Source organism: Anas acuta, chromosome 1 (genome assembly GCF_963932015.1).
Source record: "Anas acuta chromosome 1, bAnaAcu1.1, whole genome shotgun sequence".
In the NCBI taxonomy this organism is placed as follows: domain Eukaryota; kingdom Metazoa; phylum Chordata; class Aves; order Anseriformes; family Anatidae; genus Anas; species Anas acuta.
In genome coordinates, this window is record NC_088979.1 from 84,469,199 (window position 1) to 84,603,364 (window position 134,166).

Here is a 134,166-nt window from a genome sequence, read left to right on the forward strand (position 1 = left end):
TGGATCCATACACCCGTCTTCACAGGCACAGGAACTTATCGTAGGTGAGCGTCAGCATTGCTTAGGTAAGGCCAAGAACGTAGATCATGTGCTGAGTACGTTAAAAAGTAGATGATGACGGGGCAAAGCAAAAAAGAAACTGATCTGAGCTGGGGACTGAGAGGCAGTCAGGAAAGAGCGAAGAAAATGAGGATCAGCCAAGGAGCTGTATTCGGCACACCTCCACCGCCGCACAGGAAAACAGGGCAACCAAGCGGAAAACTTGGCAGCCCTCAAGAAAAGCAATACCACACCCTGTAGGCTTGGTGAGCTATGAAAAACACCGAGGATCGACTTTACATGCCAGCACAGGATTTATTGTCATCTACAATTCAAATCTTTACTTAGAAGGTTATTGGGTTTGTTATCGAGAGAGAATAACAAAGAAGTGTTTGAAGACTAGATCCAGTGAGACCTGGTTTTCTACCGATTTATGGCTTGAGGCTCAGCACCTAGGAGGACTTTGTACTGCATAATAGCAGTTATGCTCACACCGTACCCTTTCCCTCAGCTGGGAACATTAATAGGGTCTTTTCTACACGGCTTCCCGCTTTCATGCAACCCACAGGAAATTTTTATCTTTGACATCTTTGGCCCTCTGTCAAATTTACTTAAATTGGCCATTGAATTTAAAAACCGTCGAGGTTACCTGGGCTGCAAATCAACCCATGTGATTGAATTAGCCTTGCTTCCTTAGCAAACTCAAAGTTAATCAACACGGAGTTAGAGGGATGAAGACTTCAGGCTTCAAAACGGAATTGAACGGCAGCAGAAAGGATGACCTTTTTGAAGCCAGGCAAGCATTTTCATCATTATCAACAATAATGACTAATAAAGTAACGACAATAACAACTGACCTTTTACGTAATAGCTTACATCTCAAAGTGCTTTTCAAGCTTTTTTTTTTTTTTTTCCACTTTCAAGAGTAATTTTCTCAAAGTGCATTATGACTTACATTTTTTGCAGCATTGCTGAAGGCTAGGCCCCCTTCGGATAGGACAAAGGCAATCACGTGGCTGGCAACACACTGCACGTCAGCGGAGGGAGAGGAAATTTTAGACAAAGACATTCAGATAGAGTCTCTCTGCAACAGAAAATACCAGGTTTTCTTTCCTGTTAAACCAAAAAAGCCAGGACCTGGTTGGTAGATGTCTTACTCATTGTTTTCTTGGCTAGGCTAGGCAAATAGCGGGCATTATTGTAGATAACACACCCCAAAGCAAACGTCTTGTCAATACGAGGAGCCGAGTTAGGGTTGGAGTTGTGCTGTGAATGCCTAACCACAGCAGCTGATTTTAGGAGCCGTGCAGGGATGTGCGATGGCACAGATTCTAAAAGACACACAGCACGTGCCAGGTGCAGCCTCAAAACCAAACCAGTAAACGCTTGCATCCCAAGGACTCGAATGCCAAAGACGTGTTCAGAGGCAGAGAAGTGGCCATCAAAAAAAAAACCTTCAGAAGTAGTGCTGATGAGCTGCAATTGAGTTTAGCTTTTGGGACGGTATGGCTTTTTTTTTTTTTTTTTTTTTTTGGTATTCTTATAAAATGGAGCCTCAGATGTATGAGGATATGTATGCAAAGAGACAGAGAGAACAAATTACTGAGTGCTGTTTTTTTGACATTTACAGGTTCTGAAATTGTTGGAGGATATATATGGAGAGGAGGCTGCGCTCTCGTTACTCACCTGCCATCAGCACACAGATGTGTTTCCTCTGCAGTTTAGCAAACACATGGAAAAGGCACAGTGACACTTACTAATTAGTTTCCCTTTGTGGTATTTCAGTTATTACTTTTGTTGTTATTAGTGTTATTATTGTTATCCCAGTGAGTGTGCACAGAGAATGACTAAATGGTTTGGGTAGACACAGCACGATTAGGGAAGAAAGGGGTTTCTAAGCACTTCATTTTTTTTTTTTCCCCATTCCTTTCCCTCCAGCAACAAGAATAAAATCCTGTGGTTTTCATGCGGAACCTTGTGCAGGAGACGGGCAGCAAATAATTAAGCATTCCTTTCCTACAGCCCAGCTTAGGCCTTGTCTGCAAACATGCAGATAATACCGCTGCAGAAATGAGGTATTAGCGGCTGGGTTAGCTTACTGGTAAGGCAGCAAGTGCAGAAAGGAGCTGTACACAGTCGGCACTTGCTCACTGAACTGATTGTTGACAGAGGGTGGAAGCACAACAAAAACCTTAAGGATGGGCGAAAACAGCAAAGTGCCATGGGCTGCACAGGGATGAGCGCCATACAAGCTTAGGGGGAGAAAGGAGTGGCACGTCTTCAGCTTTCCTCGGGCTCACGGGAAAGGGAGTTACTGACATAACGCATGTCCGGCTCCCTAAATTAGACACGAGGACAGCCAGAAACTGCTGCAGCAGCCCCTCAGGTACATTGAGTCCACACCGGCTGCCGGCATAAGGCTGGTGGAGCAACATACATCCTGGCTAGCCAGTGCTCCACCCTCCGGTAAAGGAAACCTGGGGGGCTTCTTCAAAGCTCCTTTGCTCTACAGAAGCTCTGCTATTTTTTTTGGAAGGGCATAGGGTAAAGTAACGGATGCAGCTGGAGGTGGGATTGAGTTGAAAGAAAGGTAAGCTGGGCTGAGGTTTCCTTCTGTACTGTACTGATGCCAGCACCACACGCAGCTAAACTGAGGTGTGGGGCTTCAGAGATAAAGGGAGTTAAGGAAAGGGCTGAAACAGTCTTCCGTGTCAGTAACGCTGTCAGGAATGCCCTTCCAATTCCTTTTTTTCCAAAATGACAATACGTGAAGTTGTCTGAAGAAGGATAGGAAATACGAATTGTGTGTAAAAGTTCTGCACGTGCTGTAAGTGAGCTTTACCGAGCAGCTTACAGGGGTGAGAGGTCAATTTTCATTGAATTTCAATGGGACTTGTGCATCTGTTGTTTCACCGTCTTGAACAAAATTTTAAAAGTGTTGGCTTTCACAGCAGCAATACTCACTGCTTTCTTCGTAGTGTAGCGAAAACATCAAAGTCCTTTAGCTACAGGCCAATATAATGGACCAAAATTACCATTTTAAGATTGTAGGCTACTATGTTCATTTAAAAGGAAACATTCTGAGTCTTTCTAATCCCCATTCAAATAAATCCAGTGACTACTTTAAAAGACATACAATGATCTACTGTACCCAGCCAGCTCTGCGTCTTCTTGAGTAACTCACAGGGAGAAAACAAAACAAAACAAAACAAAGCAAAACAAAACAAAACAAAGCAAAACAAAACAAAACAAAACTCTGGCCAAATGCCAGATGGAGATATGGTGCAACCTCGTAAATTAAAGTAAGGTGGGGGACAGACCGAGGCCCTTTTAGTTGGATTTTGCTAGTTAAAATGATGGTGGTTATCAGGTGATGATAAACTCCTGGCTACCAATCGCCCAGAGCAGCTTTGGACCTAATAAAGCTGTGGGTATCTGGGAGCTGCAGCCTGACATTAAAAGTCCATAAATATTTCAGTTGACTCCACAACTCTGCTGTGCTTGAAATCTGAGTTATTTACTGGAGGGCTCAGGCGTGAGCACAGCCGGAGCACTCGGGATGCCACAACGAGCAGCACGGGTGTAGCACAGCTGATTTGGGCCAGCCTCATGCTTGAATCTCTCGGGATGGAAACGGGGGTCCTTCGCCCTGCCCGCCCCTGGACTTCAGGCTGTTTTCTCTCCTCTTTCAAGGCAGTGAGCAGTCACTGCAAAGCGCTTTCTCACACTCCCCCTTGCGTGCTCTCCTCCCCAGCACCGTGGGAAACACCACGGGAATGGCTCTGGGAGGGCTGACTACACCACCCTTTACTTTGAGTTTTTTTCTGCTGCTTGTGGCATTTCCTCTTTGGCTGTGTTTCCTTCCCCGCTCTCCCCTTTTTGCCAGAGATCTCTTCCCGTGACTTTTTGTTTTCAGCAGCTTTCCGAAAGCAGAGACACTTGATCATCATCTCAGCTTCACCGAGCATGTTAAATCTGCGCTGCACATCAGCAAATGTCACGCTCTTTGATGGACTACAGCTTAAGAATAAAAAATACGGCCATCCTAACGAAATAGACACTTGTGACGGTGGGAGCCAGAGACCATGGACCATTTTACAGTCGTTGCCACAGCCTGGCAAAGTCCTGTTATTTATTTACAGCCGCATTTTGGCCTGCAGCGTAAGCCTGATGGTGGTGGTTGAAGGGGAAGGAGGAGAAGGTGCTGAGTGGTGATGCTGGTAGGTGCTTCACACCTTTGCTCCCACCTTTTCTCTCTGTCCAGTGCCCTCGCTGCCATATTTAGTCCGTGTCTGAGCAAAGCAGTTTTTTTAGTAAGTGTTTGAGCTGCATTGCGGGGTGTGAACGCATCAGCCTGTTTTAACCTCCTTTGCAGTTTCTAAATTTCCTTGTTTACCTCTTTCATTCTCAGCTTGTTCGCTGTCGCTAATAACCAGCAGGCTCTACTCCCTTTGTGGCTGTTTTCTCCAGACGTAATTAAATTGTCTGGGATTGACATTTGGCTCGGCTGAGGTTTGGGTTGTATCTTCTTGGCTGCCTCAGTGTCCTCCTTCATTTGGGATTCTGATCACTGCCTGCCCCCGCATGGCACATGATCAATGGATGCTTTCACTCCTGCCAGACTCCCTTGTGCTTGGAATAAGGCTGGTAAGTATTTCTGGCACTCGGAGCACTCCGGAAGGGTATTTCAAGTCTCAGCCTCAGCTGCAGTGCCTACCGTGCATGCTGGAGCCTGCACCACACCACAGCAATGCACGGGGGGCTCTGTCCCTTCCCAACGAGGCTGTGAGCAACCCAGGGCTGCCGTCTCCCCTCACACCCAGCTGCAGCTCTGCTTTGGAGCTTTCCTTCATTCTTTGGTGACTGACAAAACCCTGCCAAAGCAGCTGATTTACCAGAGTCCGGTCTCCTGCTGCTGCCAGTGCACTTGCCAAAGGGTCTAAGGACAACCTGGTATGAAGCTTTCTTTTGCAAGTTCTGTATACAAGCTATGCTATCTGCTCTGCTGTTTTGCAATGGTGCTTTTAATCCCCTAAATTTCAGGTTTGGGAAACAATGCAGATAGTGATGATAACAGGCCTCATCTTCTCCATGACATGTCGTCGTGTCCCTGGGTGACCGCCGGTGTCTTTCACAAGGCTACAGTTAGTCCCCTTGCTCCTGGGAAGGACTTTTGTGAGCTTCTGTTCTCACTTTTGGCGACATACACCAAAAGCACGTGTACGTGTAGGTCATGAGAATGACCTACTACTTTCCATTGTCAAACCCATTGATCTTAGTTGGTGCAGTGGCAGGTGGCCATTCTGGAGATGTCCGTGTTGGATAGTTTGACGTTGCAAGTTTTAGTCACCGTATTAGGTTTCCTGAGTTTTCTGCACCTTTTCTTGCCCACCTGCCCGTGGTTAGCTTTGCAGTGACCATCGCCATATGTTTTCATAGTCAGATCCTTAAATATCGGCACATCTCACTGCAGCTTGCTCATATCTTTCCCATAAAGATCCTTCACTTTCTACCTTCAGCTCCCACCTTTTCCCACTCTGAAGTCTCAGTGACTGCTTCTAGCTGGGAGCATTTCTGTGTGTACATCAAATCTGTCTTTTCATCATCCCTAGCAGAAGAGGCTAATTATTTCCTTTGAGTCTGTTTAAAGTACCCTTCCACGTTCCCTGCATTTTATCTCCTAAGAGAGGCAGTTGCTCTGCAGGATGCATTTCTAAAGTAAGCAAAGAGCAACCCGCCAAGCAAGCAGCCCTCCGGTGCCACCGTGGTCTCACCCGGCTGTATTCAGGAACTGCTTCCCAGCTCCCTGTTCAAGGCACTGTGAAAGTCAGCTGGACACTGGGCGCCACACGAGACCCGCTTAGGAAACACGGTAGCTTTAGATTTACTGCTGGGCTTAACACTTCATTGGAGATTACCTCTGTGTGCAGAGATTGAACCTTGCACGACACGGGCTCCTCCAGCTTGCGCTGAACGAAGCATCCTTTATCAGTGACATAGTGGGAGATTGTGTTATTAGCAAGATGATTTGCTCTGATCTCAGGCACGAGGGCAATACATTAATTTCACCCTCCCTCGGTTAGGCAGCCTTCTCCCAGGCCCCTGCGGTGCACAGAAGCATCTCTGGCCCTGCAGCATGAGCCCTCGCCAAGCCCGGGCTGCGCAGCGTGGCAGGCAGCGCTCCTCCTGGCAGAGGATGGAGCTGCCGTGGGCTCTGCATGCTGGCGAGCAGGCTTGGTGAACAGGAGGAGGCTGTAAAAACCTGGTCTTGTGCCTGTGGTCACAAGTGTGTAGTGAGGCACCTTTTCTAAGCCTGTGGTGCCAAGGTCTCCAGGCTGAATCTTCCCCAAATGATCCGAGTGTCTAAGTGCACGTTTCGGCGGCACCTCATCACACCTGGGCTCATTAGTGAGAGAGAGATTTACAGAAACAGCCACTGCTGGAGAGAGGGGGCTCCTCTCCTCCTCCGCTCATCTCCCTGGCTCCTAACTGAAGTCACTCCTGGGATGAAGGGAGGGAACCCACAGATACACGGCATCCAGCACAACTTGTTCTCCATCCGCGGATCTGGCAGATCGATCAATAGAAACCAAACCGGGGCCAGTTTCAGGGGACTGCCCCTTTGCTTGCCACTGACTCCAGAGCTGCCTCCGGGATGGGTTGATGAGGTCTGCCTGATGCCAGGCGCTGCCAGGGAGTGCCACGGCGCATCCCTCCCTGTGACTGAACTGCCTCCGCATCACAAAGCAGCGAGAGCGACTTCGATACGCTCCAGAGGTGAGCCAGCAAGTACAGCTGCGGAGCTTGAAAGGGAAGCACCAGAAAGCAGCAGAGTACAAGCTACTGCTTGTCACTGAGCAGCGATGAACGTGAGTGCAACCAAAACAACAGCATTACCCGATTAGCAGCACCTGCAACCACCAGAAGCAGATCTGCGAAGGCAGGGGAGCTGTCAGCTGTCGTTGCAACACCGCTGAGCGTGCCACAATACACCGAGTGGGAATAAAGCGCCGTGGTGTAACAGGTGTAGTCGCAAGAGTGCTGAAAGGGGCACTGTCAGCGCTTGCAGACCTGAAATTAGAGCTCCCCATCCTGTGCGTGGGTGCGTGGGAGGTGCGAGGGTGTGTTACACGGCGGCGCTGCCTGACAGCTCCCCCGAGGGATGCAACAACTCTGCGCCCAAGCACAGCGCTGGTGAAACTCCGAGACCTGCCTGCTCACAGCCCAGAGCAAGCAGAGGGCTGCCGAGACCGGGAACACCTCAAGGAAAGCCTGGGGTACGCCTTGATGGGCCCACTCTGCGGGCGTGACAAACACGTCTCCGTAAAGCTACCTCTCCGAGACGTGTGCCAGCTCTAAAAGCACTCAGCCACTTTTAACTTGTTCGTCATCTGTCATATACTTTCCCTTCCCATGAGGCAAAAAATGTATTCAAGTTGAGCCAGAACACAAGATACATGGGTATATATACACAGGGATATTGTTGTTGTTGTTGTGATACATGGCATAATAACTACCTTTTACACGTGTACCCAGACATGATTGCCACCACACACTTACTTTTCTTTGTTACAGAAAATATTCAGTATATGAAATGCCGCCCGAGTGCAGTTTATCAGGTTGTTATTTCTTCCACGATGGGTAAGTGGTAAAAATAAAGAGTATTGATACATTGGGAAGTCCATATAGGGGTTTTTCATGGCTCCGGATTCTTCTGCTCATCAACCTGCACAAAACAGAGACGATGGGGATCGCATGGGGGCTGGTGCATTGTGCTCGCCCTCCACTTCACAGCTCCTACAGGACAGGTTAGTAGGCTGCCAGACCAATATACGTGGTTTGTTGGCAACAGAGCTGACTCGGGGCCATGCCTCAGCTGCAGAGATGTGCCCCCTACCCCCTGCCTTCCCCGGGGGCACAGAACTTCATTTCCTTAAGGAACCAAAATGCTGAGAACCTTAATTGGGGAAGAAAAAGGTGAAAAGATGGATTTGAATGGAGTGTTGAAAACTGCGCCACCTGCATCAGTGTGGGCTTCACAGGGGCTGCCAGGAGACCTCTGCAGTGGGGCCTGTGGGTCCCATGCCACCAGAGCTGCTAAGGTTTGGCCAGCTGGAGAGGGACTGCAGTAATTCCAGCACATCTGAAAAAAAAATGTTCCCTTAGCTATTGGCCCTGGTGCCCCAGCAGCCCTGCTGGAGGAGTTGCCCCGCTTGAGGCTGACCACAGCACGTGGAAGCACGTCAGTCGTGAGGAGGAGGAGGCAACGCCTTGAGCTGCAATCTCCCAGCCTGATGCTTTCAGCGATGAGCCTCTCGTTTTTCTGGATACACGGCCTGGCAGGGTGCCCTGAGCCTGGCAGTGCTGCCCGCAGCCCCTGCCCAGCCCCACAGCCCTTGCCCTCACCAGCAAGCGGCCCCAGCACCCCGTAGCTCCCTGCTCCTACACCTGCCTGCCCGGGCCTTGTGCCCAATGGCAAAAAGAGCAAGGGGGGAGAGGGGAGGGAGTTTTGCTGGGCTAGTGTAAGTTACAGGGAGGATTTATGAGCATCTCCCACTGAAAAATATGCACTGGTGTGCTGCTCACAGCTCCCGCTGCAGCTAAACAAGCACAGCACTGCCAGCTGGGGGGGGGGCTCGCCTCCAGTACTGTGTGCAGTTTGGGGCACCACAGTATAAAAAGGACGTAAAACTATTAGAGAGTGTCCAAAAGAGGGCTACAGAGATGGTGAATGTGTATGAGGAGCGGCTGAGGTCCCTTGGTTTGTTCAGCCCCGAGCAGAGCAGGCTGAGGGGAGGCCTCATGGCGGCCTGCAGCTCCCTCACGAGGGGAGCGGAGGGGCAGGCGCTGAGCTCTGCTCTCTGGGGACAGCGACAGGACCCGAGGGAATGGCATGGAGCTGGGACAGGGGAGGGTCAGGCTGGGGGTTAGGGAAAGGGTCTGCACCCAGAGGGGGTCGGGCACTGGGACAGGCTCCCCAGGGCAGTGGTCACAGCACCGAGCCTGACAGAGTGCAAGAAGTGCCTGGACAGTGCTCTCAGAGACATGGTCTGATTTTTTGGTGTTCCTGTGTGGAACCAGAAGTTGGACTCAATGATCCTCATGGGTCCCTTCACACTCAGGATATTCTATTATTTTTTTTTTTTTTTTTTGTGATGTGAAAACACTTACCCTGTTCCTCCTTTGAAAGGCCATTGGCACAGCCTGGTCTCGAGCTGGTAGCTGCCTTTGCACCGTGGAGTCTGACCTTGGCTCTGTGGCTGTGACATTAGAGGACACTTTCCTTCCTCAGCTTCAACCATTCCTGCAAAAATTACTTTTCCTGCTATAGCAGGAAAGTAGAAGAATAATAGATATTACAGGTTCCAGAGCACTGTATGAATCCATAGGAGACCCACACCTGGTCTTCCTCAGCTCTGTGCAGTAAGGTCACACCAAATCCTTACCCATAGGTTTGTGGAAAAAATCAAAAATTAATCAAAAATGGGCAACGCTCCAGAAGGCAAAAACTGCAAATACACAAATGTGAAATACCTTTAGGCTACCAAAAAAAAATATAATCCTCGAGCCCAGATACTTTAAATGTGCCAATTACTAATTCAAGTTTCAAAGCTAATCACAGCTAGTTGACCTTTTGAAAACTTTTAAGTTGGAAAAAAAATGCATTTTTTTCCACTTGTAAAACTTTCCTCAGAGTTCTGCCAACCCTTCCAGCGAAACGGGCTGAAAAGGGGGTAAAACAACGGCTGATATTAAACTGAAGAACGTCCTTTTTCCCTTCACACTGCAATCACGGTGTGGCACGTGAATCGTCCTCCCCTGTGCCAGCATCCCCTTCGTCCCCAGTTCTCCGCAGCCAGGCAGCTCTGGTAGTGAGGGGTTGATGGAGAGATTTCAGTCCTGCTGAAGGTCCCTCAGAGTATGGTTATGATTCCACATGAGAAAATAAAACTAAAAATACACATCTTGCTGCCTAATCCTCTTCCTCCGTGTCGTCTGGCCCTGTTTGTTCCTGCCCCTACACTCACAGCCTCAGCTCCGTGCCACATGCAGCGGGACGATGCTCCGATTCTGCACGGCGGCCCCCAGGCAGTGCTGCCGTGCACATCAAGCAATCATTGCACTCACTGCTCCTCTGGGCGTTTCATCTGGCTGCACACAGCGTGGGGAAGTGCCGGGGATGTTGCCACCATGGAGGCGTTTGGGCTGTCAAAGCTGCTGCTGCTCTCTCCCCCAGTTCCCCCCTTGCTGCTGGGGCTGCAGCACCATCTCCTGGTCCTCCTGCCGGGCAGCCCCTGCTGCACTTGGAGCTGGTTCCTGCCTCGTGACAACGTTTTGCTCGAAGTCAGGCCACCCAGCCACCGAACTGAGCACCGGGGCAGTGCTTGCAGCCACGCCAAATCACATCCCCTGGGAAATGCCTGCAGTCAGGCCGGTGACAGGGGGAAGGGGTGCACATACGGACACGTTCAGCAAAGGTTCACCCACCGAGCATGGGCACATCCCCACCAGCTTCATAAGATCTGCACCCATCGTTTTGGGCGCTTGCCTTTACCTCCTCGATGAAGACGTTGATTTCAGTGCACTAAGCGAAGCAAATGGTCGATGGGCTTTTCACGGCGAAGCCGCCTGCTCCGGCGCTCGCCGCGGTCCGACTGCCTCCTGTTTGTGGCAGCCCCGCCGCCTGCGTTTTCAAACAAAGCTGGTTTAGAACAACATTACCTGAAACGGATTATTATCGGGCTGACTGCCCCTTGGGGTCTAATGAAAAGCATTCATTAATTCTCAGGGCAGGAGAGCTAATTACTTTTTTTTTTTTTTTTAAAAAAAAGACTGTGCTAATTGCCAATAACTTTTTTATTGAATTGGCCCCGTAAAGCCATTTTTTTTTGATTTCCCTTTCAAACTGTAGCACCAAAAGGGCATCGTCCAAAAAAATAGGGTGTGCAGGGCTGAGGTGGGCTTCACCTCGCAGGCAGAGAGGAGGCAGTCCTGGGCCCTGGCCCATGGTGATAAAAGTAAATCCCACAAAAGCACACCAAGGCTGTAGGAACAAACCGCTCCTGAGCCTCAGGCCATGCCATGGGTTTACGCTGGCCACAAACATCACTGCCCATGCACTGCAATATTTTTTTTGCAGTCTTGCAGTCCTTACAGCAGGCCGAAATACTTCCTGTTTCAAGCCCTTTTGACTGAAAAAAAAAATAGAGGGATGTGGGTTTTGCTCCTTCTCCCACTCCAGCAGTTCTCCCCCTGGGCATCAGCCTTCCCTCGCACCGTGTCTGCTGCTTCTCTCCTCCAGCAGGTAAAGCACCCGAACCGTGGCTTCCTACCCTGCCAGGCAGAAAGCTGTGCTTCACCTCTGGAAATACTGCTTATATTGAGATGAATACTCTCCTTTTTAAGAACACATAGGGCTTTTATATATGACTTTTCACTTCTGGAGAGGAAGTGAAAAGGGGGAGCACCGTGCAGCCGCCCCATCCTCCCTGTGGTGCCCCACGGCGCAGGACTCGCTGAGGGCTCTGGAGAGCAGTGATGCCAGCAGCAGGGACACGCTCTGGTCTTGGGGCAGGCAACAGGGAAAGGGCAGTGAAGCAGCAGGGCAGATTTAAACCCGTGGAGCAGCTTGCTCTTTTATTTACAAGTCTCTGCTCTGAATTGCTTTTGAAGCTCAAGGACGGACTGGTGGAAGAGGTGGTGTGCCCACGCTTCAGGGTCCCCTACACCTACTGCTGCTCTCATGCAGAAGTACCAAGCCTTTTTGTCCCCATTACCAACTTACAAATAGGGAAAATGGGGGTGATGAAGAAAACACGACTTGCTCACGTGTTTCACGGGGTACAGAAGCGCATTACCCCGTGCACAGCCCTCGGCACAGGCAGCTCCTGGGCACCACGGTCACACGAGCGACACCGCCGACTGCAGGCAGCGAGGCTCATCTTAGCGCCCTGCTAAAAAATGCAAATTGCGACAGACGCCGAATGCCAAGCTCCGAGCCGTAACCAAACGCAGAAGCGGAGAACGAGCGGCAAATCGGGGCTTTTGGTTTTGGCAGGGGGTCAAATCTATAAAATCCATTACCTGCGAGGCAGGGGACAGGGGTCGGCACGGCGCTGCGCCCCTGTGGAATTGGCGCCAGGGGAGCATAGGCCACGTTAGCAAAGGCCAACCCTGCTTCGCACGCACAGCACAGACCTCATGGTGGCACGGGGTGCCTGCCCTTCCCCATTTCAACTTTCCATGGGCCTTTGATCAGCCCTTCAGCTCCTCGCACATTCAGACGAGGAAGAGATGAGTGCTGCCTCGCCACGACTGCAGCAAAGATGGCTATTAGCCCCCCTCCCCGCCCCTCTTCCCCCCACCCACACGCTTACCAAAATCAAAGAGATGCTTAATGCCAAAATCATGCGCAGCGCGAAGGACAGGATAATTAAACGCTGCAGATTGTATCAGTCACAAGCAGAGAAATTGCAAAGCAGAGGGTATGGATTTGTCACATGGTGAAACCAGCTGTGGAAGGTTTTTCTAGGAGCTTTGAAACAATTCCAGCTCTTTTTTTTTTTTTCCAGGGCAATAACATTTTTCTGTCAAAAGCAAGTTAGTTGTTAAAATATGCATAAAGGCATGTCACTCCAAGCTGTGCACTTGTGTTTCATTTGCACTTCCCCCCCCCCCAAAAAAAAGAGTTTTGTTACAACTGAAGAACAAAAAGGAAGCAGCTAGAAATCTGTAATGGTTCCATTTATTAATACGTATATCACAAATACTCACAATATCAATGCATTCTCGTTGGCATGCTAGACAGAGGCATTATTAAAAAAGTCCTATTTTTTAAAAAGGTTTTAAACTTTTGCTTTCCCCCAAAAATATTTCATATGCCTGTGTGTGTTTTGTTGTTTTTTTTTTTTTTGTGATTTTTTTTTTATTTTGATTTGATTCAACGATGTATTTGGTGGCTGCAACCTCAATGCAAAAAGAAAGAAAAAGGAAGGACGGGAAAAAAAAAAAAGTAATAATCTGAAGGCCGCAGTACAGCACGGTTCAGTTAGTTCATAGCTACCTACTGAAAATAAAGGAAGCAAAATTACTGCCTTCACGGTAAGCAACAACACAGCTTAGTAACAGTATTACACAGGATCAGGTTCAGAGGCAAAATGCACTAGACAAAGCCTACCGGGATACGCACTAGGCATACAACACTGAGTAAGAATCAAAGATGTAGAAGAACACCAGGAGCAACGCTTCCCTTCAAGCACAACATTTTAACATCATTTTCAAGTATCTTTATGTTATGTTACCGATTCCTTTTGTTTTTTTGGGGACGGGGAGCAGGTGGGGGGGAAGGGGGAAAGGGCGAAAACCTTAGTAAAGCAAGAAACAAACCGAGAAATTAAGGTTGAAAACCGAAAGAATAGATATTTCATATACCGGTCTTATATGAACGTGTGCGACACTTATTAACCATGGCGAAAGGCTGGTCGCGCCCTCCGGTCACTACATGCACAGCCTGCTCGATGCTGTTAATGAATTAATTACCTGTGTTAACTTACAATGCAACTACTGCGTGACGAGACGAGGAGCAGACGGACGGCGCCGCGTCCCCCGCCCGGCCCGGAGGTCGGGGGTGGAGGCCGAGCGGTGCCGGCGGCTCTCGGTCACGCCGGGACTCGACAGGATGGTGGCAACACTACACGGGGGGGCAGAGGTCAGGATTTCGGGGGGTGGCGAGCGCGCACGCGGGCGCACGTGCTTGCTTGTGGTGGGGGGGTGTGCGTGCGTGCGAGAGACAGTGTGTGCTATAACATTCGTGTCAGTCTTTCTTGGGTGCTGCTGCAGGTCCCGGTCCTGAGACAGGCTCTGGACGTCGCGCTTCTGAAAGACTGGAACAGAAAGGAAGACAGAAGATTGGGATGGAAAAAAAAACAAGGAATCACGTGGGAAGACTTAATTCCCGATGAATTAAGCAGCGTCTTTTGTCTGCAGCAGAAGCAGCACGCGCAGCAAGGCTCACCTTGTTACACCATCTCGTACTGGTTAGCAGTAATAAACCGGGACAGGCAGCACGCCAGCAGCATCCCGATCAACTGTTCCAGACGGGAGGAGAAGCAGAAGAGAAGAAGTTGGGTTAAATGAATGCAGGGCGAAGGAGAGGCCACGGCAGGCCAATATTTCTTGTCCTGGTGTTATCACCCACAGCAGAATTTACCCCCTGTTTTAGGGACCGCTCTAATTAGAGGAACAGCATTAAAACCTCGTCCTTTCCCACCGGATCCTCCTCTGGATTGTTACCCAAGCCCGTTTATGTAACACCCAGCACATGTTTTTACTACTTTTCGATCCTGTTTCCACTCCAGGCCCAGCCAGGCACGGATGGGCAAGCAGCGGGCCCCACTGCGGGTCCTGACGCCCCGGGGTGGGAATGCTCTCCTTACAAACGATGCAGCACTCGATAAACGAATGTTGTAAATCCAGAAATAAAATAAAGTTAATAAAAAAAAAAGAAAAGTCTTTCACTGTTCCCCTGGATATTACTCGGATTATTGGAAACAGATCCCTCGCCCCTTCAGTAACCTCTCAGCCGGCTGTTTTAGCGTTTTGTGTGCTGCAGTTTGTTGGCATTTCCTGCATAGACCAACAGCATTAACGCGCTGTACATAACTCTGCCTCCCTTTTCTCACTGGGATCGGCCAATTAATTAACTCACGAGCAGACCCACACTGTCACCGTTCATCACCGGCCACGGGGCGAGGCACGAGGGTTGCCTCCACCATCGGATCAGCCTCTCCCTGACTTTGCCCCAAGCATCCGCAGCAGCTTTTGCCAAGGTTTGGGGTCCAGCTCCCTTGCTGGTGCCCCAGGGTGCCTGGTGGGGACAGTTTGGCTCGTGGAGCAGTGCTCAGGAAGGCAGACCCCAACCCCGTGGCACCACCAGGTCGTAAGTCTTCCCCTTAGAGCCCGCAGCGCGCCCGCAGCTAATGGCTGGCTGGCTGCTCGCCCAAATTGGCTCCTTCTTTCATTTCACGCTTGGGAGTGTTTGTCATTTCCCCTACGGGATCAGTGCTCCCCGTAAACACTATCATCATCGAAATATTCACCTCCTCCACTGGCCAATTGCTCGGTCCCCTGTTACGCTACACCTGCTTTACATCGCTTCGTGGTGGCATCCCAGTACTGAGACCGCTCAAAGGCTTCATAACCCCCACAGCTGATAACCCTTCCTCAACAACCTCCAACAAAAGCTCAGCTACCAGGCTTTGCGGGCTGTGTTTTCACAGCTGCCAGAAGAGATGTGGGCGCTGAATTTCCCTCGCGGTGCTCTTTCATTACAGCCATAGCTACAAGTTCCCTGTATTTCAATCAGGTTAGAGGCTCTCCGTCTGTGAACCGCAAATGAGCTCCCTCCACCCCCTCTTGCTCCCCGTGTTTGCTCCATCACTGGCAACCTTCAGACGGACGCCCCTCATCCCATTGTGCAGCAGGTCCCTGCAGCTCCTTTGATACACCAGAGGAACCAGCATAAAAGGGTTCCAGCAAAGAAACCAGCTGCTAGAAGTTGCCTTCATTTCCTTAGCTCCCATCATCTCTCAAGTGCCCCAGCTCAACTTTTATCCACTTATTAATTCATTTTTTTTTCCTTTTTTTTTATAGTCCCATTTTTTTGAGCTCTAAGAATGACAAAGTTCAAATATCACTCCACCAGGGAAAGTGCCAGACGTGGCTCTGTAGTTGTCTCCTCTCTCACTTTTTCCTTTTCTTCCCACTTTTCTAAGATCACCTTGGTCTCCTGAAATATTACACAAAACCCAGAGAGTTTGTCTTGATACCTCTGGTCTTGCTGCAGGAAACTTGAAAATACTGACAAATTCTTTGGCTTAGAGCACTGGAAAACCCACATCCCTCAGGTGCATCTTCCTTACTACCAATCTGCTGGCGAAAGTTCACTCCAGACAGCTCAATGCAGCCCATACATTTTTCATTTCTCCATGGTATCGAGGGGTAATCTTAGGCATATCTTGGATCTGATGGCTGAAATCCGTCCATGACGACTTCTTAGCGATCTTATCTCCCACCACATACACAACGACTGCTTTTTAAATATAATTATTTCACAGGAATTAAAATTGAGTGGGAGCTATCCTGCAGGACACACTTATTACGTCTTATTATACGGAAGAGAAACTGAAGTGCAACTTGAATTTCCCTTTTATTTTGGATCTGCATTTCCATTTTTCCATTTTGTGCCTTGGTATCTTCACCACTCCTCGTTCCCTGGAACCCCACCAAACTCTATAAATACAGATGCGTTGAAGTAACCGCGAATTCATCGCTGGATCAGGTAAGCTAAAACTGTTTTTTTACCCATCAGGAATAACAGTACAGTTTGATGATTTACCTTGCCGTATTCTCAATATGCAGAGCTTCAAGCACCCTGCCTCTATTTCATAAGACAGCAAATTTTCCATGTCACGTGCTGCTTACCCCAGCCAGCCTCCAGTGCCGCGGCACGCCTCTGGCACAGCTCCTATCTCCGTGCTGAACCCGCAGTGACTGCTCTTTAGAAGCAGCAGACGTGGTCCTACATTAAATTTCAAGTCGCACGCTGCGTCCCGATGTGGATCCAACTCCCCAGCCCCGGTGCAACGGGGCGCAGAGCTGCACACCCCTCCCTGGGGGCTGTGCCAGGCCAAGTCTCAGCCCCCGTGTCTCCAGACAGGGGCTGCAGCAGACGAGGCTGACGATGTCTCTCCCAGAACTGTGTCCGCAGCCAGGTAGACATCATCTCCTCTATTCAGAACAGAGTGCTCATTTTGCTGCTCAGAAGAGCACCTGCTAAGCCGAAATTATTCCAGCTGAAAGTCAGCATCGGCATCTGATGCCAAAAACTCTGAAATTGCATTTCATTATTGTTATTTCGAATCCGAGACGCGGTGCCTGCTTCTCAACACGCAGGCAGTGACAGCAGCACAGTGGATTCGTTCAAGCTCCGGCTCTGACTGGGAGGTCTGTGCCAGGCCTGCGAGATGCAGTGCCATTACATCAGCCTCCCCCGTTTTGGGGAATCAGCACATTCCTCATGCTAGTCAACACCTCACAAATCACGCGAAGGAAAGGCCCTTGAGCATGCTTTGCTGGAGACGAGCGACACGTCCTAATTTGCCTTTTATTTAGATTAAAACCGTTCTCAGTAGGAAGAGCAAAACCTCGCCTGCAGCTGGAACGCTGCCTGGCACTACTGCCAGCCTGGGCTGACCTGAAACCAGTCTGTAAACACCAACCCTAACCGGGTCCAGCAAAACAGATTAGTCAGGAAATGACAACTGGACACCTTCTCTTCTTCTTCTATTCCTTTTTTCTACTCAGCACACACACCTTGGGTTTCCCCCAGAAGGATGATGCTCTGTGTGGTTTGCCTGCCCCTGCTGCAGCACGGCCTGCCTTCCTGCATGGCGTTCACAGAACAACTGATGACCTACAGCAAACAGCCAGGCACGTGCCAAAACGCTGACAGCTCCGGCTGAACTCCCCCTCCCAGCTGCAAGCAGCTTCCAGGCAAGGTGTTTCTTTGCCTATCATACGTGTGGTAGACTGATTAAAGTTTTTCACATAATAGCAGTCCTGATTGAAGCATTAACCCTAGCAGCGCATAAATGGCTCGTAAAGTTCTACTTATCCCATTATTTTGGAGGGTTTTACAATAGATATTTTAAAAGATGCTATACAGCCTTCTAGCTGTATGGAAACCGAAGTGAAATGAAGAGTTCAGAGTCCTACAGAAGTAATCAAGTTATAATCAAGGTTGGACAAGAGCATCAAGACCACTTTGACCATCCAACAAGAACTAGAATAGACTATTTTTAAAAGAAAATCTCTCCCCCTGCTCCATGCACCAGCTCCAGACTGCTGATTTCACTGCTTTGGATCACAAAGAGCTGACACCCACGTGCACGCTCTGGGTGCCTTGAGGTATGGTGAAGCTAGACCTAGCTGAAGATTCATATAAAACAGGATGAAAAGCCAAAGCATGGGGCTTCTCACACTTGAGACCAAGAGAAGAAGGAATCAGGTTTCCAGATATGCCCAAGGCAGAGGCAGCAGCTGGCCTGAGCCCACCCATTTCCAGGGCTACCCTGGGTTTTGTGTATGTTGACCAAGAGGATGTGGTGGCCATTTTCCACACAGCTTGTGGACGGTTACTCTGAAAAACCTGGAGGCCACAGTAAATGCTGAGTGAATTAGCCTCAGAGAGCTCTTACTAAATAGCGTGCAGCCAAGCACAGACCAAACAGATGGGGTAGCCAGGGCAAGAGGGGAACTACTTGCCCACCACCAGCAACGGCACTGGAAAATCCTTCCAGTGCAGCACAGTATAAACCTGCACCTTGCTGACTGAATCCATGAGTTTTCAGAAGTCAAATAATTTGTCCTAGCACCTCTCTTCTTCACACCACTGGATTATCATAAGTCATTCATGAGACATTTGTACTTTCAGTGTTGCCTCAGGACCCAGGTTTTTAATGTTGTGGGAATGAAGCAAGTGAAAGCTGCAGGACAGTTTTGGGATATGACACTTGCAGTCGTACCACACGCTCTCCACAGAGAGAAGGCAGACTGCCTCTCAAACGTAAGTGGATTGGACATCAAATACATCGTCACACATTTTGCTGCACCATTCTGCAAGCACTTCTGCATTGCTGGTGTCTCCCCCTCCCGTTTTTGCTCATTCGCAGGAGAATCCTTGCCATTGTGCATGAAATGAGGAGCACAGGTCTTGTAGAAAGATGCAGGTGCTTTCCTGCCACTTCTCGATTAAAAGATTCTGACCAGTCCTTTGGTTTCCCTAACCCTTGTCTAGGCAAAGACTGTTTGAATATCAGAGAGCAGCAAGCACCTTCTTAGTTCTTCTCTTCCCCTACCCATACCAAGCATTTTAGTGCAGGCAAGGAGCTGGTCTAATAATCTGGTTTTGGCAGATCTCTGCTCAAAGTGTTCAGAGCTACAAGGAAAAAGAAAGATCAATCACCAAAACCCAGTGCCCCTTGCAGGCTAGGCTCCCTTCTCCCCTTCTCCAGGATGCAGAGGCCTGAAGGTAGACTCTTATTTGTATTCTTCACTCCTTTAAAAAATAGTAAGAGCGCTTAGAAGATAGAAGCTTATCCAAACAATGGACAAGCTATTTGTCTTCTTTGCTGTTTATGCTCCATTTAAGCCAATGTTTTATTGGGTTAACCTCTATGTGACCCGGTGAAGGGACAAGTTGTTTTCCTTGAGCTAGTCATTAGCTCAACCGTAACTGATATTCCCAAGGAGAAACTTCATTTAAGTTGAAAAAAAGAAAATCAATGAACAGATGACCTCAGGACTAACGAGCATGCTGAGCTCAGTCCCTTACCATAATCCTTCCTTCCTTGATGTCAGGATAAAGAGAAAGAAGAAAAAAAAATGGGGGAGGAAAGCGTTTATGCACTTACCTGTGAGAACGCAATCCCAAAAGCAACTCCAGCTATAATTCCCATATTTGTCTCCATAAAACTGGTCACCAAATCGTAACAGCCCTGCAAAACAAACATAATAATTCTTTGTATAGATCTTCCCTGGCATGTACACATACATACATACCTCTCATTTAAAATGTTCTTGGGCTAGACGATGTTTTTGCTGTTATTTCCAACAATGTCACCTTTTTTTTTCTAACAGCAATTCTGAGTGAATGATGGAATATGATGACAAAAATAGCTCTGCTTAGAAACAAAGGCATCCAAGTATTTTTAAAAGCTAAATGTGATGTTGCAGTCATTTTCACTCATTTTCATAGGTCGTATTAAAGAAAGACAGTTTGCAGTGATTGAATAAACATTATACCTTTGATTTAAAACCACACCAATAATGATGTAAAGTCATGTTATAACGCAATACAGGTGCCAAAAATGAGTAAATGGTGCTGATCTCTGAATATTCCAGATGTTTAGTACAAGCACACTTCAGGTGTCCAGTGAGGCATTCTGCTTACCTTCATCAGTCAAAGGAGACCAGGCAAGGTTCTGATTGGTATGCAACTTCAAACTATCTAATGAAGTTATCAAGTGTTCTGTATGAAGCTTCCTGGTCCGTTTGCTCTAGGATATAAAATTCCCTGACCAGCTCCCCAGACCCAATTTTCTATCTCTAGCTCAGACCCTGACTCCATCAGCTGACTTGCTTCCTCCTATCCATGGCACACACCAATGCCAGAAAATTTCTACTTGTAGCTGCCCTTCTCTTGGACAAGCTTTTTTCAGATGTCCTGTCAATGTTAGCTTTACCCAAGTTTCTCCAATTGCCTACTCTGCCCTTCAAAAAAAGAGTTTGAAATTAGTTTTTCTAGTTTGTGGTCCCTAAATGAATCTAAGCCCATGACATAAAACTTGAAAAAAAAATACTAATTTGTCTTTTATTACTAACTCATTTGCCCACATAACACAAAGCCGCATCACAACCTTTTGCCACACTTCCCCAAAAGACCAACAACACTCTGCATAAAGTCATTCCCATGGCCTTGAATATAATGTTATAACTTTATCCACTTTACTAGAAGTTGGAAAAAAACAGAAATAAGAGTGAGTTCCCCTTCCCAGTTGGGACTCTAGTCCTGTACTGGAGACACATCGCTGCATTCCTCCTCCATCCACACACCACTTCTGCAAATACTGGAAGAACTCTGCATGATTTCAGAGCATTACACTGCTTGTGAAGAATAACAGCTAGAAGGAAAGGACAATGTCATCTGTTGCAGACAGGCCATTCATGACCTAAATTATATCATTTCTTTAACCTCTTCTGTAATATCAGAAGACATTTTATTTAATCCTGGGAGTAATGAAGTGGTAAACCTAATAGTAACTGAGGACCAGCACAGCCATAATTCAGTTCTGAAATGTTTAAGCATATGTATTAATTATGTCTTACAACACTATACAGTATGTTAGATTCAAGCTTGCATATTTAACACATCAAGCAACTATAGCTGTGCGTGTGTCGTACATATTATGAAATGAGATTAGATTTCTCAACCAGTTCTTTCATTCAGTCTGACACGCTTAATGTTCTCCTAGCTTTTCTGAAATCTGTTCTGTTCAACAGCCTTCAAGAGAAGCAACATCTAACAGCAATGGCAATTTGAGGGAGACAGAAGATCTCGTTAAAAAAACATGCAAGTGAGATAGGTGTGATCATTCTCCTCATTTGAAGACCGTATTTTCCCAAATCACAATCATCTGTTTCCTGAAGTGCATCGCATAAATATGGCTAATTTCTCAGCCCTTGCTGTGCACATGAAGAAGAGTGCACGAAGCAGTGGTACAAATGTTTGTGAAGCACTGTGTGCATACATCTGGGTGCTGATTCAGAGGTCAGAAGTGATGATGTAGCAAGGCTATGATGATTCTTCACACATCTGTTCCTTTATTAAGATTTTTGAGAGAAATAGTTCTTGGGATTTGCTGGTAAGGAGCTCTGAAGATTAAAAACACAATATAAACTTCAATTAGCTAATCCTAATGACAGCTTTTAAAGTTAGGTATTAGTCCCATCTGAGTTCAGGGAACTGACAGACTACATGATTTACACAAGGTCACCAAGCAAGTTAGTGGCAGATTTTGCAAAGAAGACCAAGGAATGTTTTCATTCAATCCTTCAATTAGATCTTCAGCTAATCTTCTTTGGGTAATGCATCATTATTCTTCGTGCAAAACAACCCTTCCTCCAGCTTTGCTTTTTATTCCCACGCCCCTTTCAGAAACATCCCACCTTGCTCAAGAGTTAGGGACAAATCCAAGATCCAACAATTGCTAAACTTCCCCATGGTAATCATACCCAGTAACGAGGTCAGCTGCCTCCCGAGGAACCAGCAGCTCTCTTCCAGCAGGTGACCTGGGCATTAGACAAGGGGGAGGCTGAGGAGCAAGCATGACTGCAAGCAAGTCACTGGCACGACTAACACAAGTTCCTTCATCCCACAGCTGCTCCCTACACATTTGCAGGTGTCCTTTGCCAAGAGGAACTCACAAACCTACGGGAATTCCTCTGTGCACGGGGAGTAAGCCTGGCACTTTTGGGAAACACCAGGCTGGTAGTGGGAATGCAAACAACACCTGCACTGTTATGCAGGCAGGAAAGGGTCAAAGAGCATGGCCATCCCCAGACGGATCCCCTGTTAGAAGACAAGGCAGTCTCTGAGGATGCAGACACGCACCAGAAAGCTTTCCTGCTGGGGATGCTGGCTGCACTGCACATCCCATAGATCCACACCAGTGCTGTCTCTCACTGTCTTCCCACTTTTACAAAAACAAAAAAGTTGCTACAAGTTCATAAAGTGCGAACGAAAGGAGTTGCTCATCCTAGATATTCTACATCTATCCTATACATAATCCTTGCAATCCAGCAAGATTACTTTGCTGGTGACGACTGTGAGTTTCATAACAGATGGACGTCACGACTGTTCCAGGTACATCTGTGACAAGTGGCTCTCATTAAACTATTACAGAAAAGAAAGTGGTTAGAAAAGAAAAGGTCAGTGGGAAATAATAATCTATTATCCTTCCCTTTTTTTTAGTACATGCTAGAAAATGTCCACTTGACTGCTCTGAAAAAAAAAAAGATGTTGCAGGCCATGCTCAGCCACCACTTCAACTTTCTGATCTATAGGTGACTGAGGTGAAAAAGACAGAAACAGAAAGCAGAGAGGCATTTCCGTTTTTCCCCTGCTATCTACTCAAGACATTTTCTTCTTTTTTCCTTTTTTTTTTTTCTATGCAACACTGAAAACAGAAACAGCAAAGCAAACAGTTCTGAAGTCTGAGGTGTGCTGCAACTTAGCTTGGTGGTTTGGCTACAAATTCATTAATTTTATCAATACACTGTTGCTTTTCTTGCAAATCTGAAGTAGAAAGAAAGAACTGATGATGTACCAGCAATTAAAGGAAAAACCTGAGCTGTACTTCTGCAGTCCAGTGCCTGTGATATATGCTGTATTGTTTTCCCTTTATTCCTCCCTTTCCTTGTGCTTTCTGTATTTTTATTCCCCAATTATTCATTTTCTTCCTCTATTTCCAACCTGCTTTCCCAGTCCTGTGCTGTTTTCCCAATCTGTTCCTTCAGGTGACCCCAAGCTGTGCTTTGATTGCAGTGGCACACGTTCAAAGATTTTCTTAAGAGCCACTGCTCAACGTACCCACACAAACATACACTTGTCAGTCATCCCTGTTTTCTCTGTTTGGGATGACAATTATGCAGCGTCATTTCTAGTAGCACTTCTAGCACTGAAATTTCAAGTAGACCATAAGCAAGAGTAAAACCTGTCCTTCCTTTCACCTAGACACATCTTTCTTCTGAACAAAAAAGCACAGCATTCAGCAGGAGAGCGCAGAGAAGCACTGAATGACCTAGCTTTCAAGGGCAGCCAAATGCACGTGCTGCACACACTCCTTTGCCTGATCAGCACTGCTCCTGTGTGCAGAGCTGTACCTGAATCAGTTATGAGGAACGGGAACAAATTTCCTTCTCATCAGCAACGTCACCACAACTGGTCATTGGAGAGAAGTCAGCTTAAGGAATCTGAAAGCAAGTGAGGAGCAAAGCTCACTCTTACCATCACTCTACCCCAAAACACATCCTAACCAACCAAACACTTGAAACTAAATGCCACCGTTCCACTGCTGTATTGGATGGTTTCACAACAATTGCCCCTGGCACAACGTTACTAGTACCTTCTGGTTTACTTTAGTGGCAGCCACGGTCATATTGCGCAGATCCTGAGTGTTACAGTCACTGGAGTTCATGCAACAGCTTGTAGGGATGCCATGTTTGAAGAAGTAAGGGCTGGTGCTCCAGTTGGTATAGCTCTGAATGCCACAGCAGCTCAGCTACAAGAAAAAAGAGGCAGATTAAAATAATTAATAAAAGAAAAAAAAAAAAAAGAAAGGAAAAAAAAAAACAGAAAAAAAAAACCAAGCACAGAATTGAAATTAGTACAAAATCATCACTGCCCACTTAAACTCATAAATAAAATAAAGGCAGGTTCTCTCCAGATTTGAAAAGTAAATACTAATCCCCACTATTTATCAAAAAAGTGTCCGGATCTCCTGTCAGGAAGACAGGAACAGATGAACTACTAGGAAGAGGCATCTTATGAGAAGATACTATTATTTGTAACATTTAACAAAGGTCTAGTCATAAAGCCATCTTTTTTTTTTCTCTTTTTTGCTCATTTATTTATTGGGTGAAAGATGATCCTGGAAATTCAAGACAGAGCCTCACCATGTGGTCATAAATATGACCTTAAAACCCCAAAATGTTAGAAAGTATTAAAATGAACACAGACGGGGCCAAAGCAGTACGAATTCCTAAGGTGAAGCAGACTTCCTTAACTCACCAAAATAATTTCTAGGAAATTTCACTGAGCTGTGAATAGGAAATCATATGCTCACAGAGTGTGTCTATAAAATCAGCCGAAAAAACATAAGTCGGGAAGGATGTTCTGCTCTAGATGCTAAACCAGAAGACTGTCATTCAAAGATATGGAGCGTGTGCTGAATTCTCTGCATGAGAAAGGCTTATAAACGCAGTTCCTGCGAAAACAGAGCTACAAACGGCGTGAACATTTTGCTATGACAGAAACACCAGACAGTTACTCGAAACTATTTAGTTCAGCCAACTCCAAGGAATGAGAAATTCCAACAAAGAGTTAACGTTTCGCAAACAGGCAATCTGACAGCTGAATATACTCTATTTAGAGCAGCACTGTAGTCTGCTAGGCTGGAGGAGCCAGGTTAGGGCAATTTCAAATGTGCTGAGGGGCTCTAAATAACAGTTGTCATCTCTAGGACAGACCTCGAAGCCCTCTCAATACAGTTACATTAAAATTTCATCCGTTTGGCAAGTTCCAATCCTACGAAAAGCCAACTGGCTCAAAACACGTACTGTGAGCTGCAGGGACATCTTTTGGCTATGGAATAACTTCCTGTGAGAATTTAAATGTGAATTTTACTGCCCTTTGCTCCAGTCGGTGGACTTGGCCCCATGTGTTTGGCCACCTCAGATTAGTTTGGCCAGGCTGCAGCATTTGCTCATGCTCTACTCTCTGCTGGAAGGCACGGAAACCTCCCATTGCTCAGTCACTGCACCCCTCAGGTCCCAGAGCCCCATTTGTCTTTCCCTTCGGACAAAATACACTCTTTCTTCCCTTATCTCATTAAGTCTCCTCTGCCAGCCTCTCATTGTGCTTGCAAACAGAACAGCTGCAGTTGATCAGCGATGCAAGATGCTAGATTACAAAATCCTGTCTGATCCAGCTCAGATTTACAACATTTTATAATCCTATTGACAGATTTCCCTGAAGAATAAGGGCTGCCCACTTCCCACCACAGATAAAACTGGCTCCTAAATGTAATTCAAGCTCTGGGTGAACCACAAGCAAGAAGGATGGGCCCCATCTTTACCGGACAGCTTGTACTGAGCTCATTACAATTTAGCCATCTTGTACAAGCATGTCAGTTGAAATACTTTTTCTTTCGATCAGTTTTGCCACTCTCTAATTTGGGCTTACATCAGTTTGTCTGAATCAATTGTAAAACGTTTCCATGCCATTGGTACATGTTTTTTAACATAGCCCAGGCACAAGATTAGAGGTAATTGCAATTGATTTGACGAAACAGCAGAATTAAGAGCATACCAGCATGGTGCTGTTGCAATACTGGGTTTGAAATTCTGCCATTTGGTATCTCCTGGTGCCTTGGGCATGGTATCCAGCAAATCTCCCAAAGCAGGGCGTTCTTGGAGGGACTAACTACTCTACGAGTAGCAGATGTTCTGGGCAAAACCTATTTTTACTGGTGCATATGGGGAAGTTCCCATTGACTTTGTCAGGGCAGCATGTCCTCTCAAGCATTCAGAAACCCGATTTCTTACAGCAAAAACTTGCCCTGCAACCAGACAGGGCTATAATCAGAACTGGGGAGCAAGACCAAACCTTAAATGCTGCATTTTGCTTCCAAAATACAGCTTGCAGTCATCAGCACATCATGCTCTGTGATCAGATCTGAAGGTATGCTTTGTCTCTACCTGTCTATTCATTTTTAATCTCCACATTTCAGACTTACGCTTTCCTGCACGTTATCCACTGCATGGCTCCGCTCATCGTTCTTGTTGTAATTCTGGATTGCTTCAGTGTATGTCCTAAGGAAGGTATCCTTGATCTAAGAGGGGAAAAACAAAACACAACAAAACAAAACAACAAACCTGCCCACTTGAAAAAACACAAAGCGTAACATCCGAGGCACTCTTTCCAGGAAACAAAAGCATTTCTAAGCTGAACAAGGCAATTAAACCACCCCTTCACACTCCTTCTGAAGTATGCTTTCAGAGATGGCAGAGCTCCTTCTTAACCCTCAGGAGTCTACTCACGGTATTTCCCAAGTGGGGTCTATCAGACTTGGCCTCTTCCAAGAGCACCACCCTAGCACACTGCTTTATATTTTTAAAAACAGAATTCTGACATTTTGGGTGTTAATGTAAAAACACTGCGCATTGAGCAGGTTATTGGGATGCCCAGGGGATGTATGTACTGGTTCAGTTGAACGGGGGCTCTCTAGAAGGAAAACCAGACAGCAAAAGGATGGCTCCGCGAATCCCACTTCAAAGCAAATGCTTCGGGATCACAAATCCTTGGCATACATAACAGGATTGAGGAGATCCCATGCATGGACCTGCAAACTGACAGCTTCAGACCACACAGCTCAGGCTTTAAACGTTCTTGAGACTGAGAGAAAGTTGTTGGTTTTGAGGATTTTCCTTCCTTTTCAAGACAAGCAGCAGAAGTAGCTGCAACCAAGGAAAGTATAAAAACGTGACCACTGAGGGCACACCAGAATCGTTAGTGGTTAACCAGGGAAGTCCCTTAAGAAACATGGGGACGATATGGAGAGGAAGCAGGTGGATGTATCACAACCCGCTGAAGGTGCTAGGAGAAGTCAAGCTTGCCAGGTGACCAAAAAGGGATCAGAAAATGACTTAACCTATAGACGCTTTTTCCCCAAATACTTTGCTCCAGCACTGTGTTTGAAGGAGGCTTCATGCTTCCCTCTGCTCAAGGGGATCTGCCTGATGGGAGCTGGAGATTGCTCGGACTCCTTGGCACAGCACACGGCAATGACCCAGAAGCCACCAACGTTACTAAGTGTGCCCTGAGGAGCCAGGTGGGCACCGAGTGCCTTGAGTACATCACTTGGGCACACAACAAAAACGAGACCATTCACTAAACATCAAGCAGTGTGAGGTGTGAGGCAAGGAGCGAAATTATGAACAGTTGGGGTTATCTTCCCAGCTACGTTGCTTTGGTGCCCAAGGAGATTACAGAAGAAATTGGCCTCAGAAGAAACCATGAATCCCCTGATACAGTAAAAATTATTCCAGCACCGAAGGCAATTGGGGAAGGAATAAAGCTCTCTCAGGTGAAGAAGGTCAAGCACATTGCTGCGAAAGGTACTTCAGCTGGGTGGTAAAGGGGATGCGTGGCAGATGGTTTGGTCAACCCACGTGGTTGTGACCTTTGCAAGAGATTTGCCTGTGCCAAGAGGGAGCAGCAGTGTCACGCCGGGGCTGTCACCACGGTTTAGGCCCGATGACATGGCACCTTCAGCAGGTGGGCAGGTCTTTCAGGTTCAAACTAAAAAACATCCACCACTCGCAAGGGGAGACACCAGAAAAGCCTATACCAAGGGAATTTTCACATTGAAAGAGAAGACTAGAAAAGCAGTTAATACAAAAAGAGACAAAGAAGGTCTCTGGGGTTGTTCTGGTTCAGTATTAACAGCATGTAGGTGTATGGACTTAAAACCAGAGACAGACCTGATTAGAGTGGATAAAGCAGAAGTGCTACTACAAATCTAGACCGTCATGTGTCTCTAAAGCTTCTTCCTGTCCCAGTTTCCTACCTCATGCTATTTCTAATCTCTCCCTATTCTCAGTATAGAAACACAATCCCATTCCACATCCTCTCCCCGCCCTCCTCCCTCCACTCCCCCACCAAAGAAAAAGATTTACAATACATCAAGTCTGATCTGACGTAAAAGTGCTCTCTGCCTTACATAAGCAAGTGCTTGGCTGGCTGAAGAAGCTGCGTTTAAGAAAAGATCTGGCCTGTTTTGCAGTCTTCAGCATATGTAAAAGAGTAAAGATCTTACATGATGTACACACACACAAAAAATGATAGCTCCGGAGTAAATATCAGACAGCTGAGGCCAAGAGCTTTGGCTCAATCCCTTCATTTGGAATCGTATCATTTTTTAAGAGCTGCACACGTTGTTGTTGAACATCGGCCGCATCCCTGGAGATGCAGATGGAGCTGCCGAGCTCAGCGACCTACAAATCGTCCACGCTCCAGGGCACTTCTCAGCAGCTCCTGCCCAGGGAGGCGCTGCCACATGCAACCTCAGCACATTTCCACCTACCTCGTGGCGAAACACAAACCCTGAAATGCCAGCCACTAGCTCAGCCAGGAACACCAGGGATAAGAACATGGCATACTGAAAAGAGAGGAGGCAAGAGGTGTCAGAGTATTACAGGCTTTTGTCTCAGCACAAATACTGCTCAGTTATCACACGAAATTTAAATTAAACTTTCTGATCTAGACACCCTTTAAAGACATTAATAAACGTATTTTGGAGATGACACCCAGGTTACTGCACGAACATATTTTATGCATTTATGCAACTCACACATTATACGCATTGTCTAATTGCTAAGTTTTCTGACCCCGTATTGTTTAGCATTTTCATATAAATTAAAACACATTCACGTACCAGAAAGAGATCACAAGCCACTAAGGTTTTGATCTTGCAGGAAGGAATACAAACAGACTCTTTTTATTTGTATGGCACTCTGCTAAAATAAATAGGCTTCCCCAGGTGTTTTGGCTCATGTTTATCTATCTCTTGCTGCTAGATTGGGATTTCCAGCCTGACTCCTGAAGTTTCTCAAATGAATGAACTGACTGACTTCACGGGAAATATTCTCATGGTAATAGTAGACAGATGCCCCATATATTTTGCTGAGCCGAGGCCCGTGTTTGGATTTGGGAGCAGCATTTGGATTCAGAGCTAAATAAACCTTGGAAACAGTGGCTTTCAGTGTAGCCACTCACAAACTATTAAAAATACATCTAGGCCAAAAAAAAAAAAAAAAAGGTAAAAAAATGCAAAGTAGGGTGGTAAAATTTGAAGCTGGGGCTTAATCTTCTCATGGGAAAATGCCTGTTTTCTCCATGTGCTAAATAACTCAACAGTTATTTTAAAAAGGAAACATTTTAAATTAAATTCAGTCCTAATAGGATTTAATGGAAAGAGGGAAATTTATTTTTAATAGAAGGTTGTTAGGGAAGGGAGGACAACAGGGAAGACAGAACCAAAAAAATAATTCTCTACAACTAATACTGCTGTCAAATCACTTCTGTATTCCACTCAGGAAAGAAGTAAGGTTTTGAAATATTTCTCACGTGTACAATGAAAATAAACCTATGTGTTTGGAACAGCAACATGCCACACTAAGCTAGGGGACATACCTTAAAACAGGCTACATGACTAACAGAGCAACGAGCAGAGCCTGATTTCCTATGGATTTATATATTCTTTCACACTTTCCCATCTGGACTGCAGGAACTCTGACAATCCTCCACGCACACCCTGACAGCACATCACCAGCAAGAGACAGCAGTGGTGCACCTGCAACGGTGTTAGGTGCACGCCGACTGGCCATCCACACATACCCACTGCTCAATCTGCAGCTCCTGCCTCTCCCCTGCTGTGCCATCGCTTTAGAAAATTAACTCCCTTTAGGATGTCCTTTTTAAAGCCCGCTTCACATCGGAGAAGAATCGTCTCATCTCCTCAGGAAATCAGCCCTAAAATGGCATGGCAGCAGATGCATCTACTGTCAAGCCCTTTTCCACCATGTCAGTGTTTCACAAGCAGTATTTCCACCCTTCAAATCGTTACGCATTTTAAATTTTGCTCTTGAATATTCCTAGGAGCACGGTTCATGATATAGGTTTGTTTAACTGCTAGCAACATTGCATTTCAAGGTGAGCTGGAAAACTTGGACAGAAACTTGCAGTAAGAGAGGTTAAACTGGTTAAGGTGGCTGCTGTACCTCAGCTTAGCATACCTTGACTCCACGGTGCTTTTGAGATGTGGAAAAACATACAGTACAGAGCTGTGCTGTCTGGGGTTGACTTATTTCATTCTGGTGAGTGTTAGGAAAAAAGCAAGACTGGTGCGCATTTAGAAGGTACCAAATATTTTTCCACGGATTTCACATCAGAGACCCCTTTAATCTACATTTCAAATAAATTTTACATTTATGGTGCTGTGAGCACTTTTAAGATTGTAAATACACCTGTCTGGCTCACAGAAAAACAGGACGACCGTGGAACTGCTCGCAGAGAGGCACTTTACCCTTGCTCCCAGCCACGGATTGGCCTGCATGCTGCGCAGTAGCGAAATTCATTCAAACTCAATCAACAACTGGTTTTGGCAAAGACTTTTTTTCGCTTCTTTATCCAAAAGACACACGTGTTGAACATTAAGACCCATAAAATCTAGCGTATGTGCCTAAAAAAACATGTTAACATCTGGCGAAGCTTGGGGCAGGAGCGGGAAATCATAATACATTGACAAAGCCTCTTCCTATACAGCACCTTGGCGTCCTTACCAGTTTCAGCATCCATGGGCTGCCACGACAAGTGGCAAAGCAGCCGAAAAGCCCGAAGACAATGATGGTGGTACCCGTTCCGATGAGCACGTAGGGAGCATTGGTGGAGTTCTCAGCGATGAGAGAGATGTACGTGCCTAGAGTGAGCTTGCCCCAGACGCCCACTGCGAGAAGGATAACACCTGTGATCTGCAAAGGAAGGGGAGAAAGCTGTCAGTGAAGGCATCCAAATCCAGTGCACCGTGATCCTGAAGAGCTCCGTTGGTGCTGTTGTGTTGGCAGAAGGGAGCTGCAAGACTTTTGCTAGCTCCAGAGGGATGCACAGAGAAAATTAATTTCCAGTCTCTGGAGATGTTACATTACGGCTGCCATTGGAAGACAAACATCTAGGACTAATCACTGCAAGGCTGATGATTGCCAAGGGAGAGTGCAGTGCTTGCTCATAGCCCCTCTCTGTCTAGAAACAGGCTCTCTGCTCCTACAGCATGCCAAGAGAGGTGGCCAAGTCCATCATTCTTACCAAAAGCCAATAATAACTGCCCATACCTCACACATCCCGACTTTTGTCACAAAAACTACCTGGACAACAAAACTTCCTACCTCCTGTCCTGTCCTTTTTTAATCTGAAGTGCTCAGTTTCAGGAATGCAAGCATCCCTTGCGGTGCACTGCCCTTGAAGCTGAGCCTTCCCTGCTCCCATGCAAGCGAGACCCCTGGCCAAACAGAAGCTTTCCCCCTCCGAGTACATGGCCTTGGGGGTACCCAGCTTCATGCCTAAAATGTGAAGACGATGCCCACAGCCCAAAAAACCCAGTGGGCATGCATGGCTAGCAAGAAGAATTGTGATATTTTTAATTAATTGAAAAGCATTAAGACAGTCCTGAGCACCAGGCCTGCAGACACTGCCTGACCTCCTCCAAACCACTTTCCAGCTCCTCAAGGCCACTACCAACGGGCTGAAATGGAAGAAATGCCCTGACAGTATTCTTTTGTGTGCTTTCCAACTTCTCCCTTGTGGACATCTTTATACTGCTGGGAAAACTTTTAATGCCCTGCTGTCACACCAGGGCTGCCCTGCGGTTGTTTATGGAGGGGACTGGTGCTGGCAGGTGTTGCACAAAGCTGAGCTACTTCGTTAGATCACTTTCAGCCACTTTTCAGAAAGGTTGACATGAATTAATTCAAGGAAAACCTTCTCAAAGGAAAAAGGAAAGCAGTTTCTTGGCTTTTTATATCCAGGCTCGCTCAAAAAACCCACACAGAGTGCACCCTTGTCACTGCCTTCCCACTAGGTCATTTCCACTGTCTTGCTGCTCAGGATTAGCAGGTGAAGGAGCCTGTCATCTTTTCTGAATGTGTCTGACGGAGTCACAGCAAAGCTGCTCTGATGCTGCTCTGATGCTGCTGAGGTACAGCACTTCTGCTCCTGAGGGAACCGCATTGAGCGGAGCTGCTGAACAATCAGAGCCACACAGGGAAAATGCCAGGAGGAGAGAGGATACAGAATAGGTGCCATGAAGAAAGATATTGGAGAGGGATGCTGGGGGGAGGAATGGAGTGGAAGAAGCGAAGCCAAAAGAGAGAGAGAATAAGGAGAGAAACCGAAGGAGAGGAGGCCAAGCAGAGAAAATTGAATTAATGTCTCCTCAGAGGGAGGAGAGCCTTTCCATAACACAGAGCAAATCATCTCATCTGGCAATTTTAACACTTCTTAGCTCATTCTCTTCCTTCTCCCACCACCTTTCAGAGCTGTAGGGAAAAAAATGCCCCCACTTGGCTCCCATCCACAGCACACCAGGGTGCAGCACTGCCAGAGAAACCCGTCAATTCCTGCGGTTTCCCAAAACCTCCCCTTCTGCTCCCGACCTGCCGCAGGTGTTGGTATTTCTGTCACACCTCCAGAACAGGATTAGCGAAGATTTCTGCTCCCCTGCCCACAGGGGAGTTAAGAGCAAATCCAACTGCTCTTCATCCCTCAGTGCAGATCTGTGGAAAGTGCTGAGTCCTCGCTGTTGCGGCCCGTCAACCAACAATTTAACGTCAAAAAAAAAAATCACCATGTAGCTTATGTAACCACAGGCATCAAACACCTCCTGAGTTTAGTCCCATCCCTCCGCAAAGCCCTTCAAGGAAAGGAGCATCTCTCTCTCTGCTCCTATACAAAAGCTTGTTCAGACAGTCCAGATTAGCAGGTTAAAAGCAAAGCCAGCAAGCGAGCTGTGAGGGACTCCGAAGCCCAAAGAACAAATGTTGGTTTCTTGCCTCCAGTGGGACAAAGGTCTGGTTTCTGTGCGTGAGCTGAGCTGCTGAAAGTTTTACCACTGTCCTCGGGGAGAAGTAAAAGCAGCCTCTGCTGCCAAAACAAACAAGCGGCTTCACATTGGAAAGAGAACTCCAGCCTTGCAATAAAAAGCATTTGTATTCTGCTATTTGAAACAATTACTAACCCTTTACTATGTGTTTTAAGAGTCTGGTTTCCCTGTACCTCCAGGGGGCCTATCCATTTTACGATATACAAAGACTTTGGGAGAAAAGGAGCAAAGTCTATTGGCGGCTCATTCCCTTTTTGTTTCTTAGTAGAGCTCTGGTGTAGATGGGTTTAAGGAAATCCTGCATCGGCAGTGAGGCCTAACATCCCAGCAAATCTCACTGTGCAGAGGGATGGTTAAGTTTCCTGAGAGAAGTGCTGCAGATATCCTTGGGCTGCGGTCATGCAGCTTGTAACTGTGCTCATGAAGAGGAAAAAACAGAAGACTTCCTTGCAGATATTTTACTGACCTTTATTTACCAGAGCACGAGTGGCAGTCTGACCAAAGCCCACTTCCACCCAAAGGCAAACCTCATTTCTGTATTTTTGAGATACACTTTTTATCCCTATCTCTCTGTTCCATCACATAATCGAGGGAACAATCAATGTACCAGCTTCTTTTTTTTAGGTTTGTTTTCTTCAAAAGCAGGAGGGACATTCATGGCAGGAAGGTCTAACAGAAAACTCACGGTACCTCCTGCAATGCACGGCCTCCCCCTCATCTGCCCCGCTCCCTTCCCTTCCTTTCAGACCATTATCACACATTTCAATGGGAAAAAAAAAATTAAAAAAATCTAAGGCTGAATGTCCTGCCATCAAAGCACACTAAAAAGCCCTTTTAAATAAATTAGGAAAGTTTGATACAAACACAGGAGCTGGGTTTGAGGGGAGCACGCCCCACAGCGCTGAACGTGGCACCCTGCTCACCGCCACGCTGGGATGTGGAGCCAGCAGCAACGCTGGCAGCTGTGCTGCAGGGAAGCTGTGAAACCTCGTCGTGTCGCTCACGAGGGAGATTATCGGGGCAACTAAAAGTCACCTCAAACAGGCAACACTATGAAGGTGAAGGCTTGGGAATCAAACAGGATACCAGGATGCTTTAGCACTCCCAAACCTAGCCATTTACATTCCCTTGGACTCCTCAGCACCCCTTAAAAATAAATAAACAGTATATAGAATTACGGTTCTTCCAGTTACTTCTTGCAAGTACCTCCTTATTCAAGGCAGGCTGTTTCACTTCTCTGGTGCCTCCCTAAAACAACGGTAACACCATTAACTTCACGGGGTTCTTGTACAGCTTTAATATCTGCAGTGCTCCGACATCCAGGTGAAAGATGGCATCTTCCTCCTGTCACCCAAAAGCTACCAAGAACTGCTTACCCTCAGCAAATCTGAAACAACACTGGCAAGCAGCTATATATATTTCAGATTTCTCTGTTATTCAAGGAAGGAAAACATTTGTACTCATTGGGAGACTCAGGCTGGCTCTGTCAGCTTTTAGTCAGTAGGCTTCAAAAACGTTGAGAGCAAGGGTGTTCAGAAGTACCCTTGTTCTTCCCAAGGCTCTGCTCATTATGAAATCAGACATTATATATATATTAGCCAGGAAATTTTATATTTCATGGGAGAAAAAGAAAAAGTACCTTTTCATTTGAGATATAGGGTCTTATTCACGCGTGCTTGTGCATGCATGTATTTTTTTCTCCCCGTAGAGTTAAGCAAATCATCAAGATAAACAGTAGCAGCTATATGCGTATGAGAATACGTTGTCCCCTGGAGACGTGCACAATACTAAGCTATCCTAGCAGACACAGGACAGTCACTACAAACCTTTTAGAGCCCACCAGAGCCACAGTTCAGATTCCACAGCCATGTTACACCTAAACACCTGCAAAAGCTGGCACACATGGGGCAGGAGAGCAGCAGCAAAATTTGTCCTTTGTGTGGGCCTGCTAAGAATTAAGCTTCGTCCTGGAAATGGGATGATGTTCCTGGCAACCTGCATTCTCTGCTCAGGTTTGGCTAAGACAGACAGTTCAGTGCCTATTCCCAGGCACGTCCAGACCCGAGCTCCTTGGCAGACAGAGAAAGAAACTACAGTGTTTCAGACCAGAGATCTGGAGTGGTACAGTAAAACAAGGCCATCCCACCATGGGTCTGGGTGGCCTCGCCAGGCCTCAGCCCCGTCTTACGCAGTATCAGCTGTGACAAATGTAAGGTGACAGGAGACCGGCCTGGTCACTGCCTGCTCGCCCTCACGGCCTGACAGCCGTGGTGGGCCTGCCCCCTCCCTTTCTATTATAGACTAAGAGAAAGCAAAAGCCCGAAATATCAGCTTAAGAGAAAGCAAAAGAGCAAAACCTCAACATGGCAGGTTTCAAGGCCCTTCCCATGCACCCTCAGATTTTACAAGAGCTTTGGTTTAAACCATAGTAGTCCACACCCAGATAAAACAGTCACGGTGCCAGGGAAGGCCTGACTTATGGGTGCTCAGGGCAAGCCCAGCGCGCACAGCCAGCCTCCAGAAACTCGGACAAGCTTCATGCCCACAAACGGGCTCACATGCTGGGTGTTAGTGCCGACTTTTGTCAGCTCTTTTTAATTCTTGCAAATTGCCCTGCCTCTCGCGCGCAGCAGGGTGTTTAATCTATTTTGACGGATGCTCCCTGTTTGCATACATTTCTAGGACAAAGCGCTCCGTTTAGGCTCCTGACGTATGGCTCCCTTCTTCCTGCCTCACACGCAGCTGCCGTCAGTCAGGGAAGCGCGAGGGCCTCGTAGCCTCGTACTAAAACCTGTTTGGGGAGTGACTGTTACTTCTGATTCACCCTAATTCAGGATTTTGTCTGTCTGTTGCCACCCTAAATGTGCATAAAGACAGTCATTTTCCTCACGACTCCTGCCTCCTTGTGCTGACCATCCTCCTGCACTGTGCCCCAGCCGGGGAGGGAGAGGAGGGACAGGCACACTGCCTGCCTCCCCGCCATGCAAACCACCTCAGGCAGGTGGCTGGTACCTCCACGGCTGTCCAAGGTGCTGCGGATGTCCCTGTTGGAGGTAGGATGCTGAAACCCGTGGATACTGCAGTGGTACTGCATCGACCTTTCAAGACAAGCAACCTTGAGACACCAATTACTCCTCCTCGGGACCCAAAAAAAAAATAATAAAACAACACCATGCAACTTCTGGTTCTCTTCTGTGCCATTTCTCCAGCCTTGCACATTATTAAAAAGATATTTCATGCTGGATTTCATCAAAGATAGTTCATTGCAAAAATTCACTGCCACAGAAGCCCCTTAACTCATGCTTCTTCAGCACAGAAACCCGAGATGTAGCATTCAGTTTAACTTTACTAGGCCTGCCTTTCATTTAGGTCAAACATTCCAAAAAAAATAATAATGTAGCAGATATCCAAGCAGGGCAAGGATTGTAAGGACTAGATGCAGCTAGAGATTGCACTGTTTAGGGCTACAAGGCCTCACGCTGATTGCTTCTGAACTCAGGCTTGGCAAATACAGCCCTGAAGCCCTTGACGGACTAGATGGCAGGAAATGAAGCAGGTAGGCAACCTGGTCATTTTCCAAGAAAAACTCCACTGCAATCAAGATGTTCCCATGGCGTGTTTGAATCTAGATGAATCAGCAAGTTCTGGCTGATTTTTTTTTTAAAAAAAAGGAACCTGGAAAAAAAAATCCAACCAGCTCTACCCCTTGCTCTGACCACGAGCCCAAACCTCACTGGCCTCTCAGGCATCTTTATTCGCTTCTGCTTCTTCCCAGCTCACGTCTCTGGGTATAAGTACTCTTATTCAGCATCTGAACATATCAGGGATTGTCAGTAGGACTGCGAGACTGCACGTGGAGCTGACTAGATGTAGTAAAAAAGTTAATGTGCTTCAGATGGGCACAAATACAACTGAACTGAATGCTAGGCGTAACTTCACCTGTCCAATAAGCCCTCTGCTCTTCAGAGACACACAGGCAGAGATATGGCCAATAGCTTCAACACGAGGGTATGTGCTGCAGCTTTACAGGAGCCAGGGACAATGATACCCTGATAATGCTATGCATTTCTGAAATCAGAACTGATACTGAACATACACATTTTCTCATTAAGGGACAACACACAAATGCCTAGGAATTACTTATTTTAACAGGACCAGAACAAAAAATAAATAATATCAACCCCCCTCCTTCTGGGTAACAGAGGAGAAACATGTAAATAAGAGAAGAGGATTCAGAGAATAACTTTTGAAACTGCACTATCTTTAATTCTGTCAGAATAACGCAGGAAAACATTACGTACTCCTTTAACCAGGATGCACACTGCATCCTAATGGAGTCTGCTTTCTTCACACCCCAAATCTCACAAAGCATTTGCAGCACGGTATGAAGGGAGCTGCCGTCTTAAACCGAGACGGGAGATATAAAAGCTACTCCATCTCACATCCACTGAGATTTCAACAGGCCCAAATGCAGAGGAACTAATTTATACACAGGGCTTCCATATGGAACATTTAAAGTTTATCATTTACAGAGGTGAAGATAAATGTGCAGCAGTAATTGCTAGTTTATTTGTCTACATAATTCATGTCCTCCTGTTCATTACAGATGTCAGCTATTTTGCTTCCTAAGCTCTGGCAAAATAAGACTCGGTACCCAATCCTGACTGATACTGAGCACAACAGCAATCCCTGCTGATTTCAGAAGCACCTGGGAGAACACAGCATTTCTCTGGACCAGTTTTTTACTCACAGAACCAAGAAGCAGGAGGTCAGCTTCATTAATCAGGCTCTCGTTGTAGGTATCATTTTTACCGTTTCATTTCATATTCACAACCTTGCTAAATGATTGATTGCAAAACGTGTGCGACTTGAAAAGAGATCCAAAGCGGCAGAAAGGAGTCAAATGCAAAGGAAATAGGCACGCTTTTGATATTTTCAGCTCCTTGATTTCAGTCCTTCCAAACACCAGCCTCCTTGCCTTTTGGTAGAGGCGTGCTGTCTCAGCACCTCTCTGCTGCAATCTTTTCCTCTAAAGGACTAGAGAAAGTCTGTGCTTAAAACGGATGAAGCCAGGGGAAGGCAGACAAGAACTAATGCAATCCATCTTGGCTGAAGCTGAAGGGTCTAGCGATAGGTTTAGCAGGCTGTGAGGAAACGAGAGAGGACCACAGCACACGGCTAATTAGATCTACCAGACTTCTCCCCACAGGACGGAAATTTTTTCATGAGGAAAATGGTCGACCTTGAGCATACCCTGCATTAAAAGCATGCCTAGAGAGGCTTAAAAATAACTGGCCTACCTCTGAAAATTTTATAAGTTTCCTGAAATAAGCAAGGGATCACATTCAAAAATGTTCTTGCTTTACAGCCTGCCAAGCAAGGGGAGTGGCTGGCTTTGAATCTTTTTCTGCCTCAGCCTCTGGGTTCTCATCAGGCAGGCAGGGGACTAAAACAAACATAAATCTTCTTCGGATCTTCAGTGTCAGCTCTTCACAGGCTGGAGCAAAGCAGAAAGAAAAGATAGGATGTAATGTGGAGACGCATGTAAGGCAGCAACACAGCTGAATTTTCTATCTTCGCATCTAGTGATCTTGACTACACCTTAGAAGTCACCCTCAGTTACGTTTTGCACAGTATTGACCTCTGCTGGAACTAAAAGAAAGCTGTATCTTTGGAAGGAGGCAACTTTTCCACATCTTTCCCTCCCCTTTGGAAAAAATAAAAGATGCACATTGGCAGAAAAAAAACCACAACATACACAAAACTACCACCGAAGGTGCCGTCACCAGTGTTACTGCCTAGTATTTCCACAAAAAAATAAGCTATTAAAAAAAAAATCCGATCAAAGAAAGAAATAAATTTTTCCAGCAGAACTTTCTTTAAAAAAAAAATAATAAAAAATAATATCGATTTATTTATTTTTAAGTCCACCGTAACTATACTGTGCTCAGGGAAGACTCTACCGAAGAAAAATTTTTTGTCTCCCCTCTTTTCTAACTCAGGCATGTCCCTCTCCTTCCTCTCCTTTCCTGACAGAGTTTCCCCTCTACACAATCCCTTTAAGAAAACCCAGTCCAAAGGATGCAAAGAAAAATGCCATGACCTTAATTTGGTAGCTTGCATCCCTCTCCATGATCCATTGCTTGTCTCACCTTGGTCAGCTGCAACCCTTTGCATTCGGAGCTGTCTCTTTCTGTTGCACAGGTAGGATGTCCAGCACTACAGGTCTTGGTTTGTCCCTTTGCCCTAGCAATCTGTTTGAATTACAATCCACGTGGCTCAGCATCCATCTAGTCCTAGCTGCTGTCACAGAATGGATTACCTCACACAGCCCTTGCTCGTTCCTTCCCAAACTGGGAATCCTGTATATTAGGACTGCTGGTCCATGCCCTCCCTGCAGAAAATGACATTAGGGATAGCAGCACGAGCAACCTATGGCAATAGGGATGCATTCACCACTCTCATGTCCCCACCAGGTCAGAGCTGGGTACCTAGTGCATCCAGGTCAGCAGCCAGCCACCAGCTTTGCTCTGAAACACAGAGCAGCAGATTTTGATTAGATACACCAATGTCAAGCATAACAACCTCTTCTTCCCCAGCTCCTTTCCGTTTGTGGACTGACATCCTATTTTTTTTTCCCAAAAATATTTCTGATGTTTGCTTATCTTCCTTGCTGTGATGTTATTACAAGCGCATGAATATTTGTTATAAGTGAGCCACCACCACATTAATATCCTTGGAGCTGAAACTGTAGGGCTGTTTAAAAAAACACTATGGAAATGAAATAAAACACCAACTCTCAGACAGACACCAAAGTGACTACAAGGTTGTCACAGAGAATGCAGTTGATCAGGCTACTCATCACCAACCCTGCAGAAAGCAGTGTGTCCTTACCCCTAACTATAATGGTGCCTCTTTCAGCATCAATTGAGTTAAACGACCTCCAAAAGTAAGTGCACGTTGTATATACAGTCTGGGTATTTCCCAGAACCCCCACATACCCATACACTAACCATACATGTTATGGGCTTCAAAATAAAAAATAGGTTAAACCAGCACTTAGAAAAAAAAATAAAAAAACAGAGAGGATAACAGCCTCCCCACGGTGCCTCCTTGCCACCCGGAGAAGATGACAGTGTTCCTCTAATTAACAGCGGGGGTAAAATCCAAGTCCTCCAGTTCACTGAAGGATGAAAAATTGGATATGTCCCAAGAAGTCCTAAAAGCATTAACAAAGAGAGCAGTGGGGGTGGGGGGGACAGACATGACAGCTTGAAAAGCCCCTTGCAGTGTGGCTCAAAACTGATCATTTCTTGCTAACATAGTAGCAAAACCTATTCTTATAGATTATATTTTTTTTTTTCCATAAAGAAATAATTAATTACATGCCACTTACTGGGAGATTCAGGAAGAATAATGGGATTTGGGACCTGATCTCCATTCTATGATCACGCGCATAATAAATGGTTATAAGAAACAGTCATATTCCCCTGGTGGAAAACTCAGCTTTATCCCACCTTGCACTTAGGGAAATACTTAGAAATTTTAGTAAAATTAGTATCTTCATTACTAGGCGGATATTTATTTTTATGTAAGACACTTCATTAAATGAGAAGAAATGTTTTATTTTATGGTTTGGTTACAAGTAGCTCTATTAATTGATGTATCTCCTAAATCAGCTGCAGACCAAAATGTGGTCATCTCTGGGTAAAAAATAAAATGCAAAAATACATTTCTGCTGGGAATTTTCAGGACTAATTTATTGAAACGTAGCTATAAATATGCATGCCTGAGTGTTGAAGGAAAAAGAGCTTCCCGTTAGGAAGTATCAAAAGCAGCATCCCACTCTACAAACTGCAGCACCTCATTAGAGAAAGGAGGAGCCCCCAGCACTTATCTCCTCAGCTTGTGGAGCATGGTGTAAAACCTGCACTGCTTTGCGCAGCCACAACCTTGTCTGCAGCTCAGTTCCTCCAGCTTTGGTTTTTCTTCTGAATATCCTTCATCCTCCACTACGTCTTTTCTCTACAGAGTGCCCAGCCTGTCGGGTATATGGGTGTGAGATTACCTGTTGCTACCAAAGTCTGGATAGGGCTTAACCCATTAATGAGCTGGTGTTCAAGGGATGGCCACCGAAGTGGAGGAGCTGACGAGAGGAAATGAAGCTTAGGGATATGGTTTAGTGGGGACTGTTAGTGTTAGGTCAGAGGTTGGACTCGATGATCTTGAGGTCTCTTCCAACCTAGAAATTCTGTGATTCTGTGAAGTCACCGCCAGGATTTCACAGCAGGACTGTGGGGTGCCTCACGGGACAGAGCGTGCAAGGGGAAAAGCAGCCGAATAAAGCCCAGGTGTTTTAGTAGTTGAAATAGGGGCATCCCGCCTCACCTGACTCTGAGCTAGCTCCGGTGCCTGTGCCACCAGAGAGGACTTTTGCCCAGGGATGTCGCTCTCAAGACGGCAGTGCTGCATCTCCTTCTGCTCCTCCTGGGCAGCGCAGCAATGGCTGGACGAGAACATTGCCACAGAGCTTGAGAGTCACAGCCACAACTGAGCGGTCCTTTTTCTTCATTTGCTTGCCTGTTTTACAAAAATTTAGGGAAAGCCAAGCTTGCTGTCTTCCAGATGTCCATCCCAGCCAAACTCTCATGCCTTCTGAAGTGTCAAAATCTATTTTTCAACAATTAACATAGCATTGGGAATCGCCAAGCTTTCCACAAGTGTAATTTCAAACACGTGTCCACTCCGTTCATTATGAATGTGAACACGCACTCCTAAGCAAAGAGCCAGTGGATGTTTTGAAGGCCTAGCACTATACACAGTGGGGTGGAAGGGAATAGCTCAGCTGGAAGGGACCTACAGACCCTACAGATCATCGAGTCCAGCTGCCTGACCTCCCCAGGGCTAACCAAAAGTTAAAGCACACTGCTGAGGGCATTGCCCAAACGCCTCTCGATCACTGACAGGCCTGGGGCATCAACCACCTTGCTAGGATGGGAATAGAAGGAAAAAACTCATCATTAGTAAATGGATATTGCCAGAGAATATTTTTCTGTAGGACTTGAAACTGTGGAAGCTTAAACTCTCTGTCTTACACCCAGGCAGCAGCCGTCCCTCAGAATCACACTTTCAAACCCCTGCAGTAGCAATACACAAAGATGACAGCAATGTGGGTTTAAGAAGCACTCACACCTTAAAACAGTTCTCCAGTTTTATTGAGATATCAGACTTTAAATGAAAAATATGCAAGGTAATCAAGACTAGGAGTATCCCCTATTTAAATCCTTTACTGTTTCTTACATGCAACAGCCAAACTTCTATAATCCCTATGTGAAGAAAGTAAATCAGGAAAATGAAACGCCCGGAAAAGCAGCTGATGGTGCTGACTGTGCCCACCAGACCAGTACGACAGCCAAAGCCCATGTTAGCACAAGTACGATCTATGACCACATGGAAAGACACAGCTGTACCCCGAGCCTGATTCGGGTAGGGAAAACCTCTGCTGAAGGAGGTTTGGTAGAGTCAACAGGAGGAGAGGTGTTCTTCTGCACCAGCACTAGGGCAGGCACCATAAACTGTGCCAGAAAAGATACTGTGAAAAAAGTACTGAAAAAAAATAATAAATAAAAAGTCATCAAAGACTGCAAATCAACGTAAAAAGTAAAAGCATCCCCCGCAGCACGAGACCCAGAACCATTGCTCTCTTTGCAGGAAAAGCAGAGCTATTGGATTGTTTACCTGGTGTTCTTACAAAGTTAAGATTTAACAGGGAGAAAACTTGAAACGAATTAAGCACTGCTTAACAAGCTCATTAGTCACAGCACACGACGGCAGTGGTACGAACCTCTCTCGGCACCACTTTGCGCTCAGGCTCCTCCGCTCCCAACGCCCTTCAGAAAGAGCAGGCTACAGCCCAGAAATGGGCGATAATAGCGGCGTGCAGAAATTCAATAGCACTGAATTCAAGGTCACGCTGCTGGGACCCGTGCCAGAAGTTTCGAGCTCCGAAATTTGCAAATCGTAGCGGAGAGAAGGGGATTTTTGCCTGCCTGCTGACCACAGCCCCTCGCGGCACGCGGACACGAGAAAAAGGCACACGCACAACCCCAAGGATGCATTTCCAAAGCCAGGGATCTCCCCCAGCGGGCTGCCACGGGGGTGGGAGGGCAGGAGGCGAGGGCAGCGACAGGGTCGCTGCCTGCAGAAGGTGGCAGATGGGCAGCTTCACCCCCTCACCCACAGGAGGCACAAGGGGGAAAGCAGGGGGCCTGCTAAAAACCCAAATTGGCTGGAACCCCTCAGGAGGAAGCGGGGGGCCCCAAGCCTCCATCCGTCCACTCCGTGCCAGGGCTCCTCTGCCAAGAAGGTTGTCAGCTGCCGTGTTCGTTTTCGGTTCAATCCATGCAAAAATCAGCTCAGAAGCACACGCGGTGATCTGGTAAGGGCTTTGTTGGAGGTTTCGGAAGGTTTTTGTTATTGCAACCAAACCCCTAATGTACTGATCCCGTTCTGTTGGGAATCACAGGTTATTTACACTCTCCTAAACATACTTAGAAGGAGCCAAGAGCTGCCATCCCTCTGTATACCTTATATTTGCTTCTGCAGCTCTTTAAGGCACCACGCTGCAGGGAACTCCTCTGGTGGATACAGATCTGGTTTGGGCAAGAAACATAGTTTGTACCATCGCGAAATAACCCAGTCATGTCCCAGGCAAGGTCTAGCACTCTGTCTCAGCGCCCACACAGCAGTTTTTCATCCTGCTCCGTTTGTCCTTTGCATATGGCTCTGTTTTTCATGTGCCACTCCTACTCAAGAAGCCGAAGTCAAAGCCAGAAGCCGCGCTCCTGAACACTCATCTGCTTTTTTAGAGCGAGGAAGGACACATCTGCTCCGGATCCCAACAGGAAGGCATTCCCACAAACTGTGGCGTGCAGATGCTCCGTGCACTCCTCTGCACTGCTGGGGGATGCTCCAATAACCAAGGGTGTTCGCTCAAGTCCTATCTTCCTAGCAGCAAAAAGGAGGAGGAAGAAGCCCAATGAAACTCAAATTTGTCGGTTCCTCCAGAGGCTGTGCAGTAAATGGACACGGCGTGCTGCCAGCTGTTAACTTCTAAGAGTTCAGAACCAGCCATTTGTGGAGAGTGTAAGCATGCACATTTAGAATATAATTCTTAAAATCAGCAGCTGCCTACAACAAACCAGACACACACACCCCGACACAACTACGTGGACGGCAGGGTCCTTCCACACAAAACCAGTTGCCAGCTGGAGTGATCACCACCACCCTTCTCTGCAGGTTTAACAGGGATATCACGTCTTTATCTGCAAGGCAGTTGGTCGCTCAAGGTGAGAGGTGATGCTCAGCTGTGTTTGTGAAGATGTGCTATCGGAATACACGTACACCTATCCTCGGCAGAAAAAAGACGATTTCTCCACAAGCCAGACTGGTAGAAAGGGGCAGTAGCAACAGGGCAGCTTTGAAGGACTGCAGAAGAGAGGGAATAATTCCCTAGCATGCTCCTTGTTCTGTATTTTCATACATAATCTTATACTCTTGCGTAAATGGTTGAGGTAAGTTCCTGTATTTGTGGCTACTGCATCTCAAAATAAAGGCACAGCCCTCACCTAAGAGCTGCTTTTCAGTTCAGTACACCTATTGGAGATGCTCGATGCAAATACTGACACTTGCGTGTTTTCCTGTCCAAAAAAAAAAAGTTTTTATCGAGGCTTGCACTCAAGCTGCTAAATTCCAGCTGAAGCACACATTGAAAAAGAATCCAGCCACAAACTGGAACAAAATTTCAACCCAGATGTTTGAAGCCCTGAAGTTGTGTGGTGTGTTAATAACAAACAAACCAAACCAAAGGAAACCTTTCAATAAGAAATACCAGATAATCACAGTAAGGGGTGATGCTACCAGGCCACTGCTAACACCCAAGTACCTACACTGTTTTTATTTAATAGTCTTTTGAGATGCAAATACTCAGGCATCTCCAGCCAGACACGTGCAAAACTCTACCTACTGCAAGTTACGGGAGATACTGATAGGTCCCACTCTGAATGGATAAACTAATCTGCATCTCTGTTTTCCATCAGGACTGTGCAGACATCAGAAGAGCTTTTAACCACAGGTCTCCCAACACTTCAGTTCATCTTACACTTTGGTATGGATCCAGAAGCTGTGGGACACGTGCTTATCCCATCCTTATCACCCAGCTTTGCCACAGCACCTCGGGGAGCACAGGCACTAGCACTGCCCTTATTCGTAGCTGAGTGCTCCGAATCACTCAGGAGAGCCTCGGAAGTCTGCTGCTGCACAAAACTACAGTGATGTACTTAACGACAGCCGGAGCAAACTGTACCCAGCCTCGTGTATCTTATTGCTATTAAAGATGATTCACTTTGAAGTAAGTCTCCTCTATTCCTGTGCATCTCATCAGCTCCGATCCAGTTTTAATGTAACACTTAACACACTCCCTAACCAAATAGAGTCAAAGCAAATAAATGAAGCGGGTGGGCTGCTTAAACAAGGAGGGAGAGAAGATTTCAGACTCTGGCCCCAGAAAGCCTTGCTGAGCAGCCACCACGTGGCTCCTGGCGCTGTCCTCCGCCGTCTGCCGAAAGCAGGGCAGGAGCAGCTCGACAGGATTACTGCCCACATCTTCCAAAACTGGACACTTGCAGGCAAAAGTGGGAATCTGAAGTTTAACGAGTGGATAGTTGCCCCAAATTAAGCTTAAACCCCAGGATGAAGCTTCTGCAGATAAGTCCCCAGAATGCGAGATGAATTCCTCGTAATAAGAGAAAGGGATGAGGTTTGCTCTACGTGGCAGCTTCTCTGAGTTTCCTTTGAAATGCCTGTAACCGAGATAAGTGATGAAAGCCTCTCGGTGCATTTGGTGCTAGTGTGCTTTCAGCTTCACTGGAAACCAGGCTAATAAAAAAAAAGCCCATGTTTACACATAGCAGACAAGAAATATGCTGGGGAAGCAATTTCATTTTCAAGCCTGAATGGAAGCACCGCAATTAATGGAAAGCAAAAAGATAAATATAAAAAGTAGGCATTAAAAAAACCTGTTCTATATTTTCGAACAGCAATTAAAGGAAATGATTCAGTGCAGGGCTCCTGTTGAAAAGAAAAGCATCGCCTCTTTTTCAAGAAGAATTACAATTTGAAGGGAGGTCTCATGCTAGTATAATGATAGTTTATTTACAGATATTCAATATTTATCTTACTAGCATTCATACTACCAGTAAGACAAGCTAATGTTCCCATCATTATACACATCATTCTGTTTTATTTCGTTTGACTGGTGTTGTAAAGTTCGTGTCTGCACTGTTGCCAGTCATTCTTCTTCAAGCCTCATCTGCAATCTTAAAAGCTTCCAACCTGGGGAGCCACCTACTAACGAGAGAAAATAGAAAGCATTAGGAGGCTGGGCATGAGCCATACAAATGCTTAGCCGATTACTCTCTCCCATACGTTTACCAAGCTTTCCTGTTTTACATCACCAGCTCTTACTACACGCCGCCAGCAGCTGTCACTAAGACCGTGCTGTGACTGGCTCCAGAACTGCAGGGATGCAGCTCCCAAACGTGCCGTCCTATCTGGCTGGAGCTGATGCTCGCTGCTAATCCAGGATGACACACCACCGACGTGGTGGCTTACCAAATGGGCTGGGAAAAGCTTAAAGTATGGGAGTCTGTTTGCTAGGAAATAACATAGTAGTACCAAAAAAGGCAACACCAAATAAAGTTGCTACAATCACCCACATAAAATTAAAAAAAAAAAAAGAGAGAGAAAGAAAAAAGAAGGAATTAAAAAATAGACTCAAAAGACTATAGGACAAGACCAGACGTCCCTTTTGCATTTCATGTTGCCAGCCTTGGAGTGCCAAAAAGATCAGACTCCCCAAAGATATTTCAGATACTTAGTGAGTTAAGCTCAGAAGGACTGAAACTCACTGCCCTATAGGTTATTGAAGCACAATGCATAACATTAATGAATGTTTTCGTTTTTTAGTCTCCCAGAGGGGACTAACCCACGGTACACCACCACATACACAGCACAACTGGGGAGTTCGGCATGGCCAGAATTGGTGGCCCCATGTCCCCTTGCTGGGAAAAACACAGGATCCCAACAGCACGTCTCAGACAAGGCTGAAAACCCGGCTGAAAAGGCAGCCTGGTAAGTTTGGAGTAGCTGTGATGCATTTGGTCTGCTATCGCTACCTGCTCACTGGGTACACCGCACACGCAGTAAACGGATGCCAAGTTCTCCAAAGCCAATTTCCTCTTCACTGAAACGCCCCATTTAGCCACCCAGAACACTCTGATTTAGCAATCGGAACATCGCAATGTTCCCCACAATATAAGAATATTTCCCCCATTATACATAAACGTTATTGGCAGTACGGTTCGAGGCTTGGCCCTTAAGTACATAATGCTTCGGAGTAGTTTTATCGTAGCTATTTTGTGCTACAGCTGACAGCACAGCAGTACACGCAGTTACTGAGAGAGCAGGAGTGGAGAGAAGATAAATACTGAAGCAAAACAAGAAAACACAAACAGAGAACAGAGCAGAAATAAGTGCAAAACCGAGCACAATTTCAAAAGCAAAAATGTGTTTACCTGAAGAAAACGACTTGAAGTTTGTTACTCTTCACCCCCCCCAGTGAAAACTAAAGCTGCTTTAGGAGGCTCCACCATCCTTCCCTCACTCACCTCCACCTTTGGCTGCTGTTTTGCTCCCTCGCTATGTTTTGCTCCTCACAAGTGGCTGGGCATCCCCCTCTACAGAGACTTAGACTCTAGAGCCCGGAGGTAGGCTCAGTCTCTTCTAAACACCAGCCCAACACAACGGGAAGCCAACAACAACAACAACGAAGGTGGAGAAGCCTCCAAAACTTTCAGTGGCTTTAGACCTCTCCTCCCTCCACAGTCTTAGGGATGGCAATAGCAGATTTATTAACGTTGCTCCCATTAGAGGGCCTAAATAAAACACTTAAAACACATTCCACTGGAAAGTGACGATCTCTGCTCTCCCCTACCTGATTTCAAAGGAGTTGAATGTGAACAGAACAATCTTGTCCATGGGGTTTAAAATCATAAGGTATTCAGAGCCTTGACTGCTGCTCAACGTTGCACCCATGGGTGGCAGGGGGAAAATGGGGCTTGTCAAGAATGCCATTACTTCCCTCCATTTCTCCTCTGTTTGTCCACCAAAAAATACATTAAAAGGGTGGACTTCTTCCCTTCTTGACCAGATGCTACTGTCTCGCAGTCAGGTGCATGAACACCTCATAGTTTTCTCCAATAAACTATTTTTTTTTTTCTTCAGTAAGTTCTTGATCAGCTTCCAAGTCCCTGGTAAGTTTGATCTTCTGGCAATACATGACACATCTGAGATCAGACCAGTGCTGTTATCTGAGAAAATGAGGACTCAAAACATCCACCTGGTTGGTCATGGCTAAAATGCAGCAATGGTTTTGGAAAGAAAATGTAAATGTTATTTGTAAACATGAAAACACCGGCAGGACTCCACTGTGAAACTCTCCAGCCTTATGTTAAACATCAAACGTCTAGGTCAGATGCACAAATCAAGTCCTTCAAAAATGCAGTAGCCAGAATCAATGTTTGTGTTTAGGTTATGTCACACTCTGAATCCAATGGCAAGAGGACACTTGTTAAAGCTGGGATGACCCCTATACAGGCACTCTATTCTCCACTATACTGTATTACTTATTTGCTTACATCACGTAAAGACTACTTAGAGTATTTTTCAATGCAATCTGTGCTTGGACTATCATGAAAAAATGTCCTTTCTACATCCTTTTCCTTCTGTCCCAACAGGACTGCAGAAATACAGTCAAACTTTCCTTTGAGCTGACCTGATGTAGTGAGCTGGACACCCAAGAATGCAAAACAGGGACAAAAGGAGATGACGGACTGAAAGGGCACCACCTGATCCAATTTGATGACAAATTCGTATCTGAAAGGGCCTCTGAAACACATTTGCATGGGTTCAAGATAAAAGAAAATAATCTGCTTCAAATGGATGTTTTAAAGTCAACACAAGGAAATGCTCCCTTGCAGCATCATTACAGGGACTGCGCTGTTTAACAAAGCAAAGGTAACTGGAAAGTAAAACATACTAGAAATTAGTGAGATCATTTTCACTATCCAAACTGATAAAGTGCCAAGAGAAACAGAAAAGCAAGTCCTACCTATTGAAAGAAACAAAAAAAAAAAGACACCGAAGAATCATCATTTGCAATCAGGCATGCCACTAGGTATGTACCGTTGCCTGCTCCACGTGGAATGGCTGGCATCTGGCAGCAGGCTATCAGCGAGGCATTATCTTCACTGTTATTTCTTAAACTGATAATGTCCCATTAAAATGCATCAATGTTATGAGCATATTTCTTTGCAAACTTAAAACCAGCATTAGTTTTCAAACGGAGGTCACCATCGTACATCGTTAGCAGCATTGCCTGCATTACTGCTGCTAAATGAAGCCGAAAATGTTTTATCAATTTAAACAGATGCCTTTTTTCTTAACAAAAAAAAAAAATATATATATATATATTTTCTAGTTTGCCTTGCTTTATTGAAGGAAGGCATGGAGATAAGTAGGAGCTGGTACAAAGCCATGCAAAATAGCTTACTGAAGCGTAGTTATTGCAGACTAACCCCAAGAATTTTTTCTGAAAAGCTGACTCACTTGGACAACAGAAATACAACTGGAACCATCCAAGTTCCCTTCAGCAAACCTGCTGACAGAGCAGCACACTGAAAACCGAGCAGAGGACTGTACAAAGCCAGCATGACGAAGGAGCTGGCAGAGCAGGGGAGCTGCTGTAGCCACTGCTGACAGAAAAACTGTTGGAGTCAGAGAACTCCAGGCATTGGAGTTGACTTATTTTTATGAAAGAATGTCTCAAAAAAAAAAAAAGGAATATCCTAAGGAAATTTTAGTGGTGATGTAACTGGCCAACACTTTCACACAGCAGAATACTGTCCCACAGAGGATGCTGGAGGACCTGGAAGAGTTTCAGAGCAAAACAGAAGGAACACAATTAACTGAGCAGTGTCTTCTGCTAAGAATCAGATCTTTGGCACGTGCTGGTCTCGGCAGTCAGGAGTTACAGAGGAAAGGCCTGTACCAGCTGCTCAGAAGATGAGCATTAGCTACCAGTGCAAATCAGGTGTGAAAGCAGCTGGTGCAAACAATGAATTTCCAGGAGTCACCTGGAAATAGGAGTGCTACAGAAGAAAGCACAAAAGAAACCTCCTCTGGAGTAATGATTCTGGCTGTCCACGCTGAAATATGATAAAGTGAGAGTGAGAAAGACCCAGAGGAGGACTGGTCAGCTCTTCCACCTCTGACCAGGCTTCTTAGCTTTGAGACAGGGTTTGGTCAATACAGGACAGCATCAGACACTGTAGCTAGCAGTCTAGTAGAGAGTCAGGTTTGGAGACACCAAGTCTAACACACACATTTACTTGCAGCAGAACCTAGGAAAGGATTAAAAGTGGCTTTAGAAAGCAAGTTATTGTCTTTTTTTTCTTTCAAATCTGCATCGGAAGACTGAGGCTTCTCAAACTCTGGTGTGTGACTGCAGGTCAAGGGTCACTGCTGCCTGCAAGGCGCCTCCATCAGCAACACAACTGCTGCAAAAAACAGTTTCCCAAGCTGTCTACTGGATTCCTCCTCTTCCTCCAGCAGCAGCACGAGTCACTCTCATGACTGCGTGAGTGCAGGGTCTAAGGTTCGTTTCCAGTCATGCTCTAACTCGTATTCGCAAGCACGCATGACCCAGGTGGCTGTGAGCAACAGCCAGCTTAAATGAGAACTGGCTGGAAAAATGCGTGCAGGTAGTTTTGTGGGGAAGGTCTCATCCTGGTTTAGTGGTTTTACCTTCCAACCTGGCAATGCCTGTTCAACCTTCAAACCCCAGCTCAGCAGTGTCAAGCATATGGCTCTGTAAGTAAATCCATCCAGCATTACTAGAACAGGATTTTCAGATCTCACTTTTCTTTTTTTAAATATGTAAGCAAATGTTTAGCTCTTCCAAGTACCCAGAGCACCCACATAACCATGATTCTATAGAAACACTGAAATTAAAGGCTCAGAAGTCTCCATCCACTGAGGCAACTGGTAGACTACAGCCCAATTATTTTAACAGCTTCTTACAGATTTTACAAATCTGAGTGCTCAGCCAGAGCTCCCCTGCCTTCTATTTCCTTCGTTGCTCCCTCTGTCTAAAAACCCAGTGCTTACATGTGGCTGTCAATGCTAACTGCTAAACCATGCAGACTACACCCAAGAATGGGCATCGATGGGCATCAGAAGATAAAATACATGGGCAGCAGCTTTCTTAACTACTACAAACCAGATTATCAGAGGTTGTAAGAAGCCCAGCATGTAAATAGGAAAGCTTTCAAAAGCATTAACACATTCAGAAGGGGTAACATGATAGAAAAGAGGCATACATTTTCCAAAGACTGCCTTGCTGCACTGAGGTTCAGGTGCCAGACCACCCGAAAATCCCGGGAACCAACTGCACCTTTGGGTACCTGAACATCTTTAGAAACCGGTTTCTTCATAAACATCACCTTTTCTGGACACTCTCATACCTGCATTAATCTGTCCCTTTTCCCATATCCTTTGACATGTATTCATTTTTCATTTAAGCTGCCTTAGAATAACACACCAAAATATTTGATCTTTCAACTTCCTACCCTTAGCCTTTTAACACAGACACAACATACTTACAAAGCAGTTTCAACATAGATGTGTAACCAGGAACACTAGCAGAGACCGTTCCTGTAAGGAAAAGGTCACATTAAATACAGGCTGCAAAGAACATCAAATCAGTGACATTTCTGACCACCAGGCCTTCAGGAAGGATCTGTGCTTCCCGCTCACCGGGCTCTGCTTGGTGTTGGGCTGATTCTGAGCAGATGGCTGCGGAGCACGTTTTGCTGGCACCGAGCCATCGCATCGGTTCCCTTGCTTGTTAAGGTCGGCTTGCTTATTTATTACATGGTCTGAGAAACTTGTGATCGGGGCATGATGGAAATGCAAACACACCAACAGTGAGATGATGTCGCTATTGTTAGGGGGGATTATCAAACTTTGATTTTCTATGGCCAATTTCCCATTCACCATCTCTCATCTAATAAACCTTTCCCTTTTGTCTCTCCAGCTTACAACTGCTAATGAAACGCTTGAGTATTTCTATGAGAGGTGATATTAATGTGTTTTTCCTGGTTGTTTTCTTCCTTTAGAAATAGCACTGAGGATGTCAGCTGAGCTCCTGCAACCATTTCTTGCTAAGCTCAAAGGTTAAGGTACGAAACTAATTGGGGTAAAAAACAACAACAAAAAAAAAAGCTTAAATTAGACGCAGCATTATTAGATGCTAATTTTCATACAATTGCTCAGAAGATGCGTTTTTAGCCTAGTAACATTCCCATTATTCCTTTCTTAAAAAGTTCCTTTATAAATGATAACTTTTAATGTTAAACTTTCCTATCACTTACATATGCTCGTATTTCAAAAATACTTTCAAAAAAAAGCAAAGCGAGAACCACGTACACGTGAACCAATGGAAAAATAAAAAAAAATCCACTCCAAACTAGGATTCATGCAAACTGTGCTGCACAGACTCAGTCAGTATTCTACTCTTTGCATGCATACTTAAACAGAGCTAATCCTACCCATAAAAGCGGCAGGTTTAACAATTACAAGATAATCGTTAGACAGACATTAGATCAGCCAGATGTCCAGAAATATACATTTAATCTCAACTGTAGTTTTACCTCCAAAATTATACCGCGTTCTCTCTTCTCCCCCCCGTGCCTCATTTTTAAATCCTTCCATTATTCACTCCATAGCTTTTTATTATCCTCCCCTTAACTCAGTGCGATCGGTTAAGTTCCAGTAGATGAACACATTCTCCGTATGAATAGGAAATCCAGCGTAGGCACATCGCTGGCTGGTATTTACATGTAAAGTGGTAAATCTTATAAGAAGAAAATTAAAACGACATCAATTTATACTTTGCATTAAGTGGATCAGACATCTCCCCTCTCCCTTCCCCCTGCTCCCTCCCAACCCCCGAAGCCTTGCTGACGACAGTAGCACTTAATCTTTTTTTGCTGAGGGATGCTAACTGCACTGGGCTACGTGGACTGTTCCTCTAAGTTTTTCTGTTATTAAATACTTTTTCTGGTTGATTGCTTTCGGGCTTCGAGTCAAGTTAAAAATAAATGAATGCAGTGCAATTATTAATACCCGGTTCTGAATCAACCTTAAGCATGTCAGACGCTGCAGGAAAACACAGTAAATAGTTGAGCAGAAGTTCTGACTAAATTTATTACCTTTATTTTGACTTAGGGGTAAGACAACCAAAACACAACACTTCTAATGACGGATAGCATCACGAAGCAGGACAACAAACACTGGGAATACATCAATTTCTAACCACTTTGATGAAAACTGAAGGCGAAGCTGCTCCTGTCACCCCACCCAAGCTCCTAGCGAGGCCTCCTCGCTTTGCTCAAAATGGCTCTCGCCAGAGAAGGGGGGCCCCCTGGTCACAGAGGCTGACTGTCCCCCAGACAGACAAAACCCTGAAGTGGTTTTCAGGGCAGCAAGACCTGAGCCAGCAGATGAAGCTGTGTGGGAGCACCTGGGGATTTCTACCAAAGGCCAAGGCCTAAAGGCTGCCTCCCCCTCACAGGCAGAGGCCGCAAGCGTCCATGCTTAAGTCTCCCTCAGCGGCGAGGGCAGCATCTGAAGCTAGGGATCAACCCCTTGCCCCCCCAGAGACCAAAGTCCTGTCTGGAAGGACAGAAAGACTGCCCTGTGTGGGTTTTAATGGCGAGGACATGATGTAGAACAAGAGGGCTAAGGCTGTTCTTCCACCAGCCAGGGAGCAAAAGGCACGAGCCTCCATCTTCAAGAGCCTCCACCCTCCCACTTTTTGGGGAAGGAGGGAGAATGGGAGCAATGATGAAGGCACAGCATCTGTGTGGTATCTCTGATACCGTGTCACCTTCCACCTCAAGCCAGACACTGGTACCTGCTGGCTCCATGGAAAAGCAAGCACTAAGAGTTGTACTCTGCTGAATAAATACCTCGTTTCCTTTCCCTGCTATCTCAAGTGACAGTCATTCCTCTTACCGCAGCAAAGCACTTTAGCAGAATGAACATTACCCAAGGCTAGAGCATTATTTTATTTCAATTGTTTTTATTTTTTAAGGAGCTTCTGTTCGAGTAGCTACCATGGGGGACACTGTCAAGAAGTTATAAAACAGCTCCAGGGATGGCCAAGAGCAGTTTGATCGCTAAGGGAGCGCCCTTGAGAAGGCTTTGGGTTGTTCTGTGAAATGCAACCCATGGCAGGAGGACAGCAGAGGGCATATGGCTTCAGCTGAACCAAGCAGGTCAATGTGTGCTGAAGTGACACACACACAGGCTGTCAGCTGTGCTGCTGATCAGTCACCAACCACCATCCTCTTACAGATGTCGCTTTGTGTCCAATGGCACACATAAACCTTTTACACTGTGGCAAAGCACATGGAGAAAGATGGAAATGACACTACTCCACACCTCCTCACATGCTGGTTTCACTCCAGCATGAGATTCTGGCTGAGTTTGGGCCAAAATACACCTTTTAAGGCAATGTAGTAAGCATGCCCATGGCCAGACTAGCATTCACACCAGCATACATATGCAGGACGGTGATCCTTGGCTGGATTTTTGTAGCTACGATCACATTTTGTTTTAGTTCCTCAGAGAAGTGGAGCAATTCAAAGTTCCCCACAGAGCTGAACTTTTCAAGGGCTACACCTATACAGAATTCAGCTCCTAATTACATCCATTTGCTCACCTGATTCCTTTCAAAAGCAAAAGCAGCATGCCTAAAACTTCAGGCTGAGGTAACTTAAGAAGTCCTTTTCATACCCCCATTCCTCCTCACAAGGAAAAGCCTGCCCCACTGTTCCAACAGGACACCACAGGCTGACCACAACCACCACTGCACGTGCAGCACTGTCACCCTAAATTTGTTTCCTGACACACTAACAGCGACTCGGATGTTTTTCTGGAGGCCCTTTCCTCCCTGTGTTCTCTTTTGCTGCACTTCCTCCCACTGGCATCCAAGTGTCCTGAATACATCACTGGAGAAGGAGCCACTGTCATGATGACAAAACAAATCCTGCCATGTCACCTACCATCCTTTATCCATTAGGCTTCATCTTTTTTATCCATTATCCTTTAGGCTGTATTTCCTGCATCTCCTGTACAGCCAGTCTCACCAAGACCTTGCTCCTTTGGCAATGGGCGATAGGTAGGGACACTACTACACGAGCACCACCACATTCACAGGCACTTGGAAATAACTTTGCCAACGGGGAACAGGGGGAATACAGACTGACTGGACGAACAATGAGAAGTGTTAAAGTAAGGCAGCAAATGACAAGACTGAGGGAAATGAAACAACAAATGTCACCACGATGTTTTACAGCCCATCTGTGAAGTCCTATATTTGCTAGTGCATCTCTGTAGTACGAAGAGATGTAAAGAAAAGCAGTCATTGGTGTACAAATGGTTATTGCTGTAACTACAGCTGGTTCGTATCCTTGCTGTGCCTCTGAACTGTCCCTCTTTGACTGTGAGCCAATCCTCTTCCCCAAGTGCAATATGGTCAGCTACTTAACAAGGAAAATTCAAGGAGGTTAAGACCACAAGTATGTAAGACAGCTCTCCGTCAAAAAAAAAAAAAAATTAAATAAAAATACAAACCTTGCTGCCCTCTAAAGACAGCACCAGGGATCTGGTTTATGGTCTTAAGCACCTCAAAGACGACAGATGAAGGTGATAATCCACCTTTAATACGGCTAGGTCACCATTTTGTCCTCAGATCTTTTTTTTTTTCCCCCAAAAAAAGCAATAGATAACTCATCCCAACTGTGCAGCTGTTACATTCAGGTCCAGATTTTGAGCAGTCAGTGCTAGACCACCCTAGCTGGCCATGGCATGGCAGACAGCTACCTGCATACTGGCCTTGCTCCAGAAACCTTTCCCTTGGCAGCCACCCCTGCAGTGCAGACAGAGGAGGAGGGTGCTGGAGGCTGCTCGGGTGACGAGGCACAGGAGCCCCATTAAGCCACTGTCCCCCTAAATTTGGGCTGACTTGAAGGGGGCACGCAGCAGGAGGTGGCTGTGGCGGACCCCTGAAGGAAGCATAGCGGGTGGCCCTGGCTCTGCCGGTCCATTTGGCACTCCGGCCGTGCTGTCACGGGAGGCTGCACAGAGCCACGAGGCAATTAAAGGAACAACATTTCGTCTGGGCATGTTCAAAGCGCTGTGCAAATAGAGGGATTAATTAATCCCCACAACGGCAGCGCAAGGTAAGCACCACTTCCCAGATGGAGAAGAATACGGGAGAGGCAGTAGAGGAAAGCCAAGAATAAAATGCAGACCCATAGGCCTGTCAGACTTGATTCGAGTCCCTCGGGCCACATAGGAAAACATTTGCCTTCAAAGAGAGAGCGATTTATGATGATCTGGATCTCAACCTTGACCTGTTTTAACAATTATAACTGGACGGGAAACATCTCTCCCAAATGTGAACTGAAGCTTTTAAATCAAAACCTTCTAGTCCAGTGCAGAGACATTTAATGTACGAAAAGAACAACCTGCAACAGCAAACACCTCCTGCCTCTGTGGTGGCAAGCTCCCAAGCTCATTCCCCCAAGCAATTTGAGAAGCAAGCAGTGCTGGGACGTTTCTTACAACTCTGCTGTGCTACTGGCTCTCAGTCTTGTGCTGTGAGCAGCAACAGCAAGCAGAGAGCTGTCCTGGCACTACCAAAGTCACTAAATTGCAGCAAATACAGCTAAAATTCACTGAATCAGTACTTTCATACAGAAGTGGTTGGTGTAACCATGAAATAAGGCCTCTGTCTCACAGGTTTGGGGGACCCTGCAGTACCCAGAGATTACCTGCTAAGAGGAAACAGTGCAGTTAGCAAGACAGGACACAGCTTCCTCCGATAATACACATGAAACGCATTTGCAAGCCTGTCAGTGTCAGCAGGGGAGAAAATCAGAAATAGGGCATTGGTTTTTCTCCTTTATAATGATGATGACTCCCCTGAGGGCACTGAAAGAAACCAGGTGGCTGAAATACCCATGTGCTTCGGGCTCCTTTGGCAGCAAGTACAGGTGTATCATCCCCAGGCAACCTGCAAAGCTTTGCGAGGAACGTCCTTTCTTTGTGGAGCACTGGGGCAGGAGGCACCCCACTCACTGCCTTAAATCCAGGCTGCCACAAAACCCTCCCATCTGCTGAGCACGGCCAGTGTTTTCTCAAGCCTCTTCTGTGCAGAGTTCAGCCCTGCAATGCCGATGGACATAAATCGTGACACTTGCCTCGGGTTTTCTTTGGGGGCAGCCAGCAGGGCTGCTCAAAGAGCCAGCACTGGTTCTGCTCTGCCCTGCTTCCAGGTCGTCTAGCAACAGACACCGAGAGCTGGAGTATGTGGCCAGCGACTGTGCCGGAGAAGTCAGGGCGATGAAGAAATGGCAGCTGTGCCTGAGGAATGAGAACGGTGCAATCTCTTACACAAAATCCAGCCAGAAAGGGGTTTGGGAGCAAGCAAACAAAAAGAAAACAATAATGATAAGAAAAAGGAGATACTCATAGTCACTGGCTCATTTGATTGCTAGAGAAACACGGGACAAGCTTTTGATAACGCCGTGGCATCCACATACACGAACTGGCAAGACAGCAGAGCTTGCAAAAACAGGAGCCACGGCAGAAAAGCCCCTCCTTGAACGCAGTGCTTCTCGCTGCACAGCTAAGAAGCTGGGGGATTATGCTTCCGAGTATTAGCTGGCCTGTTTCTTATTTTGTTGCTGGAGACTGGGGAGGAAAAGAAACACAGCCGTTCAAGCACGCTGCCTAAAACTGGAACGAGAGCAGCAATCTGCAGCACGCCACGCAAAATTAATCATCATCCCTTTCCACTCCCACTGACGTCTCACTACCCTTACCCAGAGACAAGACAGAGGCAAGGATTACAAGGGCAACCAGGGGAACAGAAAAAAAAAAAAAACCATTATGAAGCAAGCTGCCCTTCCTGTTAACAGCACTTTCTGTCTGTCTATTCCTGCTACGGGTCTTCACGGAGAAACCAAGGCATCTGTCAGTGATGCAACACCTGAGTATGTCAGGAGGGCTTCAAAAGGGAAAAAGGAAAAAAGGAAAAAAAAAAGGAAAAAAGGAAAGCTCAATGGTTTTTAGCAGAAGCAAGTGTAATTCTCTTTCTATCTGAGAATGACAGCCTAATTTTGTTTCCAGACTCGGCCATTTTCTCAGAGCGAACCAGCAAACTTCAGCTCATTTGGGGAATTAATTGCTAGAGCAAGAGATTATCGAAGAAATGACCAAAATCCTTCACCTCTTCCGAAGCACTGCTATCACCAGGCTTATGTCCTATACATCAACGCAGTTCTGAGTGAAATTTCCCTGGCAACACTTTTAACCAAGACGTAGCAGGTACCTCCAGCTCACCATTTCGTTTCTGGTGTCTCGTGTATTAACACGATTTATTGGAGAGTCTGGTCAAATCCCACCTTTCTAGGAGTGTTCCCACCTGAGGGTGGAAAGACCACTCCAAAATATATATACTTTTTTTCCAGCAAAGCTACTGAAGTTTCAAAATATAATATCTGAGCTACTCTTGGTGAGATTTTAAGCCCCTGAAGTGCATTACCTGGTGCTGCCACCAGATGTCAGAGAGCAATAGAGAAAAATTACTTACAGCTGCCCTGAGCGAAAAGCTGGCATCGTGGAGGGGAGGTAAGGAGGGGAGCCCAGCCAGCCATCTCTCTCTGTTATGGCAGGGAAGTCCACATGACTCTACCCCTATTTATTGCAACGTGTCTTATCACACCACGCTATCTGATATGTAGTCAGCCTTCTTTCACGTAAACACCCCCAGGTTTGGAGGGTGCCGTCAGGGGAATTAAAAAAAGGAGATAAAATAAAAAAAAAAAAAGCGCCTGGATTTCTGAAGCTGGAAATTCAAAAGAAAAAAAACCCTAAGGTAATGCAGCAGCGTTATGTAGGTCTTAAAGGCACCTTGCTCTGAAACCCTCTGTTTGCAACGCGACGATCAGCTCTGCTTTGTGCATGTGTAACAATATTATTACATCCACTGTTATCTCCTCTCCTTTAATTATCATGCTGTTGGCAGCAGATTTTACACACTTTATTCAGATCCCCACCCTCTCCAAATCCCCTGTCAGCGATGAATAAAATACAGAAGGATGCATTAGACACTCGTCAGCAGCCACGGTCTTCCTGCCAAATTTAAAGAGCCCCTTTAAATCACCCTGTACCAGAGAACGAGAGCATGAACTGGAATACACGATGGGGAAGGAGGGCAGGCAAGGTGATTTCAGCATGAGTCTGAGCTGGTGCGTTACACACAGGTGGTAAAGCCACAGTTGGGTTTGGATTAGAAGATTGAAATGTTAAAAAAAAAGTATCCTTACACTCCTGTACCCTGCATCCTCCATATGTCGCCTTTCTAGAAAATTATCCTCCAGCCTTTCAAATCCTATTACAACTATTGTATGTGTATCCCTTCAAAATGATGGATACAAAGCTTGGAGGACGCTGAAGCCTCTTAAGATGATGTAAAATACTTACGCTGCCTTGTAAAGCGAGTAAGAATTTTAAAAAATTGGTTTCTTGGGTCCTTTCCAAGGTAAGATGCAGGTGCTACAAGTCCCACTGGGTAGGAAAAATTCCCACCTCTCTTATGGTGTAAATCTTGTTCAGGAGCACTCCAAGAAAGCGACTAAAGTTACGGCTGTTTAAACTGCGCCTTTGAATGGTTTCAAGCAGAAAAATGTGGAAGTCCAGAGGAGAAAAATGTTTCTATGGCAGGTTGAGTAACCAAAACCCATGTCTAACGAAGACATTTAAGGACTGAAACAAGGCTGAGAGTGCGCATCGGGTAAGAAGGAGAAAGAAGCCAACAGCATATGGTGAACTAATGATTTTTCCTGAAATTCAGTGTGTGTATGGTTTTATACATTGCACTGCATGAAGACGCATACGCATCCATACGCAATCACAAAAAAAAAATAAAAATAAAAAAATCAAAGAAGCTCATCCCAGCACCCAAGGGTCACCCAAGAGGAGCAGAGGCAGGAGGGACAGCCAATGCCCTGCACATCCACCTGTGGGCTGGAACTTGAAGGATGGTGTCAGCACAGCACGGACAGCACTTTGTCTAATGAAAGCTGCTTCAGAGGGGTTGAGGACCGAATGTCTCTGTGACAAGACGGCCCCATCCTTCTGTTAAGGCATAACACAAGGGAATTTCTGTGAAGAGAAGCTCTGCTTGTGGTGGTGTAGCTGGGTGTTGCATGCTATAAACACAGGCACTGAGGCTGTACGTCAGCCCCACAGCACGTCAGGCAGCAGAAACTTCCCGTACGATATACTGTAAGCAGCATTTCCTCCTTAAAAATCCCCATCTATGCACTGGTGCTTTGGGTTAATGGCAACCTGGGTGCGAAGCAGATGCTCTGGATTATAGTTTTCTTATCTGGTGCCCAAGGCTGCTTAGAGCTCTCTTTTGTACTCTTTGAATTTATTCTATAAACAGAATTTACAAAATCTCCAAAAAATGTGCTGGCATCCTTATTTATTTATGAAACAGTGAATAATTCATGACAGAGGGCAGACAAAGGAAAGAGATGGGGACAAACGAGGTGCTCATCATTGTAACATATGTACAGATTCGGATAAAAAAAAAAAAAAAAAAAAAACATTTGACTTTGGAAGGTAAAACTGCAAAGTTATCCGACAGCACTGGCTTTAAAGCCTCACGATGTCATTTCATGCTTCCAAAGGCACATCAGCAGCCACAGGAGAGATTAATGGTTCAACGCTGCACCACGGAGATCCAGGCACCGACCTGCTGAGCTCGCTGTGTGCTTTCTCAGAGAAATGGCCTTACCCCTGCGAGCGAGGGCAGGAGGCTGTAGGAAGCACACCGACGTGAGATGAGTCTCCTTGCAGACCAGTAAGTTGAGTGAAACGCAAAGCCTGAAGAGCTGGGCTCTGACTCTCACAAAGGGCTGGGCGCAGCTGCAAATCGGGGTACAACCCAGATTCTACAGCCCTGAAAGCTGTGTTTGATAGATTGAAGTAAACTACCCTAAAAAAAACATGCCAACAACAAAAAAACACAACACCCAGAGGTCATTAGTAGCCAGTATACTTCACAGAGCTAGTTGTCCAGCTCTTTAGCCAAATGCAGAGCAGGTCAGTCACGCTCTGCAACTACAGACACCAAAAGGACTTGGTGTCTTGTCAGCGTTTGAGTTTGACAGAATGAGGTCAAAACCAGCCCTGCTCGGTCTGATATGATGCAGGCTTCTGGATCTTACCCTGCTCACCGAGAAGATGGGAGACCTCCTTCTCCTGTCACAGAGTCACGTTGTTAAAAACTGCCAGAGAAGCGCTAATGCTGTAGGATGACATGCAAGTTACAAAAAAAAAATGCCAACAACACAACACCTGAAATACGGTGAACGTTTTCAGAGAGGGCAGGGGATGCTGGGCCACTTTGTGGCCTCTGCGTTACAGATTAAAAACAAATCAAAACCGCTAGCTTTCACCAAGAAGATAAACATAACAGCTGGGGTCATGAAACAAGATGGCAAGACTGGCAGGAAGGATTTAAGACGTCTTGTTCAACACTGAATCCAAACCTTTGCCTTCCAGTTCCACGGAAGAGTCGCTCTCCTATTCTTAGAATGAGCAGTAGATGATTGAATATGTATAGAAATCAGTATTTGCATCTTTGGCAGATGAATGAACGTATTCTCAGTAGCTACATCGTAAATTAAAGGAACACTTTAAAAAATATGGAAAGACTGCAACCAGTTGTCACAGAGGATACGTTAATTGATCTGGGGAAAGAAATCTCCATGAGCGCACTGTTATTTTAAAAGCAAACATAGCTGCTCCCAACTGATGGCCTTTCGCACGGCTTTTAAAGATTGAAAGTTTTAGATGCAAATACAAAGGGGAAGACAGATTTAAGACAGATTTAATACCAAGGAGCTTTCAGTGAAGCCACTGACTTGCACCAGATTGAGTCCCATCTTGAGGCACACTTCCTAAAACCACAGAAAAAAAATAAGAGTGGATAACTTTTCAGATGAGGCAGGTACCAAACCATTTAAGTTAACTGCACACCCTCAAAAAAAACAACTATTAAAAGTCAGTATAAATCCTGATGCACTACTGGCATGTCTTGTTATTAATAAAAAGAAAAATAGAGTGAGCAGGATGTGTCCTCCCCTAGCTTTAGCTCCAGCAAAGCAACGCTTGGCAGCAAACACTGTCACAATCTCTTTTCCAGGAGATAGGTGCAGGTAAATGGTGCAAGTCAGGGAGCACGGGGGGATGTAATTTTATCCACCTACCAGCGTGGAAGGCAATCTTAGCTAAAAATGGCCCAGGATCTTAGTGCATAAAGACGGTGTCTTCAGCGACCTTCCAGTCTCGAGTGTTTCTGTATTCCCAGGGGCTTCCGACAAAGCTGACTGACACGGTGAGGAGATATGTTAAAGGGAAGCACTGAGACTGTCTCTGCAAAGAGATCTCTGCGTACTCTAATCAGTGGGGTTTTTTAATCAGACGAAAGCTTACTATAAATTGAAGGGGTTGCACAGAAACGTCAATAAGGTCTCTTAACGTTTCAACACATCTCCTACAATTTACTCAGGGAACGCGAAGCGCGATCTACTGCTGAATTACAAAAATAAAAACAAATCAATCTGAAAATCCAGGTTAAGCAAGCCAGCTGGTTTTGGCGTTGGCAATAAACTTACAATCATTTAAGCAAAAAAACCCCCAACCTCTGCACATTTACCGCTTCAGATACTCTGAGTCCCTAGGACAGAAGCAAGCAGTTAATGACCGCCTCCCAGCTAATTATAGAGCTGGTTTCGCTATCAAGCCCGGCTGGCAGAGCGGTGTGAAGGCAGACAGCTTCGTGACACATTCACCAGCAGTGCTCCAAAAATGACCAGCCCTCGCCTGCCCGAATTTCACAGCCACCATTTAATTGCTGGCTGCCGGGACGGAGAGAAATCGGAGTAACCACCTGCCTCTCTCCCCGTGCACGCCGCCACGCACCTAGGGGTGGCAGCTAATTTCTGCTGCTCTAGCCTCACGTCTTGGTAATTGCACTTCCCTGGGAGTGCAGAGCCACTAATAAAATGAGAGCGTGGCGTGGGGCAGAGCCATGGCACCGGCCTGTCCCTCCTCCCCGGTGCACACCTTGCAGCGAGCCCGAAGATGTGTCTGAATGCAGCACGAAGATGAGCACGTGCACCAGGAGAAGCCATGCAGCACGAGGAAGGCAAACAGCCCTCTTCCTGGTGTATGGAAACTCAGTGGTAAACCTTATGGAGGAGGAAAGGGAGATTTATTTCTCTTCCCTGAAGACCGGGGTCCTTCAGCATGCTGGTCCCGCAGGTTCGCGCCCACTCCCCTGGGGCGCTGGTTAGGAAGCAGTAACTGCTGCCCATTTATGCTTCAATTCCAAATGTTTGACAAGAAAGCAAAACAAAGCGGAGGGAGATCACTCCTACGATGTTTTCCTTAACCTGGAGAAAGCAACAGACCTCACGCTGGCCTGCCCTCGGTCAAAACAACTGCAAGGACTGCAGCATGTTATTTCCATCTCAGAGCTGTTTACGGAGTTTTGTCCTTCCCTCAGGCATTTTCCTGCCCATGATTAGCAGCGATGTGTGAAGATACTTTGGTATCAGTCCCCTTTCACTGGAAATATTCCAGTCCACCAGCCTGGAATGACTGCTATGAAGTGCAGCGTTCGCCTCAGCCACTGAAATCTCTCATCCCGTGCAACTCCCCCAGGTTCCTTGCAGTACTCTCAGCGGCAGGCAACAAAGCACTGTAAGACTAATACTTAATGACAAGAGGGCTGTACTTCTGATCAGCATGCAAACAAAACGATGCCACACAACTCTGAAGACTGCACAGCCAGTTAAGTCTAAGGATACACCTAAAATAAAATCAGTTTCAAGCAGATGAGAAAAAAAAAAAAAAAAAAAAAGAGATGGAGGAGGGATGAAAGTACTTCCAACAAGATGGTGCGCCCAGGCATATTGCCTCTTAGTTACTTTTCAGTCCACGCAAGCTTCATCTTCTGGAATCAATTCCAGTTGCACCTAAACAAAATCTGATCAAATGTGCTGTAATTACTTGTACCCTTAAAGTACCAACTCATCAGTAAGAGTGAAACAGAGTGAGCTCATCAAATGTGTCTCATTATTACAGCCTTTCACAGCAGGAGTCTGCATCTTCCCTAACTGCAGACATCTGCTATTATCATCAGAAACCTAAAGACGAAGTTGCACAAAGGCTCTCTTTTTTTCAGGACTATTTCAGCTTGAGCATTTGTCACTGCCACGCACGCTATTTCCACTCTCCCCAGCTGTCGCACCTAAGACGCACATAAAGAAGTGCAAAAGTATGATGAAAAATACCTACTGGAAAACCCACGCGTTGGCAAGGGACCGAGGATATATATAGCACTTGAACCTACATTTGCCTTCAGACTATGAACTGCATTAGCTCTCATGTCAATGGAGGCACTGAATATGGGGGCTTGCGATGCCAGTGTTCCCCAACACCAGGATCTAGTTGTGCTATTGAACTTAAAAACCAAGAAAACCAGTATTTACTACTCACTAGCTTCCAAGATCCCTGTATTCGTGGCTGATTTGCATTCCCTTGACTGATTTATATTCCCCTGCATGATTTTTATCTGAGGTTAAGACAATTTTCAAGTGAGGAGCCTGCACAAACGCTAACCTTGTTTTGGACGTTCACTCACTGTTGCAACTTGACTGTAGTCAAATTGGCAGGAACACCAGCACACGAGCATCCGGTGAGTTTTCACTTCTGCAGGAAAGCTCCAGATCTCTGTGTATGAAATACTTTTGTGCTTTTTTCTATCCAAACCTCATTGAATTCTGCAGCCACAGATATTTCCACAAGCAACCAGGGAAGCAGAGTCTTGATGAAACCAGCAATGAACAGAGGACCCATACAAATGTCCATAAAGGGTCACTGTAGGAGTGAAAAGGGAAATCAAGTAGGTTTCCCCCTTTTTTCTTGTGCTTGTTTCTATTTCATTCTGCTGTTAGTGAAGGAGAGGAGGAACTCCAGATGTTTATTAAAATCTGCAGCACACGAGCACACAAGTCTGGAGGGAATGCAAGTACACCGGAGGACAAGATTATATCAGATTATTTCAGCATTTGAAGCCATGCTTTGAAATTCAACACAGCTAAGAGTGCAGCATCACACTCACCCAGAAACAACCAACCATATAAACACAGGTTGGGGAAAACTCTTCAGACAGCAGTTCATCAGAGAAGGATTTGAGGTGGAGCAAATCCTAAGGTGAGTGTGATTCAGTGAAGCCATACTGTTAAGAAAACTGAATGAGCCAAGAAGTATAAGCAGGAGCACACATCACCTACACCAGAGGTCATCCTTCCATTCTGCTCAGCTTCATAAGGACGCGGATGAAGGATTATCTCCTGCCCTGAGCACTTCAAATATATATATACATTTGAGGACCAAAAAAAATAGAGGTCAAAAAGCAACAAAGAGATCTGGAAAATATGACTTGTGAGGAGAGGTTAAAGAAAATCGTGTTGCTTTCATCCAGAGAGGAGAATGCTATGGGTGGGCTGGTAGAGGACTTCTAAGCACATAAAAGCATTTTTCAAAAGTAAATAGAACAACCTGTTCTCCATAACCAGATAAGGAATAATAACCAGGTAGATAAGAAATAATGGGCTGAAATCTGAGCAAAAAAAAGGCTCAGATCAAACATTATAAAAAGTACATCTGATGCTACGGAAGCACAGGAATAGATTTCACGCTGCGTTCTTTAAACACAGAGCAGATTACCAGTGGTTATGAAGCGCTCAAGTATTGCTGATCATACCTGGGAGCACAGAGAAGAACTTGAAAACCTCCTGGCATCCTCCTCCAATCCATTTTTTCCTAGCTCTCTGTGAATCTCAGCTTTAAAACTGTAAGCACTAAGCGCACAATGTTATAACTGTATGAACTGCAACAAAGCACAGCAGCGCTTCCGTGCCCCATGTCCCCAATTAACACTGAAAATTAAGTCACAAATGGTCTGTGCGACCTAGGCCAATGTGATGACAAGGAACTGCCTTTTACGAGGGACCAGTTTCGACTGACATAAATTCAGTAGAAGAAGAGAAATTTCAGGCCAGCACCACCCTCATCTCCCAGCAGTCAATGGAGAGAAATTACCCTAAAAATGCCCATGCTTGGTGTGTGCTTTAGGACACAGGAGATTGTGCCAGGGAAATGCTCTGCAGTGGCTGGGCAGAGCCTTGCCCAGCTGGCTCAGATGCTTTCAATTCTACCTATTTCCCAATCAATGCAGCTGGCCACAAAGAGATGCTCTACAACACCTGCACAGGAGGTCTCAGATGGACTTCAGATTCCTCTTCTTAAAGGATTTTGGCTGCATCCTTTACTACTTAAGGGAACAAAACACCTCAATGTGCTTCAGGGCTCTTACTGAGGTTAGCCTACATGGGATGTCAACATATATTTAGAGTAAACCTTGTCTGAGAACTGTTTATTTCTGTGGACTAACAGGGAAACCGAGTCGATCTCGTCGGTCCTTCAGACCACTGATAGCCCCCAGGCAGCCCCCAGGTGCCTGTCCATCCACACTCACTACAGTCAGGATTCCTTACACACCCACCCACGCTTTTATTTCTCACTTTCTTACTTCACGGCATTCATTCCAACCTCTTTGGGGCTGGTAGGGCGAGGAAGGCCCATAAAATTCCCCTACTGCATAGCGCAGAGATATTTTCTAATTGGGGAAATCTAAATATTCGGAAGTCGGTGTCCATTATTATTCTGGAAACTTCATATGGCAATAAAAGATGGGCTGAATCTGGCAAAATTTCTTCATAACAGAAGAACATTTTCAGAAGCACAGAGACACTTTCCTGTTTTTCAGTGTAATAAAGCCAACAAACATATTACAACAGGATTTATGCAGCCTGCCAGGCAGCTCAGCAGCTAGCTCTAAAGTGGAAGAAAGGCAAACTTTTAAAGGTGAACATCCCAAGCAAAACACATTCAGAGAGCCCCTCTCCTCCGATAGATGAACCCATGGACAAGATTTCTGCCAAAAACGGCATGCAACGTTAGCTGAAAAATAGCCACGGGAAAACTTGTGAATTCCCATTTAGCTGTGTCTCGGATGCTGATATAAGATATGTGGCTTCTCTTCCCTGAAATGGCTTCAGGAGAAAGGAACAGAGAAAGGAGAAAAAAGAGGGGAGAAAAAAAAAAGAGAATTGCACTGGAACTGACTTCAGGAACAAATGCAATGTCAGCTGGAAGAAGCCCTTAGTGGCATTGAAACACCACTTTGCTATGTTCATCCGTACAGATTTGTTTGACTGGAGATGGCTTCTCTCGGGGACGTTGACACAATAATTGGGAACATGCTGACATCTGCATCAGAGGCTGAAGCTAGACAGTAGTCTAGGCATTAGGAAGAGGTGGCAGGATCACCCTAAAGGGCCTTGAAAACTTGCAGTCAGGAGAATGTTTTAGGGAGGCTGTCTTCTAGTTCAATGCGTAGCAAAAGGACTGGGGAAGTAGGGCAAATGAGACAGCTTCCTTTAGGAATATATCCAGGAGTTTTGACTCGACCTGTGTTTCTCTAAAGCCAGAATTAGATCTTTGTCTCATGGGCCAGGCAGACAGACAAGGGGAGCCTCAGAGGAAATTAGCAGTCCAGTACAAGGAACAGGCATCTTCCCTCATGGCCTGGCACTCCCTGGGATGCCAAGACAGGGGCTGCTTTGTCCCGCTCCTAATCAGGCTCAGGCAAATGGTCAGGCCAGTGCCCAGCCACCTCATTCTGATCATCCTCGTCCAAAACAGCTCGCAGCACACAGGAGTTTATCTACAGAGAGGGCTTGCAGGTAGCTGTGCAGGTGGCTCTGAAGCCATCAGAAACAGCCAGCCAGGGGCTTTGCCTCAGTGAATGGCATTTGCTCTTGCAACGTTGTGTTTTCTGCTCTGTCTCCATCACAGACTGATCTGACCTGATATATGCCCTGCAAGCCCCTCCAAAATTGCCTTTTCTCTGTTCTGTGTTTTCTTCCCAGGGTGACTGTTTGATCTGGCCTTCAGACAGGAATCCTCGAGGGCAGAGGGCAAAAGGGAGCTGCAGAGAGGACAGAGGGGAGAGAAATCACACCAGCTTGTGGAGAGCAGCCCAGGCGAGAGCCAGCACCATAACAGCCAGGCCTTTCTCTCGCTGGTGGGGACGGCTTGTGTGATGGGGGTGCGAGCTGGAGCCGTTGAGCTTTACCTTGACCATGGATTGACAGGAGATGATACCCTGTCAGCACAGAGAACCAGGGTATCTATCATCCAGGGGTCTCCCCTCTGTGATGGAGGTGGGCTGCGTTAGCAGTCCCCATCACAGGGAGCTGCTGCAGTCCAAGCAAGAAAGGGTGGCAGCACCCTTCACCGTCCTGAAAACTGCAAAGCATCGCCAGAAGACTTTTAACAGGAAGACAGGCGAGAGCTGGCGTGCAGGATTACCTCATCCTGCTACAGCATCCTTCCCCCTCCCTGCGGGCTGCCGCTGCCTCAGGCAGCAGAGCAGGCGAGGACACTGCGCTTTGCCTGCGCCTTGCCTCCCACACTGCTGAGGCCGCAGCGCTGCATCACTTCAGGAAAAACACAGCGTATTAGCCCCTCGAGTCACAGATATACGGCCCTTTAGGCTGAGAGCACGAACAGCTCTTTTCATTTAAAACAAAAGCGGCTCGGGCACTTTGCACTGAGGAGGATCCAGGAGCAGGCGCTGTCCCCTCAGAGGCTGAAGCAGCAGCAGCCCCGCACCAGGCCGTGCTCCCACACTTAACACACAAAATAAAAGCCCCAAAGCAGCCTGCAGGTTTATAGGTACTGTAAACTCTGTTTTAGACAAAGATTGAATTTCTTCTTTGTCTAAACCCAACCTCTGTGCTGCAGGAACAGCTATGCCTTGAGGGGTTCGCTGAGGCAAACCAGTCCGAGGAAAGATCAGAGCAGGGAAAGGATCTTGTAAGCAGGGCATGCTGGCCGGTCCCTGCCTCAGTGGCGTAGCCCCCTGACCAGAATACAAATGCTGAGCCTCGCTGACAGGCCAGTGTAACATCTCAGCCCCCTTCCCCAGCCACCCGTTCGGCTCACAGCACAGAGACAGTGCCTGCATTGTCCGGAGCACACTGCTCCCAAACAGAGCAAGAGGGAGGCCCGCAGACAAACACCACCCTATGAGGCCGCACACAACCTCAAAACCTACCGACAGATACAGCTACGGACACGCACACACAAAACGGGCTACGGGCAGAGCACGCAGCAGTGCTCGGTCGTTCCTCAGCCTCCATTTCAAGCTAGCACGTCGCCCTGTAATTATCTGAAATAACCTCTGCTCTGCTCGACTCCTCTACCAGCGCGAAGCTCACGAGAAACATGCATCATCAGGGGAGGTTTAAAAATACACCAGAGTTTTACAGCAGCAGCTAGATAAATGAAGCCTTTAGTTTCCCTGTGTGCTTTTTTTTTTTTTTTTTTTTTAAATATTGCAAGCGCTAATTAGCAAGGATTTCCCAAGTTTTACTCTGTAAAAATTTAGTGGTGATGGACTTTTCTTATGCTTCAGCTCTAAGACAAGAGTGCCCTGCCACTGTTTGGGAAGATTTGTGCATTTAATTCCTAAACAAAGGTGCATTGTAAACGCCAGAAGTGCCTCACTTTAAAATAGATCAAGGACAAAAAGTCTACCGTTAACACAAAATAACTGAATTTCCATAAGAAATACAAAGTTGAGGTTGACATATATTTTGCTGACTGGTCTTCCTTGTAGAAAGACATTGGTGGGAACTAACTGTGAGCAAGTAAGAGACCCTACATTTCAAACAGCATATCATTTGCAGAGGTTTTTGGTTTTGGTTTTGTGTTTTTTTGTTTTGTTTTGTTTTTTCTCTGCACCTCTATTACTGTGTGAGCCTCTGATTCACTGGGCCTTTTGTGTCTTTTTCTTTAATTAAACATTTCAAGCCATTCACCCTCTCTGACTAATGAACCCTGCATATTCTTGTTCTGTGTGCAGATGGGTTGTACACACAAGTGTGAGCATTGTGACCTATGAAGCATAAAAAAAAAAAACAAATTTTGATTAAAAAAAAAAAGAAGAAGAAAACCCCACTCTAACGCAATTTTAGAAGCTTGGGGGAAAAATATAGTCTGGGCGCAGGGGAAGCTCAGGCTGTCAGAGTGCCAGGAAAATCTGCAAGAGTCACATATGAAGTTGTAAAAGATAAATATACTGAAATAACCAAATAATTATATGTTTTTGTAAAGAAACAACGCTGCTTTCTTTTAAAAATATTTTCATCCCGTGTCTTTTCACTCCTGATCTGTACAACTACTGAAATCCCATTGCAGGACACTGCCCAGATTGAGCTGTTATTATGCTTGCAGGAGGCAAAACACTTGGGACGGGTCCCTGTACACCTCCGTTTAGTTCAAGCTGCACCATTACAAATCACCCCTGTGAAAAGGCGTGGAGCAGATCTCTTCTGCTGCGAGCTGAGACGCCGAAGTGGAGAAAATTATTACATACGGGGTCGAAAATGTTTCCTTTGGCAGCAGTTAAGAAAATGCCATTCATTCTGTATACAGCCTGCTTGCTCCTGCATAATAAAGAGAGCAATTGAACAGTCTTAAGAAGTTTACTGGGTCACATTTCTCCTGGAGTAGGGCCAGCATTCCCATTATTCGCCAGTGCTGGGCGCCCATTACTCAAATCTTCTCCTGGTCTCGATCCTTATTGTTTTACTGGTGCTGACAGTGCCTGAAAACAGAAATATGAACCCTGAAATTAATTACAGTGCAACGCATGTTTCCAGAGGTTGTTTAAGGCAAAATACATTCTCAAATGGCCATGAGAAGTGGATCGGCATCACCTGGCATGGGTTGGTCCCCAGGCAAAGCAGCATACGCCGCTCCTCAGAGGCACGGACAAGAATGAGAAGTGAAACACAGTGAAGGGTAGAATAATGTGAGGACTTGATTAAGCAAGCCATTAAAGTTAATGGGACCAGTCACACGAGGACGAATCATGCCAGCAGGTTTGGTGTTGCAGAAGAGTGCAGAGGATAAATGGTACTTTCCAGCTAGGCGTTAGTGCAGCTTTCTAAGGCTGCCCACCCTCTCTCCTCCCTCCCCACCACAACCAAGGCAGCAAATTTGCCAAAAAGCACGCGGCACAGAGCCCATGCAGCAGTGCTGCCCTCCTCCTGACAGGCAAGCTCAGTGCCCTGAGCCAAAGGCCTGCATCCCGTGCTTCTCGGGAGAAACAGCAAAAACACAGAGACATCGGCAGTCACACGGCCAGTGGCCAAGGTTCCCTTGGTTGGGGAGAACTGCGAGGAATCCAGGCAGCTTTGGCAAAGGAAAGCAATTTCTTATGCAAGAAAGTGGCAGAATATCTCCCCAGACAACACTGCTGGAAAAAAAAAAAAGAAGGAAAAGGGGAAAAAAAAAGAAAAAAGAAAGAAAAGCAGGGGTATAAAGGAGAGGAAGCTTGGTAGGGAGCTGGAGATGAAGACCAAGAGGGGTATTGAGTGCTCTGAGTCCCCTTCAAAGCACCCCGTTTGCTACCTGGATGGGGACAAGCAGAGCACCCCCAGGCAGCAGCCAACAGCAAAAACAGCAAATTTTTCTTTCTCCCTCGCTGTACAATTGGGTTCCCCACTTGTTTATTGGATTGGTTTTCTAGAAGCGTCAGTAGTTGTCTTTTTCTTAGTAACCAAGGAATAATTTTTTTAAATAATCTAGCGTTTTAATGCTTCACGCAGCAGTTTTTAAGCAAAGCTCACAAACTACGTTTCACCAGCTGTCTCCATAACCTGAAGGCAATAAAGGTGCACAGAGTTCCCCACACACAGAGAAGAGAAAGGAGCTGTGCACACAAGGAGTCAGCAATGGTTGTGCATCAGGAAGAGGGCGAGGGGAGAGAAAGGAAGATCAGAAAACCCACCCTCTCATCCAGCCGTGCAAAACCATCCTGCCCCTGCACACCACCACAGCTGGGTCACTGCAAACAACCTGTGCGAAGAGGCACACAACCTGAGCACACAAGGCCAGACAGTCTGGGATAATCTCGACTACCTGCCCACGAGGTCCGTGTGCGCCAATTTTAAATCATTTCGGATCTGAAAGCAAGAAGGGGAAAGCGAGGGTTAAAAGAACAGATGACGAAAGGGGGAAGACAGCCTTTGAATTTCTGCTATTAGCAGAGATAAGGAGCCCCGGCAGCTTAATTTCATGCCCAAGAACTCATTTAGCATGTACTCATAGTGCTGTCAGTGTACTCAGCAGAAAGAGCCATTTCTTTTTGTACTGCTGAAATGTGCCCTTTCAGGAGGTACTGAAAAGCCTGCAGGAAAGTCTCTGTTTTATTTATTTATTTTTTTTTCTTATTTTGGAGAAACTGTCAGCAGCTGATCTCTTCATTAAGGTAGCTAAGCACAGGCTTAGCAAAATCACGCGCGCTGTTTTGCTGATGCTCTTGTAAGGGGTGGAAGGCAGCCGTGCACACAGCAGCCTAACACCTCCCCTGCTGCAGAAAAGGCCAAGTTTTATTCTTTAATATTTATTTTATTTATTTTTGAGTTACAATTTTGAGCCTCCCGTTTGCTTCCCCTAACCACATCTTGGTGCAAAGAGGTGCAGGACTGCACCGATGCCTGTCCACACCAGGGCAAGTACGTAAAAAAAAAATAAAAACGTAGGTGCTGCACCCCAGACACTTGCAATGTGCCACCCCAACGCTTCGCACAGCAGCAGTGCAATTCTCTAGGGCTCGCAGAAGCACGATGGATGCTCCCAGAAGGAAACCTGAGCCAGTGCTGCTCTCCGAACGCGCTTCCCACAAAAGAGGCAATTTTACCCACGCTGGCTAGGCCACAGCCCACGCTTACATCTGCACAGGTTTCAACGACCACGGTTCAGTTTCCAGCCCGTGTAGATCAAGCTGTGGCAAAAATTCACAATGGGAACCTGTGCCACGTGCAGGAAGGAAGGCTGGGCTGATCGGCGGTGACTCAGACGCGCTGGCACTGAGGAACAAGCTGACAGAACAAGCAATTAACAAATTAGCTTTCCGCTCTCTTCAATGAGCATTACAGTCTTACAAACACCCAAAACCACAGTGTTCGGCTTCTCCCGCGCAGGCTACACCTGAATTTGTCCAAGCTTGGCTCCCCAATTTCCAACCAAGCTCACCTCCTGCACCCCCAGACACTGTGCTGTCAGCGAGGCCCTGCTCCGCTTTTGAAGGAAATAAGAAAGATCCCTAGGGATTGGGAAAGCTGCTCTTCAGAATGGCTGGTGATTTTTGTCTCAATCTTTCTCCTTTAAAGCCGAAAACGTTTTTCCCCGACCTGCCAGGTACTTATTTTCCACCGGGACCTCAGGTGAGGAAACCACTGTGTTTGTTCTCAAAAGCTCAGCAGATTTTGTACTTCATACAGAGGAAGTACGTAGCGTGATTTTGAAATTGGTGCAAAACCAGTTAATGTTTAAGTACGAAACCCTTAATAAGTCAATCTTTAAGTAAAAAAATCCAACCCGTTTGGACTCTCCTTTTCAAATCCCCTTTCCTACGTCCCCTCTGGGCTAGCAGAGAAGGAGCAGCCCGTGTGATGGAGCATGAGCTTGGCTCACAAAAGCAGCCCCTCCATCCCCACCCCACGCTGCTCCCACAGCTTCCCGAGGCTGCAGGAAGAATCGGGGAGGACCAAATATCTGCTGAGCACCGATCCCAAGGTCAACGCCTCTTTTCGGAGCCACTTCATCCCAAAAACGATGAGCTGGCTCTCTCAAAGGTAGCTCGAAACGCAAGCGTGGCTGCTACACGCCGAAACATAGGGGTGTCAAGTGGTGAAAGGCAGGGAGCCCCCTCGCAGAGAATCGCAGCCACTGCTGCAATATTAATGAAGCTCTTTAGAGGAGGGAGGCGAAAAAAGGACTTTGAATAATGCATTGCAGGCACCGGTACATCAGCCGTGGCTTCTTTATGCGGGAGGCAGCTGGCATTTTAAAAATAGACAACTTTAAACTTGATGGGGGTAGCTCACCCGAGGAGGAAATTATCCGCAAATGAACCATCATTTCAGGGGACAAAGCCGATAAACAAGCCGAGCACAAAGAAAGTTTATGAGCACCAGGGCTCTGAAGCAGTGCGGGGCTGTCAGCACAGCCCTTGCCGACCGTGAGCAACCAGCCTGAGCGATGGTGAAGCTGTGGGTGCCTCAGCACATCCCGGAGCCTCCACACTTGTGGAGCTAATTGGAAACCGGGGGTCCTCGGGTTTTGGGACGGCATTAAAGGCCCCATTTCTCCAGCACAAGTACACCGATTTTTTTTTTCCTGTTAAAAATAAGACAAATGCATCCCAAGGGCAAAATGCAGGAGAGCAGCGCTGAGCAGGGCACCCAGGAGCAGAGCACCTCGGCGCCTGCGCCCACCGCAGGTGCACAGGAGGAGCGGCTGCCGCGCTCAGCCTGCACAGTAAATAACTGCGGCCTCATTAGCAGAGCATTACAAATCCAAGATGCAGCTGGCACAGGATGGATTTAGCGTGGTTGTCCTATTCAGCATCCACATAAATCTCCTTTCTCTGGCGGCTAAGCCTCCACTGCACACAGCCGCCCTGCCCGGCGCAGCTGAGCACACGCACAGCCAGCCATTAGCAGCGGCCAAGAGGCTGGTGAGCCCCCCCACACCGACCAGTAGCTTTCCATAAACCTCAAACTGGGGCAGAGCCACGGGGAAAAGAGGCTCCAGTGAGAGCTCTGGCTCCTGGGCTGTCAGACAGACTTAGATGGGGGCCAGAAGTGACTGGTTTTAAATGAGAATATCAACACGCGAGCAGCACCAGAAGCCCAGTGACAGGAAGGCAGGAATGGGAATCCTTACACACAAGCTACCTGTTACCTGGGAAAGAGAGACCAGATCATACTGGTGGGGCTGTAAACCTGCCTCTTGGCTGGAGAGAAGATTGAAGAACACAATCAATGTTTTGCTGCTTTGTTCGACCAGAACGCAAGCTAGAGGCATCCACAGGAACAGATTCAGAGCAACTTCAGGATTTTCAGTGTTATTATTGTTGATTTTATTATTATTTAAGTTAGACATACACAAGAATACCATTTTATTATTTTATATTTCAGGGCAAACTGCTTACCATTTGTCTTTCCATTCCTGAAACCCAAAGGTGCAGCCCAGGTGTGCTTTAGAAACACCGACAGACATGTCAGGAACAAAGACAAAAACTTCAGGAGCACAATATTCTGAGTAACTACAGCACTTCATAAAGAGAGCTTCAAAATAAGTGATGCCAGTGCTCTTCCTCCACCAAGTATCTTTCTATGTCATCACAGGTCAAGTTACCTCAATTCTTCCCATTTTTCTAGATGAATCACCTTTCACATACTGTTTGCTGAAATACAAAGCAAATAAAAATAATATTTGAAATAAAACCTTCTGTCTTTACAGGCATCCTCTGCCCAAAGTTTTGCCTCGTTCAAACTTGAATTTGAATGCATCAGGAATGTGAATGTCCATGAAAGAAAGCAAGCGCAAATCTTTACACTTTACAGCTATCCTGTGCTTTTCTTGCCAGTTTCAAAGGCAGGCAGACAGTTCATTGCAGTACACTCACCAGCGAGCTAGAGGAAAGATCAGCGATGGGTGGTGTTATGACACCGATATTCTCCTTCCCAAACAGGTAATGAACTGCCTTTTCCTCTCGCAGTGCTCGTTAGGCAGACCACACGAAAGGAACCTGACAATTTCCATCTACCAGAAAGGCTGACACGCGAGGTCGAAGCATTACTACAAAGATCTTTTTGCCAGTCACCTTCTAATATACATACAGCTCTTTGAAAAGGGAAGGCACCGCATTTAAACTCTGGAGTTAAGCATTGGGAGGAAGGTGGTTAAATCATGAATCTATGTAATGCACACAGCCTTTACCATCATTTCCTAGGTTGCTTCTCATGTCCATCAAGAACAGATTTTATCCCCAGCACCTAAGATAGCGTATGGCATAAGAGGAAAGCACCTTCCTCCCCAGCCAGCTCCTGATCGCCCGGCTGGAACAAGGAGGGAAAGAATACACTTCTGACTGCTCAGGAGACACCTGACCGAACCAAAATTCATTTGTTAGGGACCCTCTACCCCCTCCTTTCTCAGCTGGAAGGTTGGAAGGCCACTAGCAAATTAATGAGCTACTTCTCAAGAGCAGAGCTTAAGGAAGAAGTGCAAGGGAGAGTTGGCATTAAATACTTTTATCCCTTCAGCAGCTTAGGTATAAAAGCTGGTGCTCCCTTCCTTGCTGTTCTCCAGAAGGCATGCCATGGATCTATCACACAGCTAACAGAGAATAAAAGAGACAGAAAAGACTCAGCTGTAACCTCCAACAAGGGCAAGTGCATTTGACCATTTTGCACAGTCATGTATTCAGGAGCTCCTGGAGCAAGCGAGGATAAACTCACCTCTTCTTTCCCTGAAAGACCGACCGTGCAATTCTAGTTCCATCTCCACTAATGAGACCACGGGTGCAAATGCAGGGTATGTGACTGGGCAAACATTTAAGTTCACTGCTCAGAAAATATCCTTGCAGCAGTTCTGGCTATCCCAGGAAGAGGCAAACTTACTGCAGTTCTCAGCTTGGTCGATTTGTGAGCAAAAATAAATTCACAGTGTGAACAGCAATTCACCTGCTTGGTGTCAAACACTAATTGAGAGATTCGGAATAAATTGCAATAAATAAATAAATGTCCTCTGGCTGATTATTTAAATTATACAATGATTTGCTCATCAGGAGAAGTAAGTATGTGTATCAATATATGTATGAGTAACACGTCTCTCCAAATGGCTGAATATCACTTCACCACACCATCTATGAGATGCCTTCAGAGAAAACCAGTAGTTCAAACATTTTGGAGAGCTTAGATTAGCGAGGATACTTAGAGCACATCCACAGTGCACACAGTGCAGCACTGGGGAGCTGCTGTACGTCTGGAAACAAGACAGACAAACCTGTGCATCCCTGGTATACAGCCAACGAGTCCTCCCGAGAGGCAAGGAAGAGCATGTCTTTAATCCTGACCGTGTTTCTTCCATGATCTGGGTGCCTTTGAACACTCCTACGCTGTGCTTGGAAGACAGGTCGAGCTCAGAGGTTGCTCAGCTGTCTTTGCAGAGATCTGGGCTTTGCAGTCCTGATTCCTTTCGGATTTGGATCTTCCTTACATTACAGTTAATTTCTGCCAAACTAACAGACTAGCACAGAATTACTCTCCAAAGGCTGTACCCAGAAACAGGGCTTTGCAGAAGGCCACGCAGTTGTATTGCTTATATCCAAGATGGTAACACTCCTAATGAAGGGCACTTTTCTTCCAACAGAATGAGCCTTGAAATGACCTTCAGCTTCAGACTAGCAATGTTAAAGTGAAAACATGTGGAAATACTGTTAAACATGGTAATTTTTATGACAGCATTGCCAAGGTGACTCCTGTCACGCTACGGAAGGGCTCTTAGTCCACTGTGAGCAGATCCCTTCTGACTTTCTAATGCTGAACATGTGGAGAAAAGACTTGTTAGCACAAGCAATCAGGTTTGGGAAGAAAACAGACAGAATAAATCTTTGTGGTGGAATCCTGAAATCACCCCAAAGAGAAATTTCTGAAGTATCTCAGCCCTTCCTTGAAAACTCAGAAGAAGGCAATACGGTCACTTGAGTCCTGGGAGCTATTCATTTCTATAAGCTGAAGTGACTGCCTCGAGGCAAACAGCCTTCTGCAGAAGAAAGCCAGTTCACAAACACAGAATGGCCCAAAGCAGGCTTTAATTACCTTCATGATGACTTTAACACCACATAAGGCAAAAGGTGCTTTAAGTGGAGGGAAGCGTGTTTCCAAAATAAGAGGCCTCGCATTAAGTTGGTAAGAGGGCCCAAGTATACCACTTGTCTCTCTGTTTCTTGAATAACCAGAAAAACTTCTGAGTGAACCCACACAGAATTTGGCTTTACCCTAGACTCAAGCAACGAAAGTACAACTTTCATAACCCAAACCGAGAGAGAGAAATGGTTCCAGTCCAAGCCGAGGTGAAGTGTCTTCCCCTTGCCCAGCCGCCCAAGGAACAGGTCTAATCCTGACAGGACCACCTTCAGCATCACTGACTGGACACTTTTCATGTATTTTATCTACTAAGGATTATCACCCTACTGTAGGGAAAAGAAGCCAGGGCATTACGTTATCCCATAGCTGACATAAGCTCTGGTCACCGTGCATGAAGCAAGGACTGCTCAGCCTCTGTCCATCCAGAGGGAAGGAAAAGGGTTTTGATTCAGGAGGAGGACAGAATAAAATGAAAAAGGACAGCCACCTCCCTCACAGAGATTTGGTTTCTTAGTGTCAAGAGGGGATAGATGTTAGTTAAGAAATACACTGTCAGAGCCCTCAGAAAGGCCTTATCTACCAAACCTCAATCAGAAGGCCACATCCAGGCCTTCCTCTCAGCCTTTGCCTGCTAACACCCCTTCTTCGCAAGCAAGCAACATAACACGGTACACAAAGCAAGCTGTAGATTTAGTGGTTTTGGCAAAGGAAGCCTCAGAGACCTAGCAGACCCAAAGATTACCTCAGCAGACTGTGTTTAAGATCGCAGCTTTCTTCTGCTCTTTTCCCCTGCCCCATTGCAGATGCACCTACAGCTACACCAGAAAGCCACCTCAGAGTGTGGATGGTGCTGCCTGCCCCACATTAAGAAGAAATCACTCTTTGACACATCCCCCTTTCCTCTTTCACCCTTTGCCTGCTACAGTATCTAAGCATTTCAGTGCACGAGCCAGGCTAGAAGGGGGAAAATTGGTCCAAAACATCTATGACTAATTCTGTTTTTTTTTTTTCTCCTGCAGCTTTTCATCAGTTACTACATTTCAGGCTATCATGTGGTATGGCGCAAATGGAAGTGAGATTACATAATGGCACCGACTGCTCTGCTCCATGTACTTACGTTGTCACACAGGACTTTTGATTACAGGATAAGCCGAAAAGGGGGGAAAACAGCAAGCGCAGCAATTTCTTCTGAGCAGGGATATAATTTCGATATTACTGATATAGCCCAACGCGAACCGCATCCATTAATTCTCAAACATGCCAAGAGCTGGAATAAAGAACACCACAGATCAGATGCCCCCAATTCCAGCGGAGTTGTGTTCCCTCCTGTGAGATGCTCATGCAGAGATCCAAAACACGTATGTAGACAACAGTGGCTCCCACCCTCACAATCCTCCCTGTCCTAGCTAGCATGGGCCATCTGCTACCACTTAGCAGGCAGCCCCACTAAATACAAGATCGGTACCACTTACGTGAAAAGGACGACTTAAACTGCCAGCAGAAATGCTATTACAAAGCCTTGCCTAAATTACAGTAAGAGCAGCTCGTAATTTACCCATTTGGAAAGGACAATTTAAACCATGCCAAGCGAGGTGATACAAGATAAGAGACTAGGAACTAAGCACGGGCCAGTCTCATTCTCTACCTGATACCACTCATGGAGGAGAAGTAGGAAACAGAAATCATGCTGGAGCTTACCTAACAATTCCCTTTTTTAGATGGTAAGATGCCGGAATACCAGAGGAATTAATGACCTTTTGCAAAATAGAGTCCCTGCTGAACCCATGTTCACCAGCCCGCAGAAGATAAGAACAAAAAGTGACTGCTCTAAACTATCCTGCTCTGCTCTCTGCCCATCCAACCTAGCAATAGCTATTACAAGAGACATTAGGATAAGGCTGCGGTGGTGGAGGAAGGGGCCATCAGAAGAGAAAGAGCCTGCCAGTCACCCAAGCCTGCTCAGCTTCAAAATGAGTAATAGGATGAACGATCAGTGCTTTCCATCAGCTGCCCCCCTGACACCACTAGCACCAAACAGCAGAATACACCTCAACCTGCGGATAGTTAAAAACCTTAATTAACTCTGACATAAAACCAAAGGTACTGAGCGTTCATTTCTTCCAGACAGGCCTCACTGTGGGTGTGGGAGAAAGCAAAGACCTATAGTATAGGCTACAGAGCAGGCTCTCAGCACAAACTCACTTCTCCTTGAAGAAATCCCCAAGCTAAGTGCTTCCTCTGAGTAGTAACTTACCCGACACCCTTCCCCTCACAATCTATTCTGGTTTTCAGTGGCAGCTTGGGAACCTGACTCTGTCTGTAGCAGCACAACTCAGCCTGAGCCCAAGGAGGTGCTAATGCACTTTTCCTGCACCAGAGCAGACTCCAGAGAGCTGCCATCCCCAAGCAGACTGCACGTTGTAGCTGTCCGATTAAAATTCAGCTAAGAAAACTGCCAAGAAGTCTTCACAGTTGTCATAGCATCCATTTCACAAGTAAATTAGAGACAAATTAGTTAAGAAGTCAGTCCAATTCCTAGGAGCACTTGGCAATCTCCCTGAGAAAATCTGTGGCAAAATCCACAAATCACAAAATTCTGCGTGCTGGTCTTTACGCAGAGCTCCACGTTAGCAAAATCCTTCTCCATTGATGCCCACAGGGAGGTAAAAATAAGCAAACTAGCTTGTTCTGAGGTCGACGCTTAAACTCGATCCTGCTTGCCACACTTGGTACATACCATGGAGATCACAGATCACAGACACTGAGCGCAGTGAGGATGAGGACATTCCTAAGTTAGCACACCGTTTCCTTCCTTTGGGGTGAGCGTGTCAACAAATCCTTTTTACTCACCAGCCAAATCACCTTCCAAATTAGAGGCGGATATCCATTGACAGAAATGCGCACTTATTTCCCTGAAGGAAGCCACCCTGCCCAAGGCGTGAGGGCAGGAGAAGTGCCTGCATCCTTCCCATGCAACTGGTGGCCCCTCACCATGCATTGGCAGCTCTGCTCCCTCCTCCCAACACCCTGAGCAACCCGATGTGCTGGTTGCAGTGCATCCCGTACGTGGCTTCAGAATAAAGAAGCATCGCAGCCTGCCATTTCATAGCTCTGATACAGCCAACTGCTCCATCCAATAATTTCGTTCTGCAAGCACTATTCATTAGGCTTCTCAGAAATACTCCCTGTACTCTACAAGCTACCTTAACAGCAGGGAAAATTCAATTTTTATTTCAACTCGCTATTCCAGCAATTGAAGTAAGACGTCAAAGTGAGCCCTACTATTAATAATGATTACAGTCAGGGGCTTAAAATAACTGATTTAAAATGGTGCCCAGTTTGACTGCCAAACTGTTCCTTAGACATCTTGCTTGACTTGCATCAGTGTCTCCTTCAATAAAATGGGCAGAACGACTGTTATTTTTCACGTACTACCCGTGGAAAATAAAGCTGAAGATTTAGTTTTCCCCTAAATAATTACCCAATGCCTCTTAAGAACAACAGTAGACAAAATAAAAATAAAAATAATTAACCTAACAGGAGCAGCCAGGCTCCGTTTTTTTTTTTTCCTTCTGATTTTAATCCAAACAACGTGCACTCTGCCATGCCCTCTGATTCTGGTCATAATACTCAGCATTTATTCATCTACCAGCTGACTCGTGCGTGATCCCGCAGCACACTGTCTCATCAACACATCCACAGATTGAGTATTTTGCTCTTGCGTTTTTTAGTTTAGGCTTTGGTTTTATTGAAGTTGCAATATTTTACACACAATTCTACCTCTTTTGGGGTCCATCTAAACTCCAGTAGAAACACCACCCTGGAGAAATACACATCTTCTTGCAGAATGGTGCTGTGCTGAAAAACTGAAGGGCAAACAAAACAAGTCTAGAGACATAAGGTAGAACTTAACAAGTCTTCTATCTTGACAGTTAAAGGGAAAAATAAAAAAGGTTTATCCTGCTTTGATATCCAGCACAAGAATGAGTAATAAAAACCTCCCAACTCCAACTCTGACTCTGCCATTGATCCTTGAGTGAAGCCATGACAAGCCACAGGCTGTCTGCTGCAATTTATGAATCAAGGTTGGCTTTGGCAGATGGGCCTTAACTGAGAAACCACTGACTATTTTATGGACAAATATCTTCAAACTTCGGTGTGCTACTTCCACAACTCCTAAACTAACGAGCCTCCTTTGATTTAAATGTGTGATGTTATCTTCTCTCTACATGGCTTTGTGACTTCCACGTCATCCTCACGAGCAATGGACAGCAGGACAGAGAAGTTTTATGGTCCTCAGAAACCACACAGATATGGTAAAATAGTCTGAGTTAGGAACAGAGCAGGTACCAGTGGCACTGCAGGTTTAAGATCACTAAGATCACTGTTACCCACTTTATCTTGAGGGGAAAAAAAAAAGAAGAACAAAAGAAAAGGAGCAGGAGTGAGTTATGGGAACTCTGTGGTATCCAAGTGAGAAGAACATTCTGTTTCTCCATACCTGAATATTAACCATGAGAGAGTTTTAAAAACAATCAGCTAACCACGTAGGACAGTCTGCTCATATATGGTTCCCACTGATTTTAAGCAGAGCAAGATGACCTTGCGAGAGATTTTATACTTTTCATATGGACAAGCCTCCGTCTACCCACACACAGTCATCAGCCTCAGCTGATTTAATTCCTAAAATGTCATTTCATATCATATGCTTCTGCTTACCAGTACAGCACTAGTACCAGATACAGAGCAAATATGCTTTCAGAAGCCAAGTGCTACTGCTAACCAAACTCTGGCTTGGGTGTACAACTGGCCCGATGGGGAATGGTGCTAGAAGCAAAAATGGTTAACTGTCTGTTTCTCGTTAATGAGGTGGCTCTTCTATCATTACCAGCTTGAACATTTGCCTAAAAGCAAAGATACAGCACAGAATTTTGAAATTCTTCCTGATATCCTTCAGACGTATAGGCCTGCCGTGTTATGCATTTTATATATTCAGCAGTGCTGAGAAAAAATAGGTAGTCATTTTGGTCTAACACCGGGCATGAAACAGCAAAGCCCAACATTTCATGAAATTAGAAGAATAAATCAACTTCATGGTTGCAGCTCAGCTGCATTCTTGATCACTTTGGGACTGCACTGTTCTAGGAAAAGGCCCAGCTCCTTACTTTAATACTGGATATCCTTCAGGGTGCAGGGATGAATCCTTTCTGGTCCCTTGGCAATCTGAGGTCAATGACTGAGGGGGGAGGGAATACTTTAAATCTGATACTTCTGTTAAAAAATAGCTATGGAGCAACACGCTCAGGTTTCGGTACAACAGGGACTGAGCGCGTTTTAAGCTCAAGAGCATACGTCTCTCTGCATAAGTACTGTAAGTATATCATGCCAGCTCTCAGAAACTGAGGCAACTTTTCCGTATCATTTTGGACAATTTCACCAGCTGAAAACTCTCTCTCCCACAGACATATCTATTTTAAGCACAACTACGTTTCACGAAAGCAAGCAAGGAGCTGTTGCCTACAAAACACAAAACGCAGGGAAGTGGGAGGTTTTATTTTTGTTGCTGGTTTCAGCTGAAAAAGTAAAATAAAATAAAAAAACATAATTGTGGGATGCGACACTCCATTTACGACCAGGCTCTGCTCGCCCGGCACATCTCTTGCAGCTTGCCACTCCGCAGGATGGCGAGTACCATGGGACTGCTGAGGTCCAGGGGCTGCTTGCTCACCCCTGGGCTGATGCAGGGACCATCTCACACCATCTCACGCATCTGCCCTGGTCAGCACAGCCAAGGATGCACACTGCACAGCAAAAGCATCGCTCTGAAGTAGCAGGAACAAAGGGAAAAGACTTGAAAAAGAACATTTTCCCGTAAGAAAGCATTTACCTACAAGCCTGCAGGCAAAGAAGCACTATCGTATACCATCCTACCAGCAAAAGGCTGCTCAAACACTCTAGAGCACTGCAGAGGTGCCACACATGCCCAGCAAACACAGTAAGACCTAGCCTTGATCTTACCAACCTTGACAAAAATAAACCAGTAATGCCGTCCCTGCAAACCACATTTTTTTCCCTCTTGAAAGGTGTGACCTTCTGTCAGTACATCCTGATCCAACCCCTCTGCATCGCTCCTTGCTTTATGAGAACAGGGAGCAAGGAATAAATTTGGGCTTGGCCTGTATGCTCCATGAAACAATACCGAACCACTCCTGACAGCCAGCTCCCCGGAGTCCTGGGATCCTGATTTCTTCCCCACGAGTCTTTAAAATGCACTTGCATGTGACTAAAAGTCTGTAGGTGAGGCATAGATGGCCTGTAAGCTGCTCTGGGATTAAGGAGATCAATTTAAGCCTTTACGTCATTTTGCCTGCATAGTTTAACTCAGCAACTTTTCCTAAAGCATACAAGAAAGAGAAGCTCAGTCCCAGACAACATGGAAGCTGATCTCAACATCAGCTAGCAACTGCAAACTGCATCTGCATCAATTGACTTAAAAAAACAATATCTGTGAATCGTAAACAGAGAGGAGGTAAAAAACCACACCTCCAAACATACAATAATATCAGTTGTTGGGTTCCTATCAGGCATAGATTTTACAGGTAAATGTAAGCACACACTGCAATCAATGCACGCCACAGAGCAGGAACTACCACATGCAGCACGGGGCAGCTGCAACAGCAAAAATGACCACGTCGTCGAGAAGCAGAAATCAGGCTGAACTTCAACATCTTGAGGCTAACTTGCTGGTATTTTGGTTTCTTGTTTGTTTTCAAAGGGAGACAGAAGTGACACGCACTTAATTATGTTACAATTCCAAGCCTAATTAGAGCCATTTAGATGTTAAGTACTATTGAAGTGAACAGCATACAGAAGGATTGAGTGCCCATCTTTCCTTCTGTTACTACTTGCCTGGAAAGCGTCCTCTCTTGTATCTTAACCTATTCTTGTATCTTCACCTCTTGTATCTCACCCTAATAGAAGCTGCAATTTTCCTGACAGATTTCTGGTGTTTTGTCTTCTGATGCGGTGGTGGCCACAGCAAATTGTAATGAAAACCCTTTTGCCAAGGCATTATGAGGGAACAAAACAGAAAGCATGGGATATTTCCCCACGCACACACTTCCACCATACTGGAAATTTGCACTCATCCTCAATCACACGTAGCTTTTGGAGTTCCTCCACACCTGTTTCCATGAACTATGCATAATGCCCTTCACATTTGCTTTAGTGGGGTCAGAGTAGAGCATCTGATGTTTCACATTGTCCTTCAAACATGCACAAAATCGCTGGCATACATCGTTGCGGCCTGCCTGAGGCCTGCAGGTGCAGGCTCCCCATGGTTGCTATGGGACCCGCCTCTCTGGTTTGGGCCCCAAGCCCCAGCCATGTCTTCGAAGCAAAGGAGCTCCTCACAGCATCAGAAGGGCAAGCCTTGGTTCTGCCTCGTTGGACTGATTCAACACATCCCGTGACAACTGGTGATCCTATAATGGCCTAAGTTTAAAGTCGAGGTCCAAAGAAGAATGTCATCATTGTCTGGAATGTTCCGGAACTTCTTGCTTCTTTGAAGATTTTTTGGGGGTTAGGTCTTTTGTCACAGACAGGTTCCATCTCTGAGAGAACCACCTCCATCAAAGATTTCAAGTTTTAATACAGCTCCCATTTATTTTTATAAAAACTGACAAAATGACTGCTTTTTTTTTCATATTCTGTTGCCAAAAACGCTGAAAGGATTCTTCTAAACACCTCAAAGTCCCTGCCAGAGACCAACCCTTTGGAAAGTCTGTCCAAATAATAAACATCTTCAAAAGTTACCGAAGGATTAAATCAGCGCAGTCAAGCTGAAACTTCAGTTGCAGGCAATGCATTTAGGTCCTTGCAATAAGAGTAATTTCTAGCGTACTGAGGATCAGCTGTAAACATATTTGGCTGGAGGAATTTAGCACAATTTTCTGCTTCCATGTACTATTTCCTCTGATGCGGTACTTATAATCTGGTCAGGAACACGATCCTGAGGAACTTGTTAGTTTCACTGCTAACTGCAATCCCCTGGCATCAGCAGACCTGAGCTGCCTGTTCCTATCCAAAGGCATTCAAGCCCAGGGGATTATCAGGGGAGCTTCTGCACTTTCCAGTTTTAGGGAAATGTAAGTGCTCCTCTTCTTGTGATGTTCACAAGGTTTCACCCTCTCCTCCCCTCTCATCCTCTGCTACATCACACACACACACACCAAATTTCACCTCAGGTCTGCTCCCAGGATCCACAGCCTTTTGCAGATTAAGTCCGGCACCTCATCATGCCACAGGAAGGGAGGGAAGGGGGGGCACTTGCTCATTTTAAGGATTTTAGTACTGTCCCCAGAACTATATATATGGAAGAAGAACATCTGGAAAACATCTTGCAAAATGTTACAGGGAAATTACGGCAAAATTAATATTAACCGCAGATTAACAGCATCTCTTGGGTTCTTTTATTGCAGCTCCTAAAAGTCCTGTGGCCTACTCCCAGAGCTCAAAGAAGCAGCTCATCTATGAAATAACGATAATCCAGCAAGACACAAGCATGCCATGCTTCGTACTGTGCTTCAGAGGCCCTTTAGTACACAAGAAATGTAAATGCTTTGCTCTCATAACCCAGAATTGCTACAAAGGCACTCTCTGCAGAACACGCAAGCCATCTGCCCACCATGGTGAACGAGAGCTAAAATAGGAAAGAGGCCTGCTCCACAGATACGAAGGATTTGTTCTCTGAGAGATGATTAAATACTAATTAATAGTGATAAGCCTAAAGAAATGGCACTATGCAAATAAAAATGGCTTTACGGTACCTGTCATCTGCTCCCTACAGTCTCCTCTGGAGTATCCTTCTAAACATTTGAGGTTTGCAACGCACTGAGGTCAACAAGATTTTCACCCACAGATTTGGTGGATGAAGAACAGATTCAGTAAGTACTACAGTAAAGCTAGCACCTCTGTAACAAATCGCATTGGACTTAAAAGCATGTGGAAGACTGAAGGAGATGTTTCTACAAGCTCACATGCACAAACAGCCTCTCTAGATATTCATCTATTAACTCATTTGCACATAAATTTGTAGGACAGTTGCAACAACAGAAGAAACAATGATAAAAATCCAGGGATGGAGACAACTAACGGTACCAGGTAATCTAATTTACTTCCCTGACAGCACAGGGAATTGATAAACAGTCACATAATGAGAGATCAAATCAGATTCTTGGATCCATTTTAAATTCCCTAGGTTTATCTACGATAATTGCCTCCATTTCCTTGACAAGCAAGTCAGGCATGAACCAGCATCCAAAAAGAAAGGACTCTATTGCTTTCTTGACCAAAAAGTACCAACAAAACCTCCTGAGCACTCTTCCCTAGAATTAATATAGAAGCTCTTTAGACCATACAGCCATTTGCTTTGAGCAGTAAGCAGCAGAAGTGTTTGCTACACAGATAGCAGGACTCTGTAACATCCCTACCACATCACCTGCAAAAGAGCAAGGACTTCTGCCATTGCCTGTTTATGAATTCATCCTGTGTCTTCTGAAATATACTGTAAACACTTCAGTCAAGCACTATCCCTATTCACCAGTCCAAACTGATCTATCATGCATAATAGTTACCATGCCCAAACTAGAGAACTGTCCAGATACAAACTCCAGGATCAAGGTGTAGCAGGTAGCTCATCAAGACAGCATCAGAGTTACAAAGACAGCAAGGTAAGAAGGACCATTTAGCCAAGCAAAGCTAAATTAGATTTTTGTATAATACTAATTTGCACCACACATACATTTTCAGAACATGAACAGGCAGCAGCAATGGAAAAACTACATGGATTTGCCAAAGGATCTGCTCCCAAATAAAATCAATTAAACATGGAAAAGCAATTCTCTGCCAAGAAGGAGAAGGACATTAGGTCTGGAGGCCCAGCAACCTCCTCCCAAAGCCCTCTCACCCAGGCATCCCCTGATGCAGCCATGGCACTTCTGGCAGAGTCCAAGCCTAAGTCACAACTTTGTCTTTTCTATTTACTCGCACTTACCAGAGTTGTCATGCTAGCACGGCTCTCAGGTTGGACCACAATTAAGGGATTTTTATGCTACAGCTTCAATAAAAAGAAGAAAAACCCACCCCAAACCCTAAAGCTGAAACAAGCTGGATGAGTACCCCAAAAGGGAACCTAGAAAGCTGACTCTGGAGCTATGTTTCTAAACACCATCTAGCCTTTTTTTTTTTTTTTTTTAATCTAGTTATTTATTTAACCAACAGAAATCACCTTAGGCTGTGCTGACAAGAAAACACCATTATCTTTAATCTTTCATGTATGTCATTATGTGAATGGAATGGGAAACAACTGAATTAGGGAGGCAACTGCATGAGGTTTGTGCCCAAACAACAGAGCACTTCAAATCCATCAACCTGCGGATAATGTGCATTTTTGAAAGAGTGATTTTCCTGGATTTCAGATAAATACATACAAAAAAATGAAATTTCTCTCAGAAAGTAGAGCAGCTTTGCAGGAAACTGAACCACCAAAAGACACAGCAATCTAAACTACATGGGAAAGCTAAAACATTTCCCAGGATACCTTCTTTATAACTGTTCAAACAATTAAAAATAAATAAAAGAAAAAAATATAAGCATGATGAGAGAGATTAAAAAGACCGGATACATGCACAAACCAATACAGAAGCACCGAAAAAAAAGTTCTGGGGAGAAAACTGGTAATCCTAGTAACCCAGCTGGACACTCACAGTAAAGATGACTAATGCCGCCAGTAACTCAAAGGGACACACAAAGTTAATGCCATATTATACTGAACAGTCTGAACAGTATTTGAAGAGGGGTCAGCAATTCAGCCATAAATTCGCATTACAGAGCAGGCCATCACGCTCGATCTTAGTCTCGGGCATTTCCCACGAAACGCCTTTGAGCTCCCAAAACCACACGCGAATGCCACCTGCTCCTCCAAACCGCTGCAGCGTGAGGACCGGGTCATTGCAGCGGTGCCAGAGAAGCCCCAGAAGCTGACAAGGAGTGGTGAGGATGGCCCCGGGGCTGCTGCCAGCCCTGGTGGATGTGGAGGGAATGACGAAGATGCTCCCACCCCCCTGCTGCTGACCTCCTTTTCTGGGAAGCCTGCGAGAAGAGGGAGATGCAAGAGCTGCTCTTCCAGATAAAATCCCCCAAGCCCCTGTGACAGCAGGGAGCATCCTTCCATGACTCTCCTGTCACCTCCACAGGGAGGTAAGGACTCACGGGTCCATTTTCCAAGCTATAAGAACTAGGAAAACTAAATTGCTGTTTTGCAAATAGATTCTTTAGTCTCAATTCTATCACAGTTCAAAGGGCAGAATGAGTTCTAAGAACCCGATTTAGTATCTCAAACATTGATCTTGGCCTGAAGATGCTCTTCCAATCAGTGAACCGCCTTGCAAAATATCTGAATGGAAACTCTCCTTGCATGCTCTTATTGCGTTAATTAACCTCAAGAATCCCCCATACCAGCAGAGCAGTACGAACAAAGCACTCATTCGAGTGCCAAGTGTCTCACAGGACCTAAAATCAGAAGCTAATCACCTTGCTACAGGGTCTGTTTGGGACAACAATCAGATTTGTGTACAAGAAGAAAACCATTTTCTGCAGAGGTATGACTTTAAGGACCAGGGGATGCATGCCTAAAGCTTCTTCCCAAAACACTGTGAGGCAGGCTGTTAATTTAATAACAAAATATATTCCAAAGCCTTTGCAATGAATTACTAAGAATACATACATTTTAAGACATCAGTCCATTTAAGAACTAGATAAATAAAAGGTTTAAGCATTTCATTCCCATATAGAAAATACACTTTGAATTCTAACCCAAAATTCATCTTCCCCTAAAAATAAGGCACGTGATATCTCAGATTTCTATGCAAGCAATTTATGATGCCCAAAAGGAAAAAAAAAAAAAATAGCTAACAACCAAGCAGTGTTTTTACTGCCTTTTTTAATCTACTGGTTCCAAACCAGATGCGTTCAGTACAGCATTCTGATTAGGAAAAAAATGGCTGTTGAATTTTTATTACTACGTCCCTTAAGGAGCAAAAGCAGTAACCCTAGGCATTTAATGTGTACTATGAATAACAATACATACGAGGACATAAAAAGCTTGTTATCTCTGTTTATGGAATTTTTCTACCATGTTGATACATTTATGGAAAGAAGTTGGGAAATACGGCGAGGGAGAGGAGAGAAGGCTATCAAAATAACAAATACTGTTAAATAAAACCCATTTGGAAATGAACAAGCTACGCAGTACGAAACATGAATAAGCTGCGTCTCCTCATTACCACCCTGCAGCTCCCATGTAGTCAGCGAAGCCTCATTTAATGCCTCCACTAAAAGCCTCCAGCGACATACATCTCACCCACTGATAGAAAAAGGCAGCTCGGATTTAACCCTGACAAACTATCGCTCATGATAGGCACAATCTGCGTGCACAGATTTCCCTCTTTCATACTCTGTGACAACACAGAGAGTTCCTTTTCGGCGTTTCGAAGCAGCTTGCCTGGATTCAAAGAGGAGCCTTCCCTCCTGGTCCCCTCGTGCCACAGTCCACAGCCACCCGGCCAGGCACCCGAAGGGCTCCCACTGCACGTACCTCCCTGCCACGGGACCGCTCTCCTCCGTGTGTTACACTGCAACTCCATCCCCCAGCAAGAGACAACAGGGAGCTCCTCGAAACCTTTATGAAACGCGGGACTTTCTCCTGCAGAAATTGGCTTACGACCTCCCCCAAAAACAGGGGGAAGCTGTCAGGTGAAAAATTCTACAGACCAGCCATTTTGCAGCTCTGGTTTGTTTTGCTCCCAGTATCTGGATAAATCCAAGAAATCAAATTTTAACACAGCTCCTTTTGTTGAACCTTTCCCATAGTTTCAGCTTTGAGAATTCACTGAGACCAAGTTTGAGTTACTCTGGCTCTGGAGCCAGTAGCGTGTGAGAATAAAAAGGGCCCTCCAGAAAATAACTGAGGGGGACGGAGACAGTGCTGCACATCCTCCAGCTCCCAAACTTGCCTGTGAAAAGAAAAATAGGATACAGCCAGAGAACACCATGTTTCTGCTGGACTCCTGGCAATAGGTGGAGCCTGCTCCAATTTATATTAAGTGGGTCGATTCAAACCCCCAAAAGGGGCCAAAAATGTGAATTAGTTTTTGTTCTCCCATGCTGAAAGGGAGGACCCATGATGAAGACTTGGGGTCTGCTGTCAACTACTCTTGATCTTTACCAAGCCTTTTGTTGTCTTCTCCCACTGAGATCTGTGTAGGTTCCCCCAGGTCGGTGCCCTGGGAAAACAGATACACCACAGAGCACGATGGAAAAAAAGCCACTTCTTTTTTGCAGGTTTCTGTCTCCAACCGTTCATTGTCCTCCTCCTTCTCCAGGCTCGAGGAAGAAGACAGACAAACTGATAGCTGTCAGGCTCTAAGTGCCTCAAGAGCCACCAGTGGGCCATGCCCTTGGGGAAGACCGGGATGCATGGGAGCCTGACAGCCTGTTTACAGGAAAGGGATTTGCAGAGGAGCATCCCACCAGCACAGGCACACTGCTGTGGCCCAAACCAGAGCTCAGCTGTGTTATTTACCCTGCGCAGTCCCAGCTGTCAACCTGGCCTGGCATCAGCACAGCCCGCAGCGCAAATGCCCTCAGCCAGCTGCTTGGCTTCACGTACCGTTCTCTCTTTTTTAATGAGATTAGCCTTCGTGAAATGTGCTGGCTCAACGGGCACGACGATTTAAGCCCTCTGTTCAGGGGGTGTAATGGATAACAGTGGTCACTTTTAAAGAGACGTCATTGGTAAAGAGCCCACGAATTCACCGGAGTTCCTGCAGCTCCTCCGTCCTCGCTGGAAGGAGAGGGGCTTCTCGCAGAGCCGCCGGGCTCGCAGCATGCAGCAGGGTGAATCCTCACCTTTGGGGACGTGCGTAAACTTAGCAGCCTGCCTACCTGCGACTGGCAGCAAGGATGTCCACGGCAAAAGCCAGCAGCGCGCTGCGTGGCTACAAGTGTGATCAAAGAAAGGGGGGGGTGTACTGAATGTGCGTGGGGAGAGGGGGTCTGCAGCGTGGGTATGGCTCCGCAGAATGACTTTGGGTTGGTTTGGTTGTTGTTTTTTTGTTGTTTGTTTGCTGAAGCATATGGAGGCAAACAGGACGAGTCAGGGAAGATGTCAAGTATCATGGCGAGGCACCCGCACGGCTTTGTTGGGAATCAATTCCTGAGCAGCGTGATGAAGCTCCGAGTCACCCTGCTCCACTGCCGCCTCCCCCAGCACCAAAGCCGTGACAAAACGCTGGGAGACAACCAGCCCTGCCCTGCTGCCGGCCGGCAAACCCGCTCAGGTTTGCCTGATTATCGCAGCTCCCCATCCCTACAGGCACACGGACCGGGGCGCCGCCAGCATCCCCCCCGCCGCCCCGTGAATGCATCTGGGTCACCGGGGCGGGCTGCGAGGGTTATGAAACGCTGGGAAGGGGGTGCAGCAAGCACCGACGGGGGGGCTAGGGGAAGGAGAGGGGGCTGGCGGCTTTCCCCTTGCGGCGAGGAGAGGGGAAACGCGGCCGGGGGGCAGGTGGGGGCTGCCGGGGATAGGGAGGGAGGGGAGAAGGGGAAGGGGATGGGGAAGGGGAGGGCGGCGGCACCGCGGCCGCGCCGCACTCACCCAGAAGACGAAGGAGTAGATGATGAGGAGGGTTTTCAGACACGTTATGACGGGTTTGGTCTCCATTCTCCTCGATGCCATAATACTGAGCTCCCGGCTGCAGGCTGGGCGCGGGAGGAGGAGAAAGGAGGAGGAGGAGGAGAGAGGGAGGAGGCGGAGGCAGCGGGAGGTGAGCTCAGCGCTCGGCTCGCCCCGCCGTGCGGCTGCTCGCCGCAACGCCCTGCCGGCCCCCGCCACACCGCCAGGGGGAGAGCGGCCACACACGGCCCCGGGGATGGCCCTGAGGCAGAAAATGTCTCCCTGAGAGACACTGCCCGCAGCGAGGGGACGAGCTCCGTGCGGAGCCTGAGGGAGCAGGGCTCCCGCAGCTCTCCCCCTGACACCCCCGGCTCGCCCCCCTGACGCCTCTCGACATGGCAGCTCTTGGGCTGAGGTGTAGTTGAGTAAATGTTGCCTCAGAAAAGCAGCTGGTGAAGCTGGGATGCTGCAGGGGCCTGATCCCTCACCTCGGCTTCGCCTCCAATCTGGACTCTGTCCTAAAACTGCTTGGATCTTGCCTGCCTTCCTTAGGTGGGGCTAAATGGGGCTGGCGGTGTGGCTGCCACCAAGGAAAGCTCGCTCAGAGCCAGTGTGTACATGCACCCCGTGCCCACGTGCGCCTCAGTGACCTGAACTGCTGCAGCAAGATCACGGGCATGTGTGAAGGGAAGGCTTTTGGGGTTTTCCTTTCCATAGTTTAAGCTTCACAGGCTTGTGTGCATTGAGGTGAACGCCAGAGCATGCCCCTCCTAAACGGTGTGCCTGGACACCCCCAGGGCAGCGCTCCACGCTATGCCTCTCTTAATTTCGATTAAAATCGAAACAAGGTCAACCTCCTCGAGCTACAGAAAGATGCAGTTCACACAGCTGAGACATCCCAAGGTGATAAACCAGGCTTTACCATTCAAGGGACGATGTTTAGCAGCAGAGAGAACAGAACGGTCCCTGAGCAAGCGCTCTTGCAATGCGCAGAAGTTTCACCATGAAGAATGCGGCAAGATTTTGCTGGGTTTGACTTATGGCTTTTAAGAGTTGGTTATTTTAATGGATAGCCGACTGTTTGCAGAAACAATGAAGGCATTTAAAGGATGCTTGGAGGGGGAGCGTGCTGCAGGAGCTACTGTTTTTTGAAGCATTCACCACTTTTGTGGAAAATTTGTATGACAGATGCATAAATCTTTGTTGACTTGGCCATTAAAATGTAAATAAGTGCAGTAACTGCAAAAAATTATATTGACACTAACAACAGTTATAAATATTCACTGTACAAAAATTACTGGAAGATTTTTGACAGAAAATAGCTAAGCAAGAGCAGGAGAGACTTAATCTGCCTGCCCCTCACACATGGGCTTTAGGAAAGATAAATGCTGCTGTCACAGGCTGGGGGACAGTAACTATTTATTCCAGTAGCTATGGTTGTATCTCCCCTCCCCTTCAGGTGTTTTTAATAAAGTGCAAACAAAACATAATATCAACCAGAATTTACATATCCACCCAAGAGGAAGCTATCTTGGTAGAAGCAGGTTTTAACACAGGTGACGGCTCACATTTTTGCTGATAGTCTGCCATTTTAGCCCACTCTGTTTTGCAGTGCCTAACTTGAGATACTTAAGGCGTCTGAGCTTAATCTTGGGCATCCTGAGAAGTGTTGACCATTAAAATATTGGCTTCCACTGCATGGCAGAGAGCAGCACAGACTAAATGACCATTTTTTGGAAGCAGGTGTCTCCTGCTTCCTGGGACTATCAAATGTATCTTCTGTTTCACACCCCAGGGGCAGAGGTACAGCAGCAGAAGAGCTTAGGGGAAGGTCAAGCTCATTTTGAAAGAAACATCAATCCCTGAGTTCTCTCAGAAGGGATTTGGACTCCATAAATGCCTACAGAGCCTCCCTTTCCAACATTGTTAAAACCCACAGAAGGCTTCAAGCCCTCGCACCAGGCAACCAGAAAGAAAGCAGAGGTACAAGGAGTCCACGTCAGGCAATGTGGCTCCTTCCTCCACAAACATCAGCCCTTGCTCCTCGAGGGGACGATGTCCTGAGAGATGATAAACAGAGACTGTGCTATCTCCACCCTAACCTACAGTCTCCTGCTCAGACTGCATTTGGAAAAGCACCGAACTGCTTTCTGACATATGGTGAAACAGCATAAACTTTATTGGATGTAGATGCAAATTTTGGATTAAAAATGAGAATGTCGGAACAGAGCTGGGCATAAATCTGTCTGGTTACAGTAAATACCATTAAAATGTGACAGAAGCACCAAACCATCAAACATCTTAGGCTTAAATGGAATTACTGAACAAGTGCTGGCCTTTAAAACAAGTTTACCTTTTAAAATTATTTTATTGTATTTTTGCAGATTTGGGAGCGCTAAGCGTTTCTTGAACAAAGCCAAAGCGAGTCCTTCTGAAGCAAAGCACATTTTCAGTGCTGAAATCTGTGTTTGCAAAGTTAGGAACATAATTGCTCTTTACATCTCCCTGTAGAGAGAACATTCTTGTATTTATTTGAAAAAGGACATTTTTGCCTAGCTGTGTCATTTGAAAAATATTTCTTTAAAACACCAGCAGTTTGCAGGGGATTCATCTGACAGTCAGTGCCTATGAGCTCCTTTTTCTTCATAATGCACAGGGAATATCCTCTTTCTTCATAAGTCTTTCTGCAGCGCACCAGCCTAGAAGGAGCTGCAACAGGGAAGCATCACATTATAGAAAGTGAAGATGAAAACTCTCATCCTTACCTGAACCTAACATTCTTTATTTGATGGTTAAATAGAAAGTTGCTGGGGAAAGTGATGGAAGGATGTAAGCAGCCATTGTATCAAGTATAATAAGGCCTAGCACCTTCCTGCAGTTACAGCAGGTGTGAGGAAATCCTGTGCTTTGTTCTCTTCATGCCCACTCTGGCCTTCCCCGGATTCCCTGTGGTGCTGTTTAAGGTTAAGACTGTCATTTCTGCCATCCTTTACTGGGCATTTAAGCTTTCAATCCATACCTGATTTGCCTCCACTGATACCAGAGGGTTTTGTTTGTTTGATTGTTTGTTTATTATTATTATTTCTTAAACCTTCTCTCGTTCCTTCTCCCTCCACATCATCTGTCAGTGGCTGTCCTCAGCCAACCAAACCTCCATCCTAGGTCAGACCGTTGCAGATTAAAGATCAGCTGTTTGAAACAACGCAGAAAGCAACTCAAAAATACAAGTCCAACAATTTTGTACTCTTGTATGTCTCCGGTAAGTTCAGGTAGTTCTGCACAGGCCCCATGCAGACCTCTGTGTTGTACTTTGGTCTCCTAAGAAAGCAGAGCTCTTGCACAGCAGCCATGGCTTTACATGGCTTGTAGCTGCTTGCTTTTGGCAGGTGCGTCAGTGAGATCAAGCTGCCAGGCCCAAGCTCCAAAATGAGTCTTAGAAGGAAGCCTCAGGCTTTATATATTGCCAGGGAAGCCATGGAAAGTATGCGGCCAATCTCAGAGAAAGATTTGTCAGAAGAGAACCCATAAATCAGGAGATGCAGTGTTGATGAAGTCAGCTGAGGTACCCCTCCCCCTTTAAAAATGACAGATTACAAAGATCCAGTCTCCTGCAGCATAAAGACAGTGGAGCAAATATAGACATCATCTTCTGTAGCTTGGCAACAGGTGTGAGTTAGGATGAAATAAATACTGAGCCCTGATTTAGAAAAAGGGGCTTGTGGGATGGCGTTGCTTTATTGAGAGTCATAATGATGATGAGCGAGTAGTATGTGTTTACAGAGAAAGTAGAAGTAATGCTAAGAAACTTCCTTGGACCTTTTTAGAAAATCTTAGGATGCTTTACAAGAATACACATCATCCTTTACGAAAGATGCTTAGTAAAGTAAGGGTTATGTTGTGCCAGAAAGAGATGTCAAGGGAATAAGAATTGAGAGTAGTTTTATGAGAGAAAAACAGTAAAAGGAGGGAACTTTACACCACTCACAACTCATACTAACCCCTTATAAGATAAAACCTGCTACAGATATTAACAAAACTGTATTAAAGGTTGCACTTTGCATCTCCCATTCTGAAACTTTAGCAGGTTTGTCTCCAAAGCCAACCAATTGCTGCTCTGTAATGTCTTTGAACTGGCGCATATTCATTTCCAGTATTAAAGATTCTTGTATTTCTATTAAGTTTAGTACAATTCAACTGTTTATTTATTTATACGGTATTATTTTGGGTTTTATTGTTTTGTTTCGTTTTGCTCTGTTACATGGTTGTGAAGTTTTGGGAAGGTTTAAGTCCTCAGTATGAGGTTTCTCTAGAGCAAATTTTTCAAACTCTTCCATCCCACACTTTCGTCGGCTTTATAAAGGCCACGTATGCTTTTCTTTGATGTTCCTCAATGGGAAGGAGACCCTGAAATCATGGCCCACTCTTCCCCACCTGTTTTCCTTACCTGCTTCCAACCCCCCTTTTACATAAGAATGCCCGTTCTACACAATTTTAGGGCAACCATTGATAGCGTTGTGCACATGCACATGTGTGAAGGCAGGAGAAAGTGTGGGGTGGAAGGATGTCTTTCATCCCTTATACCTTCAGAGCAGGTACGGAGTATTGGGCTACTTTCACTAATGTCAGTACGAATATGCTTTTCGTAAGTTTTCCTGTTTCTCACAAATAGTTTAATTAAAAAAAAAAAAACACGTTTCTAGCATTTTTGTAGGCAGGGAATCCTGATGGCATGTGGTGATTTTCCTAAATTACTCCAAGTCTGTGTAAAGTGTCCTCTCTGAAGGGAGCAGAACAGAAATACATTTTTGACTAAGCATAACTGCCATAACAAGATAAATTAAGATCACCATCATTTACAGAGAAACACTGTAGGACTTTGGGTTCTTGGAAAAGATTAGGGGTCAGAAAGCAAGAAAATACACAAAGAACATATCTGTATTATTTCAGGAGGACCATTATTATCCCTCCAGATTCTGTTAGTTTTGACACATGGCAAGAAAAATGGAACCATGAAAGTTTATAATCTTCATCTTTAGCAACCAGCTGACAGACAATTAACATTTTCCAAGTCACTCCGATTGTTTTACCAGAGTAAAACAATCTTTTTTACCAGAGGAAGGGAAACCATAACCTAAGCCTTGTGCAGGTATTTAAGCAAAAAGGCAATCCTAAATGTCTGCAGTTTATGGATAGTGGGATTAGGAAAGCTCAGGTGTAAGAGAGCTGATAGACTGTGGACTACGTGGATGTTGCAAGGGGGAGGTCAGGACGTGGAGCTTCCACTGCAATGGAAAGCATCGTTACATTAGTGTGACACAGCAGTGTAGGAGGAGGAGAAGCAATGTAGGAAGATGGTCATGTCAGGGACCTGATATTTATGTGGTTAACTTCAGGATACAGCTGACCTTGTGAGATCCAGAGTAACCCTTACTTTATACGAGATGGAGGAGGACAAGGAGCACTGTGCGGAGAGTCACGGAGGCCATGGTCAGCCCGAGCGCTCTTTCATAAACAGCCATGCACAAGGTGCCAAAACGAGACTGTGCAAGCAGTGAAAGGAACTTCGAGCTACAGTGCTGTGGTTGTTGCCTAGTGATGGACAGCTAAGATCCACCACACAGCTCTCTCACTCCCCCTCCTCAAAGGAAACGGAGAAAATATGATGGGAAAAAAAAGCTTGCGGTTTGAGATAAGGACAGGGAGATCACTCAACAATTATCATCATGGGTAAAGCAGTCTCGGTGTAGAGAAATTAATGTAATTTATTGCCTATTACTAACAGACTAGACCAGTAAGAAACTAAAAGCAAAATAAAGACACCTTCCCCCCAGCTACTCTCTTTTATGGCCTCTGCCTGAGCAGCTCAGGGAATGGTGGCTGCGGTCAGTCCCTGAGGCTTGGTCTCCGCCGCTCCCTCAGGGTCCCTCCCTGCCCCTGCTCCCCGTGGGGTCCCTCCCACGGGATGCCGTCCTTCCCCAACTGAGCCTGCGGGGGCTGCCCACAGGCAGCAGCTCCTCAAGCTTCATCCCCCAGGAGCAAACTGCCCACAGGCGGCAGCTCGGGCCCGGGGCCTGCTCCTGCGGGGGCTCTCCATGGGCCGCAGCCTCCTCCAGGCCACATCCACCTGCTCCACGGGGGCTCCTCCACCCATGGGGGGGCTGCAGCGTGGAGATCTGCTCCATGTGGGACCCATGGGCTGCAGGGGGACAGCCTGCTCCACCAGGGGCCTCTCCCTGCACAGGCCGCAGGGGAACTGCTGCTGCCTGCCTGGAGCACCTCCTGCCCTCCTGCTGCCCTCACCTGGGGGCTGCAGGGCTGGTTCCCTCACACATTCTCACCCCTCTCTCCCAGCATTTTTTCCTTTCCTTAACTCTGCTCTCCCAGAGGCCCACCCAGTGTTGCTCCCTGGCTCGGCTCTGGCCAGCAGCAGGTCCCTTTTGGAGCCGGCTGGAGCTAGCTCTGCTCTGACATGGGGCAGCTGCTGGGCTCTGCTACCAAAACCTTGCCACATAAACCCAATACAGTTGCATGAATTTTAAGCCAACATGTTTTCTCTTGATGCGTGGCCTAGGTTTCTTTCTCCTCCTTCAATGTCTCCTCTCTATGCATTCAGAAAACAAGAGAATTGATTTTTTAAGTAGCCAATTATTTTACAACAGCATACTAGTAATAAAAAGAGAAAATATTACCACAATTATGTAGTCAGCATGTTTTGTCAAATGGAGTTAAGCCATATAAAGCAGTAACATTTAAAAACCAATTCATTACAGATCAAGTATCCTGACAACAAATCTTAGAACAAGAGTGATATTTAGAGCATACCTTCTGCCCAAGTCATTGCCAGTCTAGGTGGAGATCTCGATTTTTTAGGACAGGCTGTTGTGTGTTACACACGGGTATCTGTTAGACGAACATAGAAAAGTTGCAGCTCCAGCTTAGAGGCCCAATTGTTGTCTCTGGAGCAGGTTCCTTCCCAGTGGTGCTGGAGAATTGCACCGATGGGGCACTGCTCGCTCAGACACTGCTGGTTTCTTGGATGAGCTGAGCAACTCTTCCCTTGCAGAGGATTTCTTGCTCTGCACCTACATCCCTTCCGTCTGGAAGAGCAATCTCATTATCTTAGAGGCATCCTTTGCTTGTCCTTCTCAGGTTCCTTCAGTGAGCAACCTCATTTCTTCTACAGCCAAATGACAATTTTGTGAGCTATTGTGTGTAGAGCTGTGTGGAGCTCCAGTCCTCTAAACAGAGGAGCAACTGTGGGGGGATCGACCCATGTCAGTCTTACCAGTCATAACAACATGTAAAACCCCTCCTTAGCATGCCCTCCTACCCTTCCTAACATCTTGACTGCTTGGGCTCCAAGCCAGCTTAGATAACGGGTGCAGGTGTCACGTGTTGAATCAAAGAGGTGTTTGAGAAAACACTGTGAGAAGCCTTTGGTGGGAATGCATCTCAGGAGATGCTTTTTCGTGGGGCACTGCACCTGTGCACTCTGAGCTCCTCTGCATCTACATCACAGCCATGTTTGTGCCCATGCCTTTGCTCCAGGCTGGCCACCCACCATAGATGGTCTCTGTTCAAGAAATGAAAGAAGCATACACAGCCCATTCTCAAAGTCCTCCTGGCTCTGAAAATAAAAGCACCATATGCTCAAGCAGCAGGAGCAAAAGGACAAGCTCAAGGCAAAGTGAGCAGAGAGCAAAAGGGCAAGGAGGTGCACAGGAAAGGCACCAGGACATCATGCTTCATGCTTCCCTGTTCCTTCTTACGAGGGGGGACAGCAGTATCAGCAAAAAGTGTCTGGGCAAAGAGGTCAGGCCCTATACTTGTCACCAGCAGAGGACAGAACACAAGCCATGGTGCCACTGTCACTGGTGCATAAGGTTACCTGCATCACTGGCTATTCACGGTGGTGTAAACAAGACTTACAACTACACATACTCAGATTTTTAATTAATGCAGAAGACAGACAGACTGCCCAATTTAAACAAGGCAAAACTACAGCTATATACAGGTTTTGTACTAGGTTCGGGTAATTTCAGGAGCACATATAATACTATAATACTTATGACTTACTGACAGGATATTAGTCCTGTGCAGGAGGAGGACTAAAGAGATGAGCAGTGGAGGTGGTGCCATTTCCATCAAGATGTGAGAGAACCAGGTACACCTTCCAGTGACATGTTTTGGTGCAGAAATTGGTTTTTAGCCCCTGAATAACACGACTGAACTTTAGAACATTGCTGAAGTTTGTAAAGTCATGTGAAATCAAATACAGACTTCTATATTTACTTTCTCCTGGAGATTTTTCTGTCAAATTGGGTCAACTTCTAAGTAAAGAAAGAGAGCGTTTTAATCTGCCACCACTGCAGACTTAGCCTGAGATTTAAAAATTACTTTAAAAATTACTTACGTGTTTAGAAAAGTTGCAGATTCTGATTTTGGCGAGTGGCATTGTTGGTGCATAAGATGATATATAATCCAGACTCTGATCCTTTCAGCTTTGTTTGGTTTAGCATTATTTTAGCATATATTTTTGCTGTGTTTTGTTTGTTTGTTTGTTTGGGGGTGGAATATGAAGAAATAAAAGCTCCATAAAGATAATTTTGCAAACATAGAATAAAACATAAACCAGCATCCCCCCCTCACACACACACATTTTTTTAAGCAGTACCATTTACCACCTTTATAAAAATACCATCTATTATAGACAAGAATGCAGATTATAAAACTGCTCTGCCCAGGAACCAAACAGATGGCAGATCCCACTGCAGTTTGGATGAAGATCTCATAGCCAGATATGCAAGAGAACAGCAAAGTGGTTCCAATGTCACAAATGAGGTGAAAATTGTGGCACGTGCAGCCTTTCTCATGCATTTAAAGGCAATGAAGAATTTTGGAAACAACAGTTACTGGGATACTTAGGCTTCCAAGCACAGAGGTGCACTAAGCCCAAAAAATACCTTCAATATCAGCAACAAATGTCCTTATTGGAAGGTGATATTGTAACAGGAGACCTTGCTTGCTTAAATGGTAATTTTAAATGCATATTCTACATTCATTTTTTAAGTTATTCATTACTATTTCTGTGTGTGCATGTGTGCATATATTTTTATTTTAGTTAGATATGCAGGTGGTTGTACAGCAGTTTGTAAATAACATTTGTTGTGAATTTTGGCAACAGAAATTATTCTCAAATAATGTTTTCTGTTATTCAATTAGTTCTGAGTCCAACACACATCTAAAGCTGTTGGCAGCTGATTTTTTCCTCTGTGCTTGTGTCTTTTATGCCCCTACAAATTTCCGCATTGAGTAGTTATGGCTTTAAATGGAAAATTCCCTCCCTGATTTGTTGTATTCTTTTAAAAACAAAAACCTCAAGCAGTCTAGCTTGTGACATCCATCAGGCGCAGCTACACAGATCTGCAGGCTGTATTTCTCCCTCGTTTCTGTTATTAGCCTGGTTTTAGTTAATTTTCACTTCCAGATGTCTCTCGTGCCTGCTTTTCCTGGTTAACAGGATATAAATTACTTTGATATGCCAGAGCTGTTCGCTCTGCTTCAGTTTTACTTGTTTAATCTCTGGTTACGTTTTACAGAGCCTCATCATCACAAAATAGCTGTTACTGGCTAACAACATGGATCTCACTGCTGATGCTTATCGGTGTGAAATGTGCACGATGGGATGAAGAATCAGGCTTGTTCTGCCTCACAGGGGGATGAGGCCTGCAGGGGGATGTGCTGGGCTCAGCTCCCAGGCTGCAAGAAACACCAAGACCCTGGTTGGGGTGGCTGCAAGAGACGACATTTGGGTTAATGCTGTGAAGGGTGGCTCCTACTTGCTCGATGAGGGTGTTATCCTCAGGAAACGAAGCTAAACTGAAGCAAGTTTAGCATCGCCTTTCCGTGAAGGGAAAGGGCTTTGATTTTACTCATTATCAGTGAAAGAGGTGTTTCATAGCAGCACTAGCTGTCTTAGTAAGTGGGGTGGCTGCCAAGCAAATCAATCCTGAGCCGCATCGTCTTCTGCTGAGTCACTTCTGGTCCCGAGGTCTCCTCTGAGGTAGTGGAGGAGGCGGGCAGCTCCTCCAGGTGCTTTCCTGAAGGGTTTCTGAAGAAGGGTGGTGAGGAGCAGTGGTGGCTGTTATGCCTTACTGGACTTGCCACATCCCCACCACACTTCTGCAGCTGTGGGTGGGCGAGATGCCTTTTCACAGGGATGTTTAGTTGCTGTACATCGCTATAAAGCACTGCAGCACTGCAATATTTCCTGATGATTTGCCAAAGAGCTGCTGCAGGGACACTCTCATATTGCATACGAGGACCCCAGGACACCTTGTGCTTTTCCTTAGAGGTTTTGAGGACTCAAAGAGGTGAAAAAGCCTGGGTGTCAGTCATCAAGCTTTAAGTCTGACCACCAGGGACAGCCCCCGGCCTGTTCTGTGCAGCCATTTCCCCGCAGGTAGGCCAGGCCTAACTAACATTCAGCTCCATTCTGCAGCCAGAAGGAACAGCAAGGCTCCTAACATTGCCCAAAGCTGACAGAAATATGCATAGTCATACTACTTCTCTGGCCAAAAAGGCCGTGATGGGGGAGCTCAACTCCCAGCAGCATTCACTTCATTTAGGGACCGACTGCAGGCCCCTCTTGGGCACCTTCTTCTGCTCACCAGCTCAGCCAAAGAGGGGTGAGAAAAGCAGTCCACTAAGCAGCTGATGCACTTACCTAGTTATCACTGCACATTAATAGTTATTCAGCGTTGTATTGTCAAATGCACTATTTTTGGTTTTATGCTGGTCAGCTGAGGTCTTGCGCTGATGCTGATGGAGAATCATGAAGGGGAACTATGCAGCAAGTCAGAGAGATTTGTATGCTGAAAGTCATCTGTGCTTTGAGAGCCTGCCAAAAATAATGTTTCAGAGGGCATGTATAACACTGCCAAAATCAAGCTGATGAATGGCTGTATCATTGAATTTGGATGCAGAATGAGGGTCAAGTTCAGAACAGTCTAGCAGTAGGCTATTCACACAACCTAAGCGGGGTGGAACCAAGACGTTTTGTAATTAACACTTCTGAAAAAGAACTTATTTAGCCCTGTTTCCTTCTAAAGCGCAACAGGGGGAGGGCAGAGAGAAATTAAATCTGGAAGGTAGATGACTAGGCAATTTGGGGGCTATATAGTGCCAGGGCTTATGCAAGCATTTGGGAATTTCATCTAGTTAGGCAGAGTAAAACAAAGAAGGGAAATGTTAATGGCTTCTTCTGGAACCTGTATGCATCCAGAAGCTGACTCTGCAACACTGGTGTTCCTTCCTTGCTTCCACAAGTACAGTTGTTCATTCTTAATGGTAATTAAAAATACAGAAATAAAAAGTCTCTAGATGAAATACTACATGCTATTTTTCCCAAACGTGAGACGAATTTACATTTAAATAATGAGGCTTAGATGTGAAAGCATACAGCCTTGTATTTCATTTTTTACTGAAGAATCTTATCTCCCTGGGCAATGCACAGGGGACAGAGCAAGAAGCATATATATCACTTTTCCCTATCTGGAGAAAGACTGTGAAAAAGACCCTCAGATCAGGTACAGAAGGTGTCAGATCTTGACTGAGTGCCTCCCCTCCTCGCTTTTGCTTTTCAGTTCCATTTATATCCTTCTCTTTAACCAGTGGGTGTTTTCCCATTGCTTTTTGACTTTTTTTTTTTCCTTTTTTCTTTTAAATGGCAGGTTACTTTCAGCTCAAGCCAGTTTTTACAGTTAAGTCAGGTCCACCATGACCACTGCTGAGGAGAAAAATAAGATTACCTGAGAGATAAAACTGCCCAAAGTACTGCTGGTTGCCATGAACTTATGGAAAGTGCAGTATCATTTCTAATACACACAACCATGGGACACTATTTGGAGGTTTGTTGGGAGTATCATGGGCAATTTAATTAAAATAACTGAATATACAATTATTTTGACTATATTCTGCTATGATTTTAGTGATCTCCATGGTATCCTTTTTTATGCATCAGTCATAAGCTCTTGGGGTGATGACTACTCAGTACAAATTGATGGAAAATAGGGCCAGTCCTTGGTGTGGCACTAAGTCCAGTTAATAACTGAAAAATGACTAAGAAAACCACTTAGTGAAAATTAGTTGTTTGTAACTGGAAAACCCATGTGAGAGCTCACGATGCACATGGCTCAATGGAAAACAAATGCAATAAAAGAACAGCAAACATAATTAAATTGAGTTTAGAGCTGAGGCTAGCTATCTAAAATTATCTGTATAGTGTTGACATAATATCTAGCTATGGAGAAATCCACCCCATTGGATCTGGACATTGTGGTTTAATAGGTATTAGTTGTTTCTACATCTGTGCTTAGATTACCGAATGGTTTGTGCAGGGTAAATTAAATCTCATGGCAGAACATTGCATTAGAAATATTAGCTAAGCTTTACGGGCCAAATTGATTGCACAACTATTCCAAAACATAAGTGACGATTTATACCAAACCTTTTTATTAATTTATTGCCTGCCCCTAAAATGGAGATTTCATCTTCAGATATAATGTCTCAGTTAAAAGAAAAACTGAGTTCCGGGAAGACAGAGGAGCTTGATTCAATATAGCAAAGAGGGCAACAAGGATTGCAGGGTTTCTGAACAACGCGTTAGTTTTCAGCTTGAATTCAGCTCCAGCAAAAATCGAGCCAAGATTCCCAGTTCTCTTTCCACAGTTGCCCCTGGACAGCAGAGCTGGTGGCTGTCCTTTCCATTCAAGTGAGCAGTCAGATTTTCAACAATGTACTAAATAGTTATCAGTTTCTCATTCTTCTGCCCAGACAAGCCCATTTCAGTTATCTTGAAGGTCAGAGCAAGAGCAAGGCTGTGCAGACAGAGTTTGTCCTTAGCCACAGTCTGTTATGAAACTCCCTCTGCCCAGCTGCTGCTCTTACACCTTGCATGATTCGAGGCTGGACCACAAACACGTCAAGGACATCACCATACCTCAAGGATTACTTCTCTTCCTCACTGTTGCCAGTGGTGAGTAGTTTGGGTAGTTTGGCTGTAGTGTTCCTGGTCACCCCATGCTTCCTCATGTGCTCCCAAATGGAAGAACTGCTCACCTCACCTGCCCACACGGTGAAGGTTAAGCCTGGGTGATACTAATTCCTTCCGTGTGTGTTTATCTGTGTACAGGCATTGATGAACTGCAATTCCTCTCCAAACATGCCTGCAAACAAACAGTGCAATTCAAATGTTTGCTGAAAAAACAAAGGAGAGGGATGCAAGCCTGGCTGAGCTGGATTATCTGATTAGGCACAAATATTTGAGGCTACCTTTTCCCATCATTTTCTCAGCTATGTTCCAGCTACATACTTAACTGCTTGCCAAACTGATCACCCACCATCAGCATCTATGGTGGAAAAATACTGATGGTCCCCAGGGAAATCTATGCTTTGTTCTCCTGGGCTAAACTGAAGGTGACAGTGCTGCAAAGCCTCGAGGGGGAAGGTAGGCCTGCACAGGAGGGAGGAAGAAGAGGTGGCTGTACTTTCAGTAAACAAGGAAATCACATTTTAAAGGCCAGACCTTTCATTTCCTAAGTACAATCTGACCAGTGCTTTGCAATGCATTGCTGCTCTAGCTGTAAATAAACCTAAATTGAGGTCAGGTTACAAACTAGCACTCAGAACTTCACATGTTAACATGTTATTTTTTAAGAGCTCCAAAAATCAGATTTATCCCAAGAGGCATTTCCTACAGCTGATGTCAGATAACTTTATAGTCAGAGACTGGATGAGCATCTCAGCAATGGTGAAAACAGCTTTGTGTTTGGAGAGCAGGAGCTAAATGGATAGTCCCCATCAATTTCTCCTGCTTCAGCTATGCAGCAGTGCTAAAAACAGACAAAAACACCAACAGCTTGCCTGCTTTTATGAATTCAGGTTGCCCTAGTTTATATGGATATATGTGTATGTGTCTACATATGCACAGTTACTCTGGCAGGAAGAAGTGCTTCACCTAGAAAGACTGTAGTGTATTTTGGGGCTTTTGCAGGCTTAGAAAGACATTGATAAAATATGGTTAATGCAAATGCAAAAAAAAAAAAAAAAAGACATGTCTCATAAAAAAAAAGGGGGGGGGGGAGGGAGACTATGATACATTTAGCTAGATGTGCTTTATGAGTAGGGTGCTTTATGAATCTCGGGGGAGTGAGTGATGCTGCTGGACACCGAATACAGCTGTATATATAGTATGTATATATATAAACGTATATATAGTGTATATATATTTATAAGAAGACTCACATAGCTAGCCTTGCCTTTGTCATAGTAGGCAAGCAGCCCTTGGGCTGGCCTAAAAGAGTAAACAATCTTGGTTAACTTTTTTATAGAATTCATCAAAATGAAGAATAGAGCACACGTAACTTGAAGCAAGGATGCCACTCAGTTTATTTACAAAACTTGTAAAATGCAAAAATGCAGTAATGAAATTGTGTTCTCAGGTAGGAATGAGATAATAGATTAATAGCTTCAAAGTGCTTCCCTAACAAATGAACACAACAAGCAAACAAATCAGATGGCCAGGATGTCACTTTCACTCTGTCCTTGTCAACAATGAAGTTGTGCTGACAGAATGGGAGGAAGAACTGTTTGCTTTCAGACCAAGCCTAGCAAGCATCCCACCCAAACCCCTCCTCTGACTTGCAAAGGGAGACGCAGAGGTCACACCACGTGCTTGATTTGAGCTAAGAACAAGCAAGGATGACAGAGGTGAGTGATATCCTTCCTTCAACACAGGGTAAGTGCAGCTGCCCCAGTGTAAACCATAACCCTCGCCATAACACTTCTTCAAGACTTGCGGCTGTTTCAGGGTGCTGGGTGCTGTTGCTAATTCTCCTGCCCATGCACGTGCTTTGTAGGACTACAGATCTATCCCCCTGACACAGGAGGATAATGCACGATGGCAGCTTTTGTACAGCTTTCCACCTTGTAAGAAATTCCTGACTAGCTCAGTGGCAGGCTGACGTTTATTTTTATAAAACTCTAGGAGGTGTTTTTCCCTGGGTTGTACACAAACACTTATTTGTACCAGGAAAGGAGGGTGGTGGGAGGAAGAGAGAAAAATATTGGACTGAAGTCAGCCTGGCAAAACAGCTATTCAGTGGGAGCTAAGCAAGTGCTGCTGGCCCGGTCTGGACCATGCTGATTCCCAAGGGCAGAGTTTCTCAGGCTCTGCTCGTTTCACAGCTGGTGACACACAAATTAATGAGAGACAATAAAGGAAAATCTCTGTCCTGCTGGATTTTCCTTAGAGAGGGGTGGAGGATGCAGGGCTGAACGATCCCCATGAAAACACCACACAGGAGAGGCTGCGCCCTCGGATGACTGTACCATTCCCTTTCCAAAACAAAGCTGAATTCCAACGAGTGCTGAAGATAAGAAAGGCTGGATTTATCCCTTGTGGAGATGTGCTGAGAAAATAGTCCCTGGATATTTCCCTTACTAAAATATCTCAGTAGGAGAGTTCAAAAGCAGGTACTAGTGGGATTTGTCAAAAGAAAGAGCTTTCAACCCATCAGAGAACAACAGTGTGCAGCCCGAGGACTCTGAAGATACGCTAGGATAATATCAAACTGTGTTGTTTTATTCTATAAGACAAACCATTATTTTCTTTCACATATTTATAACAATGATCATACAAATTGTGGTTTGATGACACAGGAAATCTCACAGTTCAGCTAGCAGGGGAGAGACAAAGGTAACAGCAAAATGTGCAATGGCATTAAAGCAGCAAAGAGATGTAGTTATGCTGGCAATTACTCCTGGTGTCTGAATGTTTCCACTCCATCTAATTTTTAGATGAATTTTTTTAAACAAAAGTCCTCTCCAAACTCTAATATGCGTCAAGGCAAATGGATGGAGGACCTCGCAGTGAATGGGGTGAGCAGCATGAATGAGCCTGAGCAAGGAGTTAGCAGGGAGGTTGCTTCCTGACAGCTTTAGGGAGAGGATGGCGATCAAGGCATCTGAAGACAGCAGGCATCAGCTTGTCTGTCATTGCCAGGGAAGCAACTGGAGCATTGCAGCCTCTGGATGTGTGGTAAGCAGACAGTGCAAAAACAGTTCAACACCCCTGCTCAGAGCAGGTCACCGTAAACAACCACCAGAAATATCTGGGAGGTGGTCAGAGGAAAACCCCTACAGCAAGTCTGTCTGGGGAGCTACCAGGAGCATGGTGGTCTGCTTCTTCTCCGATACCAGTCTAACAAGTCGAGAGGGTGCTGAAGATGACCTCTCCGGGACAACGGCATTGACTTTAGCAACTCTTTTTAGTGAGGATGAGCCAACAGAAAATGGGTCGTGGGACGGGATAAAGCGCTCTGGGGCATTCAGACTATTGCAGTAGGTGTTTGTTTAACATGGCTAGAAATGCTGTTATTAAAATAAATATTTGTTGCTAAGATACTCTGTTAGTTCAGTACCCTTGAAATCTAGTTTGTGTCATTAGACCGGAGGCGCAGATATGTTATAAACGCCTTTAAATCAATAGCAGTCAGGCCTGGGAGGGAGGGAGGAAACTCCTCAAGCACTAAGAAGAAGTCAAGCTGTTTCTAGCAGCTGCTCTGACCTGCAGAGCAAAGCTATCCCTGGAAGATAAGCAGCTTGCTGAGTGGGTGCAAGAGAGAAGACAGAGCAGGAGAACAGTGGTAAAAGATGAGGAGCAACAGCAGTAGGATGGGCCACGAGGGAAGGGAGCATGCTGCACTCCTGGCCTGAAAAATGCCACCACATGTGGCTCCCTGCACAGCACAGACACAGCACTACTGACCTGGGCTGTGCCAGTCAGGAGGAGCAGCAGGGGCAGATTTTGGAGGCCGAGAGGTGGTCCTCTGATGCTAAAGACCTGTCAAGCTTACTACACTAATTTCAGGGGGTTTACTTCGGTCTGCTTCAAGTCTTGCCCCACGAACTGAGCTCCAGTCAGGGGCTGGAGCACTGCAGGTGTACTGCTGTGGTGCGTGAACTGATTCAGTGCTGTGCAAACACAAGCAAGCACCCTATTTAGATCATCACATGCCTACGTTTTAGGCTTCTTCTCCATAGTATAGAAATGTTTAGTCCAGCCCCCCTAAAGCAAATCCTCTGCACAGTTAAGAGAGGGAAAAAGGACACCCTAGAAACTTCCAGATACTAATTCAGCATCTTAGACTGAGCATCCCTCACCATTGATTATTTAAGAAACGAGTAGGAAATGCTGGATGACTCATTCCACCAGAGGTACTGCTTTTCTGTGGAGGATCAGCAGCTTTTTACAGAAAAGTGGGTCTTTTCTTCTGCCTCTCCCTGCCAGCTCTCCATGTAATATGACTAGTGGGTGGAAAATGTGCCTTGAGTGTGAGCAGCCTTGTCTCCAACCTTTCCTCAGCCTGAGAAGATCAGTTTTTGTCTGATATGAGCGCATGCCAGCCTTACATGGAGGGCAGTCAGAGAGGGAGAATGAGGCACCTTCTGGCCCATCAACAGGGGACTGCAATCAGTGAAGGGGCTCAGGAAAGCTAGCAAGAGAGATCTGAGTCTCATCTGGGAAGCAGCAGGAGGTTCTGCTCCTCGCAGTATGTCGACAATAGCATAAATGATCACCAAGAAGTATCGGGTGTTTTGGGGAAAGACATCACCTGCTTCTTCCTGAAGGCCAGCTGAAGCCATTTTCCTCTTGCTTCTGCTCCTGGCTGGGTGACTCTCACTTTCCAGCCAGGGGTTTCAGGGTCAGCAGGGAGGTTCTTCATGTCTTTAGGTGTCTACCAGAACAGGTCACAGAGGTGTGCTGCACCTCACCCACACGTGTGGGCACCAGAAAAGTCCCAGCCTGCAGCACATGAAAGTTTGAAAAACATTGCTCCTCACTAGAGATTGAGTGCAAGCACCAAGGTTGGATCCTGGTTTCTTTGCACTGCTAAAGAAAGCAAAACTGTATTTTATGAGCAAACCAAACTATCCCAGCAAACACGAATTCTTGCCAATACAGCCGGCTGAGCACCAGAGGCTTCTGCTGACACAGCTAAGACAGTCAAGGCTGATTATTCTTCTCCCTCCTATCAACACACCCGACTGGAAAATATCTGTAGTAGAGGCTGCAATAAAAGCAATCCCGATAGTTTGTCTTTTCCGCAGTGCTCCAATTTAAACAGGGTCACTCAGGCAGAATCCGCGGGTGCAGTTTTACTGCTGAGATCAATTTCGGTGCCCTGCAGAATTGCACCCGTAGTAATTTAGTGTGGCTGTAAAATTAGAGAGACGAATTATTTCTGGGGTCTGTACACGCAGCTCTCGGCTTTGTGGTTGGAGCCGCAGCAGTGCTCACGTGAGAGCAAAATGCTGCCAGAGATGCTCTGCTGCCAGCTCCTACAAACACATTTTTATTTTTTTTTGTGGGGGGGGGAGGCATGTGAAGAGGAGGAGCTCTCAGTTGCACCTAGCTGCTGTGCTCTCTGCTTTGTGTAACTATTTTTTTATTTGTAGGGAAGCGATTCTGGCAAAGCATAAATATTGTCATAGCAGTTTGGAGAATGGTGTTGAAGGAGAAACGTGTGGATTAGCAGGGATATTTGGCGAATCGCTCATGTCACATCTTTGCAGGGTGGTGGAAGTATTTCATTATTACCAACCTACCCTAGCAAATGACAGTCCTCCATACTTTTCTTTGTCCCTGGTGTTCAATGAGGGTGGTCAGCAGCCATATGGTGCCCTCCACAGTCTTCAAGCCAAGATCCTGCAGACAAATTACTAAATTCAGTAAAGCCAGGCAGGTAAAATCTGGATCCTACTGACCTCAGTGAGGCATGGATTTTACTTTACGTGCAGAAACTCACCCGTGTGTATACAGTCTTTCCATGATGTGTTTTGCTGTTGCATAATAGTTAAATTATTTCTCAGTATTAATATTTAACATAGACTATTTTCCCCCCAGTTTTAACTGAGAGTGTATTACTCCCAGTCTGTCCCGAGTTTCTGGTAACTGAACCGTACTTCCTTTGCAGAAAGGGGATGTTCGGGGATGTTATTATCTGAACTTGGGACAGGGAGACAGAGAACCTGGTTTTTCATTGCCAACTTGTGCAGCCACTTAAAGTGGGCAGCAGTATGCGTAATGCTTCCTTCTTCTCCACTGTTGATAGTCCCTGCTCACTTCTCAGCGTTGTAACAACCCAGTTTGCTGACCAGTGGAGGATCAGGTCCACAAACATCCACTTTCTTATCTTGTCTCTCCTCCTAACCTCTCAGTAGCCTTGGGAATTTCACTTAGTCACCCTCCCCTTTTTCTCACATTTATAAAATAGAGATAATATTTATACACTCTTGGCTTTTATGATGACTGTTAATTACTGTTCATGCATTCCACTGGAAGTTAATGTAACTAAATGCAAGTACTAAATGGTATTTAATCTAATTATCAAAAAATCAGAATTATTTGATTCCAAAGGCTATTGTTAGGTTTTGGTTCATAGTCTATACAGAAACCACACCTATTTCTTTCAGTCTGCAGAAGAATGTGTTAATGGCAAAAGGTATGTAAGCCTTGAAACTGGTTGCTGAAGAAATATGAGACTTTCTTGATGCCCGTGATTCCTAAGGTCATGTTGTCTGGGGTCTCAGCTCACCACATGAAAAAATAATAATTTTCAGCAAACTAACTCCCGTATTTTGTATCTCAGCCGTCCACAGGTTCTGTCGCCTTTTCTATAAACCTAAGAAATATTTGCACTCTCTTTTACAACCACTAATGCAACTTCTTTCTTCGTTGTTGCCTCCCATCCTTTCTTAGCATTGCGTGATATTGTTTTCCCACCAGTTGCTATATTCTACCCACCTGGAGGTTCTGCCCACCTGGGAACAGGTTGGGCTTATGATTAACCTGTCCCAAATCTTAGTTTCAAAGCTCATTTCATGTCTGTCTTCAGATCTCGTGCTAAGTTGTTCATACATTTTCAGATTTTAGAGTAAAGAAAATAAATTCTGTTATTAATGGTTTATAACTGAAAATCGTTGAGGGTTTTTCTGAACTCCATAGGCATGGCTCAGACAAAGAGTTTCTATGTCATCTAAGAGGAACACCAGATACGAGTCCGTGCTGGTACACCTGAATGGATGCTGCTCGGTCTCCAGTTGCCTTCACCAGCTCATGACATGGTGTCCGGCTGTGTGTGCATGTGTGGGCAGTGGTGGAAATGGGCAATAGCAGCACTTCACCCATTTCGTGCTGACCTCTGCCCTCAGGAACACTAAGAAAAAGCAGTGCCTGTGCTGTGGGGACCACCAGCAAATACACCATGTTTGCTCAGTAAGTAGATTATTGTCACCAATATGCCTCTTCTCTCTGATATACACAGGGTGGTTTTCATGCCCTGGAGAAGAACAACTCTTCCTTGGTGGCAAATTTAAAAGGACCTCCTTCCCCATATCTACAGTGGTCAGGGAGAGCAGGGTGTGCCAATATTTGTGGCCAGATAAAAAAATAAAAACAAAATCACACTCCAAAAGAAGCTATAGTGAGGATTTAAGGAAATGGATGTGAGCTGTGTGCTCAGCCGCTTGTCTTTATGAGCAGTTTGGATCAATGTTCAGACAACAAAAGGTTATAATAAGTTTCTCCACTGGATATTTGTCTTCTCTGGGTATTTTGGTGACTCTACAGGGACTCGTTAAAGAAATGCCCATAATTTCACAAATTTTCAAGACTATGCACTACCAATAACTCTGTTCAGGGACTACAGGATAAAGCCTAAAATACTCGGTGACCAGTCTGTGCTACACAAATCACACAGCTGCTCCAAATGAACCTCGGAAAAAGGGGAGCCGTGTGTTTACAGGGGACAGGAGACTTTTCAGACTGTCGCTGAACCTAACTGCTGCCCTTGAGATCACCCTGTGTCACGTGAGGCATGATTCAGGATGCTGTACAGCTTTTGTTGCCTCAGGCAGCATCTTTTTCCAGGGGAACAGCAAGAAGAAAACACAAATGTAGCATGTTATGAAGCAATGCAGAGTCATCAGCTAGTTCTGGCCTAGTCCCTGGAGAGAAGGCCAAGGTAAATGGGCATCACTCTGACCTTGTCTCAACTTGTGCTCAAAGAAAAAAAAAAGGCAGGAGCAGAGGGGGAGGAGAGAGCGTATCTAAAATACTTTTTGTTCTGGAAATTCCAAAATACCTGCTTTTGGATTTTGTTTGCATACTGACAGCTCCCTTCCTCCATCACAGCAAGGTGCTCTCAGGCACCACAACCATGGCACACAAGGAAACGTTTCTCCCCAGTAAGGAAACAGGGCAGATGTATTAGGTTTATACGGCAAGGGTTTGGTAGTGGGGTGGCCTCTGTGAGCAGAGCCCAGCAGCTGCCCCGTGTCAGAGCAGAGCCAGCAGGGCAGGAGGTGCACCAAGCAGGCAGCAGCAGTTCCCCTGCGGCCTGTGCAGGGAGAGGCCCCAGGTGGAGCAGGCTGTCCCCCTGCAGCCCATGGGTCCCACATGGAGCAGATCTCCACGCTGCAGCCCCCCCATGGGTGGAGGAGCCCCCGTGGAGCAGGTGGATGTGGCCTGGAGGAGGCTGCGGCCCATGGAGAGCCCCCGCAGGAGCAGGCCCCGGGCCCGAGCTGCAGCCCGTGGGCAGTTTGCTCCTGGGGGATGAAGCTTGAAGAGCTGCTGCCTGTGGGCAGCCCCCGCAGGCTCAGCTGGGGAAGGACGGCATCCCGTGGGAGGGACCCCATGGGGAGCAGAGGCAGGGAGGGACCCTGAGGGAGCAGCGGAGACAAAATGCTAGAGACTGACCACAGCCACCATTGCCCATTCCCCTGCTCTGCTTCAGGGAAAGAGGTGGAAGAGGATGGGTGGGGGGAAGGTGTTTTTTTATTTGCTTTTAGTTTCTTACTGGTCTAATCTTTCAGTATAGGCAATAAATAACATTAGTTTCTCTACACCAAGACTGTTTAACCCATGACGATAATTGTTGAGTGATCTCCCTGTCCTTATCTCAACTGTTAAGCTCTTTTTATCAAATTTTCTCCCCGTTTGCCCTTGAGGAGGGGAAGTGAGAGAGTGGTTGTGGTGGAGCTCAGCTGCCCAGCAGAGTAAAACCACCACAGCGGCAGTGATAGAGTATGCCAGTTTAACTGATAGACCTGCTTGCCTCATGAAGGACAGTGGTAATAGAAAAGCTCAGCATTTAGCCTGCAATAGTCCTTGCCTGACATCCCCAGGTTAACAGGTCTTTGTTAACATCAAGAAGAGACAGACTCTCAGCTAGCGTGGTGCCAGGAAGCTCTTGGATTTGGACAAGCCAGAAATGTCACCAAGAAACAAGACGCAGCGAGCCTGTTTCATCTTCCTTCTCCCCTTGGAGCAGTGGGGGCCTGAGCAACAAACAAAAGAAGCTGTTGAAAGTTACTATTTTGATAAGTAATGGTGGGTAAATACCCCCTTGAAGCTGTACCTCTGGTTTGCCTAAGTTGATCTTTGCCGGCAGCTGTAAGCCTGGAGAGGAAAAGCGCAGGACACAGGGGACCAAAAAGTCAGGGCAAATCTTGGTGTACTGGGAGATACATCTCACCATGTTGGCTGGGCTTGCTTCTGGCTACAGGACATGTCGTCACATAGGAAACAGGAGTCAGCAGCAGAAAGGGACAACCCTACACAGGAGGAGAGATGAGGCTTAGAAACTAATTGAAGCAACTATGAACAGGAGCACAAAAATGGGGAAAACCCACTAGTATAATACTGTGTGCACACATGATGGTGGGATGGGTGGGGTGAGACCTTCATGGTGGATGAATGGTGGCAGCTGATGAGTATAAACATAGAAAAGTGACGGCAGACAGCCTGGCTTTGTGCTCCTGTGAGAAATCCATGTAAAGGATAGGGGCCAAACAGAGAAAGCTACAGAAAAGAAACAATGCCTTTTGAGAAAGCAAAGCTTGCTTTTTGCCTGGAGGATAAAGTCAAGCAGAATGGTTTTCCACTGGGAGAGGAAGAGATAACCCGTTCGGATAAAGGTGTTTTCATTGCCATCTTGTTTTCTTTTTCTTGGTATCACTGTTACTGTGTTGAGTCTTGGGATATGAACTGTGCTACAGCAACACAAATACTTAAATGTATCTGAAAAATTAAGCACATCTGAACAGAGAGAAAAGAGTAATGGCAACTGAAAAATGGGGAATTGTCATTCCACAGAGGAAAGAATTTGAGTACCAGTCAGAAAGACTCTTTGTATATTCCCAGCATGTCCATGCTGCAGCTAGAGCAGTAATTTAGTAATCAGTTAGAGCCAGGATGCATTTAAGCTGTTACAAAATACATGGTTTGATTTGGTTCCATACCACAGCTCTTCTGCTATCACTGTTATGGCTTTCTACTAGTATATAATATTCTGCATAACTGTATTTTAATAGCACACTACGGGCAGCTCTGTGCTCTGCCCAAAACTCAATCTGTAAACAAAGAACTGTGGATTTTTAACCCACACATATTTTTTGACTAAGATTATTGAATTTCTTACAGCACTCCAATAATCTTTCTTCAGGGGTCTCAGCAGTCTTTTGCTAATAGGCACTGTAACAAGTTGCTCCACTATAATGTGGTCTCAGCTTCTGAAGTTTGCATCTTGGCAGCTGAAAAATAGAAATGAAGAGAACATCAGGGACTTTCCCAGAGGGTTCCTAAGGAGTCAGACACAGATTAATTACAGCACAGGCAGCAGAAATGTGTAGTGACTAGTGTTTCAGGATATGAAACAGAAAAATATCCATTAGGAAAGCTGATATCAGATGAGACTATATAAAAGTCTGAACTAGAGCATTTGGACATTGACTGGGCCCGGAGAACAAGCTCCCAGGATCAGACAGTGCAAACACAGGTGTCTATCCTCATATCAGAGCCTGAGTAGGCTCATTCACTACTTGTCCCCAGCCTCAGCTTGGGTTCAGCATCATGCAGAGGCAGATTAATGGGTCATTCCTACCAGTGGCATGCTGTTCAGCACACCTCCAAGCTGCCTCTGAATAGTTTTCCAGCCCAGAGGATGTAGACACTAGAGATGAAGAAAAATAAAGCTATTTGTGCCTGGCATGCTGAAAAACCAGGCTGCTCTGCCACTGCTGCAGCAGAACCACGAGTCTGTTCCAGCTCCAGAACATTGCTTCTGCCTGCCTGTACAAATGCCCATCAACAAGGGGACAAAAGTCTGTCATTTGTAGCACAAATGGTTTGGAAGTAGCCTAAGAAAACGTATTTATGACTGCAGGAAGCTAGGATAAAATCCTTGTACTCCAGTAGGAACTGAAACCTTTGTGCTACCATCCCTGTGCTGAACAAGTAGCAGCGGTATTCAGCCCCTGTGGTGAGGAGTGGCAGAGTATGCCATGTACAGAGAGAAGATGGCAGCTCACTTAAGCCACATCTCTGGGCTTGAACATAACTAGGTGAGTGTGTCATCTGCAGTAAAAACAGGATTCAGGCATGCCTGTGCATCAGGATATGTTTCTGGATGACACAGCCATAGAAATGACCACCTGCCAATAGTGCACATTTGGGCACACAGTGGAGAGTCTTCCTCAGATGGGAAGACACATGATAAAACATCAGACTGGGCAGTGTTGTAGAAGGCCCACCTGCAGCATGACAGGGCAGTCCGTACACAACACTGGTACATGTCTAATTCATTATAGGACCAGGTTTGTATCAAGTCATGTGGTGCCCCACTTAATTTTTATCCTTTTTTTTTTTTTTTTTTTTAGTTCTTTCTTTAATGTAGCTGTGGTTATGTATTTGCTAGAGAGCCACAGTCCCATCTATCATCCTTTTTCCATTTTGTACAGATAATCCCAAAGCAAAATCTCATTAATGCCTTCCAAAAATAGTTCAAAGGGTTGCGGTTTCAGTCGGAGCAGCTGATTTTGCATTCCAGCCTTGGTGACCATCACACAAGCCAACGCAGGGACTTGGCACAATGGTACCTGCAAATTCCAAGATGATTTACTTGTCAGGCGCCCATTTAAATGGCATTTTAACTGTGATAAGCACCTCTATCTTCATTATCCTCTCTTAAAAGCCTATGCCACCTACTGATTATTTCAGGAGGAGCAGAGAAGGGCCCTGTCAGTTTACCTTGCTTAATGCTTTCCATTACAAAAGACCATTGTGATGTCTTGTGAGTAAATTTCATATATTCAGTCTTTTGGGGAGCTGGATTTTCAGCAGCAAAGCCTTTTGGCTAGAAAAGTGGAATTCTTGATGGGTTTTGGCTAATTAATTGTGAAAAAAAAAATACATCATGAAACAAACAAACAAACAACTACTTTTAGTTTTTATCTTTGGAAAAAAACTTGCTTCCTTGCCAGCATCGGCTTTCTGAGGATGAGCTGTGACTCTAGCAAAACCACTCGCCTCACACCCCTCTCAGGATGCCCCCGTAGCTCTGCTGAAGCCATGAGGGATGAGAAGAGAAGCTGCCTGGTTCCTTCCCTCTCCTGGTAATAGCATACATTTTTCCAGGCCCAGTACACAGTCCTGCTTGGGGAGCTGGGGACAACTCCTTCCTTCATCTCTTCATTTCCACCGCTTACTGTGGAGGCCCAAACCTCCACAGAATTTAGGCAAGGAGAAGGCTGAGCAAGGCAGTGCTATGTCCATTCCCCAAGCCGGAGCGAACACTAGGGGCTCAGTTCGGTTGTCCAAATATAACTGTCTTCGGCTATTTCAGAAGTTCTTCTCTCTCCTGAGTACTTCTGTGGGATTGACAGAAAAACAGGAGACCCACAGTCTTCTGGAGAGTCAATAGGAGAGTAAACAGGATTCCCTAGTATCTCAGCTCCCACTGGAGTCAGTGGAGATCCAATTCACATCCGTCAGTAGAACCTGGAGAGCTGTGAACGCACCAGATGTGCCCATTTTAGGGTAGCCCTCTACACCCCGTTGACTAAAACGGGGGGATAGTTAAGTGGCTCACATGTCAACAGCTCTTCTAGCAACACCTAAACCTAGGGGTCTAGGCCTGGAGTTGAGCCCTGCCCTGTAAGTCTATGCCCGTGGTTCAGATCTTTCTTACAATGGCAGCAGCGTGCTATGGTTACCTATAATTTGTTGCAACTTTCTACCATATGGAAACAAAAATGGGTAATTACATTAAAAAAAAAAAAAGTAAAAGCTTCATTTTAAGAAACAAGATTGAAGTTGCAAAGTCAGATCCTTGAAAATTAAATGTGTTGTATTTACAGCTACCCACATAACACCTAATTCAGTCATCTTCATATTGCATTTCTCTAGACTTTATTGCATTATATTTTTTCATATCCGCCTTTCACTTCATCTTACATTTCAAATTACTGTCTTCCAATATTTAACAATACATTATTAATATGAACATAATATGGCAATACAAATACATTACAAATAACACTAAACAAAAGCTATGTTTATTTAGGTTGCACAGTCAAGCACTTGAAAGTTAGGAAATGCCAGGTGCACGCACTGCAAGTAGAGCAGAATGCATTCCCTGCCCCAGAAACCTTATGAATCAAATTAACACATGATGGTCCCTCTGGTAGGAGGTTATGTTGGGAAGGTAAAAAGAAGAGTTACTAGGACAAGTTACGTAAACTAGGTATGAGTATTAAGAGGAGATGAGGGATTCTTTTTTTATTATTATTTTATTTTATTGTAAGTGACCCTGGTGCTTTTGACATTCCTGAAATAATATTCTGCATATGGTCCTTGATCCTTGATCCTTTCTCCTTACAAGTTGTCTCAGCAGAGCATTACCTCTGACACAGCTCCTCCCTCTCTCTTTCTGAAGTCTATGATTTGTGCTCATGCACAAACGTCATGACAACAGGGATGTAAGGATGAACAGTGACATGAATTTCTCTCCGTCTTCTAGACTGGATGAAGGCCACACTTTTTCCCCAAATGCATCTTTCTCCATCAAGCTCTGTACAGTGTGCCAAGCTGCTTTCTGCTACTTGGTGAAGGTGCTGGTGGAAAAAGTTGACTACTGGAAATGCTGATGAAATCTTTCAAAAAAAAACAACAACACCTGTATTACTGGTTCATCTGTTCATTTACTAACTTAAGTTTCAGATCCGTGTCTTTGCTGTGGGACCTAGGGGTATTTCACAGCCCCTGCATCTGTCTGTGCCTTCTGCATACTTCCGGACCCAGGGCTGAGTCATGACTTGGAGACGCACCAGCCTCCTGCCTCCCCTTCCCAAATTCCAAAAACCTGAATGAGCCAGCCAGAGAGGATCAGTGACACACTTTGCCTGCTCTTCCAACTCTCCTACCTTGGCAGTACCCAGCCACGAGCAGTTCATACTCCGTTGCAATCTGTTCTCGGTTTCGGATGTATCAGATGATTCATGACACAGGGGAGAAGAATAACTAGATATAAACAGCAACTCTCACCGTGCTCCGATTAATCATCCCGGAGTATTACTGTCCCACCACATTCCTCCCACTAGCTGACACCCCTCCAGCACGCTCCGTGCCCCATATGCTGGTGCAGCCAAAGGTGGCTAAAAATGCGCAAAGCCGTGCCCGTGCGCTTTTGCAGCTCTCGCAGTAAGCAGCGACTCTGCTTTTGTTCCTGCTGGAATCTCAGCAATCCGCTCCCCACCCACGCGCCTGCCATCTGCTCCGGCCTTCGTGGTGCTGGAGCATGAGAACAACTGCACACAGCTCATCCTCAGAAACACGTCAAGCGTTGCTTTCTTTCCAGCCGAGAAGGGGGAGCTCTGGGAAGGGTACGGAGCTCTCTCCTTTCCTGGTTTCTGAGATTTCGCAAAAAAAAATATCTCTCTTCTGTAATGATCACTAGGCAGAAATGATCTGGGTTACAAGACGCTCTTCTTCTTCCCTCCTACGCATGCCTCCAAACGCACCCCTTAATCTTTATTTAGAGAATGCAGCCTATTGTTAGTGCTCTCTGCTTTTGTTAGTATGGATTTTTATAGTGTTTCTTAAATTTGTTCCTTTCAGTGAAAAAAAAAAATATGCTACTTCTCTGACCTTCCGAACTGCTTGATTTTCTTAGACATCAGCGTAAGTCAAGGTGCAATATGTAAAGAGTGGTGCAAAAATACCCTTGCGTTTTGGTTTGTGAAAGCAAGGTCGAGTGGGTGAGAGAAAGAACTGGTATAAATATGTATGGGTGGATTTATCTTCATTAGGCTCTTTCCTTTCCTATCTCCATTCGGCTCTTTCCTTTCTGTAGGAAAGGAAAGTTCTTGGCCAATTCAGCCAATTTCTTGGCCTCCACAAGAGCTCACTTCTGGAAATGGGTGATTTTATTTATTTATTTATTTTAAACATAACCCATACATTTAATACCTTCTCTAATATTAATCATGACTGGCTTAAGCAATATTACGTGTTTTCAAAGTGTCATTACTTTCATGAGGGAGTTTTTCGTGTTTGGCACAGAAGTGGAGAAAGACATATTGTCCCTGCAAGAGTGTTATAGCTCACCTGGGGTACTTTCCATTGCATCGGTTACTAGGAAATTGCACGTTTCCTTGTGGCAAAAGGTTACATAGTTGTCGATGCTGAAACAAAACAGAAAAAGTAAAAAAAAAAAAAAAAAAAAGAAAAGAAAAGAAAAAAAAAAGGAAGAACCCCCTTTTATTTATTTATTTATTATTATTATTTTTTTTAATTCCCTAAACATGCATAATAGTCCAACTGGCTAAAATGGCTTTTGAAAGTCTTTTCAGAACAATTCCCTTCCTCCTGAGACCAAGAGGAATTTCTGACTAGGAGAATCAGTCCGAAAGTTCAGAACTGAAATCACAAATTGAATAAAATATCTCCTGCAGGCTTCACAATGGAAATATGGTCCTCATAACTTAATAAGAGATTTGTCATTGCTTTCTATACAAAGAAAAAAAAAAAAAAACACAAAAAAAAAACATAAATAAATAAGGAGAAAGTGGGAATAGGAGGCTAAAGGCTTTTGTGTAATGCAATGTTGTGATTTCCCTTCTAGCTGCCAGCAAAAGCAACAGTTTGAATTTTGGCTGATAATTCAAGTAGGAGAATTTCAAAGCAGTTTATGGATTAGCAGAGGAACTGCCATAACACGAATAATAACAGAGACCAAGCAAAACCACCCAAAGAGAAGATGCAAAAATCTCTACAAGGAAACCTTGTGCATCTCACCAGCAAACAGCCCAGCCCCTGAAGTACAAGCTGCAGTTCAGTACAACCCACTGGTTACCTTTGCAGCCACCCCACCCAGAGTCACAGCACTTCAGGAAGTAAAACAAGATGCGAAGCGGGCAGATCGTTTACACCACATCTTTTCTGGTGATGCCTGGAAGTGGAGCTTTCTGTGAACTCTGGACTACCATTACAAAAGGCAAAAATAAAACAGCAAATAACTTATTCTTTCCTTTGTGGTGCCTCATTACATATTTGTTGTGTATATTAAGATCTGCCCCCTGTCTTTATTCATTTACAGCTGGATTTATTGCTTACATCATCCTCTTCCTTGATCATCTCTATCTCCAGCACCTAAAATAAGTTCACCATTGCAAGATAAAAAACATATCCCCATGGTTCCCTGTCCAAGAGTCTTCAGACACAAGTTTTTGCAAGAATTTTTTCTTTTGTAAGAATTTTTTCTTTTGTGAAGTTGCTCTATCCTGCATGCTATTAGATGAGGGAGGAAATATAATTCAACACAGTTCGTCTTTTGATGTTTTCGCAGCCTTTTTATCATCTTTAAAATAAGCATTTTTTTTTTTTTTCATTTAGATAAGTTAGCAGTGTCCAGAAAAGAAAAAGAAGAAGCATTTATCATAAACTGTGAGTTGCTAGATACAGGGGGACTTAGTATTCCCTAAGACTCTCTCTCGAGGCAGTGTTCCTAAAAATCCATTATTCTTTCCAGGTCTTTGTGACAGCTAGTGAATCTTCTGCCCCACCTTAGAAAAGCTCAGGGAGATTTCCTTTACTTCTCTTGCTAGAGGTAGAGGAGGCAACAGCAGATCCAGGCTGTTTTCAGCCTATGCCTAATATGGGAAAAATCAGAAGGCTCAAGAGGGCTCACCAGAGCAGACTTCTCTCTGCCTCTCAGCTCTAATCAGTAAAAATGAAAAAAAGAAGATATGGCTTTGCCATTGCCTGCTGGGTCCATCATTTTTCTTTGTTAGCAAACTCCAATATCTGTGTTCATAGCACAAGAATGCAGCCAACAAATCCGAGACATACCATATATTTCATGGGTTTAGCAACCCATAAAAGTTGAGAGGAGCATCTGATTTATCTCGGCAAATGACTCCAGCTGTTCTCGGGAACATATTTTTTTAATCAAAGGAGGTGTTCCCTAAATTAAGTCTTGATTTGAATCTGCTTGTCCCCAACTATTTGTAAAATATTATCTACTTTTTAAAAGCATTCTGAATGCTCTGCTAATGCGGTGTGGTGCGACTTTCCTGTAATCACTGCTTCTTCCCACAGGAAACTAGCGTGGTGATTAGTAATTGCTGGATTATCAAGCAGTGCACAAGCTCATTTTCTGGCCTAGGCAAGTTATTAGAGTTTCATAACTGCTCAGCCACATACATTATTTTACTGTATTAACCTCTCACTAAAGAGACCACTGAGGAGAGGATGGATGACCCGCAGCAGGACAGATGATACTCACTCCCCTGAACCATCAGACATTTTAAGTGCTTGCTGCATGTAGCGTTGCTTCTTTCAAGTGTATATGCAGCCGAGGCCTGTCCCACACATCCCACAACATATTGACAAGGGGATGATGACAAACGGTGGTGTCTCCCAAACACACGAAGCTCAGCCATGCTTGGTTTTTAGCAGCGAGCTCAGCAACCACCCAGCACGGCTGTTTTACCGTGCTCACTCTCCTACCAGCTTTCCTCTTTGTCCCTGAAGCCTAAATCCTGATACAAGACAAAGATGAAAAATCTTCATGCTCATCTCCACTGGAAAAAAAAAGTCTATTTGTCCTCACAAGCCTCCATAAATCACTAGGTGACCTTCTTCCTGCCAGAAAGGAAATGGAAGGAGGAGCAAGGCAAATACGTATATGTGACTGGTTAATACCCAATCTTAACTTTTAAAGGCAGGATTTTCCCAGAGTGATTTTTTTTTTTCCACTGGAAAATGCTGCTTTGACAAAACTGAATTTTTCTATGGGTACATATGGCTCTCGTTAAAATATTTGCAGAAGACAATGAAATGCTCTGTTCTTACCTTTTTCCTACAGCCCTTACATTACACTGCTATTTTACATAAATGCAAAATGAAGCCTAATTAAGTAAGTCCAAATGAAACATTTCGTCCTTAACATTTGTGTATTTCCCTCAGTGAAAAATTATGTCATAATCACTTTTTTTTTTTTTTTTTTTTTTTTTTTTTTTTTTTTTATGACCCAGAATGAAACCAACTTTGAAAGCATTCAGCTTTCCAGAGTTTGGGGTGCCTGGTTCCTAACCTCCCCTACTCCTGTTGCAGTCATGAGCTGGACAGCAATGCTGAGCAAACCTCAGAAACAGGACTGGAGGAGCACAACGTATGACGTGGCCCGAGATCTCTGCACTATACCACAGCAGAAAAATGATACAAAAGCTCCATTCAGCACCGTCCCAGGGAAATGCTCTTTTAATCCACTCTAGTTGCTTCTTATCTTTTAATTTAATGTCTTTTATTTATTTTTTCTGGTTCTCTTCTACATATTTTTTTTTTCATAGTCTTGGTTTGCTTTCTCTTTTGGTCTCTTAAATGCTTCAGTGAGCGTAAGGCTCTCTGTTGGCAGTCCATATGTAGGTTAGAGAACAAGAAAGAGCGCTCTGCCCTTGCCTAGGGGTGGGTAAGCAGCCTAAAATGTCTTCGTGGGAGACATATTCAAAGCCCTGCAGGAAGGTGGAAATATGGATGGTATAAGGCTAGCCTATTTCATGGTTTATAACTTTGATCAGCATGCAGATGAAAGAGGGTGAGCGTCTATTCCAAATGTTCACAGTGAAAGAGTTCATTTGGTCCCACTATCAAAAATAAGCGGTGAAAGAGAGGGGTGCATGGTAGAGAGAGTCAGAGACAGAGGTAACTGGTGTGCAGACTGCCTTGCCTTAACCTCTACTCCCAGCTGTGCTGCAGACTTTTGACCTGAAGAAGTCGCACACGCTTCCGAAACAGCCTTCAGCCTCAGGAGACCGAACTGAAACACCTTGAGAGTGGTTCATCACCCCCGAGATGGCCACGCTTACCTTGATGCAGCATGGAGAAAGCAGCTGCTCCACCGAAGACATGCCAGCCCCAGATGGGGTTGGACACCCACACCAGGATGAAGCACAGCTCTCGCAGAAACCCCTGTTCTACCCACAGCCCACCGCAGGGGATGGCACAGGAGGCAGGACTACGAAACCCTACAATTTCTGTCAGGAAATCTTGGATACCATAAAGATCCCATGCCTCTGTACCAATCCTTTCAGAACACAACCGCTTAAAGAAAAATTGTCTTGTTTTTTGAATTACAGCAGGGGCCAGGTAAGATCGGTGTCTTGTGCATTTCACTAATGAAGATTTTCAGTCGGGCACTTTCAGTGCCTCCCCAGTTGCTGTTTCTCATATTTATGCTCAGCCATAAAACCACTACAGGTCTCACATAAAGCACAAGAATCCCTAAAAATTATAGAGTGTCAGGGTAGAGAAACGGAGAACAGAAACAACCCCTACCCATTCTATCTATCTTTTCTGTAAATTATTAGAGAAGGAAAAAACCTTGAAGAGATTAAATAGAAATTTCTTAGCTTCCAAATAATTATCCAGTGTACTAATGTGCATCCCAGGACAAATTGAGTCCTCGTGCAAGTGACTGGAACAGTCATGAGGTCAGGAAATTCATGGAGTCAGACTTATGTCTAAATTTGGCTTTGTGTGTTTTATGGGGTAGCTCATATTTTTTTTTTTCCCTTGGAGTGAAAATACAGTTCTCAACCAGGATCTGTTGCATCCCTTCAAAAATAGTGCACAGATTCCCTGCGATAGAAGCTCAGCTTCACCAAATACAGCTTGATGCGGTGCTCAAGAGAAAAGGAATGAAGAGTGCTACAGCCCAAACACAAGCAGGGACGAACATGATGTGTATCTGATTTCTTGTTTTAATTCAGCAGGCTTCTCTGCTCTAAAAGAACAAATGGATCTTGCTTCCCCAAGCATATGGCAGCCACACATGCAATTTACATCCCATATGGGGTCTCTTTCAGGCAACCGTCAGACTATAAAATGTCACGAGAAATTGCTTTAGATCCGCGTTGTGTAGCGCAGACACTTAGCGTTCCCCCTCGTGGCATCGTCCGTAGCTCCGGGAGAGGTGCTTTTAATATAATTGTGTGTGCTGCGGCCGTACCTGGAGGCGGGGAGCCCTGAGACGCCTCCACCAGCGCACTGGGGAAAAGGTGCGGCTCCTTCAGATGCTGATGATCTAATTTAGAAGCAGATGAAAACAGTTGGTGTGACAAATAATGAGAAAGAATTGGGCAGGAAAAACAGCACTGTGTGGTTGTTATGTAGTGCGTTTTATCACTCGGTCTCAAAGCACGTTGTAATCAGACAAAATTATTCCTATTTCAAAGATGGGGAAACTGAGGCAGAAGCAGGTAACCTTTCGAAGCATGCTAAAGCAGTGGCAGAGCTGGAATCAAGGCCAGGTCCCCAAATTATTGTCCAGCTCTTTATGCACCTGCTCGCACTGCCTCTTCCTCGCATACTTTGGTCCTGTTTAAACAGATCGTGCAATATTTATACTGCATATATTTATATAACCATAAATAGTTCAGTCGCATACACGTGAACATGTGGGTAAAAACAAAACAAAAAAAAAGACAAAAAAAAAAACACAACACAGATTAGGTCTTTTTATTTCCTCTTCTGACTGCACAATCTTGATTAATGGACACGATAGTATTGGCAACAGGATAAAAAGAACAATGCCTGGCAAAATGATCAGGAGCAAATTTTAAAGACTAGTATCAGAAGGGTCTTCCCTCCCCTGATGAAGGAAGCATGCAGATAGTCATTGGTAAACTAGATATCCAGGCAAACGAGGCTGAAATTTCTGGCACAGCAGAGGATGCAAATCAACAAGGCATTAAAGTAAGTAAACAGAGGCCTGGAAAGTGAACAGAGAATATTTGTGCTTGATGTAATTATAATGAAGACAGCAGCAGGAAGGGATAGGACAGGAAAGGGAATTGCTTTATCGGTGCACATGCACTAGGTTAAATGGTTTTGGTACTAGGAATGCCAAGAGGAGGAAATATTCGTAAATTTTTGCCACAAGGGATGGCACTCCCCAGTGCCAAAAGCTGCTGTCTGTGGGAGGCTTTCCATTCACTCTGGTGAGCCTGGTCAGGCCACAGGCAAAGCCTCGTTCCTGGGAGCCCCACACTGGTTGCAGAACTGCTAATGACATGAGGAAAGCAAGCCTCGTGCTCGGTAATTGCCCAACAGTCCGGGAGAGAAATGTCCGTGCTACCTAGTAGGCAGGCAGCACGGAGAGACCAGAGAGTCCAGAAAAACAAGCATATTGTTCTCATACAGAGAGCTCTAGATGACATCTCTCTGCCTTAGTCTAGACTGGAGCTGACCTTATGAATTCGGGCAATTCTTCTCTGTCCTGACTCTTGCATGAATGGCTTTAGCGAGCCTTCTCCCCGCTGTCTCCAGCCAGAGCAGATTTCAGATCTTAATTGAAAAGGAAATGTTTGCCAAAGGTCAGTCTGAGTGGAAGAAAAGCCCCTTTCATCGTGGCTGGGGGGGTAGAGCAGAGCAAATAAGTGTCTCGAGGGAGGCATGGAGAGACTTTGTGATTTATTTCTTAGGGGGAAGGTGGGAACCGCTGTATTTTCCCTCTCTTATTTATTTTTGTGCAGCCTTCTCAAACTCAACACATTTCTAGCAAGACCATACATCATTTCAGTCCTTACACAGTAGTTCTCAAGATCATCCCTTTTTCTACACATATGCACAGGCTCGATAAGTCACACCGCTCACGGCCTGGAGATCTCTGCGTGGATCAGTGCACAGGAAGCTTTAAATAAGTGGCTGGAGCGTCTCAAGTCACTTGTCCATTACCACCAACCACCTTGAATGCCAAATGGCGTTCAGAGACCAGATGGGCATCGCTCCTCAGTTTTTATCTGAGGACACAATGTTCTTTTTGTGGTTACAGGCAATATATGGCACAAACGGACTGACTCTGTATTCACTTCTTTTAAAGCTTTTATTGTTGTTGCTGTTGTTTGAAATCTCTCATCTGAGGCTTTTGTTCCACACTGTATTGCACTCCTGGGTGCTGGGAAGCTGAGAGATGAATTGGGATGCTGGTACTTAAGAGAGGGGAACAGGCAGAGGAGGAACAGCCAGCCCATTTCTCCAGCACTTTTGATAATTCTGGGTGTCTGGAAAACTGAAAGAGAATCCTGGCTACAGGACAGTACGACAAAACAAAAGATTGAGCTCTATCTTGCAAAACTGCCTCGACAAAGTGCTTTGATACTGAGAGGCACAACTAAACTAAAAACCTGCCACCCGTTTTCCCAGAGCATTCATGGTTAAGCGTGCTCCTGCTCCTGTGTTTGCTTCTGCAAACAACCATCATAATAGATGTCCTCTCTCTCCACCGTGGTATTTGGCATCCAGACATCTTACTGAGTAATGGTTCTCCATCAGCGGGTTGAAAAACAGGACAGCCTCACTCGCTACCTCTTTTGGAGATTGTCCAAAAGCTGCAGAGGATCTTTTTGTTTTCCAGTAGCCTTGACACCTGTCTTACACAGGTACCAGCGATCTGGAGGCAGGCAGTACGTGCTGGCTTCCAGAGATGCTGAGTGCTGTGCTCCACGTGATTTCTGTGAATTTATGTCCCTTGAAGGTCAGGTCCCGTGCCTATAAATTATTGTCACTTGCCAGGTACGATGTTCAAAATAAGCATGCTTGCTCTTCTGTCCAGCTCAGCAAGAGGGAAGAGCAAGAAAACCCGTTGTGGCTCCGAGTATTAACAGCTCACTGCCCCCACAATTCAGGATCCTTTCTGTCTTACCCACCTCCGATTGGTCTTACTGCCCTCTCAGCGCACGAGGAAAGCCTTTCCTCGGTCGGACCAGTTATCCTCCTGTTATGTGGATGCCTAAAAGCAACGTGTGCGTGATCCCTACAACGCAGTCCTGCCGCGGAGTTGCTGAACACGTTGTTCAGAGCCCTTGATTGCAGTCTTGAGAATCCTAGTTACTACCCTGGCTAAATCAACAGCGCTGTTAGAAGAATAACTATAATCTCCTGGCTTCTTTCTCCCAGGAAGACGGCTGGTAAAATAGATGGTTCTGCTGTACCGCAACTTCCTATGGCTGTTTTTGATTGCATTTTCCTCCCTGGTGCTACAATAAGAATTAAACTCCTGTCTCCGGTGCAGTTTTCAGCTGCTCTCCCGCTGTGAAGCGATGCTCTGAAATGCCCGGTGATTCACAGCTCTGATATTTCATGTCTAATGGAATTATTTCTGGACAGAATTGTCGGCTTTCCTGTGAGAGGGGGACTCATAAAGCCGGTAGGAGACAAATTATGTGTGTCTACCCCTGTCTCCTCCGGAGCACTTCTCAAAATCAAATTACTTGGCTACACTTTTAAAAATTTCTTCTATTGCATGAATGTGTAAGTAATTTAAAGTAAAACACAGGGGCATTGTAATTACACAAAGCACCTGAAATTTAGGGTTACAGACGGACTTAAAGCAAGACCCAGCTGTGTCACAGCACAGAAGAATAAGAGAGGGAGATCTGGAGGCTCTCTCCTTGTAGTCTGTGCTATCACAAACTCCGTGTTACAGGTTTATATGCCTATGAGGTGGTGATTGACTGACACATGAGGTGTGTTATGTGTTGCTGGATCAGGATTAAGACATTTCATTGTCTGAAGTCAGTCTGAGCTTAAAGTGCCCTCAGTCCCTCCGTGCTCCCTGCTCCTGCTCCCACCAGAGGTGGCCGTGCCCGCCAGGCTGCGTGAGGGGCAGAAACACCCAGGGGAGCGGGCTGCTTTTCCTGGTGCTCGGAAATCCCCCAAAACTACTCCAGGGTTTAAGGCAGAAATCTGAGCTGCGGAGTGGGGCTTGAGAGCCTGCTGATGACTCACACAAGGATTTCGCGGCACTGGGAGGCATTTCTTTTCAATTAGTTACGTTCCCACAGCAAGCAGATATCCCCCGAGTGATACCAATTCCGACATGCTCTTGTCCGTCAGGAGAATGCATAAGGCCCCACCTGCGGGTCCAGGGGGTGCTGCACACCATGAGGTTCATAAAATGGGCACAAACCTGCCCCACTGAGGCTGCAGCAGGTGGGGGCCCAGCCCCACAAAGCTGGGCAGGGGTCCCGGGGGCACGGAGGGGATGAGCATCCACCACAAGCTGGGCGTTTCGGATGAAGATACTGGAGAAGACCGAAGTCAGTTGGGTGAGACACCACTGAACTTGCTGGCTCTGACCTGGAGAGGGACCTGTGGAGTCCCACAGCCTGCGTGAGTGAGCAGTTTAGCTTTCTCCTTCCGATGAACTTCTTTTTTTTTGGTGCTTAAATCACTAAGCCCTGTCCGCTCTTCAGTACTCTTTCCCAGCTATTGCTGTGATTCCTCACAGCTTAAGTCTCAGCTAAACGCAGTAGCTTTGACCAACAAAGGTAGAAACTTTGGTGCTTGTCCCCCTTTCTGGATATATTTTGCTTGTGTTACAGCCTGCTTTGCACGGGTGCCAATCCCCTTAAAACGGGCCCATTAGAGAGCAGCAGAATTCAATAGTCCTCTAACATACAACACTGACCACAAGGAGCTTTCCAAGGCTTTTGGCAGCGTCAGACAACGCTTTGACTGTGGCTGAGAAAGATCTGCTCTCTGAATGGAGTCACCCCGGATTGCTTGCCCCTAGAGAAAATCCCCTGAGCACACACACAGGCATGGGAGGGATCATCAGCATTTACAGAGGCCACAAAGGTTTGGGATTTCTTCAAAGAGTTGGTAACAAGATTGTGTAAGAACCAAACAGCCTTGCAAATAGCTGTATCCCATTAGTCATGATAGCAAATGCTGGGCTGAATAAAATGTTTATTGTGGCTTATGAAGTGTCTCTGTACACACAACCTTGGGCAAGACCCAGAAATTCTGGGCTCTGCATTTGAAAAGCAGCTGATTAAATAGCCCTGGCAAAATAATCAAAAAAAGCACTGTTTATTTGCTCAATACATTAACCAAGTGATTAACTGAGTAATGGGAAACCCAGAAGAAAGAAGAAACCTTTCCCTTTGTGTGCAGAAAAGTGTTTTTCAGCCTTTCCTCCGGTATTACACATTCCTGGAAAACAAAACGAAGCTCGAGATGCTTTGGCCCAGCCGGGAAAGCTCTCCCCAAATTGAACAATCATCTCAGTGCATTGCTCAGGCCTTCATGCAGCTCCTCCTCCCTTTCTTACAGAGTTTTAAAGGCTGAGAAATGATTTTGGCTAGCTCTGGCTTTTTTTTTTTTTTTTTTTTATGAGGGGTAAACATACATTCAGGAATTCTGGTGGACTTTCAGGTTTCTTCCTGATAGTCCAAGATCCCCATTGAGTCCTTTCTAATGTTACTGTTCCTCAAGTTCTTTGAGATATTGATAATTTGTAGATTCTTTCTGCCAGCCTGCTGTTTCTGTGCAGTGTGTCCTCTGTGTATGTAATAGAGAACACAGGACCAAAAAAAAAAAAACCACACACAAAAAACTATTCTTACTCTTGAAGAAAACTATAGAGGAGCTCTTTTCCCCTCTTCTTGCACTGACTCGAGAACAAAGGTTGGATTATTTTCAGATATTTTTCATATATTCATATATTAATATACTCAGATATATTTTCATGATAGAGGTGGCCAAGGAATCCCACCACTACTGGGAACTGACTGCGGAACAAGAGCTTACAGTGCGTAAACTGCTACTTAGCAATACTACATTTCTACCCCTAGGTGTAGGAGAGGAGTAATTTGACTTTTACATTTACTCTTGAGGACCATGATGATGCAGTGGGGCTGGACTGGGTGCCAAAGCATAATACTCTAGGGCTGTTTGAGGCACTGTAGGTTGTCTTTGCTGGCCACCAGCTCCTGCTCTAAGTGCCCACCAGACTGTGCCACATCTGCCAGGCCTGTGCTCGTGTCTCTGAGGCCCGTAGATGTCCGAGAAGGCCACAGCTGGAATCAGGCTTACCCTGGGCACCTCAAAGCCAGGTTTAGTACCAGATTTGGAGCTGTGGTTAGTCTTTGGGCACCAAAGTCAGTGTGGGACACGGCACACCCGCACTGCCGGTCCGCGTGTGGGGCCTGACCCGGGACTGCTGTCCAGGTCAAACAGAAGAGAGGGGTTTTGGGGATAGGAAGGTTTTGACTACCAGGAACCAGGCGTGAGCCTCAGTGTAAAAAGATGGAGAAAAAAATAAATAAATAAAAGAAAAAGCCTATACTTCAAGTGCACTCATCAGTGAAAACAGCACTTCTACTGATTAAAGCATAATAAATGTAATGAAAAACACCGTAAGCTATTAGTGACTGCTACCTGTTATGCATTTGTTTTAAGCTTTTTGAATGCTGAGAACTTTTTTTTCCCCCCTACAAAATCTTTCCGTATTATTGCTGTTTCCTTTACATGCTGCATTTGCAGTCATCTCTTGTAAATTTGGGTAATGAATTCAGAAGTCTGGATGGCATAATAATGGGGCCTTGCACACTACCATGCAGCAATCCCAGAATGATTAACCTGCACAGGTGGATTAAGCCACACAGAGCTGTTCTGATGCCAGGGAAAGCAGTGCAAGCCCCTTCAGGCAGAACAATAAGCCTTAAGGACACCGTATTTTTGGTCCCTGCAGCAGAAACATACACGCCTGTTTGGTACCAGCCCAATGCCTCCAGGAAGTGTCAGATCTGCTTAGCATGCACTGTGCAGACAGCCTGCACATGTTCAGTAACTCCGACCTGCAGGGATGTGCCTGGCTCACATTGCACGTGTAGAAATGTCTAGTAAGCTCTAAGTCCACTCAGTACTTCCAAAAAGTATCAGGACAGCTGATGGTGTGAGTAGTTTGTCCAAGACAGATCAAGGACTATAAGGACCGTCATCCTTTTCTGTAGATTCATCACAGAGGAATCACATGAAATCAACCCACTGGACATGCTGGACTCCATTGCTCATGTGCTATGCAGCAGATCTATCCATGTGTTTTAAAAATGTCAAGGGGATTCAGACGTCTGGCATCCTGCTTGGATTCCTAAGTATAAAAAGAGTCTGTGATAACCTAGATGCATGTTGGCTCTAATCAGAGCACAGAGAAGCGAAAGAGTGGAAGATAATTCTTAATCTGCTCACCGTGAGACATGTAACAAAACAATTCTGTTATTTTAAAACCGCCAGACTTCACCGATAGCATATTAATCAACATAATTAAACTGATATAATATTTTTTTCATGAGAGGACTGTCCAAACGAGTTGTCTTACTCTCAGCACTAAATTCAGGTTAGTAAGGATATCGACAACCTAAGCACTTGGCATAGTTCACTGGTTCCAAAAGGACCAAATACAGTTTTAAGCGTCTTGCTGAACTGGAACCCAGTTCACAAGCAGGATCTAATACAGCCAGATATATACGGTATTGCATGCATTTTTTCACATAGGATAAGGACTTGAGGACTTGAGGACTTTGAGGACTTGTTAGTGTTAGGTCGGAGGTTGGACTGGGTGATCTTGGAGGTCTCTTCCAACCTAGATGATTCTGTGATAAATTGTAAAGTAAAATATTGATTTCTATAAAATACTTTACTCGTCCATTCTTTCTGCAGCTAGATTTCTGCTGAAGTGTCAATGATCACTGACTTGTTGAAACACTTCTAGTGTACTGATGGAAAATGTTAATTTTAACAAGAGACGCAAAAATGCTTGCAAAAACCATGAATCAATTATAAGATAAACAAACGTACTTTTATTTTTCATTTTGGTGTTATGTGTGGCCCAGCAGTGAATTCCAATTTTGAAATTAATTAAATAACATTTTTGCAGCTGATCACAAAATGGAAACC

At 45.5% G+C, this 134,166-nt stretch overlaps 1 protein-coding gene and 2 long non-coding RNA genes across 6 annotated transcripts in view; 1 reads left to right on the top strand and 2 right to left on the bottom strand.

The window, feature by feature from the left end:
• Nucleotides 1-12,930: 12,930 nt before the first annotated feature.
• On the bottom strand, nucleotides 12,931-93,164 carry TSPAN7 (tetraspanin 7). Its single transcript, XM_068686460.1, has 8 exons — nucleotides 93,006-93,164; nucleotides 30,781-30,969; nucleotides 28,524-28,598; nucleotides 26,175-26,270; nucleotides 23,784-23,939; nucleotides 19,512-19,595; nucleotides 14,054-14,126; nucleotides 12,931-13,922 (listed from the first exon to the last, which is right to left on the bottom strand). The coding sequence occupies exons 1-7, from the start codon at nucleotides 93,084-93,086 to the stop codon at nucleotides 14,058-14,060; spliced, it is 750 nt and encodes a 249-aa protein (XP_068542561.1). The 5' UTR covers nucleotides 93,087-93,164; the 3' UTR covers nucleotides 12,931-13,922; nucleotides 14,054-14,057.
• Nucleotides 93,165-107,447: 14,283 nt separating this feature from the next.
• LOC137858533 (uncharacterized) lies at nucleotides 107,448-120,484 on the bottom strand. 4 transcript variants are annotated; one of them, XR_011097807.1, is made up of 6 exons: nucleotides 120,348-120,484; nucleotides 117,029-117,097; nucleotides 116,567-116,678; nucleotides 115,622-115,700; nucleotides 111,693-111,792; nucleotides 107,448-111,301 (listed from the first exon to the last, which is right to left on the bottom strand). It is a non-coding gene; the product is annotated as an uncharacterized lncRNA (long non-coding RNA). The 4 variants fall into 4 exon arrangements; XR_011097809.1 differs by lacking the exon at nucleotides 115,622-115,700; XR_011097806.1 differs by having other exon boundaries at nucleotides 107,448-111,792.
• Nucleotides 120,485-120,680: 196 nt separating this feature from the next.
• Nucleotides 120,681-134,166, top strand: part of LOC137858540 (uncharacterized) — a 21,514-nt gene continuing 8,028 nt past the window's right edge. Inside the window, exons 1-3 of the long non-coding RNA XR_011097818.1 lie at nucleotides 120,681-120,806; nucleotides 122,048-125,571; nucleotides 128,057-130,596. This is a non-coding gene — a long non-coding RNA (uncharacterized lncRNA). The remainder of the gene's footprint in view (nucleotides 120,807-122,047; nucleotides 125,572-128,056; nucleotides 130,597-134,166) is intronic.

What these genes read in the sequence shown, in the direction of transcription:
- TSPAN7 (XM_068686460.1), bottom strand. Translation starts at nt 93,086, where the DNA reads ATGGCATCGAGGAGAATGGAGACCAAACCCGTCATAACGTGTCTGAAA. An exon ending in GGTTTGTGTTTCGCCACGAG is followed by an intron (nt 26,271 to 28,523) that starts GTAGGTGGAAAT and finishes TTCCCCTCTTAG; the next exon opens with ATCAAGGATACCTTCCTTAG. An exon ending in TTGGGATTGCGTTCTCACAG is followed by an intron (nt 14,127 to 19,511) that starts GTAAGTGCATAA and finishes CGTCTGGAACAG; the next exon opens with TTGATCGGGATGCTGCTGGC.